Source organism: Budorcas taxicolor, chromosome X (genome assembly GCF_023091745.1).
Source record: "Budorcas taxicolor isolate Tak-1 chromosome X, Takin1.1, whole genome shotgun sequence".
NCBI classification, from domain to species: Eukaryota; Metazoa; Chordata; class Mammalia; order Artiodactyla; family Bovidae; genus Budorcas; species Budorcas taxicolor.
In genome coordinates, this window is record NC_068935.1 from 29302945 (window position 1) to 29446055 (window position 143111).

The 143111-nt window shown below is 48.2% G+C and overlaps 2 protein-coding genes and 1 long non-coding RNA gene across 4 annotated transcripts; 1 reads left to right on the forward strand and 2 right to left on the reverse strand.

The window, feature by feature from the left end:
• Positions 1-5438: 5438 nt before the first annotated feature.
• Positions 5439-64949, reverse strand: BCORL1 (BCL6 corepressor like 1). 2 transcript variants are annotated; one of them, XM_052663103.1, is made up of 15 exons: positions 64912-64949; positions 63547-63626; positions 45935-46064; positions 41088-41175; positions 37544-40819; positions 33623-33788; positions 32278-32358; positions 29807-30196; positions 25537-25760; positions 20868-21089; positions 18611-18777; positions 17718-17863; positions 10953-11030; positions 9800-9953; positions 5439-6483 (listed from the first exon to the last, which is right to left on the reverse strand). In XM_052663103.1, the coding sequence occupies exons 3-15, from the start codon at positions 46018-46020 to the stop codon at positions 6201-6203; spliced, it is 5361 nt and encodes a 1786-aa protein (XP_052519063.1). In that variant the 5' UTR covers positions 46021-46064; positions 63547-63626; positions 64912-64949; the 3' UTR covers positions 5439-6200. The 2 variants fall into 2 exon arrangements, with proteins under 2 accessions (XP_052519063.1, XP_052519064.1); XM_052663104.1 differs by lacking the exons at positions 63547-63626; positions 64912-64949 and adding an exon at positions 60249-60310.
• A 275-nt stretch (positions 64950-65224) lies between these two features.
• On the forward strand, positions 65225-70130 carry LOC128070567 (uncharacterized). The gene is made up of 3 exons (XR_008201617.1): positions 65225-65304; positions 66303-66416; positions 70051-70130. It is a non-coding gene; the product is annotated as an uncharacterized LOC128070567 (long non-coding RNA).
• Positions 70131-104593: 34463 nt separating this feature from the next.
• UTP14A (UTP14A small subunit processome component) lies at positions 104594-121415 on the reverse strand. The gene is made up of 15 exons (XM_052662937.1): positions 121348-121415; positions 120345-120423; positions 119446-119516; positions 118906-118970; positions 117070-117212; positions 116609-116764; positions 112109-112228; positions 111916-112010; positions 111181-111304; positions 111021-111098; positions 110187-110577; positions 107731-108128; positions 106818-107011; positions 106589-106688; positions 104594-105024 (listed from the first exon to the last, which is right to left on the reverse strand). Exons 1-15 carry the CDS (start codon positions 121371-121373, stop codon positions 104752-104754), a joined length of 2313 nt encoding a protein of 770 aa, XP_052518897.1. The 5' UTR covers positions 121374-121415; the 3' UTR covers positions 104594-104751.
• Positions 121416-143111: the final 21696 nt, after the last annotated feature.

Here is a 143111-nt window from a genome sequence, read left to right on the forward strand (position 1 = left end):
CCCCTGGCCTTAGCACCCAAGAGTTGTTACTACTTTGAACATCCCCTGCCTCTCAAGAAACTTCCCTGTCCAGTTTCTCTCCTACTCAAAGTGTTAAATTAGCTAAGCTGATAAACTAACCTGTGCTGATGTAGTTATGGGAGAGGGCTAGAGGAGAGCCTCAGGAGATAGGTTCATTTCAACCAGGGTCATGTAGCAACAGCACCCCTGCCTTTGCAATAGTTTGATGGAGTCAAGAGACTGGCTCCTTACCCCCAACAGCTGATGCATTACTCCCTCCTCTGAGCTCCCACAGCACTTTGTATATACCTCTTATTGTAGCACTTAGCACATGGTAGCGCCTTAGCTATGTGTTTATGTATGTTTCCCCTCCGATAGACTGTGAGCTCCTCAAGGACAGGGACTGTGTGTTAGTCACTGATGTATCCCCAGCGCCTAGCACAGTGCCTGGCACACAGTAGGTGCTCAATAAACATTTATTAAAAGAATGAATGAGTCCTGTTTCTAATCATGGAGATTTCAGTGCTATACTAAGGCAGGCCAGAGAGGCCAGGAAAGGACTCCCACACTCCGGGCCTACCACGGCTTTCGACCGCTCATAGAGCATGGCAAGCAGCAGCCTCCCTTGCCCGTGTCTGCGGCCACCCCAGGACAATAGGGTCCACGAGGAGCCCAGGGCTGCTTCCAGCAGTGCCTTGCTGTCACTAGGCGCCCGGGGTGACTCTGAACTCCTGCCCTTCGCTGCTGCCCCCTTCCTGGGACAGACTCATCGCTATTTCCTCATACCTGGGTGGAAATGTCAGGCCTGGTGGGAGGGACGGAACAAGAAGTGATCCTCACGATCGTCGTTCCCCTGACCCCATCATGTATTTTTAAAGAGGCGGTTGCCTCCGGCTCCAAAGCCGCTGGATCCGAGGTGAGTGAACTCATTCCCCCACCGCTCCCAGGCCAGGCAGGCCAACGCGGTCGCTCCTTGAGAGCCTCAGCTTCGGCACGCCAGGCGTGCGGCCGGCGTCCAGCAGGTGGCGCTATGGAGCCGGCGCAGGCGGGCGTGTGGCCCAGCGGAGCCCGGGGAGAGGCGGTCAGGGCGGGGCCTGCCGCTCCCGGCGGAGGCGGCCACAGCCGGCATCTTCCTGTCCCTCTGTCCTGACTCTGCGCCCCAAACTGTCCCTGGGCGGCTCTGGTTCCCAAGCAGGCCTTCCATTGCTCGGAAGCTTGGAACTTTACCCCCAGCGCCCGCCCCCTCCACTTTCCAGGGGGGATTTAACAGTCGAATAGCCTCTCCCCATTGGCCGGTCGCGCCCTGGCCCCGCCCCCGTCGCCCCCAACCCGTATCCTCCGGGACTAGCAGGTGAGCACGCGGCGGGCCTGGCCTCGGTTGCCGGCCTCCACTCTCTCGCGGGCGGCGGGAGTGAGCCCGAGCCGCAGCCGCCTGCCGCAGGGCTCCCGGCCTGGCCCACCTCCCACCGCAGACTGCCTTTAGCTACAGTTGCACGCAGCACCGCTTTCAACCTTGAAATTGGAGAGCAACTGAGGCGCCCGCGACAGCCTTCTGCCCGCGGAGGGCCCCAACCGCCCGCGGCGAGACCCCGAGCTACGGGGGTGCCGGCGCGCGGCCGAGGAGGCATCCGAGTCCGGTTGCCCAACGCTGCGGCTTTGCCAGTCCGCCTCGCCGGGGAAACCGGTGGTCTAGGGGAACACGTGGAGCCCGCCCCGCCCCGTGGCGGGGGTCCAGAAGGCCCGAGCACTTGGCGCCTCCCGCTGGCTGCTAAGCAGACTGCCCTTGGGGCGGACTCCATCCTCCCTAAACACACACACGCACTTATCTTAGCAGGGAACGTGAACGTGAAGTCGCTCAGTCGTGTCCGACTCTTTGTGACGCTATGGACTGTAGCCTACCAGGCTCCTCCGCCCATGGGGTTTTCCAGGCAAGAATACTGGAGTGGGTTGCCATTTCCTTCTCCAAATCTTACCGACCGAGGGATTGAACCCGGGTCTCCCGCATTGTAGGCAGACGCTTTACCGTCTGAGCCACCAGAGCAGGGATGGGACACAATAAAATGCCCAGCAGTCTTCCCCGTCGTGGGTTAAAGTATGCAAGGGGCAGGAGTTTGCCGCCCAATTCGCCGCCCTCCCCCAACCCAAATAGGGCTGCTGTGAAAACGGATCGTCCTTTCCCGGAGTATGGAGACTCCGAGAGCCTCCCTCTTAACCCAGCACCTCAAAGAGGAGCACTCTGGTAAGACCATCAACTGTAGGCTCGTGACCTTGGCAGTCGGAGGAACTAACTTCAGCTAAACAGCTATGGTTATTCAGTATGTTTTTCTTCCATTGGCGGTAAATTGGGCCCCATTTGGCAGATGGAATAATGAAGGCTCGAAATACTAGGTTCTCTCTCACCCGCTATCAGCCTAGGTGGGAAGTGGCAGGCTGGCTCTTTCCCTGAGACCCCACTGAAAAGGATTAGATCGCTTAATAAGAGGCGCTCGTCCTCTCCCCAGTCCAAACCAGGCAATGCACACTCGCCTCTTGCTTTATGGGATTCACAGCCCATTCCTCCATTTTTGGTCTTCCCACTCTGGCAGAAGAGCAGTGAGAGGGCTCCAGGAAAGGTGTGGAGAAGGGAGCCCAAAAGCAAGGAAATAAGAAACTGCTGTTTGGTGTGGCTTTCAACTCTCTTCCTTTCTCCAGATAAATAAAGGGGTGTGTGCATGCCCACACACTCAAATGGCCAGGGCTGTCCAGGAGTCGCAAAGGACCATCACCTATTCCTTTGCCCACTGCGTCCCCATCCTGGCCTAAATGGAAATCTTTATACCCCCTAAGGCTCTCCCTTCATCTTTTGTTCTGAATCAGGCAATCACCTTTTTTCCCTCCCTCTGCCTGTCCTACCTCCAACATATTTTACCAATGTATTAAAAGAAAAAGAAAAAACCTGTCACTCCCTGGCTTAGAGTTTCCCTGGTTCCCCATCACCTCAGGCAAGAGTCAAAGCCATACTCCTTGGCATGGCTGGCAGGGCTCCTCCACTCTCCTTCCCCACCTGTACCTTCCAGCTGCAGTGACACTGAAGTGGGTTGTAGCTTCCTGCACTTACTACCCTTCTTCTTTGTCTTCAAGCCTGTGCTTAGATGTCCCCTTAGTTCAAGGGTTCCTCCCTGCCACCCCAATTCCCATTTTCCTACTTGTCAACTAGGCATCACTTCCGACCACCCCTGTGCCCTTGCCCATCCAGCTGAGCTCCCAAAGCATCCTGGGCTTAGCTGGATCCTCACATTCACCACATGGCCTCAGGTGTTGTTGGGAAGCCTTGAGGCCTCAGGATCAGGAGGTGGGGAATGAAAGCCAATTGGGAGGATTAATGCTGCTCCTCCATCTAAGCAACTCAAGGGTCACTCCTGGGGCAGGATGGCTGGATTCCTGTTGGCCAGACAGACAGACCCCCTGGCTGGTATATGACACGGCTCTCCAGACACGGCAGCCACAGTGAGAGATCCCAAGAGCATAGCTTACAAGGACCTCATCCCAGACCTACAGACATCCCTTCCCTTCAAACAGTAACAGGCTCATTCTGGAGCCAGCAGTCACCATGTCACAATCATACTTTCTCCTGCTGGTTTTCAGAAGTGAGAAAAGTTGTGAAGTCTAGGATGGGCATCTTGCCTCCAAAGCAGGTGGGTCTTAGGAAAGCAGATCCATGGAAGGTCTGCACTATGTAGGGGGGCAGAGGGGACACCGGCAAGACAGTGAGGGCAGTGAGTGACAAGACCATGAAGTCTGCGGCTCACACAGGGCAGGAAGCAGTGCTGGCAGGCAGGTGATTTCCTTGAGTTAAAGAGGCTCATCCCTCACAGCCACCTCAGAGGGCCTCTCCCCCTGACCATACTCCTCTGGGGATCGAGGAATGTGTGCACACGTGCGGGGACATGCCCACGCAGCCTACCAAACGGGTGCAGGTACTCAGTTCTCCCCAGGATTTGTCCCTGCCTTTCCCTTTCTTTCCAGATCTTCCCAAAGTGACCCAAATCCTCACTGGTCACTCTACCTGTTCTCAATTGCTGTGCCGATAGGGACCCCAAACTGCAAAGCAGGGTGAGGGCTTTCCCCACTGACTTCATAGGGATACCCATCAGTTTTTAACTACAGAAAAGCCAATACGGGGAGCAGAGAAAAGAGACAGGAGACAGAAGCCCTGACACAGGTTTTTCAGTATGCAAGTGTTTTTGACTCCACAGCCAGTTGCTTAAATGAAACATAAAGGGCAGCCAAAATACACACCCAAATGCAAAAAAGTAAAGGCAAACATAAAATAAACCACACAATACCATGAACCCCAACAAAACCAGAAAATTAAACCCAAAAAACCCCTCAACTTTATATATATATATATATATATATATATATATATTTTTTTTTTTTTTTTAAAAAGGGAGAACAACTGTTCAAAACCAGCTGGGCAGTATGGTGGGGGTGGGCAGCAGTCCTACAGAAGGGGGCCTAGAACTTCCCCCTGGGAACAAAGAACAAACACAATACAAAGAAAATAACCAACAATCCTCCTGCGAGGCTCAGGAGTCTCCAGAGAACAGATTGTCCCATCCTCAAACTGGCTTTTTTTTTTTTTTTTTTTGCCTTTTTTTTGTCTTTTTTTTTTTTTTTCCATTTTCTTCTTCTGTTGTTGTTGTTTTAGCACCTGTACAATAAAACTGTACCATCTCCAACCAGAGCCGGCCGTAGGGAGGCCCTCCTGCTTTTGGATGGTACATACTCTCTACAAGGATTGTTCGGAAAAATAGCAATTGGTAGAAAAATAAGAACAAGAGTGGGAAAGACAATGCCACAGAGGGGGCTGGGGCAAGGAAGCAGCCCAAACCCCTCCTTCTCTCTCTCCACCGACAAACCCAGCGCTGAGAGGGAGACCTGGTAGGGCCGGGCCCGCAGCCCCCCATCCCCAAGCAGGAGTGGGGCCTGGCGGGAGACCAGTCTCCTGCCCTCACCTACAAAACAGCTGAGGCCTGGGTTCAACATCTGGCAGGAAATCCCAGAGCCCTCTGGGAATTCCAAAGGAGAATTGGGGTGGGGGGGCAGAGGGAGAAGGAGCTGAGGACAGAGGGAAGAGAAAGGGATGCTTCAAAGGCAAGGAGGAGAGATGGGGACAAGCGCAAGAGGGAGCTGAGAGGCTCAGTATCCAGGGAGGGCAAGGCCCGGGTGGGGTAGGGTGGCCAGGGGTGCAGGGGAAGAAACTGTGGAACAAACCTATATTGTGCACTCTGAGGGCAGTGAGGACGGTGAGGAGGAGGCGACCTTCAAGACCCATTCTCAACTCTCCATTAGAGTAACCTATTAATAACCCCTTACTCCCACAATCCTCCCCTCCCCCAGTAAACAAGCATCTCCAAACAGCAGGGCTGCTGCAAAGGGCAGGGGGGGTGAACGGGGGTCGGGGGGTGGGATTGGGGGGGGTGAGCACCAAAACCTCAGGATTCACCCCCAACCCCCCACACCTGGGCCAGCACCAACCACCTTCATTAGTTTTACAAGTCAATGGCCCCCACCCTTCCCTGCCTCCTCCCCAGTGGTGGAAAAAAACCTGGGAGTAACTTTTTCAGAGGGAGGAAACAGCTTCAGAGCTTGATCAAGAAAGACAAAGAAAGGAGGTGAAGAAAGTCCCTCAATACAACAAGTTGTCTCAAATCGTCACAGTGATACAGACTTATCAGAAACCAATGAAACAATACAAATTAAATACTAATAAAATAAATACTATGGAAGACAAAAGAACACAGGGGAACAGAGGGGGCGCTCAGAGATTTGGGCTTTTCTCATTTCTCTTCCGGACAGGCCGTGGCCACCCAGGGCCCTGGGTTTGGTCTTGGTCACACGCAAGGAGGCCAGTCCAAGGGACCCTGGCACCACCTCCCACCACCCCTGGGACCTCTTGTCCTCAGACGTGGAGTTCAACTTTCCACCCCCATCACCAACCACAACAACAATGACGATGACAGGGAGATGAGAACTAACTGTAACCAAAAAAAAAAAAAAATCCAGTCACTAATGCTGGCATCGATAAGGCGGCTTCTTGTTGGTCCGTATTATTGCCTCTTTCTGCAGTCTGGTGCTCGGTGGGGGAAAAACATGGGAGGTGGGGGAGGGGTGAACTTGGGAGGAGAAAGAAGAAAAGGGAGGGGCTATTTTCCGGGTCAACTGTTCCAAGGCTGGAACTCTACCTCGGACCCTAGGAGCCGAAGCAGCTCCACCTCGTACCGCACCAGCTCCACAGTCTCAGAGGAGCCCGGGGCAGAGGTGCCATCCATGCCTCCAGGCCTCTCGGCAGGGGTCAGCAGCTGACTGGAGGCCACTTGCCGGTAGAACTCAGCCTTGGGCAAGGTGGCGATTTCAAAGTGCGGGAACCGAGCCTGAAAGATCCTCGAGGAAAGCTTCAGCCTCTTCAGGACGTCGGTAAAGAGAAACCAGTTGCAGGGCCTGGAAAAGGCAAAAATGAGAGTTAAGGGAGGGGGCAGAAAGGACAGGGTGGGGGGCGGGCACTGGGCGCTGGCCTGGCTACCCCTCTGCTAAGCCCCTGACTGCTTGGGTGTCGCAGAGCTGACAATTTTCTCCTGTCCCCTATGCTGGCAGGCTTTTAGCTCAATGGCAAGCACTCAACCCGTGCCTGATCCCTTCCAAAAAATGGGGAGAGGGGGTAAGTGGGCCTTCCAGAACCATAAACCCTGAGCAGGCGCCCCAGCCCTCGCAGCCCAGGTGACCTGGGATTTACCCTCTGTGGGGACCAGTTCTGCCCCCCAGCAAGCCCTGCCAGCCTGTCTGCTTTCCCTTTTCTTGTCTCATCCCTGCTTCCCCTGCCTCCTTCTTCTCCAAGATCTTCCCCAGCAGAGGGGGAGCCGTGGAGAAAGGCCTAAACTGCGGGTAATCCAAAAGGCATTTCTCTTTGGCTCTGGAATGCATTAGACAAGTTTTTTCTCCAGCAGCAGCACCAACGTTTCTGCAGGGCTGCAGCTCACGTTACAGCTACAGCTAGTCTGACTTTGCTGAGCACACCCGACTGGGCGGCAGCCTGGGGACAGCTGGGAGGGGGGCTGCGAGGCCGCCCAGGGCCAAACGCTAGCTTTGACTAAACCAGGAAGAAATGCTGTGTCCCCATGTTAGTGGCCCCTGTTTCCAAGGCTGTCTTTCCTCGCCATCCGCCATTCCACTGTCCCACTTCCAGCCTTTGCCACTTTTAGCCTGGACTATATTGCATCAGCCTTCTAACTGGTTTCCCTCTGCCAAGAGTCACTCTTCCACACCCCCCCACCCACCCTCACTGGATCCTCAGTTACTCTTCGTTTTCTAAAAAGAAAATCAGACCTTTAAACTCGGTCACTAAACCACTTTTAACAGATCCCTAGTATCTCCAGCAAAAAAACTCTTCAAACTCTTTAGCATGATTATTATGCAAGACCTTCCAAACAAACCTCACTCAACCCCTTTGGCCTTATCTCCACCCAAGCTCTCTCTCTTACTCACACACAGACACACACACACAGGCTGTATACCCCCACCCCACCAAGTACAAGCCATTTAATGCAGGACTAGCCCTGTTTTCTGAACTTGAATGTCTCAGTGCCTTTGCTCATGCCATACCCTCCATCCTTGTCTCCTCAGCAGCCCAGTGCAGACACCCTGTCACCCGTGAAGCCTTTCTCTGATGGAACCGGTTACTTGTCCCATCTTCCACAGTCTCCTGGCACTTGGTTTGTACCCCTATTATAATCCGGTAACAGAGCCCATTTCAGAAAGAATATAAAAGAAATGCAAACTGTGGTTCTCTCTGTGGTCCAGGAAGGGGAATTTGGGGGTGGACTGGAACTTATATTTTTCCCTTGACACCTTTCTGAACTGTTGTATTATTAACAATAATAAATCTGCTTAGGAATGTGGTCTTTTATTAGAGTTCATGGTATGCTTGTCTGTGCCCTATACCAGACTGGAGAGTCTTTGAAGGCCAGAGCTATATTCCAGCACTCTGGGTTTGACCTGGTGCAACTGCTTAAGACATGATTCTGGATTGACTATTCTGTACACACCTAAAAATTATCCTCAGACCCACAGTCCTAATCTTAAAAGGCAGCATTTCTTCCAAATGACAGTGACCTCTATCATCTCACACAAGCAGGGAATGGGGTGTTCTGGGTTAAGAGAAAGGGGGTTCAGATGCCAGATCCTTGGACATCGCTTTCAAAGAATGGAGGAAAACCCCCTCAGAACACTGACAGTGGTGATCAGAATTCAGTTTTGCTTTGATGAGTCAGCAGGCACTTCTGAAGCCCACAGGGCCTCAGAGTCATCAGTATATAACACCCCCCGCTTTGAAGACCATTAATTCTTACACGGTGCCACATTTGTGTGGAAGGGCAGATTCAGAAGCAGTGCTCGAGAATGTAGCATCAAGAAAACCAGCTCTACTGGGACCAAGCTCTCAACCAAATACCCACCTGCCACCCAGTTTGCTTACTGACGCTCAGCCCCTGGTTGCCCCTGTTCTGTCTGCACCTAAAGCACACTACCCTGGTCCTTTTACTGCCTGCGGCCCAAGATCCTATTTCAGAGAAGGAGGTGCTGAATATGTTGGAGGAATTAATTAACTGTGCAATACTATATCCCAGAGGCCCAGCCCCGCCCTCAGGGATCAGCTTATGCCCAGAAGAATAAGGACCAAAAGCCCCTGAAACTTGAGCCCTACTAGTGTCATCATAGAGGCTATTTTTATTCTTATCAGGCCAGGGTGGAAGGGATGCAAAGAAACTGTGGTCTAGTGGTTAGAGTCACCAAGTGAGGGGCTCCCTCAAAGGGTTCCTATTTCATTGCCCACTGCCCCCCATTGTGTGCACTTCATGTGCTTTCACTTAAAAAAACACAGGGTCTGATATTTCAAAAATAGATATCAAAGAAAAAGCATACTTAAAAGTGTTTGCAAAGGTTTTGAAATATGTGAAGACACCAAGAAGAGGACACTTAATGATGGAAGCCAAGATCCCTGGAGGAGGGCATGGCAACCCACTCCAGTATTCTTGCCTGGAGAATTCCATGGACAGAGGAGCCTGGTGGGTTACAGTCCATAGGGTTCCATGGAGTCAGACACAACTGAAGCGACTTAGCACTAGCACATAAACAAAAGGACAGTGTATTCTGTATCCCCCTAACCAGCAGGCTGCTGAGCTTTCTTCTATCAAATAAAGGTGACACTGGGTCTACTCTAATGCTAAGTACCACATATATTCCAGTCTCTGAAAATGGGTGATCCTCATTATAATATGTGTGGTAATCTGAGAGGACAGCAGCAATGCCATCACCTCACCACCATTAAGGCAATGAGCAACCAGCCTGTGGATTAGTTAAGGACCCCAGTGGCCCCACAGCTATGGCAAGCATATGTCCTGGCTTTTCCAAGAATCTCAATTTCAAATATTCTGTCTGGCTGTCCCCAGAAACCACAAAAATGTTTCAGAGATTCTAATAGTTCACCAGCCCAAATATCTCCCAGATCATCTGTTATACCCAGAAACAGCACAAAAATTCTTCAGAGTGAATCTAGATTTTGGTTTTGGAAAACACACATAGTCAATGCACCTAGAGCTATTCTGAACATATCCAATCTGGGCTGGAGAGTCAGGCTGGACTGGTCATATTTTCTCCTTCCTGTGCTCTAGCATTTGTTCTCCAGGTCTCAGCTTCCTGCAGGAGAACTCCATCCTTCCCAGGATCCTAGCACTCGGTCCCCATAGACCACTCAAACACTTACCCGCGGGACACTGACACTTGGAGGTTGTAGCAAGGGAGAAGAGGCTTATCTGAGAGCTCAAACATAAAATTATCCTCTTCCACATCATCTCCTTCTTGATCAGAGCTCCCAGGAGGATTATGGAGGAGGTCACAGACAAACCCGTCTTTTTCCTCTGTAAAGACATCATATAGGGAATTAGTACTTAGCTACATGCATACCACAGAAAAGAAAAGCTCAACAAGATACAGATCCCTGGGTGGGGCCAAATGTCTCTGATCCTTGGGAGGGCATGTGAACGTTCTAGATCCGGGAGGTAGTGCTTAGTGGCCACAGATTCATTATACTCCTCCACTTTTCAACTGGGAAAAAAGCAAGGAGGTGTGAAGGATTTGCTGCCCAACTGCTGGAGACAGAAGCCTGAAGACACCATCAGCAGTCAGAGGCAAAGGAAAATACTTGCCCTTCAAACTGCAGCTTTGAAAGCTGCCCGCCTGCCTGCATGGGTCCTCAGAAACCCAGTGGCAGGGACTAGGCCTCTGACCTTTTCTAGCTGCACGTTCGGGTGTGCCCTGTTCTCCTGCTCCAGCTTCCCCCAAACTTAGGAGTGGGCACCTTCCTCAATCTGGGTGAGTGCTGGATGACAGCCACGGGGAAAGGCTCACTACTCTTTTGAAAGAGGAGGGCTCAGGCCAGAGCTAAGGACTCGGGAGCTGGCAGCTCTCTCAGAAACTCTGTGTGCATCCTGGGGAGAGGGTAGGGAGGGATGGTAGCTGCCAGATTGGGGGCTGGGTCCCTTTTGAGTGTGAGCAATACCAGAAGAGGCGACAGTGCACATGGGGGCTTCCAGCAGGGTTAGGACAAGCAACGGAGGAGAAAGGGAGCTTGGGAGAGAGAGAATTTACAAAGTACCCAGGGTGGGGAGTGGTAGAGGGCTAATGACAGATGGCTTTGTCCAAATCAATGGCATCTCTTGATTTTGGCCACCAAGTTCTGAGTCTGAGAGAAGCATGGGCTGGAGTTGGGGGTGAAAGGGTCTGGAAGCTACTAGCAGGTGAAGAAGGGCTACCTCCATTGGGTCACTCCTGTCTTTGAGAAGAATCAGTGATACCCAAAGCAGATCCCATACATCTGAGACATAGACCAGGGTGGGAAGCATCCACTTAAAGCTTACCCAACACAGAACTGCTGTAGAAGTCCCAGGAAACGCCAGGATCACCCTCTGCCCGGCCCTGGAGATCTGAGAGGTGATCTGATGAAAGAAGAAAGGGCAGTGAGAATAGGGGGTAGACTAAAAGAGGAATCTAGAAGCAAAGTATATTCATCTGGCATTAGGAGAATGGGCGATGGGAAGGAAGAACCACAAGAGGGCCAGGAGCGACCCCAGAGAGATCTGCTATCCATCAGAGGCTACAAACTAGTGCCAAGAGCCAAATCTAGTCCAGTGACCACCTGGGTTTTGGCCCAGTGTTTTAAACCTCCACAATTTAATTTAACTTCTAACATTTTAAAGTTGGGAGATTTCACTTAAAAATTCGGATTTCCAAGTTTCCTTGAAAAAAAATCAAGAGATCTGGCAACATTGTATCTACATTACTGCATGTCATCAGCGGGCTGGAGGGAGAGGGGACACGTGTGTTCTCCAGTTCAGCAGGCCCCACCCAGCCTGCCTGCTCTCTAACATGATCAGTCTGCAGGCATTTAGGCCTGGGACCCCTTCTTCAAATGATGTAGGGCATTACTCTGCAAGCAGAATCCTAGATCCATCCCAAGATTTAAGTCCCCTGCTGGTCACAATATTCATATATCCAATCGTGATCTTGCCAATTCAAAGGAAAATAAAGGAAGCATAATTCCTTCTGTCTTGTCCTTGAAAACATGGAATGGTGGGGGGGATGACCAAGTTTATCCTCATGAAAACCTATTGCTTCCACAGCAATACCCAAAAGAATTAACAACAGGTATTGAAACAAAAACTTGTACATGAATGTTCCAGAGCAGCTCTATTCACAATCTCCAAAAAGTGGAAACAACTCAAATGTCATTCAACTGATGAAGTGAAAAACAAAATGAAGATTAACACAATGGGACAGTAATCAGCCATTAGGAGAAATGAAGTACTGAGACATGTTACCTACAACATGGATGAAACTAGGAAACAAGGAGACTAAGGGGTTAGGACTTAGCGCTTTTTCTTTTTTGGGGGTTCGTGGCTTATAGGATCTTAGTTCCCCAATCAGGGATTGAACCCAGACCCTGGCCTAAGTTGGGTTAAGCTCCAAGTTCTAACCACTGGACTGCTGAATTCCCTCTCCCTAAAAAACCATTTCAAACAACCTTTTGCTTACACAATCTGAGAACTGACATGAGGCTACCTCTTAGCCTCCCTGTTTCCTAGCTAAGCATCTAGATGAATTGTTTCACCTCTTGGCTCCATGTGGACAAAAAGCAGGATTCCATGACAAATTCAACTGTATCATCTGTGGGCACATGGCCCAGTGGTTGCCAATGTGCCACGTAGTACAGTTGGCAAGTTGATTTAGCTGTGTATGGTTGCCACCTGCCCTCAAGTGACACCTGAGCAATAGGACAGGAGAGAGTCCAAAGGGCACAGGTTGGGTGAGGATGTCCCCTGAAAAGCAAAGCCCAGGAGGAAGTTGGTAGCTACTCTTAAAGGAGCAGAGCTAAGTCCCTGGATAGAAGGCACCACCACATTCCAGGATACCTTCCCTTTGGGTCACACATTCTATCAGCAAAAGTGCCCATCAGCTGTTGTGAGCTACTGAAAGAAGTTTGTTTTTTGGCAACCCCCTAGGAGATGAGGAGTTTCTTCTGAGAGGAAAAGACAGTCAGAGAGAAGCTTTCAAAGTAATCGCTGAGGAGCCAGAGTAGAAAATCTTTCAGCACATATATGAGATATTTTGAGTATTCCATGAAAAACTCTTGAGGTCCCAGATGCCAGCTTATCTCCTCTTCTGTACCCTGTGCCATTTGGGAGTTGGAAGTAATTTCTTCCAAAGGCATCTGTCAGGTAGGTGACTATATTTGGTGCCTCGCCCTGCACTAGGTGTCCTGGAGACAAAGAAATGAGATTGTAAGTTCCCCAAAGTCAGGGACTACGTCTGTCCTGCTCATCACTGTCTCCCCAGTTCCAAAGCGCAGGTGCCTGGCACAGTAAGAGCATAATAAACACCACGGGGGAAGTAAGAGCGGGGAGAAACTACTACAAGGCGAGACTAGAAAGTCAAGGGCTTGTTTAGCCTGTGTGCTGGCACATAAGCATTCAAGTGACTGCGGTCACCAGAGGACTCCAGCAGGGCAGCCCTCGCTCACCATACTCCCGGGGCTCCTCTCTCGGACCTGCCTTCGGAGGCCCCCAGAAACTCATCTAATTCTCCTCACATTTGCAGGTGAATGTGCCTTTTGAGATAGCCCGAAGTCAACTGGCACAGACAAAGATGCCAAAGTCAGAACTGGCCCACGAGTGGTGCACAAAAGGAGCCGTCGCAGTCTGCTTGACAGGGCAGCTTCGAGGCGTGTTTCCACATGTGTCTCCATGTACAGTCAGGATGAAGAGGGAGTCCTTTTCCTTGATTTTCCCTTGTCCTCCCTGTAACTTTGAGTTCTTTTCTCTTATCCTTGCCTTCAAACAGTACCCTCAGCCCAGCAATCCTGCTTCTAGGTATATACCCCAAATTGAAAACTTGTATTCAAACATTTATTCACGTGTGTTCACAGCAGCACTAGGCACAGTTGCCAAAAGGTGGACACAACCCAAATGTCCCTCAACTGATGAATGGATAAAAGAAAATGTGATCGATCCAGAGAGGGGATAGTATTCACCATTAAAAAGATGCCACTATGTGGACAGACCTTGAAAATATGATGCTACATGGAGAAAGTGAGCCTCAAAAGGCCTCATATTGTGTGATTCACTTTTATACGAAATGTGCAGAATGGGCAAATCCAAAGAGACAAAGTAGACATGTAGTTGCCAGGGGCTGGGGTTGGGGGTGGAAAACAACTGCTCAATGGGTATGGGGTTTCATTTGCTAACTGCTAAGTCACTTCAGTCGTGTCCGACTCTGTGCGACCCCATAGACGGCAGCCCACCAGGCTCCCCCTTCCCTGGGATTCTCCAGGCAAGAACACTGGAGTGGGCTGCCATTTCCTTCTCCAATGCATGAACGTGAAAAGTGAAAGGGAAGTCGCTCAGTCGTGTCCGACTCTTAGCAACCCCACGGGCTGCAGCCCACCAGGCTCCTCCGCCCATGGGATTTTCCAGGCAAGAGCACTGGAGTGGGGTGCCATCGCCTTCTCTGGGGGTTTCATTTCAGGGGGATGAAAATGTTTTGCAGCTAGATAGAGGTAGTAGTTGTCCAACATGGTGAACACACTAAATGCCACTGAACTGTTCACTTTTAAATGGTTAATTTTATCTTACATGAATTTTGCCTTGATTAAAAAATATTTTTAAGTATTCAATGTGAGTGGTGGCCCTGGCAATAGAAGTTTCTGTATTTCCTAGGGTCCCATTGTACCCCTGCCCATCTCCTACAACCAAGTCACCAGCTGAGGGACATGAAAGGGGAGAAAACAAAAAACAAACACTCATTGACAGGGGGTCATATGGCCAAGGTCTCTGGCAGGAAAAACAAAAACCTGTGATTCAGTGACCTCAAGTGGTAAACTACTAACCCTTTCATTGGTGGAAGGAAAAGCAGTCCTGAGAGTTCCTCCAATGCCCCAACCCAAACTGCAACAACTCCCCCCAGCTCCCACATTCTTTCCGACAGAGGATGAAAAACCAGTCTGTTTTCCCTTGGTTAGGCTGCATATTATTCTTTTCTTCAAAGGGTCAAAGGGAAATCAGTCACATGCCTGCCTGTAATCTGGCCCAAGAAGGAGCTCTTCCAAAGGCCTCTTGGAAGGTTTGGATGGCTTGGTTCTCCAAGGACAAGGATGAGAGACAAAGGGTTCACTGTCTGACCTCTAGTACCCAGAACTATACCTGAAACTTAACAGGTGCTCTATAGACACATGGGTGAATGAACACATGAAGAAGCTGCACTATACCCTTCAGGGTCTCAGGAGACATGGGCCTCATGCTAAGCAAAGGCAATGGAGGAATATCCACATTGTCAACCCACACGAATCACCAGCATCTTCTGCTTTACAAAAGAATTCACTACAGGATATCACTCCTCTGTGTATTTAAATGAGGATTTGATTCCTCGAGTTTTCCAGGAGAGGAGACTTGCACAAAACGAGGGATGCTCTACATGAGACACAACCCTGATGCTGGCACCATTTCTGCCCTTGACACCCTACAGGGATTCGCCTTCATCTGCTGCCCCGTGGGATCCCCACTAGGGGAGGAAGAAGACAATGAATCTGTGGGGAATCTGGTCAAGCAAATGCTTGGGGATGAACAGCAAAGAGCTTTTTAACTACCTCAGCCAGACAGGCAAGGTAAAAAGAAATCCAGAAGTCCACACTGGTGTGTTGAGGTGTATCGGTTGGGGAGGTAGGCCAGAGGAGGGAACCGCCTCCCCAACCTTCAACCTCATGGTGCTTCCAGCAGCCACTCTACCCAGTCATTTCCTGAGATTCGGGGCAGGGGAGAGGTAGGGAGCTGATATGAAACAAGAGAGACACTCCATTGGAGGAATTGAAAAAGCTCCTGGTGACGGTTACTCAACATTGTGAATGTAGGAAAAGCCACTGAATTGTTCACTTCAAAATGGTTCTGTTAGGTGAGTTTTCCTCAACCTTAAAAATCCTAAGTGTTAACCTCTTATCCCCTCACAACAGCCTTTTAGCTCAAGTCCCCCCTCCCGGAGCCTACTGACTGCTGCCAGTGCCTGCTTCCCTGGCTGCCAAGGTCCTAACCAGCTTGAGCACTTTCCCTAATGGCCAGTCAGAGCTCTGCCTTTAACTGGCACTCAGTATTTGCATGGAAAAGAGGTGGCCCAGTTTTAACACTCCTTTCAGCTCCTGGCCCCCATTATGAAGTTATAGCTCTATGCCCATAAAGTTGAGAAACAATGTCAAGAATTGAATGAAGGTGTTCAGCCTGGAGAGGCTAGGAAGTGCCAGAATTCAGGAAAGTCTTCTCTTGTGTCCACAGCACAGACTAGAACTCGAGTTAGTTTAAGGAGGCATCAAAGGCTTTCCAGTAGTTGGGATTAGCTAACAGACATGAGAAAAGAGAAAACTGTGTTTACTTCTCATTTTTTAACTACTTCAAATGGTTTCAACATTCAAACTCTTTGGGGATTTTGGAGAAGGAGTCCACGAAGAAAAGACTTTGTGACCACGGAGGTTAGAGACAGCCCTCAGGAGAGTGGTCTCCAGCCCAAAGAAGCCTCTGGATGAGACCTGCTGGTCAGAGGAGTGCTTCACGAGGCGCTTTTATCATGTTGAGATGCTCTGGGTGTTCCTGCGTGCCAGCTTTCCCTGGGAAGTGAGTGGAGTGCAGACAACACACGTTCGTGTGGAGGAGAGTGCAGAGCAGTGTGTGGGAAGAAGCCACAGAGGGTGGCCTGCTCCGAGCCGCACGCAGCCCAGTGATGGTCCAGCTAATCTGAACAAGAGTCCTCGCTAGCCCAGAGCAAATGCCTGAAGGAGTGTCCCACATGGCTCTGCCCTCACAGACAGGCCTGGGCCCCAGAGCCGGCGGAGGAAGGAGGCAGTCCTCCTGCCTCAGCCGGAGAGGCTGAGTCCGGCTGTGGGGCGGAAGCCTGGCTGTGGACTGGATGGGGGCAGCCAGGCAGAGGTCAGGGCCTCCCTCACAGCGTCCCATCACTCCCCTTCCTTCAATACCTAGAAGGCCCTTCCCACCTAGTCCTCCTTCCACGGGGACCTTCGGCTCAGGCTACTACTTTGTTTCCTCCTCCATCATCAGCTGCCTGGTTAACCTGTATTCCATAAACAAATGAGCTTCTGCTTGGGAGCCTAGGACTGTACCTGATGGTGGGGGGGCGGGGGGTGGGGTACGAACTGAGGCCACAGTCTTGGAGAGAGGAAACAGCCTTGGGCAAACCCTTGGTCCTGCCAGCTTCCAGCATAAGAGGGGCTCTATCATCAACATCGAAGCCTCTGAAGAGGATCAGTGACACAACCTCCAGCTGCTCCATCCACCCAACTGCACTTAGGCAGGCTGAAGAAGTCACTGCTGGAGCAACAGCCAAGCTGTAATATCACACAGGAGGTGGGGTTCCTTTATTCAGAGGTCAAGTCTGAGGAGATTTCCACTGAGCATGCCCAAGCCAGACTTCCCTCCTCCCACTGCCCAACTCCGTAGAGCTATCTGACTGCAGACAAACACCTGTCATCCACTGATGAGAAAACAAATGCAAGCTGGTTTGTGGTGCTTGCCATGGGCCTTAACACTGCTTTTCCAGAGGGGGCAAGTGAGGGAGGAAGAGCAAAGAGCAGGAGGGTGCACAGGGAACATCACAGTCACCACAGGTGTGAGGAGTAAGGCTTGTGCAGGGGTCCTAAGGGCTGAACTTTGATCACCAACAGAGATAAAGTGCAAGTGCAGAAACGAAAGCAAACTGTTAAGTGTCACCTCTTTGCAACTGGCAGACCATTCAAAGCACAAGTCCACACATTTTGCCCCAAACTCAAACTTCTAGTGGGGCCACTGTCCCACAGAGGGGCCTACCTCACACACGGAGCGGGAAAAGGGGTCCCCAAGGGCAACCAGGGCCCTGAAGAGGATGCATGCAATGACACTCACAGTATGGGGACAAGAGGAAGCTGCCTGCTGACTTTTCAAAGTTCATAGAGATTTCTGAGTTGCCAAAAAGGAACACGTGAGGAGAGCCGATGCCCCTTGTAGGAGATGCTTGAAATGAGTGAGATGAAGGGTATCTCGGGAACTCAGGGTCAGAGCCCCGGTAATGAGGTTTTGAGTCTGGGTCATACTCACCACTGAGAAAGCGCTTCATGGTGTCACTGCTGGCCAGCTTCATGGCTGTCTGTCCTGAGTAGGTAGCCAGCGTGGGGTCAGCCCCATAGGACAGCAAAAGCCAGATGGTCTCCAGGTTGTCATTGACCACTGCATCGTGAACTGGCCTGCAAGGTGACACAGGTGAGAGCAGCAGGGCCCAAGTGGGAACCGGGGTGTCTAGGCCTCAGGCCACCTTGGCAGGGAAAGCAAGTGAGAGGAGCCCAGTGTAACATGGGGAAGAGGGCAGGGAGCCACTGCTGGCCTGCACTGCCCTCCATATTTCCCTGCCTCTTTCTCCTCCCTCCCAGTTCTCTCTCTTACGTTCCCCAATGGCGCTCTGCTGGTTGTTCTGGAGCTCAGAGGAGAATAGGCCCCTAACTGAGGATAAACTTAGAGAAGATTCTGGGGGATATGACTGGAAAACCCAGATGACTGCCCCAGAGCTGCTCTGCACACCCAGCAGGTGGCCCAGCAGAGTCCACAGCCTCTGATCCAAGCACCCCACCACCACTTGGTATGCAGCTCAGGGGTCAGTTTCGCCCAGGAAGCAGGCCCTCGCATACAGCACAGGAGAATGGGTGCGGTTTCTTTAAGACATGGCAGGTGTCCCTTTTTTAAGTATATAGAGATCAACTCAAGAATCAAATCTGGGATGTTACCTCAAGATCAGCCTTCCGATTCCTAAAGCCTGAGATTCTGCCTGACGACAGTGCCAGGGATGATCCCCAGAGAACCCCAGCCTCCCATCAGTGGGCAACGTGGACTGGCCAACCAAGGACTCGTCCAGCCTGGCCTGAAGTGGGGTGGATTCTCTTGAGGGAGGGGCTGAGCAGGGGAGAGGGGTGGGGGAGATGGGAGGGCAGCCTTCTTGCCTGGTGCCATCCTGTGCGCTACAGTTCACATTGGCCCCGTGCTCCAGCAGGATGTTCAGGATGTCAGTCCAGCCCCGGGAGCAAGCCTCATGCAGGGCCGTGTAGCCTGCATTGTCGCGGTGATTCACATCTTCACTGTCTTTCTGGAGGCAGTAGAGGACAACGTCCTGTGGGGAGAGGGAGGGCGCCGTGAGAAAAGAGAGGCCGAACTCTTGCAGTCACCTGGGTTAGGTTTGAAGCTCTCCACGTGTCCGAAGAGTCTCAGAACATGCTCTTTAGTCCAGGGACTGATGGGCAGATCTCAGAATCTATTGTCAACTAAATCAGTCCTGAGGTGCCAGCTTTGGGCAGTGTCCTCAGCAGAACGGAGACATTTCTAATGGCTGACAACACTGATCAGGGTGTGGGCTGTGGGTGTAAGCCCCTCAGAGAGGCTCACCTGCCCACTCAGAGCTCACACCCTCAGGCTTCCATGGTCTGACTGCCCGTTCCCTCGTCCGGGGCTTTGTGAGACGGCCCCAGACCAGAGAAATGAGACTTGTGCTGGCAAACACTGCCTCTGGCAGTTATTTGAGAACAAGGAAGAAAGAACTGGTGTAAGTACCATCCCTGGATGTGTATCCCAGGGCAGTCAGTTCCAGCCCTCCCCTCAAATGAAGACTGTTCTGAGCATCATCCAGGGTGGTCAGTCATCCATAGTAATGATCAGTGTCCCTGGGCTGAGATGACAGGACGATAAGTGGGACTCCAGGCTGAGAAGCAGCCTAGCTAGCTGTGGTGGATAAGCTGAGGCAGAAGGGAGAGGCAGTCCCTCTTCTGAGGGAAAGAGGCTGACAGCAGCTACTAGCAGCCTCTCGTCAGCTCCTCCAGGCCCCGGTGAGATGGGACTCAGCCGTCCTGACTGACAGCTAGCACACTGGCTGGCTGGCTAGAGCCTGTGTGCCTGCGTGGGGGTGCTGACTTCTGGACACGGAACTTCACACTGTCTCTACCCAGGGGGTCACGAAGCCCCCACCCTTCCCACCACTGCAGATATCACCTCTTTGTCCTGGCTTCAGACGCCTCCTCCTTCCCTTCCTCCTGTCACAGGCTGTCCAACCTGCCCTTGCCCTGTCCTGATTGGTTCACCTATGGTCTCTTGCTACCTGCTTTGGCCCCAGGTAAAAGAAACTCACTTAAAGGGCAAGGGTTGGTCATCATTTTTTCTTTAGATCTCCCTTGGCAGCTATCCAGGCCCCCACACTAGGTGCTCAAGACAGATAGGTGGCTTGCCAGTGAGACAGTGTCAAGGTGGCTCTCTTATGCCAACCCACCTGGCTGGGAGTGCAGCTGTCTTTAAATGAGTCAGTTATGGGTACTGGAAGCCTTAAAAGAAAAGAAAAAAAAAAAAAAAGGAAGACCTACTCTATAGCCCAGCATTTCCACACTTCAGAGCAAATCCTGGGGAAATAACTGGTGTGGCTGGCAAAGGCACATGGTCAAGGAGCTCATATCCACAAAATACGCTCGTATCAATAAAAATGTCCAGCAATGTCATTGAATGAATCTGGCTTCTGCCCCTACCCTTTAGGAATCAGAAAGACGCTGGTGTGAATTCAGACTCACATATACATAGCGCTTGAGTGACTGTGGACACATCACTTAACATGGCTAACCCCTGATTTTCTCACCTGTAAAACAGGGTTAATCAAACCTACCTCCATAGGCTTACAGTGAAGATGAAAGGATATGAGGCAACGAGAGCTCTTAACATGACCAAAGAGGTGCTCAACAAACACCAGCTTCCTTTCCAGTCCATAGGGAAGCAGCATAAGGTGGGGGTGAGCGCAACTCTGCCCCTCCAATGTACTCGACCCCTCCACTACTGGAGGCCAAAAGGAGGGGAAGCTGGAGGGAGATATAAAGAGTGAGCGATGATCACCCCCATTCCTCTCTGAGTGGGGAGCCATGGCACAGGGAAATTCAAGATGACATAAAAACCCCCAAATCCCATCTCTGGCCTATGAAGGTATTAGATGATATTGTCTTACCATTTCAATGCTATTCATCCTCAGTTGACATCCAATCGGGTTTGCAAGCCCACACAGCACGTCATGATGAGGCAGCCCCATAGGCCATATACACAGTAGTAGGGGGCCATCCTACACTTACGCCCCAAACAAAGGCCTGGCCAGGCCACAGAAGAGCCAATGGGGAGAAGGTTATCCACAGATGCTGGGGCAACAATATCCTGTGGAAATGAGGGGGTGTTCCTTACCTTATACCCAAGGCGGGCCGCCCGCTGTAGGAGGGTCTCGCCAGCATTTTTGTTCACTATGAGACGACGAGCCTCTGGGGGAATCTGCCGGGCTGTGGGTGACTCGGAGGCCTCCTCTGGGCCAGCACTTCGGGACTTAGAGGGTGTGCATGGTTCTGTGGGCTTTGCTGGGGTGGGAGATTTGGGAGGGCGTGTCTTCTGCTGGCTCCAACGCCCTTTGCTCTGGAAAGCAGAGACACAGATCAGCACAACTCACCTCCACATTTCTACCCAGCGAGCAGATGCAGAATGGCTCAAGTCCTCAACCCCGAAAACCAAGCAACAATGAAGGGATTGCTCACAGAGCTCGAGGGGATATGCCAGCTTCTCTCACACACTCTGCATGCCTTCTTTACCTGCCTTGATCCCCATGTGTTGAAGTTTTTAACTAGTCACCTCGATAAATAAGCAGAAGCAAATTCTCGGGGTGAAGAGAGGTGGAGACAGCTCGCTGTGATGGAAGAGGCACAGCTGTGGAAGCCTTCACTCTGTTGCAAAAACCTTCCCCCAACATCCAACCCTCACCAGGCTTTCCCTACCTCCTAGCACACTGTCCCCCTGGATCACACTCGTGCCCACCTGGGCTGGTGGAAAGTGCTCAGGCTCTCGAATCGGACAGACCAGCTTTTGAATCCTGCCTCTGCCAGCTACTAGCTGCAAGACCTGGGGCAAGACCCAGCTTCTCAGAGCCTCACTTTCTCCCCAACAGGGTCTTTGAGATAATGAGCTAGAGCAGCACACAGTGGATGCTCACGAAACATTACAGTCCTTTCCTCATGAATGACCCGTGCTTGTCTCCTTTCTTCTCCCATTTTGAACTGGAATGTCCAGAACAGGTTCTCGTGTCTGGCACACCATGGTTTATTGAGTCCATAGGGGCAGGTTATTTGTCTCTTTCAGATGAGATGAAGGAACTTCAGACAGAGAGGAACTGTGTTTGAGGAGCTGTACTCAAGGATCCAGACCCAAGGTGCTTCATGTTCACCTGGACCTAAGTTTGATGATGAGATTCTAAACTTGGAGTTAATGCCATAAGTGGACAAGACTTTGGGGGAGCCATGGCAGAGGAAGGTGTGACTTGCACGTGGAAGAACATGAATCACCGGGGGGTCAGAGGACAAGAATGCGTCCGTCAGACTCTAAGATGACTGTGATGATCCCCACCTCCTGATATTCATGCTCTCGTGTAGTCCCTTCTGCACAGGAGAAGGCAGAGATGATGGTGTGTGACCTCTAAGGCCACAGCCTAAAAGATAATGTGGCTTCTGCTTTGCTCTCTTTTGAATCACTCATTCAGGAGGAAGCCAGCTGCCAGGTCATGAGGATAGTCAAGCATCCCTTAAGAGGCCCAAGGGACAAGCAAAGGAGGTCCCCCACCAACAGCAAGCCTCGACTTGCCAGCTATGTAAGGGAGCCACTCAAGAAGCTCCTCCAGCCCCAGTCGAGTCTTTGCATGAATGGAGCCCTGGCTGACACCATGACGGCAACCTCATGCATGGGAGACCCCAAGTCAGACACAGCAAAGCTGCTCCTGAATTCCTGACCCCAGAAACTATGAAATAATACATGCTTATTGTTGGGTTAAACTGCTAAATCTTAGGGTAGTTTGTTGTGCAGTGCAATAGATAACTAGGAGGGCTTCCCAGGTGGGTCACTGGTAAAGAACCTGCTTTCCAATGCACGAGACCCACGTTTGATCCCTGGGTCGGAAAGATCCCCTGGAGATCTCCCCTGGCTACCCACTCCAGTATTCTTGCCTGGAAAAATCCCATGTATAGAGGAGACTGGTGGGCTACAGTCCATAGGGTGGCAAAGAGTCGGACACGACTGAGCAACTGAGCACAACAGATAATGAATACATCCTACTTACCCAAATCCCCGAGAGCATCAGGGGCTCCCTTAAATCCTGTTGTCTACAACACTGTGGTCCCCATTGCCCTTTCTCTACACACCCAGAACACCTAGTCTGAATCACATAATCCAACGCCTTATGTCTGACTGTCAACTTCCTTCTGTTGTTTCATGGGCAAGTCTGGCCTCCCCTGCTACATTTTAAGCTCCCTGGGGTTAGGGTTCATATTGTCGTCATCTCTTTTGTTCCTTACAGCAATTAACTTGGGGTTGGGCATGTCACTGCAACAAACATTTGTTGACTTGATTCAAGCCAGCTATACATAGAGCCCTGGGCAGCCAAAAGAGTTGCCTAGAAAGACACGAAGCTGGGAAAGAAATGGCACCAGGGAAAAGACATTGACCCAGGGCATTTGTTTCCTCTGGTAAATTGCAAGAAAAGAGCTGCTCTCTATCCACATCCAAAAGGGCAGAGAGGTATACCAGCTAGCAGGAAGGCCCTGGCTATGAGGGTAGAATGTGGCTTTTTGCCAGGAGGACAGAGGTGTACAATGGCAATACTGGAGGATGCTGAGTAAAATGCCCAGGTTGTTGCTAAACCAAGTGAGGAGCCAAAGGGTGATTCCCGTCAAGGGGCCAGAGCTGGCAGAGAAAACGGAGGCTGCCAGAGAGAGGGAGGAGCAAGACCCCCCCTGCCCTGCCCCCCTGGCTTGGAGCCCCTGTGGGAAGAAGCCTTTGGCTGATGCGCCAGCTTCAGTGTTGCAGGCACGCCCCCGCCCTCCCCCTGGCTTGCTTCTCACTACAAAGCACTGTGCCATGGGGGCAATTGGAGCAGGTGGCGGTGACTGGGAAAGAAAGAAAGGCGGGAGGGAAAAAGGGAGGCCCTGGGAAGGCACAAAACCTCTCTGGGAGAACATTTCAGTGGACACACCGCCTGGCAGAACTACCAGACAGAAGCATCAGCATGTGCTGCTGTCAGGTGGCTCATCACCTTTGTGTGGGATGGAGTCATGTGAGTGGGAAAGAGCAGGGGATGAGGACGTCCACCTTCCACCAGAGCTGCTCCGGGTGGCAGCGTCTCCCTGCCCAGCCTCACCCTACCCCAGTGTCACCTGAATGCAGACAGAAGCCACCCATTCACTGGGTGGAGGCATATGGAAAGAGTAGGAGGTGGAGGTGCCCCAGGGGCAGCCAGGCCTGCCTCATGCCCCAGGTCTGTCACTCGGACCACTGAGTAACCTCAAGCAAGTCCCTGAACCTCCCCAAACCTTGGTTTCCTCACCATAAATTGAGGACAAGAGGGCCCACCTCTGACAGCTGCTGTGGGAACTGAGTGATCGTGTGAGCAGAGCACCTGGCCCAGAGCAGACGCCCCGATTCCTGCCTTGGCCCCTCCAGAGTCTCCAGGAGCCGGCCCTGCTACCTGGCCTTCCTGTGTCTCTGTCCCCTCATTCTTGCCTTGGTCTGAAGCTCAAGGGTTTACACCAGACTCAGAGACAGCACTTGACCATTATCAAAGCCTTTCACATCCATTGCCTCCTTTGTTCCCCTAAGCACCCTTGTGGGATGGAAAGGCCTGGAAGTATCATCTCCTTTTTTTTAAAGATGAAGAAATAGGCTTGAGCACTTTGTTTGCACTGAAATCAGATTCCAGAACAAGGATGGGGGACTTGAGCACTTGGGTCTCCTGCCTTTTGCCAGTGCCACTCATGGACCCTGCTCTGGAGCTAGAAAGAGCCATTAGAGTCACAACCACCTAAACCAGCCCAATACGACCTTTTGATTTTTGGTTGTCAAGACAAACACATATTACAGGCATACATTTGAACCTGCGCCTCGCATCTCTCAAACATCCTTGCACCTCCAGGATGAGGATCGTGTGATTTTCTTTTTTTTCAATTGTATGGTATGGAACTGAACACCAATGCCATGAACATGAGAACCCAAAGAGACATCAGTTTTAAACAGGGGTTCTAGTGCCCTTGCTTGGCTATGGATTGGTAGGCACTCATGAGAAGCACAGAAACTGAGGAGTGGGGTTGGGAAAGTACAGCATGACCAGTCCAAGTGGAATTCCTTCAGCCCCGCCCTCAGGCAACCTTTGTCTGGAAATCAACATCCTTGCTTCTACAAATTGTTTTCTACCTTGATTGACTCAGAAAACTTCCTGATTGGTTTCCAGTGAGTTAAGCCCAGACAAAAGCTTCTTGATTGGATGTTAACAAGCTATTCAGGCTAACATTCTGCCATATTCTCTAACTCTTCCCTAACTCTAAGGAGATCCAAGGATTGTTGAGGCAAATTCATCCTGGGCCAAACTCTACAGTTTGTAGATGCTTATTATTAGCTCTGACTTCAGTTCCATTCTTCAAATCTACAGCCCAACCCTTCTAGAATTAGTTTAAAACACTGTAATAAACATGAGTTAATTCAATCCCCCCATGCACTCACTCGGGCTTCCCTGGTGGCTCAGACATTAAAGGATCCGCCTGCAATGTGGGAGACCTGGGTTCAATCTCTGGGTCAGGAAGATCCTCTGGAGGAGGGCATGGCAACCCACTCCAGTATTCTTGTCTGGAGAATCCCATGGACAGAGGAGCCTGGTGGGCTACAGTCCATGGGGTCGCAAAGAGTTGGACATGACTAAGAGACTCACACTTTTACTTTTTCTGTTCCTGCACTTACTCACTCACTCAGAAGACTGTTCCTCAAGGAGCTTATGGGAAACATGCCACCCTAGCCCAGTCTCCAGCCCCAACTTCCCTGGCTGATAACATACCTTTGCATCTTCTGAGACCGTCACCATGTGCTTGGTCTTGCACTTTCGTTTTCCTGATGGCTTTTCTGAATTTTCAAGGCAGGCTGGCTCCTCAAGGTTATTTGGGAGGAAACCATTTGGTGAATCTGAGATCCCCTGGGCTTTGTTGGGCAAGAGAAGGTTCCTGTTCCGGAGGCGGTGCTCTGGGCTCTGGGAGGAAGTTTTCTGCTTACGGGCCTTTAAATCTGCAGGAAAGAATGGATGTCAGGGAAATGGCACACAGAAAAGCAACGCCTTCCTCTAAACTGAATCAGAGGACTTTGGGGATTAGAATCTCAGGACAAAGTTGTGTAACTATTCCCTACCAGTATCTCGTGCGGGGATGCCTATTCCACTAGATGCTTCTCGAACAGACACTGTGCTTCTACATCAATGTCCCTCCCCTCCAAGCAGAAGACAACTCCCAGCCTTGCTAGCAGGGGGCAGCCCATCTGGCTGTCCCAAAGATGAGGGTCTATTTAAAAGGAAATCAGAACTTTCCCAGCATTTCGCCCCTTTGTCTCTTTCTCCACCCCAATATGAAGCAAAGCTAGCAGCTCTCCTGAAGTGAAGCATGTAGTATACTAGGGGCGAGTAAATGGGAGAAGGCATCCCTCACAGCCTTAGCCCTACCCGCCTGTCTGCCCTGCTGGTCTCTCTCCAGGCACTCAAAGATCAAAGTGGCACAGAAACTCCCTGAAACCAGAAGCTGCCACTGGCCAACTTAACAGAGGGGCAGTCACAGACACCTGCTGCCCTTCATAGCTGGAAATCAAGTCACTGGGACACACTGAGCAACATCTCTAATTCTAGTCATAGCTCGCTGAACAGAGCACATTCCAATTTCCAAAAGGCCTGCTGGGAACTCCATTACCATGAGCTTCATCCAACAGGGTCAGTCCTAAGCCCCATGGGGTTGGGCGGGACAGATTGAGTTGATCCTTATCTCTTAACATGACTGTTACATGGCATGGCCACTAGCTGTGTGGTTGCTGAGGGCAGGTCATAATCTCCCGGAGCCTAGTTTCCACATCTGTAAAATGAGGAGGATAGAATCCACACCACCCTTTTATAAAGTGTAAGGCATCATTACTGTGTTATTTAACTGTAAGCTTTTAGGCAGGACCATGCCCATGTAGTCTTTATCTCCCTGCCAGGACTGGCCACCATGCCTAGTGAACAGTGAAAGATGACTATGTCTCTGAAGTAACTGCAGCCTCAGTTTCTCCAAGTTGTGAAATGAGGGGGTTGTACAAGATCCAAGAGTTCTCAACCCACCTCCCTTGACCTTGGCTTCTCTTACGTGTGACATTGCCAAGGGCAGATCTAGATGGAGGAGCCATCATCACAGCATGAGGAATTCTCCACAGGTTACACACAGCTCTCAAAAGGCCAGCTGTCACAGCCCCCCATTCTCCTAACTCTCCGAAGTCCACCAGTGGGTCCCCACCTCTGCCTAAGAACTGCTGTGCTGCTGTTTACAATAGCCAGGACATGGAAACAACCTAGATGTCCATCAGCAGATGAATGAATAAGAAAGCTGTGGTATATATACACAGTGAAATATTACTCAGCCATTAAAAAGAATGCATTTGAATCAGTTCTAATGAGGTGGATGAAACTGGAGCCTACTATACAGAGCGAAGTAAGTCAGAAAGAAAAATACCAATACAGTATATTAACCCATATATATGGAATTTAGAAAGATGGTAATGATGATCCTGTATACAAGACAGCAAAAGAGACACAGATGTAAAGAACAGACTTTTGGACTCTTTGAGAGAAGGCAAGGGTGGGATGATTTGAGAGAATAGCATTGAAACATGTATATTATCATATGTGAAATAGATCACCAGTCCAGGTTTGATGCATGAGACAGGGTGCTCAGGGCTGGTGCACTGAGATGACCCTGAGGGATGGGATGGGGAGGGAGGTGGGAGTGGGGTTCAGGATGGGGGACACATGTACACCCATGGCTGATTCATGACAATGTATGGCAAAACCCACTACAATATTGTAAAGTAATTACCCTCCAATGAAAATAAATTAAGAAAAAAGAACTGCTGTGCTGGATGGCTTCTAATGGCACTTCAAGCCAGCACATTATCAACCAGGCCTTTTAATGTAACCAGTTTGGGCTGAGGCAAAAGAGGAAGGAACAGAAGCAAGTCTTGTGAAGACCTCAGGAAACATGGGGAAGCCATATTACAGCATTCAATGCCGCAGGAAAAGCAGCAGCCCCTTCCCCATGTACTCAGGGCAGGGTAGGCTCTGGAGTTTATGTGACACTGGTGGAGCACCCTCATGGTAGCACCGAAGGGAACTGGGAGTGAAGGTAGCAGGTATGTGAGTGGTAATGGTTCTTCTTATCCCCTCTGCAAATCAAGGAGAGACCCAAGCCCAGGATGAAAAGAAAGATCATGAGGCTCACACGGGAGTTGTCTCGTCTAGTTTGGTCTCTGCCTGACTCTCTGATGTCAACCTGAAAGAGGGTAGTAATAGGAGGAATTGGAGCTTCTGGAGAAGAGAGATGTTTGCCAGGCAATTCCTTCAAGAAGAGTTAGCATCAGATCTGGAGAAGATCATAGGCCAAAGCCAACAGACTCAACTCAAAACCTGTAGACACACACACAGAGGGAGAATGATCTGGTTTCCAAACACTGGAGGTGACCCCACAACCAGCAGGATGCCTTGCCGAGTGGTGATCCCATGCTCCTGGAGGTAGTTATGTTGAAGCTGTCAAGAGTGCTGTGGTGATACAAAAGTAATGTGAAGTTGCTGAGTCATGTCCAACTCTTTGCGACCCCATGGATTGTAGCCTACCAGGCTTCTCTGTCCATGGGATTTTCCAGGCAAGAGTACTGGAGTAGGTTGCCATTTCCTTCTCCAGGGGACCTTCCCAACCGAGGGATCGAACCTGGGTCTCCCACATTGTAGGCAGATGCTTTTACCGTCTGAGCCCCAGGGAAGTGGTGATATAAAAGCTCCTCTTTATCCTAACACAAGTGGCTGAGGCCAACTGCTTGACAACTCACTCCTGACCTCTGACATCCTGGCTCTGGCAGAAAAATGGGAAAGTCATCCCCACTCTCACACGGATGACAAAAACTGGCTCAATTACTCTCTTAAGTGTGGGGATAGATATAATATACATCTCTACTTAAACAGGGCCAGAGATGAGGGTTAGCCTTCTTGGCATTATAGCAAACCCAGAATATACTACCTACGCCAACATGGTTGTTCAGTTTTCACTAATAATGAGATTGCAGATATTTACTAGCAGCTCAGGATGAATACATTATAGGAGACAATCAATTGTTGCTTCAAGGGCAGAGGTCAGAGAAAGAGAGTGAAAGACAGAAGTGTTTTAACTGAACCCAGAGATATGCTTTTTGCTCATCTAGAAATCCACTACAGGAATGGGCCTGAAGAGCACTTAACAGAACAAACTGGTATCAGCCTTGGTGACAGTCTGTGCCTCCGTGATTGCGTATCATAGCATCTGACGTGGCCAAAGAGAGCCTGGTGTTCTCCTTGGGCTCCCCACTTTTCCAGCTCAGGTCCAACAAAAATGAGGCCACCTTGGGTCATGTCAAAGCTTCACTCTGCCTCAATAACCTTTGTGGCTTTAATCAAGAAAGCCAAGTTGTGCCTGCCTCTATTTGAACTTCTTACATTGGGTTGAGGAAACCATTGTACTTCTTTTTAACTTTAGGGGCTGGAGGCATACCAGGAAAGGCAGCCAATGCCCTCTTTCTTCTCGAACTTAGGATTCTAGGAGAGAAAACCCAACCTCCCACGAGACCCGACTCCCTCAAGCCAACCAGAGAACTGCCTGGTAACTAAGGACATCACTGTGGCCGTGCCCACACGTTCAGATTTATATATATATATATATATATATATATATATATATACACACACACACACACACACACACACACACACACACACACACACACATAAAACTGGAGGGCTTGGGCATACATGTCCTCAGCTCATCTGCAGGTCAGTGGGAACTCATTCAATCTCAACCCCAAGCCAAGACCTTGGGACTGCAGTTGAGTGACTCCCTCTGGCAGCTGGGGATCATAGCACCAGGTTACTCTGGGTGCAGAGGCCTTTGGCAGGTGGAGAGAAGGCAGGGGTGGGAGTACCCATGATGCCTGAGGGTCCCCAGAAGCTGGAGTCACCGTGGCTTGGGGACGGGTGACAGCAGCTGCCTGGGGCAGCAGCCCCCAGCCAGCCTTACCTGCTCTCCCTTTCCGCCGCTGCTCTTCCTCCTGCTCCGTCAGGTACTCCCCAGTCTGGTATTTTCGGCTCTTCTGCCGTCTCCGTTTCTTCCTCTTCACCAGGCCCTCCTCCTCGTCTTCCTCCTCCTCCTCATTGGTGTCCCACATTTGCCGGGCAGCCTCTGTTCTCCAGGGCATCTCCCGGGCTCGCCATAGGTGCCTGCGGCCCTGGCTCAGCAGGGTCTTATCTTGGGCATGGTGGCTGCGATACTGGGTGTCCCGCTGGGTCTTTCTCACCTTTCGACGCTTGGCCGGGGTGGGAGTCACTTCCTCTTCCTCCTCTGTGGGGAAGACTTCCTGGCATCCCATGTCACTGTCTGCCATACCAGCAAAGGAGCTACAGATGCTTCCTGCGGGTGGGATGTACAGAGGACGGTCACGCATCCCTTCAAAGGACTAAGAGTATGGTGTCGAAGCAAGTGCCCTGGATCAGGAGCTAGCAGGTCTGGGTTCGAGTTCAGGCTCTGCCAGTTATTGGCTGTATGCTCTGGGAAAGTTCCTTCACTTCTGTCTCCTTGTCTATAAATTGAGAATACTGTTCTGAGCCTTACTGACTGACCTCACAGGACTGTTCTGAGGCTCAATTGAGATAATTCACTCCAAAGCGCTTTACACAGTCCAATAATTACACAACTGTTGAGTATCCAAACCACACACCCTTCCTCATCCGTGCTGCCCTGCCACTTTCATTCATTCCACAAACTCTTAGTGCTTACGAGGTGCCAAGAGTTGTGTGAGGGGCAGGAGAGGGCCACGGGGTTTAGTAGAGGGTAAGGGAGGGCAGACTGACATGGCACCCCACCCCGGCTCACTATGTGACCCCCAAACTTGCTGACAGATCCACCCTGCGCAAGTTGAGTTGTCTCCGAAGGCTCTCAGGAAAAGTGAAGCAAGGAGCCCCTTTCCTGTCACAGCCTGGCTTAGGCCCGCCCAAATGCTCCAGAGCCAGGCCCTCTTCCCTTACATTGACCCCACCTTCTATTGAGCGGCCACAAGTCTAGGGGTGGAGCTTTCTCCCCAGCTCAGCTCCACTCCCCACCCCGCTGCAGCTGCGCCTCACCGCTGGGCAGGCACTTCCTTTCCTCTCACCACCGCCCCAGGACGATGGGACCTTTCCTGCCCTCTTCTGCCACTGGCCAAGAGGCCATTTTCCTCCCCACTCCTACCCTCAACTCTGCTGACAACAAGCACAGTCCTAAGCTGGCCCAGCTCAGCGGTCCAGGAGATCTGACATCGTCCTTGGAAGTGGCTCTGAGACACCATCAGTTTTCTCTTAAGACCCAGCTATTAACTCGGCAATCCCCAAACCCAAGTGAGGTCAGCAGAAGAGAAATAGTTCGAAGGAATTCCCGGGTGGTCCAGTGGTTAGGATTCCAAGCTCTCACTGCTGAGGGCCTTGGTTCAACCCCTGCTTGGGGAACCACATGGAGCAGCCAAAAGAGAAGAAATGGTTCGAGGCAAACAGAGTGGCACTGGACCAAAGCTTCAAGTCCCTCAGTCAGACCACTTAAAGACAGCAAATGTCCAGCAAACTTTCCATTATACAGACCAGCCAGGGAACGCAGTGTTCTAGTCAATCTAATATTCTGGTTAATACGAATCACCATAGAGATCACCCAGGGATCACCAATTTCTAAAGAATCAAATACACTATGCTGTGTTTAACACTAAAATGGCAATGGCTGTAACGTAATGGCTCTTTGATGATTCAGAGGACACTTCAGGATTTGTCAAGGCCTCTAGGCTGTCATTACAAACCCCAATTACCACAGTGCTCTCCATGTGCTGAGGTGCTCGTTAACAGAATGTCAGATAACTGAGTTTACACTGTGCCCTGCTTCTCCATTCCATTCACTTTGCCTGGATATCTGGGTGAGCTGGGGCAACCATTTCTAGTGCTAAGTATCAACTTGGAGGCTAGCAGACAAGAAGAGTGCCTGGCAAGAGCCATCCTTTCTTAGACACTGGGGGTTGACTAGTACAAATTCAGGGGACCAAGTGTGATTCTGCTGGCCCTGATGACTCAATAACTGTTTCCGATTTTGATGATGCTTGTCAAATGGGGCAAGAGGAGAGAGGCCCAAAGATTAAAATGTCTGTGCCAGTAACTGGCCCCAATAATCAAGAGATGCCAAAGCCTGGAGTAGAACCAGTTTTCCTGAGTGGCACAGGCTTTTCCTCTTTCCACCACTGGCTGCCAATAAGAGGTGTCAAATCCCTGTTCTGAAAAGCTAAGCAAATCGTCCTAAAATCATGGGCAATGACCCAGCTCCTACCCTAGGCTCTCTTGTCTCTGCAGGGAGCTGGGCATCTTGGCACAATGAATGAAATTCCCACCTCTCCACTTAGGCCAATGGCAAAATGGCTCCACCAGATTTCTACCTCTCTGCGGAGAAGTACCAAGATGGGCCTCAGCCTCAGACTCACTCACCAGACTGACTGCGCGTCCGGGTGCTGAGGACCACAGGGATGAAGTCACGGAAACTGCTCTTTGCTTTCTTCTCTAAGGAACCTGGAGTGGTGTGCGGTTTCAGGGCAGAAGGCAGAAATATCACAATCAGAGGCTCAGCACAGGAAAGCCCCCCACCCTTGCCCTGAAAGGCTCAGATGGGAAACTCAAGGGAGGGTTTGTGTTTTGCCTGCATTACATTTATTAGCTCCCCTATGCTGCTATCAGGGCTTCCCTGGTGGCTCAGTGGTAAAGAATCCATCTGCCAATAGAGGAGATGTGGGTTCGATCCCTGGGTCGGGAAGATCCCCTGGAGAAGGACACGGCAACCCACTCAGTATTCTTGCCTGAAGAATCCCATGGACAGAGAAGCCTGGTGGGCTATAGTCCATGGGGTCGCAAAGAGTTGGACACAACTGAGCACACACACATGCTGCCACCATTTAAGTATCTCTTTTAGAAAAGAAGCTTTTCCTGGTGGTTTTTGAAAACTGAGGGTTGGGTCATTTTGGCTGACACCAAAAAAGGCAGTGTATGGCATCAATGGGCTGGCACACCACAGAGTGGAAGGCCTGGCTGCCTGGACAGCTGTGAGGCTGCTGCACCACCACGAAATTCTAACTGAGCTGGAATAGGTCACAGAGAACGGATCTTGGGGGACTGCACAAGGCAGGAAGATGGGAGCAGGACGCGGCGGATGGCAGAAAGCTGCTATATAAGAAGAGACTATAAAGGGGCAGGCCATCTCAGACAGGAAGGCTGTGAACACAGGCTACTATGGGCGGGACTACGTGGGTTTCTCTCTGCAGAGGGTGCCAAGGCACTATCACTGGCATAGCGCATGCATTATGTACACACCTCCCTGCCCCAAACATCCTGTATGTCCCTAAATAATAAGGGTTTAGGATTTCTCTAGCCATGCTATCTAGTTAATTTTTTAACCTTTATAATGGGAGTTTCCAAATATACCAAAGGTAGAGAAACAGTGTAAATAATCCCCCTTCGGCCTCAATCCTCATTAAAGCCATTTCTTCTCTGAGCCTAGACCCACCACAGGCTAATAGGCTGGCTACTCTGGGGTTGGACTGACTCTTGTGTGTCTGAAAAGCACCACTTCAGAGTGTGCCTTACTCCAGCAACCAGGGTGAGCAGCCCTGCTCCTGTCTCTCTTCTCCTTCCACTTTCAGAGGTGTTAATGATCTCTCTCTCCTCGAGTGAGCAAGCCCCACTTTCCTGGTCAGTGTCAGAGGCCCTCCTCCCCGCCCCAATCTGCCATAGGGATCACCCTGCAGCCCGGAGAGAGGGCCAGGACACGCGCAGGGCCTACCTTCCTCATGGCCGTCGGCTCGTTTTCCTGGAGACTGGGACTCCGGCTTTGTTGGCTTCCGGTGCTTGTGCTTTACCCTGACTCCATTGTGCTCTTTTCCTGAATCTGGAGCCCCCCTGGGGCTTTTCTTGGTGGGTTCCTGGGGGTCACTAGGTGGCTTCCGGCACTGCGGAGAGGTAGATAGTATCAGGTCCAAGGTCAGCTTCCCATCTTAAGAATGTTCTCTTAATGTTGAGCCCTGTGCCCTGATTCTGAAACATGGACATGAGCTGCCCAGGCATGGGCTGGGGGAAGGGGCAGTCCTCTGCCTTCCACAGTGGGCTACAGAGGCTTTTTGGACCCAATCCAGTGCCCTAGCTAATCCCCATAGACATCCGTATCCCACCATTTTAAACAGGTCCACAGAGTCCGCATTCACAAGCCAAATAAACACCCAAAGTTATTTGAAAAGGTGCAAAGTCAGGCCCCATACTCTATCTGAGCAGCAACAGAGAGACCGACAGAAAACAAAAATGCCTCTTCTGCAAGTTGGGTGACTACATTGTTCAAATAACTTCACTGTGAATAGTATCGACACCAACAACTGAAAATAATTCTCGCATGGGCCAATTCAAGAAAAATTACCTATTTTCATGTATAAATTAATACTAGAAAAAAGATTCCACTAAGGCAAGAAAAGTCTGCCACCGGAGCCATTCTAATCTCCCCGTACTTAGGAAAGACACTGAAAAGGCTCAGGCATTTTTAACAATGCCCCCTTACACTTTGTGGCCCTTTCACCTTTTCCAAACACTCTCTCTACCATTCGATCTGTTATTCTTAACAACCCTGCAAGGAAAAGCTAATAATCACCCTTAGTGAAGAGATGAGGAAACTGAGCCTCCAGGGTAAGAGGTTAAATCATTTGTCCAGGGCAACACAGCCCAAGGTGTCCACTTGCCTCAGGGGCCACCAGGAACCAGGCCAGCCTGCAAGTTAGCTGGTGTGTGCCTGTGGTGAGAAAATGGCCAAGCTGGGACCAAGACCCAGGGGTCCTAGCACCCAGGGCAGGTCTCTTCACCTCCATTCTCATTCCTCTCCTCTTCTTCCTTCTGTGCTTGTGTTTCCACTGACTATGCTTGGCTCCACTCATACCTACTGCCTGGTGCCTGGGACAGTCACAATGGTCGTGCTTATGCACTGTCAGGATACTCTGAGCCTAGCAGTCACATATTCTCACAAGCTCTGAGATCTCTCCACGCCATCCAGCAAGAAATAGGGCAAGAGAGGGACTTTCAGTATTGCAGTGTCCAGGGAGTATGGAATAAGCAAACCATTTTAACAATGATGCGAGGAAGAAAGGCAGAGTGGTTTTCCCCTTAAGCAGAACTGCACACCACCTTCTAGAAGGTTATCATGACCCAGCTCCAGCTAAGGGGATGGCAGATATCCTACTGATGGAGCATCTTCAAGCAGGGGTTGGCAGGGGGACTCCACAAAGTCACCAATCCCCGTCAAAGTCCAGGGAATCCTGCTATCCCATCAACTCCTCCTGCTTCTTACCCAGTGGAGGGCTGAGCTGGGAATTCAAGTTCAGTTTCTCCCTTCACTTGCTGCAAGTTCCTACAAACCAAAGTGCTAGGAGAAAGAAAGACATGGGGAGGAAAGAAGACGGGCACCAGCTGCTTCAAGTGTGCCCTTCAGGTATAGTCAGAAAACAACTCCTTCAGGTCATGGGGAATAAAGTTCAATGCACATCAATTTGAACATGTCCTATTTATTTCTGTATATCATTTTTAGCTGGCTCTTTCAAGTACAGATCATTAACCTTTACTTCCTAAGATAAGACAAAAACAAGCAGAACAGAACATCTAGACGGGATTCCTGTCTGCATGTTATGCAAGGGCACACTTCGACTTAGGCAAGAAGTTGGGATGGTGAGGAGACCATGTAAAATGAATGTTCTGGTCAACAGAGTGTTGAAGGGTTTTCTAAAGAACTTTCCAAATGATGAGGAGACCACCAGCACCAGACTGAAGGAGAATTTTCTGATGATTCAGAGGTCCTTCAGGAGTCTTAAGGCCTTGGGGTAGGTGGTGTAGGAAACAGGAGACTATGTTGTTTCTTTTTAAAAAATAACTTTCTTTTCTTTTAGGTCACATTGGTTTATAACCTTGTATAAGTTTCACACACTTAACATCATATTCCTACTTCCATATATACTCCAGAGACTATTCTGATTCTTGGCCATACCCTGAAAGGGGCTGTTTTGAACTGACCCCTGATTTTAGTTTTGCTAATCAATGGTTTCTTCCTCAGGAAGATGGAACGTAAGAAAAGAAAGAGCCAAGATATTTGCTTTCCAGACAAATGGACATTTACTAAATCATTACAGGCAGTTGCCAAGGGCTGCTTCGAGGCTCCTGACCCTGTAACTTTCTTCTCTGCTCTCTGCATCTGTCAGTGGGCCCTGTGAACTCTTCATTTTATATAGGAAGGGGCGGTGCCTGTCTGCCAGTGAGACATAAGCTCAGGAGGGCGGGGACCACATCTATCCTATTTGTAATACTAACAATATCAATAGCAGCCACCAACACTTCCTGAGCACTTAACTATCTGCCAGGCACTGTTCTAAACATCTACACATATCACTTCATTTAATAATTTTTTAACAACAGCTTTGTTGACATAATTTATTGAGATATATCATATATCTGTAATGTTTGTAATTCAACTGTTTTTAGTACAGTCACAAACATGTGTAAGGATCATCACTATCTAGTTCCAAAAGTTCTTTCCTCACCCCAAATGGAAACCCTGGACTCATTAAGCCATCTTCAGTTCCTCGTTCTCTCCAGCCTTAGGCAACCACTCATCTATGTCCTGTATCAATTTGCCCATTCTGGCCAGTATACATCACCATTGGGTGAGAAAAACCCACCCAAACTCTATCCCCAGGGTTCTCAACCTGGAGTCCATGGGTGGGCTTTGGGGCACGGGTTGGGTCTGTGAGCCCCTGGAAACTATCGGCAAAATTATGAGGTCATGTTTCTGAGGGCAGGGTCTGCAGCTCTCATTAGCTTCTCAAAGTGCTCTATGGTCCAACAACAACAAAAATACTAAGAACTTTGGCACAGACAAATTCATGGTGCTCTAGCTAGAAATCTATTCAACATCCAATTTGAAGACTTGTTGACATAACCTCAAATTGCTCCATATCTTGAATAAGCCCTATCCTCAACTGCTTCTAGAATCTCCTTGATCACTAGTGGCTTGCAGATACTTTTTGGAGGAACACTGGATTCAGGTCAAGTCCTCTTAGCCCCGCTTTCTGCCTAGAACCCTGCCATCCTCCTTAACCTATTAAGATCCAGATGCTTTGGACATCAAATCTCCAGTGGGCTGAAACCCAAAGCTGCCACCCCAAGCATTAGGGGGATAGGAAACTGGTGGATGAGCCCAGAAGCTGAATTGGCTCTGGCCCCACAAAACTCCAAGCTAATCCTAAGCAGGTTTACCCAGTGGTGCAGGGAGCAACCCTGTCAAGGGCCCCTTCCTTCCCTGGGTCCCAAATTCTCAAGGCTAACAGTTATCTTAGAAAAGGAAGAGGAAGAATGACTATGCAGCAAAGGGCCTGTTATTAATTTCCCTCCCTGTATCGTATCATACTCTTCTGCTTTTCATCCTCATCTGGGACAATGGCTTCCTCAGCTGCAAGGATCATTTCCCACAGCCTACAAAATGCAAACTCTGCCCCCACCACACTAAAACATTCTATATGGAGAATGTGCCTTGGTTAAGGGTCATGATTCACTTTGCACAAGCTTTGCAATCACTTTGCTTCACAGACCTACTCAAGAACACTGCATGAGGTTGATGTCTGCAGGACAAAGCAGACCACTGGTGTCTTGGCCCTGCCCTCAAACTCAGCCCAGCACTCACCTTGGGTCCATGGGAACTTCGGACCAGGACCTTGGCTTGTGGCTGCTGTTCCTCACCATCCTTCTCTTTGCCACATTTCATTTTCTTGGGTGGTGGAGATTCGGATGCACCATCGCTCACCACAGAGTCTGGTTGCCACTTGTTCTTACAAGCAAAGACACCTATACTCTCCTGTTTCACTCGAGCCTGCCCGGCCTTACTCCGCACTTCCGCTTGGCCCCTCGGGGTAGCTGCTGGGAGGCCATCGGTCCGGAAGCAGGTGGCTAAGTTGAAGACCACATCACCATCCACCTTCTCCATCTTCACCCGGCCCAGGTCCACCTGGCTTCCGAGCTGTGGAAGCTCTGTGCTAGAGGCCCTGGCACTGCTGGGAACCACGTCCAGGATGAGCTCCTTGGGGCGGCTGTCATGAGGTAGCAAAGGCAGCTCGGGCATCTTGTGCAGGTTCTGGGGGGTGGCCAGGACCAGCTCGTGGGACATGTAGGTGGCCAGCACTTGGTTCTTAGGCTTTGTCTCTCCGGCCAGCTTCAGGCCACAAGCCCCCTGGGGGCCTTCCAGCTTAGGAGTGCTGTCGGGGCAGAGGTGGCTCTCTGGTTCCCCAGGCCCCTGAGTCACTCGCAGGTCCCCACTACTAGGCTGCACAGACAGCGCCAGGGTCCCTGTCTGAGGGCTGAGAGTCAGGAGGACAGGGTTCACTTGTTCCTCGTAAGGCTTGGCAGCAATGCGGCAGGTTTTGTTCTTTGTGCCCGTATCCTGCTCGGGAGCAAAGGGGCCCCCGGGCCGTGGTGGCTGCCCCTCAGGAAGCCCATGCATGGCCTCACTGGGGCCGAGGGATGGCACACCAGAAAACTCAGAAACGACGCTGGTGGGCCTGATGGGCACCCCCTGGCTGGGGGTCAGCTGCCCAGCACTGGAGATGCCGATGGAAAGCAGAGACGCCTGGTGGTACGGTGACCAGCCGACAGGCAGGACCTGGGTGCTGGTGGGTTTCCCGTTGACTGAACACCGTGGGTAAATGTTTGCTGGCCCTGCGGGCTTCCAGAGTGAAAGCTCCTTGCTTTGGCACCCTGGCAGCCCAGGGGCGATGCGGGCAGGGGTGTAACGTTTGACTGTGCTTGGCGGTCCCTCAGTCCCAGCCTGGCTGCTCTTCTTGCCACAGGGGGCACCAGTGCTCTTGGGCTCGCCCTGATCAATGATGGAGATGGGTTCCTGCTTGGGGAGATGGCGGGGGTCTCGGGTGAGGCCCAGGTTGGGGTCTTTGTTCAGCAGGAGGGAGGCGGGCACCGGATTGGCCACGCCCACATAGGTGCCCGGAATGGTGCTGATGAGTGCAGTGGAGTTCTTCACCCAGGTACTCGGGTCCCCGTTCCTCACGATCTCAGGGAAGATGACAAAGGGTGAGGAAGTGGAGCCCAGGCATGAGGTGACACTGCTGCCAGCAGCTTGGGTCGTGCGCTGGGACCTAGACAGGACGGTGGAGAGCAGGGCCTTGCTGCTGGTGTGCACAGGGGTCAACACAGGCATGGGCGGCGTCTTGCGCTGGTTTGGCAATGGGAGCTTCTGTCGGTTGGACTTGGAGGAGAGGTCGAGGGGCATCTCGCTGCACTCAGGTGGAGAGGCCATCTCTCGCTCCAGCTGTGGAGGTGACTTGAGGGGAGAGAAGGTGACGGAAGTCCCTTCTGTTTGCTGCTCCACGCTGCCTGGCATCTTGGTGGGATGCGGTGGGGCTGAGCTCCCGCTGGGGGCTGGCAGCAGAGGCTGTGGCGGTGGAAGCACCTTGGCAGAAGCAGTAGACAGGGATGTGTCTGCCAAAGGCCCAGGGACCCCATCGGGCGCAGGCTGGGTGCTGGTGCTGCCTGATGGGGAGGTGCAGGGGAGCCTGTTCACCTCCAGAGACACCAGCTTGGACTCTGATGTTAGGGGTCGGGCCACAGAGAATGCATACGGGTAAGACCGCAGCTCTGGGGAGGCCAGCACCCCGGGAAGACACCTGTCCTGCAAGTAGGATGGCAGGACAGGGAGCGTAAGCGTGGAGGAGACTCCCAGGGTGGTTGGCAGTGTAGCCACGCTGAGTGGCTGCCCACAGCTTGGAGGCGGGATGTATACCAGCGGCTGGCTTGGGGTCAGCACTGTCCCCGGCTGAAAGGACAGGGGGACTTTTTGCATAGCTGGTGCCTGAGCTGCAGGGAAACACACTCGACTCAAACTGAAGGAGGCTGGGATGGGGGCCGAGGTGGGAATGGCAGCAGGTGTGGCAGGCGGCATGGGCGTGGGGGCTGGAGTGAAGATTGGGGCGGGGGTGGGTGCGGGCACTGGCGTGGGAGCAAAGGCAGGGATGAGGGTGGGGGTAGAAGGCGGGCCAGAGGACGGGGTCGGGGTGGGCATCGGCACCGCTGGAGGGGCAGGAGCTGCTGGAGGGGTGGATGCTGGCATGGGGGCCAGAACTGGAGTGGGGACAGGCGCAAGGACCAGGGTTGGAGCCGAAGGGGGCACAGGAGCTTGGATCAGAGCCAAGGGAGGAGCCGAAACTGGGACTGAGAGGGGGGTTGGGGCTGGAGCCGACATGGGGACGGGGCCCGATGGGGGGGCAGAAGCGGGCACAGGCACCAGGACTGAGGCTGAGACCGAAAGGGGGTTCGAGTCAGAAATAAGCGTGGGCACTGAGGGTGGTGCTGGGGCCAGAGCCGGGACTGGCGCTAAGGGAGGGGAAGGAGCTGGGACCGAAGCGGCAACCTGGACGGGAACAAGCCCGGAGTGGGGGACCGGGGCGGGGACCGAGAGGGGCACCTGGAATGGGTCTGGAACAGACGGGGGTACGGAGGCCGAGCTGGGCGCTGGCGGGCAGATGGGGGCTGGCAACGGACTGAAGTTAGTGGTCACCAGAGGCAGGGTGCCCTCCACAGGGACGCCAGTTCCCAGAGTTGCCAGAATGAAAGTATTCTTCTCCCCGACGCCATGCCTCGAGTCCAGAGCCTTGGCCCCAGCTGGCGAGCAGTCCACCTGTTTGCTCATTTGGCTGCTAAGGGGAGTCCAGGAGCAGTCAGCAGTGTCATTGCCAGCCTCGGGGCCGTCAGGAGCAGAAAGCTTGAGCCCGTCTCCTGGGCTGCTCAGGGACACCAAGGGGCCCCCTGCCTCAGCCACACTCCCAGTATAGTCCATCTGGGGCTGGGCGTCGTCAGGCCTATCTTCTGACTTGGGCCCAAGTTTTTCTGTTGCACTGCCATCTGGGTCTGCCCCCCGGGCATTACTGCCACTTCCAACTGTCGTGAGCTCCACCTGCAATGACAAAGTAGAAAGCCTGTCTTAACTACCTCTCTGTAGGTCGTGCAAGGCTCCTGAGGCCTGGAAGGGGCGACTGCTGGTCCTCTTTGCAACTTGGCAGAAGCAAAGCGCAGGGGGCTGATTTCTGTCTCACATGCAGCAACTCCTGGGAAGCACCCTGGTCCTGCCTGGCCCCCTTCGGGGAGGGCAGGCTGGCCACCATGCTTGGGCAGTTCAGCTCCACCCTTCAGCAGGTGGCATGTGGCTCCGCATGGCCCCTTACCTTGGAAAAACTGCTGACACAAAACTCCTGAGATCCAAAGCGCTGGCAGTCACCTGTCGTGGACTCCTCATCAGAAAGAGGTGCTCTTCTAGCATGGGAGACACAACCAGAAAAAGGACATGAGGCCAAGCCTTCAGGCCACCACCACCTGCCCCAGAACACCCCTTGCCTGCCTGGGTTCACAGAAATCCTTCTTGTCTCGCTTCCCTTGTTGGCTTGGGGGAGATCACGATAAACCTGGGGGGGGGGGGTGGTCCAGGCTGCAAACCAGAGCCTCCATGCCCAACTTTTCAAGTTCCTACAAAGGGAAAGTCCTGATCTGACCAGACTCCCCTCTCTGGGCTGTGTGTCCGGTTTTCCAGGGCTCTCACCAGCAGTGTGACCCCAGCACCTCCGCCTTGTTCCTAGAGCTTATCCATCAAGGTGACCGTGCAGAAAGTACTGGGCAGTGCCAAGAGGGGAGAGATGTAACTCACAGGAAATCTCAAAAGGCACGCAAAGCGCTTTTCTCATAAATGCAGTCTTATTTTAAGTCTGTAAGGAAAGCTGGCTGCAGGCATCATAAGGGTAACCCTTTCCTAAAACAGATAACCACCTGCATTGTGTTTCATGTTCTAAATCCAACTCTCACCTGTCCACCTGATAGGCTTGCCTACAGCAGATGCACGTTTATTAGCACACATAATGACACTGATTCGAGGCAGGTCACTGGCGTGTCAAGGGGCATCTCAAGGGCATGACTTCTTTCCCTCTAGGATACCGGTGAACTCAGGCCAGCACACTCCTTCCTACCTTTCTGCTCTTGCTTGCATCCCATTCCTCAACAGCTTCCCCCTCTCCCCTTGGCCTCCTAGCATCACTGCATTTTCTCTCATCCCAAAGGGAAGACAGCCTTCAAGACAACAGACCCCCAAATTCAAGCTGGTATACTGCAGAGGGAAATGCTCAAGGCCAGAGCACTGGTTCCCAAAGGAGGAAAACCCCACTGTACTCCCACCTTCTAAAAAGTCTTCTCTAAAATTTGGGTAAGAATCTTAGAAAATGGGCTTTGTTGTTGTTCGGTTGCTCAGACATGTCTGACTCTGCAAACCCATGGACTGCAGCATGCCAGGCTTCCCTGTCCTTCACCATCTCCTGGAGTTTGCTCAAACTCATGCCCATTGAGTGAGTGATGCCATCCAACCATTTCATAGAAAATGGTATATCCTGACCTCCTCCCTGAAAAAAGGTCAGCCCGGGAGGGTGACGTTGGAGAGAGGATAAAGCCCACGGGAAACTTGGTGTCTGAAGTACAGAATGTGCCTCTGTTGCCCCAGGGAAGACACTGGTGGGGCAGGGGTGGGTGGAGTGGGTGAGTGGAAGGCTGAGGTGCAACAACAGAGCTCTAGCACAAGGACTATGATACGGTTCCTAGGGTGCAAACACAGGAATGCTCTGTGCATCTCTGGGGAGCCAGACTGCCTTGGGGTTTGCCATCCTCCTATTTCAGAGCCTCTTCCTGAGCTCTGCCACAGCCAAGGAAGAAGCCAGCGCCTGCCTCACCAGCCACGCTAACCAAAGGGCAGTCAGGGTGTCCCCAACCCAAGCCCCACAAGAACTAACTCCTTCCCTTGTACTGGAACAGGGAACCACTGACACACCCCCAAACTGTACCTGGGGCAAGAGGAGCAAAAAAGGCAAGGGGGTCAACACAGGGTTCTCCCCATCTTTTCAGGGCTGCAGAAGGGACTAACTGAGGGGAAAGGCTTGTTCCCTTTAAAAGGCAGCTAGGCTGGCAGAAGTGGGAGGGTTTCACTGCTGGCAATGGACTGCTGGTGACAAATAGCAAGGATCAAAAGGAGAGACAGGGCTGGAGACACAGTCGGGGGTCTCGAGGAAGGCAAGGAAGGGGGAGCCTGAGGGAAAGGGAAAACATGCTTGGACATCAACCCCTGAGAGCCCAGAAAAGCAAACCCAATCCCCAGCTTCAGGCCAGGGGTGAAGCAGGGTTCCAGGGCTGGTTCTGCGGGGCCAATGGTGGTAAGGGAAAAGGAGCGGCAGGGACCCCCGCTTGGACAACCCCTCATAAGGTATCACAGAGAGGACACAAAATTTCCATATCCCCCCTGCTGATGATACAGAGGGGAGCTAAGCTGCATACTCAGTCCTGCTTGCTCAGCTTTCACCCTATATAAAGTCACCCTGAAAGTAGAAACCCTGTCTTCAAAGATAGCCACCAGAGAAGTGTGGAGCCACTGCCCCAGAGACTCTCAAGGTGGCCACAGCAACAGCGATCCTGGCTACTCCAGCCATACCTACACCTGAGCCGGCTGCCAAGGCTCTGGGAAAATGTCCTGCAGCCACGTTTCAAGCCTTCTGAGGAGAGGAGTGTGTAAAGCCAAGCAAATGTTAAACTGCTCCATTGACAGAAGAATGTGGGACGGGGGAGGGGGTGCAGGGGAAGAGTCAGGTCAACCGAGCAAGATTAGGAGGGTGCAGGTGGCCGGGAGAAGAGAACAGGAGTCAAAGCAGGCTTCAATCAGGACTGAAAACTGATCCCACCGTTTCTTCCCAACAGAGATGACCCTAGGCTGTTATGCTCAAGGCTTTGTTGAACTTAAACCAGAACCAGTCATAACCTTTTAGGGCTGTCTGCCAGATTATTAAGGGCTAGCACCAGTGTCAAACCAGACCTTTTTCAGTTCTTGTTGGGCCTTAACTACATGGTACATATCTCGCTCCTTGGATCCCAGCTCCTGCAGACTTTCCCTGACTCAAATCCCATCACACCCCAAGACTGCCTTTATTCCAGCCAAAGTTCCCCACAAACACGTGGTGTGACAAACACCAGCCTTCACCTGAAATTCCTACTCATCCCTCAAGCCTTGGCTCAAATGTCACTGCTTCTGGGAAGCCTTCCCTTCTTCCCCCAGGAAGCTTTAGATTCTTGCCTTTAGACTCCCACTATACACGCCACTCGACGGCACTTATCACCAATGTCCCATGACAAACGGTTTGCTCTGACTGAGTTTAACAAATGTTTGGTGAATGAAGTCATGAATGGGTACAAGAAAGGAAGCAAGCAAGAAACAGAGGGATTTAGCTGGAGGCTGGTCTAGAGTTAGTCACCTAAGGCCAGCAGAAAGGCCCTGTCCCCTGTTTCTACAGTCCCCAACTATATCTGATGGAGCTGGGTGGGCTTCTCAAACCTAACTTTAAGAATTAACCCCCAGATGCAGCTTTACATTCCAAATAGCTAAGTTCTACAGGTGGTAAAGGGCTGATGAGGAAGATGGTTTTAAATAAGGTGAGATCACCTTTTGGAAATTAGCTGTAGCATGGCCTAGGCTGGAGCAGGAAGGCAACAATAATGGGTAGACGAGGTCAAAAGTGACAACACTTAAAAGGTCATCTTAACCATGTGGCATATTTGGTAACTGAACATCCCAAGAAAGGTCCATAAGAAGTGAAAATCAAGTTTGGTTCCAACTCATGGTCCTTTTTCAGTGGGGATTTAGAATGGACAGTAAACCCAAGTAACTTGTCCATTGATTTTTTGAAGGCTCTAGTTGAGATCTCTACATCAAAGTCTCATCTGCTTATAACTAGTTGCCAATGAATACTCATACAAATCAATACCACCACTCTGCCTTCCCCACATCATCTCTTAATTATTATCTAAGGACACACCTCATATGCAAAGGAAAATATCTTTCTTGCACAGATCCTAGAAGAACTTTGTCTTATTTTCCTTGAACTTGACTTTTATATTCTAAAATTAAATTCCTTTTAAGTCCATCTCTAACTCATCCCTCTGTGTAGAGAGCATTAAACCATCAAACACTAATGGCTTCAAAAAAAATAAAAAGGTCTATTCTTCTAACCTGAACCTCAGACAAGTACACACTTCTCCAGTTAACAGCAGAAGGAAGATAGTTATCCCTTTTCCTTTCAAAATTACCCACACCCCCTCCATGCACACACCCATGCACACACCTCCAAGATTTCCCCAAGGAAATGCCAGATCTTGAATCCAATGAAAAGTTATATTGTTCTGTGTTCTAGGTGATTGATTTGACGTATTTGGATTTCAACAGTCAATATATTGAAACCAGCTAGCATGGGGGAGCCATACCTTCTCTAAAAATGGGAGAGGCATTGCAACCAACACACACAGCTCTTTGGCCAAGAGTTAGGAAAAGTCAAATGTAGAACCTGAAGGCCATTTTGAGTGCTCATCGTATGGGGCATGATCAGAAATGGCACAGCTTGGTCAACTCAGTATTTTGGTGAGCAGAAAACTGAAAATGCACACAGATCCAGCAGGCATCACCAACTTTCAGTTTCCTACGAAAACTACGTTAAGCAGTCTGATTGTCCTTTGATACTTTATAAGTATCTCACTGCAAATCATCACTAGCCTCATGAGGCCAGAACGTGCTGATCGCCAGAATACCCACTAACCATTCCCAGTATAAAGCTGAATGATAAAACCACCTTTCTTCCAGGCTTAGATCAAGGACCAAAAATATCTTACATGTATCCTTGAGCACAGAACATGGATGCAGCAAATAAAAACTGCAATTGCCTGAGCATCCCTGTATTCCACAATCTGACAGTTCTTAATGAGTAGACAAATACTAGTTGGCAAAAGGTCATCTGTTGGCTTCCTCACTTTCATCTGAACAGGGACGGCATGGCAGAGCAGGCCACTCTTGCCACCCAGCCCCAGCCCACCTCAGGAAAATCAGAAACAACCAGCAGTCTCCTTCCCAGGGTTCTTCCTCTGGCCCTCTCATAGCTACCCTGCCGGGGAGCAGGGACAACTCACTGGAAGCTGGCCACAGCCACCTTCCCAGCCTCCTCACCTCTCCTCGTTGATGCCACACATGCGAATCCGGTCAGAACTGGTCCAGTTGTGCACGCCGCTGTAGAGCGGTGCTGTAGAGATCATGACAGCCACTCACCACCAGCTAGGACCTGCTGTGGCCACTCCCCCTGGGGAAAAAGAACTCCCAAAAATCAAAACTTGTAACACAGACCGTGCTTTAACCACCTTTTACGCGGAAACACTGAAACAAATAAAGGTAATTAGAGTGCCAAAACATTAAAGCCATCTCTCTCACAAGCCTGACTGCTGTGGAAAATTAAGGTCCAAATGGGGACGAGGGAGCACCAGCTTTCCAGGAATCCATAGGTTTCAGGATGGAGATGAGGATGCTGTTAATCACCTAGAGTGATTTTTAAATTATCTGAAAGACAGATATGCATGAGTATTCGAGGAAATTCAATCTATTTCAGACAAGTGAGATGACAGTATATTTTTCTACACACATTTAGCCTAACCAACTACAATTAGAGGGTCATTCCCATATACGAACAGTGCATTGAAAGACTACTGGGGAATCTTTTTCTCGTCAACTCTCTAATCCATGAGTACTGAAGTATTTGAGTGACATTGCCAATTTAAGCTCTCCAGAGGAAGCACATGCTTGCTTTATAAGCCCTTCCAAACTATTCTAATTTCAAGTTAGGAGTCATATAGATATAATGCATATACCTAAGCTGGTTTAAAGCGCCCTTCAAATCAGATAACATACTCCTTGTGCTCTAACCACAAACAAGCAGACGGAAAACAATGCTCCATTAAGAACTGCACATGTCTGTCCTTGTCTCTCCTATCAGTCTGTCATCCCTATGACCTACCACCCCCCTTCCCCAGCCAGTGTTGGGCTCTCACTACTGACGACCAATGCAAAGCCAATTCACCTTGCAGAGAAATTGAGGCATCAAGAGAAAGATGTTTATCCAATGAGCTTGTCTTGAGACCCTCAAATTCGAGTTAACTTATTAGCTAAAAGCCTTATTCATCAAAGCTCAACTGAACAAAACCCTATGGTGATCAGAATTTTATGCTGTTCTCCACTGTTTAAAGAAGTAAATCATAGTAAAATACAGCTAACTCAGGGATTTGTTTCATTTATCCTTTATATGGGCTTCCCTAGTGGCTCAAATGGTAAAGAACCTGCCTGCAATGCAGGAGATCCAGGTTTGAACCCTGGGTCGGGAAGATAGTCCGGAGAAAGGAATGGCTATCCACTCCAGTATTCTTGCCTGGAGAATTCCATGGACAGAGGAGCCTGGTAGGCTACAGTCCATGGAATCGCAGAGTCAGACATGACTGAGCAACTAACACAGAAATAACACATCCTTTATACAACTTTTGGAGATTGTCCATATTCAACACAATATCATTTATTCAAAAAAATATTTTTCAAGCACCTACTATGTGCCACCACTGTCCAAGGTACCAAGGATTCAACAATTAACAAAAAAGACAAGAAATCCCCGTGTTCACGGAGTTTATATTCTAGTGGGATGAGATAGCCAATAAACATGTTAAATGACTATGTTACAGGATGTTAGAAGGTGATATAACAGGCTAAGGAGCAAGGCAATAGTGGGGGGGCAAGGAGCAGAATGGGCTACAATTTATAAGTGGGTGATCAGAGTAGGCCTTGCTGAGGAGACATTTAAACATCCTGAAGGAAGCAAAGATGCGAGCCATGTGAATATCTGGGGAAGTGCATTCCACAGAGGGAACCAGCTCGCACAGGTCCTTAAGGCAGGAGGTGCCTGCTAAGATCAGCAAAGAGCCCAGAGGCTGCAGGGCTGACGCAGAGGGAGTAGACAAGGGAAAGAGTCAGTGAGAGGAGAGCAGGGCCGCATCCTCTCCTTGGACTTCCCCCTCCTCCTGTGCCTGTCGCATAGGATAGCATAGGACACTGCTGCTTCGCCCCTTCCTTTATACTTGCCCCTTGCCTGGCTTTACAGACCCTGCACCTGTGGGCTTCTCTCCTGCCACCCCAGAAACCTGGCCCTCATCTTACTAAGTCTCTCCTCACCTCTGCCATGTTCTCCCATCCCTTCCCCTTCCCTCCCTCTCTGTTCCTACCGCCTCCTCTCTCCCTTCCCCCTCCTCTCAATCCCACTCTCTCATTTCTCTCTATTCCTCCTCATCATTCCCCTTCCCCCATTATTCTCCCGGCTGTCTCTCTCTCTTCCCCTCTCTTCTGCTTCTCCTCTTCTCTCTCCTTCAGTGCTCTCCCCTTCCCTCGCATCTCCTGCCCCAGTCCTTCCCCTCCTTTACTCACCTTCCTATTTCCCCTTTCCCCCTCCCCACTGCCTCTCCTCCCCTCTACTCTTAGTCCTCAGCCTCAGCCTTCAGTCTCCCTCTCTGTCCTCCTGTCTCCCCTGCCTCTCCAGCTGAAGTCTGCCTCTCACTGGCTCTCCCCAACCCCCCCTCGCCCTGTCTCCTTGTGTGTGTGTGTGCCCCATCCCTCCTTCTCTCTTAGCTCAAGACCTCCCAATTTCCACTCACCCCTTGGGCACTGATGACTCCCAAATCTGTATCTCTAGCCTGACCTCTCTCCTTAGACCCAGACCAGAATTTCCAGCTGCCAGCCACTTGCTGTTAATTAGATGTCCACCAAGCCCCTCAAACTCAGTGTGTCTCAAACCGGACTCATTATCTGTTACCAAGAACCTGCTCCCTACCCCCCATGCCCAGCATGTTTCCTATCTTAGTTAAGAGCACCACTATCCCCCAGCCTGGAAATCTCAGTGTTCAACTCCTCTCCCACACTACCCACATCCAATCAGGAGTCAAGCCTTAATAACAACATCTCTGTCCTCTCCTTCTAGCCCTCTCGCCCCTGGCCTGATGTGGTCCCTCATCATCCCTCACCCAGAATATTACAATAGCCTCTTAACTGGTCCCTCTGCCTCTAATCTCTTGATTCTACAATCAATTCATCTTCTAAAGCACCAGTTCGATCACATCGCCCCCTCTGTCTGCCAGAGCTTTCAACAGCTTTCCTCTGTCTTCAGAATCGAGCCTACATTTCTTAGCACAGCTTTCAGGGCTTTCCAGGACCTGGCCTTTAGCCTCCTGTCTGGCCACATCCTGCGCCCTCACCACTCGATTCCTGACCCTTCCCTGAACAGACCATCCAGTTCCAGGCAGGTTCCTCACCCTGAAATGGCCTCTCCTGTGTCCCCTCTTCCCCTCTGTCCCCCATCAAAGCCTAGCTTGAATGTCACCATGTCATCTCCCCAGCCCCCGTCCTTGGTCAGTTAACTACTCCCTGTCTGGTCCTCCCTAAACATTTCATTCCCATACCTACCACAGCACAGATTCTTGGTCCCTCTGCTGTGTGATTAATTGGGCATATGGCTCTGGTGTCCTTCCCCCACTCCCAGACAATCAGCTACTTAAGGTAAGAAATACCTTCTTTTCTGTCTCTGGTTCTTCTGCAATGTCTTATACATAGTAAGTACTTAGTAAATTTGTGTTATGTGGAAGTGAATCTTGGGTGAGAATTGAGGTGGTGACCCTGAGAAATTATAAAAGGCAAAAGAAACCCCCCAAAAAAGTACTCACCATGCTTACTATTTTTTAGAAACTGTACCTTAACAAAAAAACTCTGCCTTATCTACAGCACACCCTTCCAAGCTGCCTGATTCTAGCCTGGTTCATTGTCTCTGAGCTCTTTTGCACCTCTGTAAATTGCAGGTAACTGATGGATATGCAAACTCTGTCTTGTCCCCACGAAGTTTGGATCGACTTCCCTCCCCACTGTGGAAAAACCAGTTTTGCCTCCATCTGCAATTCAATTCCTTTACTCCATATAAATTTGTGCTTTTGGGACCTTTTTCTTTGAACCGACTATAAACATCTGTCTGGTTCCCTTGTTGATTAATGAGTAAAATAAAATCTTTAACATGTGCTCATTCTTAAATCTGTAAGAGACTCATGATTTTACCTTTCCATGAAAATTATCTTTAACATTTCTAAAACAGTTACATGGATTCACACATAACTTTAGAGAGATTTCAGCAAGGGGGTAAGACATCTCAGTTCACTAGGATCCCACTCCCTAAACATCCTGGTTAATCAAGTTTTGACTGTTTCTTAGAGTATCTTGGAATATCCTACTTTAAGGAATAACAGCTCAGTCTGTTGGCTGATCATCTTTTTTCATCTGTTCTCTCTGTGAGGCATTAGAAGACTCAGGCAATGGAACGGGCCATTCTTGTCATAGGACAAATTTTTAACACGAATTTTAACGCACGTTTTAGTGGCTACCTGAATTTTGTAGGCAGTGGATATGTCAGTCACCACGGCTTTTTCACCCTTAGGTTAATTTTTCTTCTGTTTAGAGGGGATTAGTAGTCTGTAGGACTTGGGACAGAAATCAAAGGAGAGAATCCTAGCATTTGGAAACAGAACAAGGTATAGAATATCATTACCTAGATACGGGAGTTTGTAGACAGCCCCAAGTTCCCAAATAACAATAAGAAAACAAGTAAAAACCAAAATAATGAGCATAAAATATATATTTTATGACTACTTAAGAGGGCAAACCTGATCCTAGAGACCTCTACTTGCACAAGATCCTGAAGATAGAGCATCAGCTTAAATCTCAGCCTCCCACTCCTCTATTATGATTTTGTCAGAGCAGCGCCCCTTCCTGTGTGAAGTCCTGTGCTGCTAATTAATAGTAGCCTTTGCAGGGGTGGGGAGGGAAGGGGAAGGGTGGAAAGCACAGTCAAAAGAGCATCAAGCTACATGGTCTACACAAGAAGGCAGGAGAGTAAGCAAAGGTAACTTCTAAAGAGGTACTGATGGTGTCAATGCCCACACAGGACAGGAAGAGTCAAGATGGACCACGCACACCAATATTTTTCACATCAGAATCACCAAGGTGCTGGTTCAAAAGACAGATTCATAGGTCCCAGCCCTCGAGATTCTGAACCAGGAGACTGAGGGTTCTGTTCTAAGTCCCATCAAGTTAATAACCACTCAACGGTACACACTTCTCAGGAGAGGTGAGCACAGAGGGAAAATCTTAGACATGTCACTCTTGGCAGGCTCCACTGGTGTACACACTTGGGGCCCAGCTTGCTTTCACTCATAGTGCCTGCACTCATGTGTGGTGTACAATTCTCCATCGGTCTCTCACTCCCTCTCTGATGGCAACCATCACATCAAAGGTGAAAGGCGAAGTTCCTGAAAGGAACTTGGAAGAAACCTGGTAATCTCAAGTGACCCAGGAAGCACAGGCACAAGGATACAAAATACCTCAAAGGATTTTCCCAGATGTCACAACCATGTAATTGTTAAGAAATGAACAGCTGCAGGGCCACAGAATCAAATGCAGCAGGACCACGGCAAGCCATCCCCACTTTGGGAGGGGGAGACTCAAAAGGCACATCCAACTTGTGGTGAGAACAAAGAACACATGCTCCACCAACCTGAAGTGCTAAGCAGTGCTGAAAAAATAAAGAAAACCGTCTAGATTTAGCAGGCACACGTACACATAAATAGAAGGACTGACCAAAATCCGAGGGACTGAATCCAACAAGCGGGCAGCAGAAAGCAGGTAGCCAGTCAGGATCACCACGCTATGAAACAGGGGAAATCAAAGAGAAAATGGATAATGGGAGAGCAATGGCCTTAACATGGTGAGAACAGCAGCTAAGCTTAGGGTGAGCAGGGAGTAGAAGAAAAACCGAAATGAGGTAGAACGCTTTCCCCAAAAAACTCCAAAAGCAAGAAAGAAAAACAAAACCCTCGAAGACAAGTGCAGGTATAAATGTCATAAAAGAGAAGCCCATGGCAAGTAACAACCAAAAAGGAAAAAATGAAATAGGGGAACCTGAAATATTTCACCATCGTGGGCCAAACTGAAACACTGTGGGGAAGCCCTGAAGACAGACATATCAGAAAAGTTTAGAGAGAATAGCTTCTCAAAAGGGGAAGAACATCAAATTGTAGCCCAAATTAGGGCTGGGGGAGTTGGCAATAGGGGACAGGCAGCGCTAAAATCTCCAAGATCCTATAGATTGGGTAGACTTTTTTGGTTCGGTTTTGAAAGGGAGATGCCAAAACAAGGAGATTTCACAACGACTACAAGCAAAAGCATGGTCACCCTGCATAGGAGGAAGAGGAGGACATGACAGGAGGTAACAGAGCATCTGTCTGACATTTTTAAAAACGAAGTAGACATTGTTAAAAACTTTTCATTTCCACCGTTGAAAATGACCAGACAGGTTGTTTGTGAGGCTAGTGGACAAGTTCCCCAGAATCATGTGGCTCCTTCTGTGGTCAAAGACCCCTTCCATGAAGAACAACTGCTGCTGGCAACGCATGTGACACAACCAGGGACCTTACACATAGCAGGAAACCTGCCCACTTACTCCTGCTTGGACTCTACCATCAAGACAGCAAATTAGAAACTCGAGATTAAGAGGGCCTCAGTTAAACGAAATCTGGTAGTACTCCCCCAGGACTCTTGGTTCACACTGCCTTGTGACCTGGAAGGAATTACAACCTTAAAAAAAATGAAAGAGCCGGAAAATATTCATCTTGAAGCCTGGCCCTGAATCTGTCCTCAAGAGGATAGGCGTGGCCAGTAGACAGTTAAAGAAGAAGGGTTGGGTCAGTGATGACTAATAAGTAAAGAAAACCAACTTTGGGACCTACTGCTCCAGTAGAAATTCAGAACTTTGGGGAAAGTTCCCGTAAGAGAGAGAGAGAGGTATTCACATTGTGATTTCACTGAAGCAAAGGCAAGGCCACCCCACTCTGCACTTTGGGAAAAGCGACATCTAAGATACCCGCCCCCTACCCCCACCCCAAGGAGACCCAAGAGCTCACTGGCATTGAGATCCCAGGGAACACAAAAAGGCCATGACTTCACCCAGTCACTGAAGTGCCTTTAGAGAGATGTCAAAATGTCTCAAAATCATTGTTTTCAATAGGAAAGTTTACACACATCCAACAAGGATAACTTCACCAGGCTTTAGATATGGAACCCCTACCATGGGTCTTACCCTCCTTGGCCCTCTGCCTTCTTTCATGTGTAGGACTAACATTCCTATTTCCCCCACTTAATATCTGAAACCTCAACCCCAATGAGGAAGTTCTTCCAACTTACATTCTTCTAATTTAATGATTCTCCATATAAGGATATTCTAATATTCTCCTCTAGCTTTTCCCTCAAAATCTATATCCCCTCATCTTTCCCTACCATTAACCAAATACCACTCCTTGGAACTCAAAGGGTCTGGTAAACATGCCCCAATCACTTTGCTTTCCTTCATGCAAAACAGGTTCCTCTACCACCATATACCACCACACACAAACATACACACAGATGAAATCAACTGAAAATAATCTGCTGGGCAATTGAAATGAGAAAGGGGTCCTTTCCCCTATTCATCCCCATCTTGTATTCTCGCATTTCCTAGTTACCCTGAGGTTTTTGTTTTTTTTCTATCCAAAAAGTTCCACCGATTCTACTCCAAGGCATCAGTCCTATAAGGGACATGGCATCCTGTTCTCAGATACATTCATTCCTGTGTTTACCGAGAAAGCTGAGGCATTGCCTGCAGACAGCTCTAGCAGAGACACCGTCATAGACTCCATACGTACCTCTATATTTGAAAACTTCACCTTATAAACATTTATGAGACTTGGATACAAAGGAATGTTAACTACTAAATGCATAAGAGCTTACTCACTCAAATGTCATTACTTCCAAAGTAGTCACCTTGGGAAGCTAGACATTGATCTCGAAGGATTGACCAGGGCTTGAGGTCTGGATCTTGATCTCCTTTGACATTCACAGCTGGTTGAATCCAGGGATGCGAAACTTGTGTGGCTGTGGAAATTTCTTTCTACTCTGCCATTTCGCATCAGCGACTTGAGAATTGCGGGATCTGATATCCATTTTGACATCCGAGGAGGTTCCTGGAACCACTCACCTACAGATACCAAGGGACGACATACTCTACTACCCAAAGCCTCAACTGTGGGGGAACAAGCTTGGAGGGCATTTTCAGCGCCTACTTCTCAATTATCTGAGACATCTTACTCTTGTCCAGTTACAATGTCATCTGCAAAAGTTGAGAATAACACAAAAGCACTTGAATGGACCAAAGGTAATCAATTCCAGCAGTGAAGTAGGCAAAAGTAAAATGTTTTAATCTCTCACATACATTTTCATACCACCAGATCATTTTAGTTTTCCACTCACTGCCAAGATATTTTTTTTTCCTGTTATTCAAATAGTACTCACTTTTATTTCCTACTGTAAGGACATTATTTTACTCCATTTAAAGAAAATTCCTCAACTCATCATAGCTTTAAACTGGACCTAGGCTCTAGGAACAAGATTTATACAACTTCTAGATGTCACAGATATCCAAAAAACCTAAATATCAGGAAATTAATCAATCCTTTTCCAAATGCAAACCACCTTAAAATGTCACCCTAAGTAACTAGGGTCATCCTTTGAGCACCTCTCGTTTCACTAGATCAAAAAAAAAAAAAAAATAAGAGCTGGTTTTCCTCAATTTGGTCTTCAGCAGGACCATGTGAATATTGCAGGTGTTTTTCACACTCCAAAGTTGAATCAATGTAACCTGAGACTTCAATCCCTTTTGTGATGCTTTTGGGTCCTCCCTGCAATAAACTGTGACAGTGGCTCTCAGGTTCTTCATTTCAGTATACAGCATTCAAGATATGGAATTTTTCACTTAAAGGTTTCCTCCTCACCAAGCTTTGGCCTTTCTTACAAAAAAAAAAAAAAGTCTCCTGGACCTCTTACACAAATATTTGGAGAGGCCATGTCAGCCTACTTTTTTTTCCCCTATTCTCTCACCCCAGACTATGGGCTTAACTCATTTTATAGACATTACTCATCCAAAAGTATACACATACATACACACATTTAGCTCACAGAATTTCAAACTCTCAATATTGGCTCAATCTGCTATCTATCTGTAGAGTTTTCAAGGCTAGGAAGATTTTCTACCTCTTTTAATAGCTCCTCCCAATAGTGCCTAGCACGATACAAGGCATGCAAAATGCACTTGATAATTAAATACTTGCTAAACTATGGGTAAAAATGGAAATCCCCACTACCCACTACCCCATACAGAAACCAAGAACAACCCCATGTAAAAAGCATTGGGCCTATGAATTCCTTTTACTTCCTGTGCTTCTCTCATAAACTTTCTCTTCTTTCTTCTCCTTACTTTCATGATAAAGAAATCACAGAAATAAAATAAAATTGGACTGGAGCAAAATAATAAAGTCAACTTCCAATCATCTGAGGGCGGCTTAGCCACAGCTAATTTTTAAACCCAGCCAACTTATGGACTGCCTTCTGCCACTTATAGTACATGTGTGCTCGGGGAACAACTCATTTTAATATTTGCCTAAGCAGAATATAAACAGGAAGGTAAATCTGCTGGGGAGGGGGACAGGCAGAGAACAATAATTCATTTCCAAAGTCAAACAGAAATCATTCATTTGTTCACTGATCTACTATTTTAAATTGTCCTGATATCACACTCTCCCTATATCGGCATAGTTGATTGTTGGCATCAAAGTCCACTTTGGCTGCAGAGAGGGACTATAGTTTATAGCCCATCATTTTCCCTGCCCAGAACTTTGGTTTGGGGATACCTGAGCTATTTGAGACGCTAATCTCTCCCATTCAATCGCTGATGAACATCCTTGTCATAGAGCCATCCCAGACCCAGGCTCTATCTATCAGCTCTTGTAGAAATTCCAGATGTCAGAGACAGCTGGAAAGCCCAACGAGTCATAATTAAACACGGCAGCCCTTTTCAGAAAGCAATGGATTTTTAAAATGTCATCCTGGTAAACTACTTTTGGGTCATTTTTAAACCATGGCCCAAAATGTGCCCTGAAGTTTCAACTGGATATACACCCTTCAGTTCCTGCCCTGAAACACTGAGCCATGTTACAGCACAGCTGTTAAAGAAGCTGCCACTTCCACCTCAAAGGTGGATGCAACAATGCAGTAATGAGCCAAGCTATTTCTTCCTACCACGTCGTAAATGCTAAATATGTCCTAATACAACAGGAATATGGAGAAAGAGCACAGAGCATCAAGATATAAGAGGAGCACTCAGGAGCTAATGACAGTTTTCTTTCTGCCACCACATTTACCATAGCATAATAAAAAAGGTAATGTTATAGGACACAATTGAATAAGAAAAACTAGTTACACTATAATATGAGATTATACTACTAGATTATACTGTAATACCAAATGCCATTATTGGGCACTTGCTATGGACCAGGCACTAGAGACACATCATCTTGTGTAATCCTCACAGCCCTGAGACTGGGATCATCATCTCCATTTTATAGATGAGAAAACTGAGGCTCAAGAAAGTTCCACACAACTAGGAAAGAGAAGAATGAGGACTCTAACGTAAGGCGGTATGTCTCCAAAGGCCTTCAGGTGAAGGCTAACGTCTGAGAACCACCGAACCACACTAACTGGTGTGTCGTGCCACCAAGCCCTGCTGAGTAAACCTCCGTCATGGTAAGATACCTAGTCACCTCTCAGGTCAGGTGTAGGGTGCGTCCACTCATGCTGGGTTCAGGGTCGTGCGTAGAACACTTCTCGAGAGAACTTGGAAAAATGAAAACCTGCTTGTTTTCCTTGTCCCTGGACACCAGCATTATAACAAAACTTAACTGTACCCTTAAATGGCACTAACACTAAGATTTCTAGGCATACGTTAGCAATGAGGTAACCAATTTTTGTTTCTTAGCAGACAGTCAAAGAAGCCTGAAACACAAAGCTTTGCCTGCCCCTCAGTACTCTCGATTTTTTACGGATACTTAGCCTAAAGTCTTCTTAAAATCCAAATGAAGATGTATCCTGACGCACACTCTTACGAATAAGCTGAAAATTATCCTATTTTACAAACAATAAACCATCTCTCTTCAAATTCATCACAATTCATTGACCAGGGAGAATATGACCTTGACACGCAGCCTGCAGCCACTTTTTAAACAATGATCCACTTTTTAAAGTTTTATGGGGAAAGGGTGGCTTCTGCTTTTTTTAAAAAAAAAAGAAAGAGGGAACCAGAACAGCATATTTGAATTATGGGGATAGAAACAAAGTTAAATTTTACTCTTGACCAGAATTCAACTTCAGTTCACCAAAGAAAGTTTTCATCATAAAAGAGTGCTTTTAAGTTATGAACAGTAGGAAAGCGTATGATTTAGAAAGAGAACAGGTTCTACGTTATTTTAAGGATGACCATTCAAAAACTGGCATTAATAAAGCCTAGTTTGTATGTGAGATTACATAAAATACTGTATAGCATCCTACTGCAATGGCGCCCCACTCCAGTACTCTTGCCTGGAAAATCCCATGGATGGAGGAGCCTGGTAGGCTGCAGTCCATGGGGTTGACAAGAGTCAGACACGACTGAGCGACTTCACTTTCATTTTCCCTTTCATGCATTGGAGAAGGAAATGGCAACCCACTCCAGTGTTCTTGCCTGGAGAATCCCAGGGACGGGGGAGCCTGGTGGGCTGCCATCTACGGGGTCGCACAGAGTCGGACATGACTGAAGCGACTTAGCAGCAGCAGCATCCTACTGGCCGAAAGGTAGATTACTTCTTATTACCTCCCTCTTTGGCCAGTCAGACGCTAAACCTTCTGGCAAGCAGAGACTCACATCCAACTAGAACATCAGCATTAAGAAATTTCCTCTCTTGGACTTCCCTGGTAGTCCAGTGGCTAAGACTCTGCCCTCCGAATGCAGGGGGGCCAGGTTCAATGCCTGGTAAGGTAACAAGATGCTGCAACTAAGAGTTCCTATTCTGCAACTAAAAATCCCACATGGCACAGTTAAAACCCCAGCTAAAATCTGGCACAGCCAAATAAACAAATATTTTAAAAAGAAATTTCTTTTCCTTTTGAAAACTCAAAGGTGTAGGGTCTTCCTTCTGCCCTTAATGTAGTCATCAGTGGCCTCTCCCTTTCACTGTCTATTTTACCCCGACAATTTCCACTTTCCTCAGCACTCTTTCCATTCCACTCTAGTGTTCACTTTCCCACCAAACTCAACCATGAACTTCTCTTCTCTCAATCCCGGAATGCTGGTTGATGTTGGAAAACAGCTCTCTACCATCTGAGGCCGTTCTAGCCCATCTCAAACTTAGCTCAGCCTAGAAGCAATGAACCACTCCAGCTGTCCAACCCCAAATTAACACCTCTTCTCCCTGCTCCCACCCCGCCCTCCCATTCTGGCCCAAGGCTCTCAGGCCACTGTGCTTCATCCTGTTTCATTCTGGAATTTCCATCATTCACCTCCCTATATCTAGGATTCCGCCCACTTGCAGACTGGAAAAACTGGTGTATTCCCTCTTTCTCCTTCTTTCAAGGCCATTCTACTAACAATGGTGAATTCCTACCCCCATTCTGTATACTTACCTTAGTTGAGATTTTATAATTAATGCCCAGACTTGTTAGCCCTGGATCCCAGCTAACCTCTGCTTCCTGGGCCCTCCCAGGGCAGCGGCCATCAAAGCAAGTTTTTATGTTCCTCACATCAACTCCAGACGATATCTGAATAAACACCTTCCTCCTCTGGCTCATTATCCCACCCTCTTTCTCTATTCTGCATTTTTCAGTCTGTATAGTATCTCTAAACTTCCTATTTCCTTATGTGTAAATATATTTCTGTTTCTTCCCATATATCAGTTTTTCTCCCTAGCCCTACTTTTACTCAAGATCATCCTTCTCTCATGGGGTCTCAAAGAGTCAGACATGACTTAGCAACTGAATGACAACAATATCCTTCTCTCTCGCCCAAATCTTACTTATTCTAGCATGAAAGTTAAGAGTCTTAAAGGGTCTTCAAACTTTACTTTGGAAACATTATCCTGGAGATTTTAAGGTTCCACTTTTTCCTAGTTGGCCCTAAAATGGGACCAGTGATAACCACATCTCTTCCCTCTTCACTGCCTATCCAACCCACTTCTGACTTCTCTTTTTGCCTTCCCTCTTTCTAATATTCAAATCCTTTCCTCCTATAATTCTGTTCCTCTAAAAGAATACGCTCTCTAAAACCCATAATCCAGATTCATCATGTTGAGAATCTTCCCCCCAACTCCCATGTAGTGAACTATAGCACGAATAAGGCAAAGAGATGTCTGGAGGAACCCCTTTTGCTTCCCAAGAAAGTTTACACTCCTGAGAAAGAAAGGCATCCTCCTTCCCTCCCTATCCTCTCCTGGTAAATCAATACAGCCAAATCTACAAGTGCCCTTGGTACAGCCACCATTTCCTGTGGAACTGCCTTCCACTCTGCCCAATCCAGATTCCAACTGCGGGGCTTGATAGGGACTCAGCTTTCCTCTGCCCTAGCCTGACAATCTGCCATCTCCTCCTTGTGACCTAAAGAATGAGCCCTCCTTAACCCAGACATCAGAGTCCACCCCACTTCCTCCATCAGCGACTTCTCAGGGCCAGAACATAAAAAAACCTACCTACCTTTGCTGCAAATCTAGCGATAGGGTCAGCCCTCTTATTAATGATGCCAATGTGAGTAAGGCTCTGTGCCCCATGGCCTGTGCCTCTTGTTCCTTACATCCACCCCCAGGGCAGCTGTCTCACTTGCCGTGTCAAAAGATGAGTCTGCCTAGCAATGTCCACACAGCTCAGTCAAGAGGGCCATGTCCCTCCTCAACTCCATCAGCCTTCAGATTCTCTTAACTTCCATAACCAAGCCTCCTGCTTCTCCTAGCTCCCCCAGTCTTTCCTACTAACTTTGCTGCTCCATCAATATTTAACAGGTTCCTCACTCTACATTTTGCTTCTATTTGGAGTCCCTGGATGATTTTTAGGATTAGGTTACCCCCATTTAATCCCCAATGGAATCCTCCAAATTTCTTTCCTACATAACTGTCCTCTTCAGTACTACATGGTGACATCACCATCCAATTTAAGTACCCCTAAACTCTGCTCCATTGTGCTGCCTACCGTGTCTCCCAAAATAAAGCTTCCCCTCTCCCAACATTCAAGGACAGGACAGGTAAACAGAAAATTAAGTGGCCTTTAAAGTCCCTTCCAATGCTGTAATTTTATCATCAACCTAATCCACTCCCAACCCCAAACGCATCCTGCATTCATTTCCCCTGAAATACGTTTCAGCGGAGTGACTGTGAGAAATAGCCTTCTAAGCTGAAAGACCCACGGGCTAACCAGGCTAGCACAAACCTACCAATGCACCCAAGAAGTGTCACCAAACATTTTTGCAATTGTACTCCACCTCTGTGCCCAACCGCCTGGAGAGAATTCATTCGGCTGTCGCAGAAGTTACCAGGCTCCCTTCCCACGCTAGCATAAAGAGCCCCTAAATTGGGTTAGACTCCTGGACTAGCCTCGTCCTCACCAAGATACACTTGTCCTTACTGTCTACTCCAGGAGACACCAAGAATGAGTAAGTATCACCGCATCAACAGCTTCATTCAGACAACGTCTAAAATTTTCAAAACAATAAAACAAAAACAGTGCTTCCACCGCGGGTGGGTGGGAGGGTGGTACAGAAGCCCCCACCCCCTACACCGGCCTCCGGGGTTTGCAGTCTGCTTGCCTCGTGCCTTTCCCTTGACCAAGTCTTTCCCTACAACGATCTCCCCCACCTCCATAACTCGAAATCCCCAGCTGAGGTGCGGCCGGCTCCTCCCAGCCTTGCCCCGGACGTCCCTCTGGCCCAGCCTTCCTCTCGGCGGGACCCCGGCGAGCAGGGCCCCCTCCATCGTCCAGTTCACCTCCCGGTCCCTTTCCGGGCCCCTGGGCACCCCCGCAGGGCTCTGTCCCGAAGCAGAACCTCGACGAGCCAAGCCCACGAGGCCCGTCGCGGGACCCACCCCCCGCTTCCTTCTCCCAGCACCTCGTCCTCCATGCACCCGGCCCCCGGGGCTCTCCGTCGTCTTCGTCCGGGCTCGTACCGCCCCCCGTCGGGGACTCCACCCCCCGCCTGCCCCCGCCCCCAGGCCGGCCCCCTCCCCACCGCGCGCCGCCGGCGCCCTCTGCCCCGGCACGGGACTCCCTTTGGCCTCCGTTCCCCGCCCAGAAGCGGTGGCGGCGGCGGCAACGGCGGCGGCGGCCCCAGCAGGAGCAGCAGCGGCGGCGGCAGCGGCGGCGGCGGCAGCAGCGCCGCCCCGGCCCCGCCCCGCCGCCCGCCGGAGCCCCACGCCCCGCCCGCCCGCCCCGCCGCGGGACTGCTCCCCCCGAAGCCCACCACTAAGCCCCCCCGCACTCCCCAGCCGCGATCCGTTCGAATCCAGCTCAGCCGGGCCTGCTGTCCGTTCCTCACGCCCCTCAGGACCCGGGGTGGGGGAGCCCTGGGGTTCGTGGCCATCCCTCTCCCTCCTTCCCCAAGGGCTGAGGGATTGCCCCTGATCCCGAAACCCGGCCCCGTAACCGGAGCCTCCCTCCTTGCAGCCCTCGGCTTTGCTCTCAGACCCCTCGCCTTCAGGCCTGGCGCGAAGCGGGTGGAGAGCTTGCACGCCGGGATCTCCCCCCTGGCTTGCCGGGGCTAGTATGAATTACCCCCATCTCATCCTCCTTCAATTTAAGCCCCCTCCCCGCCGCGCCTGGCCCGGCGGCCCCCGCCCCTAGAGCGAGGGCAGCGGAGCCAGGGCGCTCCGAAGTCATCCCCCGCCTTTTTTCCAGGGACTCAGATAATTGCCCCTGCCCCCATCACAGCACTCCCACTCCCGAACCCAGGCCCCGCCGCCACCTAGGGGTACCCCTTACCCTACGGTTTCTGCACCCCGACACCAGGGAGAAAGCAGCCCTTCAGAGCACCCGTCGCACCTCCCCTCTGAGGTTGGAGGGTATTTTCTCCTGGTCTCTTCAGGACTTCATCACGGACAGCCCCCCCCTCAAAAAAAAAAAAAAAAAAAAAGCCCTTTCTCGCCCTGCCCTGCTGGTCAGCCTCCCTTCGGATCGTCGGATCCTCGGAGCAGGGGGTTGGGGCCAGGTAGTTAACAAGACCGATGCCTCCACCTCCCTTTCAGAGGAGTGGGGTAATTCCAACGGTTTCCCCCCCAGGATCAACCCGACCCCCCGTTTCCATGGAGACCCCCGCCCAGCCGGGAAGAAGACTCTCGGATCGTGGCGAACAAGTCTCACCTGGCTAAGGGAAGAAGGGGTGAGGAGGGGGTAGGGTAGGGCACGGATGGGGTACGAAGGTGGGAAGTGGAGGGGAGCTGTCCCAAAGGGAGGGGCGAGGGTAGATTGAGCTCCAGGGAGCGCTACGTCCGGGGACACGAAGAGGACGGCGCCCCCGGGGGGCAAGTAGAGCGGCCGCGGGGCGAAGAAGGGACAGGGTTGGGGAAAAGCGTGAGGTAGAAAAGAGCGGGTGGGGGATATGAGAAAGCTGGGGAGTCAAAAGGGGTGGAAGGGTTGGGGGAGAGAAAAAAAAGACGCACCTGTTCCCGACTCGGCTCCGCGGGAAGGCTCAGGCCGCCACCCGGACTCCCTCTAACCCCTTCAGAGCCACCACCCGCCTAATACTGCCCCGATCTGATGCCCCCTCCGCCCCTTATTGCCACCGACCTCCTTCTCCTCTCTCTCGGCGGCGGCGGCGGCGGTCGGACTCTAGGAACTGAGAGGAAGAAGGGAGGGCTCAGCAAAGCGGAGGAGAGACAGAGCCACACACTGGCAGCAGCCGCGGCGAGCGAAAGAGTGAGGGGGAGAGCGGTGTGTGTGTGTGTCTGTGTGTGCGAGCGAAGCCTGGTGGAGTGGGTGCCGGTCGCAGGGCTCGACGGGAAGTGGAGTCCGGTCGGGTTCGCGGGTGGCGCCGGCCCTCACTCTGCGGGACTACAACTCCCAGAATGCCGCCAGCCCGGGGGGAGGAATAGGGAGGAGGAGGCGAAGGGAGGGAGCAAGCAAGAGAGGGAGGGACGAAAGCAGGGAGCAAGCGGCGGCGAAGGGGGCAGAGCCAAGCAGCCCCGGTGACACTGGGAGGGGAGGGGAGGAGGAGGGGATCGCTGCGAGGACCGAGCGGATTCAGGAGAGGGAGGCAGCGGTAGCTGCAGCAAGCCGGGCAAAAAGCTAGACTCCCAGGAGAGGCGAAGGTGCTTAATTCGAGGGGCTGCAGGAGCCCCACGCCCCCCCCACCGTACGCTCCACCAAGGGGGAGGTTGAGAAGGGAAAAGATCAGTGCACCACGGTCAGGGGTTTCTCTCTTTCTTCCAACGCTCTCCACCTTATGCCCCGACCTGACTTTCTCAGGCCACCGGTGCTGGATCCAATGTGCAAATCCGGAGACCCCCGATCTCCCCTGCCCAGCAGCACGGAGCAGACGCATTCAGTCCCCTTCTCCCAGGGGCCTGAGGGAGGCTCCCCTTGCTGGCAGGGCGTGACTCCCCCCTTCTTCCCGCCCCCCCTCGTCGCCACCCCTCATCTCCCTCCCCGGAACCCCTCCCTTGAAGCCGGGGCTCGCGTCTCCGTCCCCGCCAAGAAAGGGAGTCCCTCGGGGGCGACTACCCAGCCCCCTCCCTTATACTGGGCCCTTACCCATCAGTATCCCCTTCTTTAGCGTTGCCCCCCCTCACCTAAGTAATAGTGGGGGCGACCCGAGTTGGACTGGTGGCTACTTTTCCTCCGAGACCAGCCGTCCTTGGCCACGCCGACCCTGTGTAGAGACAGAGAAGCACATTAATACTGCCGTTCCTCCCCTCGAGTTCGGATGCCCATGGAAATGGCTCACAAGGAAAGAGGGATTGGTAGTGGAAGTGAGCTAGGGGTGAATCCCAATCCTCAAACCTCATCCCACGCGTGGAAATCCAGAGATTCGTCCTCTTCCTTAAAAGCCATCAAATCGCTTGGGGAGGGGGGCGTTAGTTGGGGTAAATTAGCTAAACCCCAATGTCCATGCGACTCGAAGTGACGCTACATGTAGGAATAAAGATAGGAACTAGGCTGCCGCCGCGAGAGGAAAAGTATACCCACCCCCCGCCGTCGTCCACCCCCAAACACACACCCCTAGAAGAGTCAGATGGCCGAGTAAGGCGGGGGAGGCGGTGGGAGTGCTGGAGAGTAAAAAGGTTGTGGCGGGGAGGGTCCGCGGCCCCCTGAGAGCAGAATCCAGATGCTAAAGAGGTTGGGGGGGGGTGCGGCATAATTGCAGACAGTGTCTCTCCGCGCTTTTCCCGGAATCGCCGCCGAACACCGTCTAACACTCGTAGTTGCTTACCAGTCAATCCCCTAGCCCCATTTGTGCGCGTGAGGCGGCCGGAGCCCGGGAAGCCCGGGCACAAACTCCGCGGAAGCTGGCCTTCGCCGCCGCCGCCGCGCTACCACGGGCCTCCCTCCCTTTGCTGGCGGCCCCGCCGATCTACCTTCGCCCCCGGCCGAGGCCAGACCCCGCTTCCAACTCCACGCCCCTACTCCACCCCCAGTCCCCCTCCCCTCGCCCTCTCCCTGCGAGTCGGGCCCAGCCCCTAGCACCGCCCCGCCCTACCGCTCGGTCCCGAGCCCAGCAAGTGCCCCGAACTCGCCCCCCGCCCCCACGCCCAGGCCAGTCCGGCCGGGCCTGGTTTCCCCCTCCCGCCGCGCCCCGCCCCCGAATCCACGTCCTACTTCGCCACCCAACTCGGCCCGGTCCGGGTTCGGCCCGCGCCCAGGCCACTGGAGTCCCCGGTTCGGTCCGGTGTACGGCCACCCACCCCGCCCTTGCCTGGGTGCCGGCCTGGCCCGCTGCCTGCGCCCGCCGAGCCGACTCGGGCGCGCGGTCCAGGTCCCGGTCCCGGTGCCGGCCTCGGTCCCGGCGGCGTTGCCGCGTCTCGCCACGAGGGCTGGGTCCACGCAAGATCCGAACCCGCGCGGGGTGGGGGCGGCGGAAAGCAAGTTTCTTTATCTCCCCTCCGCCCCCGCCGCAGGGCCGCGCCGTCCCCCCCCTCCCACGGCGCCCCCTTCACCTGGGTAGAGCCCCTCGCCGGCTGTCGCAACTTTGCTCTTCTCCACGCTGCCGGGGAAGCGGGCGAAGCGCGAGGAGGAGGGAGGTGGCGGGGGGTGCTGGGATCAGGCCGCTGGGCTCTGGGAGGACACGTGGGGGAGGAGGGGAAGGAGGAGGAGGAAGGGGGGGCGGGCCTGCAGTTCTCGGGGCTCCCCCTGCCAGCCCCGGGGAAGCCGGAACCTCGCCAGGCAGCCGCAGACCCCGCACTGGCCACGGGGGAAGAACGGAGCCACCTTCCCCGGCCAGCCCTTGGCTCCAGGAAGGAGGGGGGGGCGAGCAACGCCGCTCGGGGTCGGAGAGCAAGCGTTTTCGCTCGAGCTTTCTGTGTGACTCTCTCTCTCGGTTTAGCCTCTGTGTAAGCGGGTGGTGGTTAGGGTCTTGCGTGCGCGGGGTGGGGGGCGCCCCGGCCGGACGCCCCGCCCCTCCCCCGGTCCCCCACTTCCCTAACCCGGGCGACCTCGGTGCGTGGCTCCGACGCTTGGGCACCGAGGCCGCCCGCGGGTGCAGCCCCAGCCCCGGCGCCGAAGTGGGACAGGTGCTGGGGAAGGGAAAATGCCGGGGCTCGCTGCCTCGCTTCGCGTCTCCGGGGCGTCCCACCCTTCGTGGCAGCCGCCCCGGCTGCAAACCTCCCTAGGCAGACCTCAAAGGGCAGCCCCCGGCCTGGGCGTGGAGACATGTTGGGGGGGGGCGAGAGCGAGAGTGAGAGGCCCGAGGGAGGAAGGAGGAGGGGGCGAAAGGTCTGTAAAGGGGGAAGCCTGCACGACTCGGGCCAAAAACCTGGGTCGAAGAGGATTCAGCTTCTGCCCGCTTTCTCTGGGCTCCTCAGACACCAAACTGAACCCCTTGACCCTTACCCTTTACCCTAACGACTCCTTTCCTAGCTAAAGGAATAAATCCTCCTACGTGTTTACATCCCAGGCTATCCCTGGGACTGAAGGACTGAGAAGCCTGCGGTCCACACTGGAACTCTGATGACTTTACATTAACTCTGAGGAGAGCAGCTTGCGATGGATCTCAAGCTGCCGGCCTTCTTGCTTTCAGTCTTTGGGTGTTTCTTAGCAGTTCCAGCCCTGAGTCCCTGGTGGGGACTTCAAAGGCATGGCCTCAACCTAGAGGGTATTAGGGGAGGTGCCCAGCAGTTCCTGGAGGGTTCAGGGCATTATTGTCAACGGAATGTGAAATGAATAGCAGGAATTGGAAAAAAATCTTTATGTGCAGATATATTGATATTATTTATTATATATTTATCTATACTAAGGAAGCCAGAGGGTGATTTGGACTAAAAGGAAGCCCAGCAGGATTAATGTCTTCCTCCTCCTTCTCCCTGCCCCCCCACCCCTGCCTTTGTCCTAGGCCCAGAGGTTCCATCCCTAAGCTATGGGGTGTCTTCTCTCCTTTGGAAGGACTTTAGAGATGGCAGTTGTGACTTGCCTGGTATGTCTGCCTCACCTGGTTTGAAGGATGCGCGTGAGTACTATGGAGGAAGGCAAGCCATGAAGGCTGCAGTGGTTTTGCTTTTGAGGCCTGGCGTTCTGTGACCCCTCTTGCTTGTCCTCACCAACCTCAAAATCTATTGCCAGCAGTGAGGACAGACTGCTTGCCATTTTACTTTGCTTGGGGAGCCTCTTCACTAGCTGTTTTACTTGACCGCTCCCATCCTGCCATGCACCCCATGCACATACATTAAAAAGTGCTTGGCCTTAGTTGCACCAAGGGAAAGTGAAGATTTGGAAATGATTTGTTTAAGCTAATTAATATATGAACTCAGAATGCATTCTTAAAGGGGGGAAATTGCCTCTATCAGGCCTGATAGCGCAGACCCCACCAATTCTGCTTTGATTCACATTGGCCGTCTTCAGTGATTTTAATTAACCTGGTAATTACTGCATCTCCACGTCTCTTAAGGCCCGTAGGGCTACTTTGCTCCTTGGTTTGAGGCTGAGATGGATTTTGGACATCTCCATTCCTGCTCGTTTGTGTCTCACCATTTGGCTGCATCATTTATCTGGCGAAATGAAGGTTGGGGCAAGATGGTTATTTCCTGGCTGAAGCTCTAGCTTTTCTGAGCCCTTTCCTGTTGAGGGCCACACTTCCTGCCCTACAGGAGATGATGGGAAACCAAGGAGCAGGGTAGGGAGAGCTGTGGGAAACCTTGTAAAGAATGTAGATTTAAATGATTATTTTATTTGAGGCTAGAACCACAATATCATCATCATAATACCTTACCTTTGTACAACATCGGAGTGTTTACAAAGCCCTTTAAGTTGTGTTATTTCATTTGTTTCTCACTACAGCTCTTAATTTTGTAATTGAGGAAACTGAGGCCAGGAGCAGCTATGAATGGCTAGCTGAAGGTCACATGGCTAGTGAGTTCCCGAACCAGGATTCAACCTCAGTAATCCTGTTTCCACATATGGAGCTCCTTTTAATATGGTATGGGGCCTCCATTTCATGTAAAAAATATTCCCTTTCAGGCAGATTTGTTTTTCTAGTTGTTTCTCCCATCAATAACAGCTGGACTCAGAGAGGCAGCTTGTTGTAATGGAAAGAGGATTGTTTGGAGAGTTCTAAGAATCCCATCCCAGTTCTGTCTTGTTGATAGCTAGCAGTGGGACCTCAGGAAAGCCCTAGCATTTAAGCAGTCCCAGCCTTGTGCCAGGTAATGTGTTTTGGGTCTTCCCCATGCTCTAAAATATAGAAATCAATGCACCTGTCATACCTCCCTCACAGGGACACACCTGAGCATCAAATGAAATAATGGATGGGAAAGAATTTTGTACACTGTCAACTACTAGGCTCATACAAGAGTTATTATTATTATCGTTGGCACCACCAGCCCCCTTAGATGTGGCACAGAGATTTAGGGGTGACACTGGCCTGAGCCCTGTCTTCGTGAACTGACCAGACAAAACAAGGCATTGGGGGGTGGTGTCCCAGGGTAATTTAGGCCCCAAACCAAACCTCTGGCTAAATTCATAGGATAATTGCTTCAATTCTCTGCTTTGTTCTGCAATCACAGGCCTTGTCTCTCTGGTAAAACAGCCCAGTCCTCTGACAACAACAACAATAAAATCCCAGTGGTTTAGATCTTCAGAGTGTCAGAATGAAGCAGATTTGCAGCTTCTGGTCATCTCTTCAGTCCCTGCAGTTGAAGGTGAAGTCAGTTGAAGGTGAAGTCAGGTTTGGAATCCAGGGTCTCAAGCCTGTCACAGGACTTATGCTAAGTCACCCTACTTGAAGGTAGACCAGAGGAGATTAGGGTTCAGAAAGAGACTTGCAAATATGGGGAAAGAATGGGGCTGGTACTAGACTGACTGTGAGTTACACACACTATGTGCTCTCCAGTGTTTCACTTTATCTCCTAGGTAGGGCCACAGAGGGCAATTCATTGCCAGTATTCGTATAAATTTCAAATGCACCTTATTGCCGCAGGATGCTGCTGGAGATGCGTTCCAGCAGCTCACTGCAGCTGAGGAAGGCCTGGTCTCTGCCCTCTCAGAGCCCCGGGTCTAGATGGGGAGACAGTGTGTCTGGTTAAACTTAACTCTGTAAACAACTAACAACCTTTCTGGATTTTATAGCTGCAGGGGGGGAAATGAGGAAGGGGGCTAAAATCACCCCAGAGCCCTCTCCAGGTCAAGCCTCCTCCCTTCCTGAAGACTCCTAGGCACTTAACAAGGTTCTTAATCAAACAGACAGTGTTAGAGGTAGAAGGAACTCTAAGAAATCAACTGACCTCCTGAAAAACTGGCTGTGACTGCAGGCTGCCAACAAAATCAAGTCCATGGGTCTTCACCTAACTTTCAGGGCCCACCCCGATTTGATTCCAGCCTTCTTTCCTTCCGTGTCCCTCACAGGGCTTCTGTTCTCACCAAACTGGCCCTCTTGGCATTCCTTGGACAAGATGAGCGCTTCCTTGACTGTTCCCTCAGCTTTATCTATGCCCTTCTCAGCTTGTTGAAATGGCACTCAACCATTACTCAAGCTTGCTCTTTCCTGCCACCTCTTATCCCCCACTCCCTGACCCCACAGTACTGAATTGGTCCCTTTACTTAGCCTTCTATGCTCTGCCTATCTATCTTTCCAACCAGATTTTCCCTTCCTTGGATGAAGGAACCCAGTATTTCTCATTTGTGTATCACAGCCTCCGTCCTCCCTTACCAACGTTGTCCACCCTTGCATGGAGTTGGCCCTCAACAAGTGTTTGTTAAGTGAATGAATGAATGGATGATCTAATCCAACCTCTTGATTTTATAGTGGAGAAACTGAGGCCCAGAGTTAGTTTTCTTTCTAGCCAGTTATTAAAGACTCAGTTTTAGCAGAATTCTCTGGTGGTCCACTGGTAGAGTTACAAGCTTCCACTATGGGGGCATGGGTCCGATCCCTGGTCTAGGAACTAAGATCCTGCATGCCGTTCAGCCAAAGAAAGGAAAAAAAAAATTAAAGACTCAGTTTTAAATCTTGGTCCTTTTTAGTCTTTCTCTTCCCATCTAGTGGTTTCATACAGTCTCTGAAGTTAGACAGATGTGGTTTGAATCCTGGCTCTGCCACTTCCTAGTGATATTACTTTGGACACTCCACTTCTTTCTGAGCCTCAGTTTCCTCATGTATAAAATGGGACCTAATAAATATCTCCTGAAAATGTTCCGAGGGTCAAATGAGTTCTTGTATGTTAAGTACTTCGTAAAGTGCCTGACGTCCAGTAGACATCCCGTAATAGTTTTCTGGTTTTTGTGTTTAACGTGAGGAGTTTTGAAAGAGTTCAGAACTTGGGAGCACCTGCTGAATTCAAGCCTGGAAATAAAAGCCACAACCTGAACACAGAGAAAAAGAGAGGTGTATTTTTGAAGAGGAGAATGGAATACAATTTAGCTAGACTTTTCAGTCAGTCAAACTATTACCTCTTCCTCCAAAGAGGCGCAGGAAGAGTTCTCAGCCCAGTGGCCCACATTCGGTGGGAACTCCCGATTCCAGTTCCTGGAGCAGTGCATTCCTCTGGTTGTAGTGGCGATTCTCTGTTGGCTTGGGGATGCTGACCCAAGATTGATGTGCCCTACTGAAGCTACACATGCTATTCTCACCCCTGTCTGTGTGCCTCCAGGACACCCTTCACCTGGCCAAATCCTTCAAGCCCCGTTTCCATGAAGCTTTCTCTGAATGCTTTTGCCTTTGAACTCTTGACCCCATAGGTAAGCCCTGCTTTGCAGTTAGTTTTTTCCTGTGTTCTGTGCCTTAGTTCTACCTCTCCATCTGAGGGCAGGCACCTTGTCATAGGCATAGAAGGTGCATCCCTCACAATGCCCAGCAGCACTCAAGGAGGCAGCACTCCAGGAATACTTTGGGATTGTTTGACCGTAGGTGTTCAGTGGGGGCATGGGACCCTTCAAGTCTCACCCACACTCTATCATTTCCCACCCCCTCCAACCTACCCCCCAGAACACCACACTTCTCAAATCATCCACCCCCAGGATATCCCAACCTTTTCAGTAGCCATCTTCTCTCTTAGAATTTGCAAATATCTGGAGGGCAAGGGCCATGTGTTACTATGTCCTCTGCACAGCCCAGCATAGCACTTCCGACATTAACAAACTAGGGTAAGCACATGGTTTTGTTACTATAGATAACTTGGTAAAGATACCATGTTTATTTCGGGACTGTGTGTTTATATGTATTCTTGTGTGTCTGTTCTTGCTCATTAAACTTCAAGGGGCTCCAGAGGAAGAATTGTCCATTTTGGGAAGGCAGTCACAAGATAAAAAAGACAAGTTGAGACCTGGGATTTAGATTTTTTTTTTTTTTAAAGCTAGGAAGCCAGTGTTCTCTCTTCAGTACATACTCAGTTTAAATGCTCATACGGGGACTCCTCCGGTGGTCCTGGTGGTCCAGTGGCTAAGACTCCATGCTCCCAATGCAGCAGGCTTGGGTTCGATCTCTGGTCAGGGAACTAGATCCCATGTGCCACAACTATGATTTCACATGCTGCATCTAAAAGGCTGACATAAAGAACAGCCTTTTGGACACAGGACGAGAAGGAAAGGGTGGGATGATTTGAGAGAATAGCATTGAAACATGTACATAATACCATGTGTAAAATAAATAGCCAGTGGGAGTTTGCTGTATAACTAGAGGAACCCAAAGTGGGTGCTCCATGACAACCTAGAGTGGGGAGGGAGGTAGGAGGGGTTTCAGGAGGGAGGGGTCACATGTATGCCTATGGCCCATTCATGTTGATGTATGGCAGAAGCCATCACAATATTGTAATTATCCTCCAATTAAATAAATTTTAAAAAGAAATGCCAAATACAGTTCCTAAATATGTCTCTAAAAAATAAATAAATAAAAGATCACAGGTGCCACAACTAAAAAAAAAAAATCCCGCATTTCACAACTAAGACCCAGTGCCACCAAATAAATAAATATATATATTTAAAAATACCAACACCAAAATTTCTCAAATTTAATATACACAAGTCTTGTGGGCAGTGCTGTCAAAATTCAGATTCCAAGGCACCCACCCACCTGGGCTCTAATTGGATAGCTCTGAGGTGGAGCCTCATACTCTGAATTTCCAATAGTTGCTACCGGGAAGTTGGAACCAGAGGATTCCTAGATGACCCCTTGAAAGACATTGAGCACTCTTTCCATTTTCATTTTCACCCAGTCAGTCAGTTCAGTCAGTCAGTCCAGTTGCTCAGTCGTGTCCGACTCTTTGCGTTTTCACCCAGGGGCCCCCCAGATTTTCACTGCCAAAGGTTTTATGAATTTTCCCCTCACAGGCCCCGTTTTAAACACATGTAAATTAGTGTGTGCTATACATTGTTGCAAGGATTTTACAAATAGTAACTCAGTATAACTTATTTTTTTATTTTTTTAGTTTGCTTTTTAATTTTTTAATATAAATTTATTTAATTGGAGGCTAATTACTTTACAATATTGTATTGGTTTTGCCATACATCAACATGAATCCTCCACGGGTGTACACGTGTTCTCCTCAGTATAACTTCTTAAGGTAAATATTATCATTTTCTCCTTTTACAGATGAAAAAATTGAAGTGCATAAAGGCTCAGTGACTTGCTCAAAGTTGCCCAGTTAGTAACTTTCTTTTTGACCACCCCCCATGCCATGTGATACCTCAGTTCCTTGACCAGGGATCAAACCCATGACCTCTGCATTGGAAGGCAGAATCTTAACCACTGGACCACTGGTGAAGTCCTAGTAAGTTTTTTAAATGGAGGTCAAATTTACGTAACATAAACTAACAACTTTATTTTATTTTACTTTTTGGCCACACCGCATGGCATGCGGGATCTTAATTCCCCAAACCGGGATTGAACATACTCCCTCTGCAGTGGATGCCCAGAGTCTTAACCACTGGACCACCTGGGAAGTCCCTAAATTAACTAATGTGTGCAATGCAGTGCGGAGGGGGGAATAAATTAGTAATTAGGGATTAACATATACACACTACTATATGTAAAATAGGTAAACAGCAAGGACCTACTGTACAGCACAGGAAACTACTTAATATCTTGTAAAAATCGATAATGGAAAAGAATCTTTAAAAGAATATGTATATATGTGTGTGCATAACCAATATACTTGGTGTACACTTGAAACTATCAAAATACTGTAAATTACCTATACTTCAGTAAAAAAAAGAATAAATGAATGTTCTATAAAAACATTCCATATTAAAAAATTAAAAATCTAGAAAATATTTGTCAATGTTGGCATTAACAATAAATTCAACACTGAAAAATAATAAAGTATGCAATTGCCTGGCATTTAGTACAGTCACAGTATTGTGCAACTACCTCCTCTGCCTAGTTCCAAAACATTTTCATCACCCCAAAATGAAACTCCGTACCTGTTAAACAATTGCTCCTCTTTTGACCTGCCCCTAGACTCTGGCTACTTCCCATCTGCTTTCTGTTTCAACAGATTTCCCTATTCAGAATATTTCATTTAAGTGAAACCATGTAATATGTGGCTTTTTGTTTCTGTCTTCTTTCATTTCAGTATCATGTTATTGAGGTTCCTCTGCACTGAAACATGTATCCTCATTCCTTTTCATGACTGAATAATATTCCGTAGTATGGATGCACCACAATTTGTTTATCTACTCCCAGCTACTAAGTTTTGAAGTTGGGATCTGAATCCAGGCAGTCTGGTTTCAGAGTCTGTATTCTTAACCCTCTGTATTCAAAATATTTATCTCCTGGTGGTCCAGTGGCGAAGACTGCATGCTCCCAATGCAGGGAGCCTGAGTTTGAGTTCTGGTCAGGGAACTAGATCCTACATGCCACAACTAAGAGTCCTCATGCTGCAACTAAATATCCTGCATGCCGCAACTAAGACCCACCCAGCTCAGTCAAATAAATAAATAAAATAAAAAATATTATGAAATTACGGACTTAAATGGGATATATTTTAAGTAATAATTTTTCATTGAATAATCGATCAGATACATATAAAATTGGGCCAGAACTTCAGATCAGCCCAAGCTAGTCTCACCAAGGTCATTTAATTCTGGCCAAAGCCAAAAACACTCTCCTTTGTAGTTAACCTCTGCAACCACCTGCTGGTATGTTTCACTAGACCTTATGAAATACCAGCGTAATTCATTGATTCTCTCTCAGGCTCTTATGGGTTCAGGGACCCCAGTTTGGGATTCACTGATTGCAAATCCCTGTAAGACACCCAGTCAATGGAGAGATTCTACTGAGTTGCCTATTAAACTCTACTGACAATCTAGGAAGTGGGCTCATACATGTCAGAAAGGTTTTCCACACCAAGAAGCTAAATAAGAAAGGAGTTGAAAATTAACTTTTACTAAATTGGCAAATTCCGGGTTTCCCTAGTGGCTCAGTGGTAAAGAATTCACCTGCCAATGCCAGTGACATGGGTTCGATCCTGGTCTGGGAAGATCCCACATGCCATGGAGTAGCTAAGCCCGTGCACCGCAACTACTGAGCCTGTGCTCTAGTAGAGCCTGGGAGCCGCCACTACTGAGCCCACGTGCTGCAACTACTGAAGCCTAGAGCCTGTGCTCCACAGCAAGAGAAGCCACTGCAACGAGAAGCCCGCACACCACAGCTAGAGAGTGACCCCTGCTCGCCGCAACGAAAGAAACACCCTTGCAGCAATGAAGACCCAGCACAGCCAAAAATAAATAAATAAATAAAATGTTTAAATTGGCAAATTCCAAAATCCAGAAAATCATTCTGCTTCTATGTTCTAGTTAACTAACTAGAGTTTCCCCACCAAGGGTGCACATGGCTATGTACTGGGGACCAATAAGACAGCCCTTTAACTGCCCCCACCGAATGCAAACTAGTACAGCCACTATGGAGAACAGTGCGGAGTTTCCCTAAAAAACTGGAAATAGAACTGCCATATGACCCAGAAATCCCACTGCTGGGCATACACACAAAGAAACCAGAATTGAAAGAGACACATGTACCCCAGTGTTCATCACAGCACTGTTTACAATAGCCAGGACGTGGAAACAACCTAGATGTCCATCGGCAGATGAATGGATAAGAAAGCTGTGGTACATATACACAATGGAGTATTACTCAGCTATTAAAAAGAATGCATTTGAATCAGTTCTAATGAAGTGGATGAAACTGGAGCCTGTTATACAGAGCGAAGTAAGTCAGAAAGAAAAATACCAATACAGTATATTAACCCATATATATAGAATTTAGAAAGATGGTAATGATGACCCTATATGCGAGACAGCAAAAGAGACACAGATGTAAAGAACAAACTTTTGGGCTTTGTGGGAGAAGGCAAGGGTGGGTTGATTTGGGAGAATAGCATTGATACATGTATATTATCATATGTGAAACAGATCGCCAGTCCAGGTTTGATGCATGAGACAGGGTACTCAGGGCTGGTGCACTGGGATGACCCTGAGGGATGGGATGGGAAGGGAGGTGGGAGAGGGGTTCAGGATGGGGAACACATGTACACCCATGGCTGATTCATGACAATGTATGGCAAAACCACTACAATATTGTAAAGTAATTAGCCTCCAATTAAAATAAATTAATTTAAAAAAAACTGCCCCCACCAAAAGGTGACAGCCTAAGCTGGACTTCCCAGAGAGACCTTCCAGACCCAGAGTGTCTGCTCTGACAAAACCTGAGGTGATAATGCTGTTCCAACACAATGCTAATCGCATGATTTTTCTCCTGACTCTTCAAGGCTGTGGACAAAAAAAAAAAAAGAATCAGGCTTGCATCTCCTCTGGAGGTTTGTGATTCCTGGGCCACGTGTCTGAGAGCCCATTTGATGTTCTGAGCACTGCCCTCTCCAGAGGAGCCCCTTGTTGCCCAATCAGAGACCCAACAACCAGGGCTGGATTCAAAGCCATTAGCCCTGGCTTCTCTCTGCAGAATAAAATGAACAGCAAGGAGAGCCGGAAGGGGTAAAGATGCTACAAAACATGTTGCTTGCAAGGCAAGAGGTGAATGGTGAGCAATGAAGGCTTCTTCATTTTTGTTGCCCCAGGGTCTAGCAGAAGGCCTGGCACTGATGGGAAAGCACTCAAAAACTGTTTGTTGATTGAATGACTGACTGAAAGAGAGCCTTCTTCTTGGTCTGGAGGTCATTATGGAGGCATTGTAGAGCCGCTCTTTGGGGTCAGAGAATGGAGGGAAGTTGGCATGGGTCTCACACACCCTGCCAGGACGTACACAGACTGTTTTTCTCTGCCTGAAAATTTCTCCCAGGCAAAGTTCTCAGAGCCTGCAAGTCTCAAAAGTAGATTCCTTGGAGCTCACTGTGTGCTTTATTCTGCTGAACTCAAGTCGGAGGGATTTAACAGTGCCATAGTGTTATGCGGAGAATCTGATGAGAGCACCTATATAGAAGTATATTGAGAAAGACAGAAGGCCAGGGAATTCTTGTGAACTCACCAATATGGCTCTACACAGTCTAAATGACTCTTCGTATTACTTGGCCAAGTAGGTTTCTATCTGTGGGTCTTATCACTGAACATGCACTTGTGCAGACACCCCCTCTTCCAACACACACACACACATTTTATAATGTGGTAAACACCTGTTTGCCAAAATCCAAATAACTACAACCCTCGAAGTGTCAGAATGCTCTTTATGAGATGTAATGCAATAATCCCTTACATTTGTAGAGGGCTTCGCAGGTCACAAAGTGCTTCCCCATCCATGACCCCATTTGTTTTTTGATTGATGTTCAGAATGGTCCTGACGCTTTGCAAGAGCCTGGGAGAGGGTCTTGTGAAGCATCAAAGAGTGATGACCTGTAGTGCCAGTGGCCTTGGCTGGGTGCAGGGCCTCTGAAGACCACGCCCCTAGTTGAGGCAGCGACATCAGGGGTACAGTGACTGTCACAGACTTGCAGGAACATACCAGAGCTTGGGGGATGGGCTGGTGGACATGACGGCTAGAGCTGAAAGCTGAGACTCTTCTGCCCACAATCAGCACTAGGACACCAGAGGAGGCAGAAGGATGAGTGCACCCATCACTCTTTCCTTCCAGCAGCCTTTCCATCACTCAGAAGGAGTTTGTTCTGGGTGTTGAGAGTACAGAGATGAACAAGACTTGTCTCCTATGGCAGTTCCCTGGCTGTCCAGTGGCTATGACTCCCCACTCCCATTGCAGGGGGCCTGGGAACTAGATCCCACATGCCGAAACTAAGAGTTTGCAGGCTGCAACTAAAGATCCCACATGCCACAACTAAGACCTGCTGCAACCAAATAAACAAGTAAATAAAATATTGCTTTAAAAAAGTAGGTGCATTCATAACACAAAATAAGATGTGTCTCTTGGTTCTCCCTGGCCATGAGATTTGTGAGGTCTTCTCCCCTTCAAATTGCTCCTCATTCAGTAGAACCCTAGCTTTCTAAGAGAAAATGTTGAGGGATGAAGTTCCACCCAATCACTCCCTCCCATTTCCCTCCCTCTCTGTCTCTGAATCTCTTTCTCACTCACACACACACACACACACACACACACACACACACACACACACACACACACCTTCACTCAGGGCTACAAAAGCCTCAAGGCTAACCTGGCTGTGTCATGCTCCTCTATTAAGGAGAGAGCACTGAATAAATCAGATCCATGGGAGCAAAATGAAAATTCATAATGCATAGTAACAAAAATAGTAATCCCTCATATCTATATAGAACTTACTAGTTTACAAAACACCTCCATCTTTATTCCTTTATTTGATCCTGTGTCCAGTCATCATCTTTCATATTCACCTTCTGATTTTGATCTCCATCTACGATTGAAGCAAGACTAAGGCAGGGCTGAGTCCCTCTGCCCCTCACCTCCCTAGGTAATGAACCTGCCCCCCCCCCCCGGTTTGTCTTTTTGCACGCTTTTCATTTTCTCTTCCCCCTTTCTCTTGCTGTGTTGTCTGTAGAGCATGAAGTTGCCTATGACTCAGCTTCCCAGTCTCTTGGGAGCCTGGAACCCCATGGGAAAAGGCTGCTGATCAGTAGCCCCTCAAATTGGTCCACAAAGACTTTGGATCCTGCCAGGATGGGTGCGATGGGGAGGGGAGACCCTCTTCTTTGGGTAATTCCCGGATGAGCCCTAAACTACCTCAACGGACTGGGCAGCCTGGCCTGGGAGAGAAGGAGCAGTTTCCAAAGAACAAGGAAAGGAGGATGCTGTGAGGTTTTCAGTAGGATGTAAAGGGAGGCTCTGAAGCTGAGAAGGCAGCCACTGAGTGCCGACATACAGAAGGAACCTGCTTCGTGCAGGAGAAGATGCTAGTGAAGGGGGAAGAGGAGCCCCCATTGCATCCACTGGGTTTTTAGGCCTTTTCTTTTTTAACCCTAACTAGTTCACTCACCCTCGTTCCCTCCCATGCTGCCATACTCCCTTCATTTCTCCAGTCTCTTCACTGACCCGGTTCTCCCTCCATTCTTCTCAGGCAGCCCCAATTCGCTGAGCTAAAAATGCCCTCAGTGAAAGCCCACTCCAGGTTGTTCTGAAGCCGTCCCAGCCACACATTCTGGCACTCTCCCATCCCTCTCTCTACGTGGTACTTAGCACATGGCTCTGGCCACACCAGTCACACCCTCCACCTGGCCAAGAGCCAGCCCCCAATGGGAATGCCCGAGAAACTAGGGAGGAATAGGGGGCATAAAGCCACTATGCTCTGGTGATTTGCAGCAGTGGAGGATCAAAGCCTGTCCTCCCCTGATAGGAGGGGTCAGGGCCGTCAGTCCTGCCGGTTGCAAGCAGGGGGCCCAAACAGCAGGGGAAAGCTGCTTTTAGCAAGTGGCCAGGTTTAAAAGGGACGTTTGTGCCTAGTGGTTGCCATGCTGGGATGGATACAGAGACCCACGATCTCCTCCCTTCAACCCTGGATGTGACTAGGAGTCAGTTGAGGCTTCCAGCCTTGCCCAGCCTTGGAAACTCCCTTCCTTCAGGAAAGGAGATTCATTCCAGCCCAGGAGCCCCTGGCCGAGCCCTCTTCCAGCTCCTACCCTGACGTTTGGGGCCGGCCGAGTTAGCATTGTCGCTCGGCAGTGGCAGTCAGTGCGGGGCGGGAGTGTGTAATTGCAACCACTTCCTGCCCCAGCTTGCCCTAGGGCTGGCCCCGCCCCTGAGGACAGTCGGGGCGGGGCCCAGGTACAGTGAAGGAGTCCGATTGGTGGGGGGCTGGGGGGAGCTGCCGAGGGGGGCGGCCCTCAAGGGAAATCAGCTGAGACTCAGAAAGGCCCGAGGGGGGTGCGAGGGTGGGGGGACGCCCTCGGTTTGAGCCTGCCGCACGAAAAGGGCTGGGGCCTGGGGCATTCTATTGGCACAGTCCGTCCCTGCAGAGAAGAATCCAGACAACAGTCCCTCTTGAACTAGTATACGACTAGCTCCAATATTAGCTTTATTCATGAGCACTGCTCTCTCTGAGCAAGTTAGGAGTGAGAAGAGGCAAGGGATGGGGGCTGCTGAAAAGATTTGGGTGGTACACAACACCTTGGTCGGCAAGAGCCTCTCCCTTCTGGAGCCTCCAGGATTCTCTGGCTGCTGGCATCATCAGTCTGTCGTCTACGATGACACCCACTGTGTGCAAAGAACACCCATTGTGTGCAAACTCTGTGCTATATCGGGTACCCTAGAGGTCCAAAAGAAGCAGAAAGGCATCTCCTTCTCAGGGAGCTAGACATTAGGGTGGCAGAGTGGGCAAAACGTGCCTTTGATAGTCAAAGATGCGCCATCCTCATGTATTAGCTATGTGATCTTGGGCAGGTGCTTATCTTCTCTGAGCTTCAGTCTCCTGATGTGTCAGATGAAGCTAGGGGTGGTGGTAAAGGTCAAATAAAACACACTTTGAAAGCTCTAAAGCACCCTACAAAGGCAAGGAAGGGATGCTCACGTTAAGTGGGGTGGAAGTGGGAGAGATGACCCTGATGGGGGGAAATGAATGGGCACCAATGATGAGGGCACAAGCTATCCACCGGAATGTTAAAGGAGCTTGGTGCAAAGAGGCTAGCAGAGGCAGGCGAGGGTGCGGGGTGGGTTAAGTCCTACCCGGGTTCCACTTGGAGGTGGGTCTGAGAGGAGAGCCCCCTAAGAAAAGGTGGGCAGGCAAGGTGGAGAAAAAGCCAAAATTTCTCTCCTTTTGAAAAGGGCTTGCGATGGTCCTTGTTGCCTTAATCATGCCCATGTGAAGAGAGGCCAGCAGTGGGTGAGGAGTTTTGTCTGGGGGGAGGGGGTTGCCTGTCAGCCCTCGAAGGCAGCAGCTGGAAACGCGCCGCTTGCTCGCATACCACGCCTGCAGCGTGCACACGGCTCGCTGGAATGAGCCCGGAATGTCTCCTCTCCTCGCCCTCTGCAGACAGAGGAGAGCCGAGGGGAGCCAGGCACGCTAATGGCAGCTGCAGACCTGTAGGCTTTTCGGTCCCCTTGGAACTCTGGTGAGGGCTGCCTAGGCCCAGATGACCCCTGCCCTGCCTTTTTTGCTCAGCAGCCACTCAGAGGTGGGGTCATCCTTGTTTGCTAAGTGGGTGTTGGGGGGAGAGTGTACCCGGGTATAGCTAGTGATGGCACGTGTTTCAGGGATGCACCCATCCTGTGCATGTCGTGTCTGCATACAAACATGTGTCATACATGTGCACACTCCAAGTGGCATGAATGTGGGATTGCCATTTCTGCTCCTGTCTGACTTTGGACCTTCTCAGCTGTAAAATGAAGAGACTTGTAGCAGAGCCTCTCAGAGGGCCCTTTCAGCTCAAATGTTCACTGTTTCTGCATGTAGGGCTGTGGCTGCTTAAAAAGTCAGGAAGGGCAGTGAAAAAAAATTAGCCAAACCAGTTGTGATGTTGGTTGCTGACACTTCAGATGTTTAGGTTTGAAGATTCAACTTTCAAAAGGCTAGTTACTTGGCATCATGTAATGCCTATTCGCTTTCCAAGGAGTGGTCTTACACTCATACCCGGACTGTGGCATGATAGTGTTTGTCGATTTGGTCTGTGTTTACATGTATGTGAGTGTAACTATGGGTGCGGGTTTAAATTGCATCACAGAATATTAGATCCTGGAGGTCATCTAGTTGAATCTCTTCCATTTCTGGTTCATTTATTCAACAGCCTTTTTGAGCCAGGATCTGTGTGGGGAGCTGCAGAGATAAATAAGACATAGTTTCTGCCCTCCAGGAGCTCACAGTCTAGCAGGGGGGAGAAACATGTAAACAAATAGTTACAATACAATGTGATAATAGAGGTATAAATCCTACTCTATGGGAGCCCAGAGGAAAGACCAATTAATTCTGCCTGGAGGTGTCTGGGGCAGAAACTGCAGTGACAGTCTCACAATCATTCTACATCCAATGAGTTTTTACCTTCACTTCCAAAATATTCATCCTTGTTCTCCTAACCAGCCAGCTTTCTTCTCAGGAAATTTAGGAACTCCTAGTGAGCTGGGAGAGAGAAGTTCCCGGCTGGGAGCATAAGGCTATGAGAGGAGAAAGAGCACTGCGGGCCATTCTAATGGCCCATCTGCACAACCAGAAAAGGATTGGCCAAGTGGCATGCTAGGGTCAGTACTGCCCACTGGGAGCCACTGTGACACACCCCTCTCAGCTCTAGGCCAGGGAGAGGCTCAGGTGGGGATAGCTGAGTGAGGAGACGGGTCAAGGATGGGGACTGAGTGGGAGACCAAGGGCACTGAGACTCCAGCCTTTCTTGCCTGGCCAAAGCGGTATGTGGATGGAGAGCGCCTTCAACAGGGCGTGCCCTTCGCCTTTTCTGCCTGAGGAATGGGGCTGCGCTAGGCATCCTCTCCCTGGCCCCAGGCGGCCCTGATGAACGGCAGTGCACGTTACTGAGATGGTTGCTAAGGATAACGGGGCAGCCTTAGTCGGTGCGGAGGGCAGATTAGAGAGAAGCTAACTGGCGGAGGGGAGGGGAAGACCGTAACCCTGGTTCCAACCTCTGCCCTACCTGCCCAAGAGATAGCTGCGGGAGGCTAATCTCCAGCCCTCAACCTCCACCCCACCTAGCGTCCTTCTCCATCTCTGCGGGCAGAAGACAAACCACCCTCCGGGCCTACCACCACCCACCCACCCGCGGGGCGGGAGCACTCCCTCCCGCTCCCACCCTTGGATCCCTAAAGCCTGGATATGCTATGGCGAAGGAACCCTGGGAGTGCGCCTTGAATGACCCCCAAACACATCTGGATTTCTGGAGTTCAGGCCAGCCCCCGAAACGGACCCCAGGGAAGTCGGCCAGAGGGAGCGGGCGGGGTAAGGGAGCGGCAGAGCTGAGCAAAGGGCCTGGCGTTTAGGACTCCCGGCCCCACGACTAGGACCGTCCCAAACTTCCTGTTTCTTCCGGCCGCTCTGACCCCGGGGCTGCAGCTCCGAGATAGCTCGGGGCCTGGAAGTGCATGCTGGGTAAGCGCAGACGGACGGAGTAGGCGAGCTGCTCACTGTCGCTGTCGCTGTCGCCGCGGCGCAGGGCCGGTGTGGGCGCTCGCTCGCCTGCCTTCCCCGGCGGTCACGCTTTGCATGTGGGCTGGGCAGCGGGCAGGTGGCAGGGAGGCCCCCGCGCCCAGGGCTCTGGGAGGAGCCTGAGCCGGGGCGGGGGTGGAGGGGGAAGGGGAGGAGGCGGCCGGTGGGGCGGGGGTGTGGGCCGGGAGTTTCTGCATTTTAAAGGGAAGCCGAGTCGGCAGCTTCGGAGGCCGAAGTTCCAGCCGGCCTCGCCGCGCCGAGTACGCGGACTCCTGGAGGGGCCGCGTAACCGGCTCGGCCCCGGCCGGGCCCGAGGCTCTCGCTTCCCCTGAAGCCCTGGGGGGGGGGGGGGGGTCGCTTAGGACGAATAAAAGGAAGTCCTTTACTCTGCAAGAAGGAAATTTAACGGAACGGGTGACCACGCCCCCCCGCCCCCGCCCCCGCAAGATGAGCCAGATTTATGGACAAATACCTGACTTCAGAGAGAAACCTAGGCAATCCCAGTCATGGCAGGGTGACGGCAGGAAAGGACAAGATTTTCCTCAGTGCCTGCATCCTCAGGCTAGACGGCATGAAGTGGGGGGGAGGGGGCTGAAACAGACGACTGCTATCCTGAGGCGCCTTCTCCCCAGCAGCCCCACTCTCCTCCCCGATGCTGCTACCTAGCTCCCGCTTCGAGACGCCAGGGCAGAGGAGGCACCAGGGAAGGATCGTTAACTAGGTAAAGATGAGATTAACACCCCCCCGCACCTGAACCATCGTTTGTGGCCAGACCTTCTGGATGCCATCGCATCTCCCACTCCCGTCACCTCTCAATAGTCCCCACTCTCTGGATCCGCCACAGATCTGCGTGGCACGTCGATGAAACCGTTAGTTATGCTCTTGGTCTGGAGTCGAGGTTGGATATAGGACGGGTCAAGGTGGGAGGTAGACACACAGGGGCCCACTTCACAGATTATTGCTCCCATTATGAAGATAAAAAAACTGAGGCAGCCCAGAGAGCTTAGACCTTTGCTGAACTCACACAAGGAATTAGTAATAGAGGTTAAAACACACGTTGGAGATGGGGGGCAGGGGTGATGTTTAAGACTCAGATTAGGCAACCAACAAGTCTCTCCAGACTCCATGTCTCCCATAGCTGAGTGCTGCCTTAGCAATCCTCTCTTAGCCTCTCTGATGGCACAACGCACTTAGGGTTTTTTTGTTTTGTTTGTTTGTTTTAATCACGTTTCTGTCACCCATGCTATGCTGGACTATGAGTATCTCAGTGACAGGATCTTGATATGTATTATGTTATCTCAGTGCCTAATAAAGTGCCTGGCACATGGACATCATTCAATAAACGTTTCTTTCTTGAACAGTAGAAATCAGGAGTCCAGACTCCCAACTCTTTTCGAGTGAGAATGCTTTTTTTTTTAATTTTTATTTTTACTTTATTTTACTTTACAATACTGGAGAATGCTCTCTTATCTACCCATCTACCTACACACCTGGCTTAGAAGTACTCCTTAAGGGGTAAGATCTTTCTATTGTCACATACCCCTGATGCTGGAGTCTGCACTTAGAGGGGCTTTCAAAAGTAGACACAGAGGGTGGCTGGTTAGCTCACCTTGCCAGGGGCAGGCTCAAGCTGCCCAGTTACAAATCTGTTATGTATGTACTGTACTCCGGTGCCCTTCTCCCGAATCAAAATATACCAGGCAGTGCAAACATTTATGCAAATGAGCCAAGAGTCCTGCTGCTTTCAAAAATAAATGATGGAGCCCGTATCAGTAGTTGCAGTGTGTCTTGGCAGGGCTTGGAAGGGGCCCTGCCCGCCCCTCGCTAGTTCTCTCGGGAAGCCAGCACAGTGAGAAGCAGTGTCCCCTACCCCTGTAGTTTCCCCCTCCTTTCCAAAACTACAAACAGCCACAAACCACATGGCCCACAAGCAACAGAGATTTGTGGCCTTTGGAACCTCCCAGGGCAGGGGTCAGTCAGGAGGTCAAAGGGGGTGTAGGCATCACACAGTCCAGAGTCATTACTCTAATGCCCTCTGAGAGAGTTTCAAATCAATGGACCTATTTGTCCTCCCTCCAGGGAGGACTGGGGGTAGGGCAGTGGGGGTCCATTATCATGCCCACCCCCACCCCCATAACACTGCCTCCATGAAGCTCACTCCAGGCCTGGTATCCTGCAAATCTCCCCACTACCAGAAAAAGCAGAAACCGGAAGTGGGACAATTTCTGTGGGGATGGGCAGGCAGGATGCGTTCTTTGGATTCTAGGTTTAGGAATCTAGGAGTCTGGACTTTTATTTGGGAGTCTGTCGCATTTGAAATGGCAGTGCGGTGACCTATGGGCCACTGTTGACCTGCCACATTTTTGTAGCCAGCCAATTTCCAGCAAGATTGTGCCCTGGCCCATGATTATCCCTGTTCCTTCTGGGAGAGTTTTAGAATCACTCCCTGTGGGAAAGAGGTGAGATAGTACAGTGAATGGTTGAGGGCCTGAACTTGGGCGTTGGCCAGACCTGGATTCCAAACCCAGTGCTGCCACTAACCAGCTGTGTGGCCTCTTCAAGTTACCTTCTCTGAGCCATAGTTTCCTTATGTGTTAAACCAGGATAATAATAGTACCCACTATAGGAGACTGTTATTGGGTTAAATATGATATGTACTGGGCTTCCCCGGTAACTCAGAGGGTAAATAATCCACCTGTAGTGTGGGAGACCTGGGTTCAATCCCTGGGTTGGGAAGATCTCCTGGAGGAGGGCCTGGCAACCCCCTCCAGTATTCTTGCTTGGAGAATCCTATGGACAGAGGAGCCTGATGGGCTACAATCCATGGGGCCAAAATGAGTCGGACACAACTGAGCGACTAAACACAGCACAGCACATGATATGTACTATGCACTTGGCAATTTCTTTTTTTAAACAAAAGTTATTTATTTTACTTCTGGCTGTGCTGGGTCTTGGTTGCTGTGCAGGCTTTTCTCTAGTTGTGGCCCGTGGGCTCAGCAGTTATGGCTCCCAGGCTCTAGAGCACAGGCTCAGTAGTTGTGGCACACGTGCTTAGTTACTATTCAACATGGGATCTTTCCCAGACCAGGGATCGAACCCCTGTATCCTGCATTGGCACCGGGATTCTACCACTGAGCCACCAGGGGAGCCCTTGGCGCTTTCTTAAACGCTCAATAAGTTGTAGCTGTGGTGACCATTCTTATTTAGTGTTGTTTTAAGTAAGCAATGTTCTGCCTGTTACCTATCAGACCTAGGGCATTTCTCAAGTCACTCCCTAAGATCCTGGAGAGATGAAATTGCTCCAGGCACCCCTCCCTTTCCAGCATTTGCATAATCATTATCAGGATTGACTTGGGATGTACCTAAGATGCTGCCAGGATAGCATTGGCCGCAGGTAATATCCTCTGAGGGAATTTAGCTTTGTTGACTAAAATGGTTTTAAGTGGTCAGCTGGGGGCTCAGGGGAACTCTCCCTCCCTGGGCTCTAAAATACAGACCCGTGGTATCTAGGGCCAGGCTAGTACCTCGGCTCTAGGCACCAGCTAAGTGTGTATTTACAATGAGGCAGCTTTGAAAATGTTTTGCCTGATTTACTTGATAACTTCGATCTTTAAATGGTCTTTGTTTAAAAATTTACCCTGGTGTGGAGTGAGAGAGAGAGAGAGAGAGTTCACTTTTAATTTCAAATTTTGGAGGCGGGCACTAGTAGGCCGGGGAGCAGCGGCTCCCTCCGTGCTGGCCAAGATGGGCAGGGACACACAATCTGGTTCTGCCAGAAGTTCAGGAATATGTAGCTCCAGCACTGCTTTTGCAGGGCACTTTCATGACACTTTTGGATTCATCCTTTTTTTTTTTTTTTTTTTTTTTTGGTGAGTTTGTACTGCAAAGGGGAGGGAGACTGAGTCCCACCAGCCTCTAGCTCCCTGAGGTTGGAGACCTTGTCATCACCCCCCATAGGACCAGGAGCCTTCCGACGGCGGGGTCCTAGTCTCCCCAGTTAGGCTGGCGGTTCCCCAGAGTGGGAACCGAGAGCGCAGGCTCGGTCCTCGGAGCATCTTCCCCTACCGGCGTCCGGTGCCCTTGTTGGTATTCGAGGCGCCCCGAGGCTCAGCACCCGCGGCAGAGCAATTGGCGCGAACGAAGCCCGGAAAGGATGATGCCTCGGGGGCCCTAACTCCCCAGACCTCTGCTGGGGAGGGGAGAGGGGAGCTGCACGCCGCCCGCGGAGGGAGGGGCCACGTGGTGGGAAGCTGCAGAGGGGGCGCCCCCGGAGTCCGTCCAAGACCTTTTGTCTGTCCCCCGCGCAGAAGCCCCCTCCCCAAAGAGGGATGGCATCGGGGAAAAAGGGAGGCAAGGCGGCGGCGGGGTGAGGGGGAGGCGGGGGCGAGAGGGGAGGGGAGAGGAGCGGGAGGGAGCACCATGGGGGCTGGGAGAGGCTGGAGGGGTGGAGGGCCGGAGGCCGAGCCGAGAGGAGCGGCCGGAGCTGCCCCAGAAGGCAAGGAGGAAAAAGCGGAGGAAGGAAACCCATCCTGCCCCCAACCCCCGAGTGTCTCCTGTTACCAACCGAAAGGTGCTGCCTCAGGAAGAGGTGATCGGAGCCGTTGAGAGCAGTCGGTCACGTGAACCGAGCCGAGAGAGAGCGAGAGGGCCGGAGAGCCAGTGCGAGAGCGAGCCGACAGACAGACCGACCGACAGACAAAGAGCCCGAGAGAGAGGCCGGCGGGGACCGCGAGAGGAGGAGGAGCCGGAGGAAGGGCAGCGCGGCCCCGGGCCTCCCCCTCCCCTTCTCTCTTCCTCCGCAGCCTCAACTCTCCGGTCTCCCCCTTGGGGAGCCCAGCGAGGGAGGGAGGCAGCCCTTATTCCCCTCGCTGTCTCACTCTGCCCGTGCAGCTGGGCTTGACGCTTCCCATTCCCGGAGCGACAAAATCAGCTGTAACTGGGCCTGGTAAATACTCCTTTCTAGATTGCAAAACAAGGGCAACTCCCTGTTATCCGTAGGGGGGCTTCCCAGGGGATCTGGGAATCCGGAATCTGCTTCCCTGCTCCCGGGAAAGTCCGTTGGGACCCCGCGGGGTGGGCACTGTTGTCCATCGGCAACGAGAAAGGAGGCTTGGGTGAGGAATCCACTGCGCCGGGCATTGTGCTGGGTCCAGGGGGCCGCTGAGATGGAGAAGGCTGTGCCCTCCCTTCTGGGGAGTGCCTCCACTCTAGAAGGAGAGGGGCTCACAGTGGGACAGTCAGAGCTGACCCTGAAAGGGGCTTTACTAAGCGCTAGCAAAGAGCTAGAGGGAGTATGGAGGAAGAAGTGACCGAGGAACTGCAAAGCTTCTTGGAGGAAGGATTTGAACATGGCCTTGAAGGCCAAGGAGGGGTTTGGGGGATGTAGGTACAGGTGGAGGAATTATTCTGAACAGAAGGGCTGGAGCCAGGCTGGGTCCTTCTAGCAGGAACATGCACTGGTTCATAATTATAAAGGTAAATCTGCTGTTTTAAAACAAATTGGATTGTAAACATTGCTATTTTTTTTTATCTAATTGCAGGCCCTACTGCTGGCCCCTTGTTCATGCTGATTACGGGGAATTGGCTGTAATTTTACAAAGTGCTACCAGTTCAATGAAAACTTTCCTTAGCCCGCTTTTTCCATTGGGGAAGCACGGGATAGGAGGAAATGAAGTCAGTATCCTGTTCCCTGTCCCCCTGCCCCACAGGGCTCCTAGGTGGCCACCCACTGACAAGTCTGGACCAAGGGCACAAAGAGATTTGCCTTGGCCTGCCCTCACCTCTCACTGCCCACTGGGCCTCACCACTGGGCTCACTGGGCAGGGATTCCAGGTCCTCTGAGCAGCTCTGGTGTTCTTGGCTATCCTGGGCCTTTCTTATTGGTATATTAATCATGTAAATTCCTTTATCTTTTTTTTTAGCTAGCAAAATGCAGTCAACTCCCTGTTATTCTCAGGGTCTTCCAGGATGCTCTGAGATTCCAGTATCTCCCTGACCTTAGACCCCCTCCCAGGTCCAGCCTGCTAGGAGCTGGGGCCTGAAAAATACAGGGGTGTTTTAGTGGAAGGAAAGACGTAGTATCTACAAGCCTTGGGTGGCAGGCCCTGTACATGAAGTTCTCAGGATTAAGTATATCACTTGAGATATGGCTGACTGGGTTGCTCAAGGCAAGGGGACCCAAGTCTCATAGGAAGGCTATGGTCCTAATGGCATCCTCAACATTCCGGTGAAAAGGCTGTCCCTTCCCCAAGCGCTTTGCAGACACAGGGCATTTACATCATCAGCATGATGAACTTTTTCATGACTGTTACTCATTTGTTCCTTCATTCAGTCCTTTATTCCACAAACATCTCTTCAGCATCTGTGTGCTCCTCTGTGTTCTGGGCTGGGGACCGAGTCCCTCCCCAATGGGAATTTCTGCTCTACTGACAGAGAGATCACAAATTCTGAGAACAGGAGAGAATGTGTCCCTTTGTCCCTGATCTAAGAAGGATTAATTAGTCGAAGAAAAGGACAGTTGGGGAAAGGTAGAAAGCACATGTTCTTTGTAAAAAAAAAAAATTGGAAAATAGAGAAAAGAAACATAACTTTTATTTTTAAAATACATTTATTATTTATTTATTTTTGCCTGTGCTAGGTCTTCCTTGCTACACGGGCTTTTCTGTGATTGCAACGAACGGGCCTACTCTCTGTGGTGTGAGCCTCTCATCGTGGTGGCTTCTCTTGCTACAGAGCACAGGCTCTAGGGCACGTGGGCTTCAGCAAGCTGCAGCACGTGGGCTCAGTAGTTATGGCTCCTGGGCTCTGGAGTGCAGTAGTTGTGGCACACAGGCTTAGTTGCTCTGTGGCATGTGGGCTTTTCCCCGACCAGGGATCCAACTGGTGTCTCCTGCATTGGCAGGCAGATTCTTTACCACTGAGCCACCAGGGAAGCCCAGAAACATAATTCTTGGCCAGTAACTTTATTATACTACTTCTGAGCTGTATGGCATTGAGTCTCTGGGAGACTAAGTTTTCTCATCTGTAAAGTAGGAGTAAATGCCTCACAGGGTTGTTGTGTAAAGACATGTGATAATTTATCTAAGTAGAATGCCAAGCCCAGGCCTGATATTTAATAGGTCCTTGATAGTTTGCCTGTACCTAGTATTGTTTTTTAATATTCATTTTAATTTATGTATTTATTTGGCTGTGCTGGGTCTTAGTTGCGGCGTGTGGGATCTAATTTCCTGTGTGCTCATGCTAAGTTGCTTCTGTTGTGTCTAACTCATTGCACCCCTATGAACTGTAGCCTGCCAGGGTCCTCGGTCCATGGGATTCTCCAGGCAAGAGTACTGGAGTGGGTTGCATTTCCTTCTCCAGGGGATCTTCCCAACCCAGGGATGGAACCTGGGTCTCCTGCACTGCAAGCGGATTCTTTACCACTGAGTCACCAGGGAAGTCCCATTGTTAAGTAACTACCATGCGAAGACAGTTAACTGTGGTTAACATTTTGGTGCATTTTCTTCTAGTCTTTTTAAAAATTCATAGTTTTCCCACACAGTGATTCAACTCAATATACCATTTTATAGCTGGCCTATTTTTAATTTTACTTAAAATTATAATAATTTCCTCATGTTATTAGAAAGCTCCTTGTAAACATCATTTTAGTGGCCATGTAATAGCCCATTGTGTCGAGTCCTGTTGCTTTTTAAAAGCTATCAGGTTATGTGTCAATTATTTTCAATAAAGCTGAGAAAGAGAAAATAAAGAAAATAAATGAAAGCTCCCAGGCCTACTGACTCCTTTATCCTTTACCCATGACCAGCCCAGCAACGCTGTATCTTTGCTGAAGACAATTAGGAACCACCTGTTTCCCACCCCTCACATTCAGATCTAGTTACTTCCTATGACATGTATTGGTCCTTCCACAAGTGTCTGTCCTTCCATTCACTCATTGGCAACCAGACATTCTCAGGCCTTGTGGTACCATGTTGTCAGTCAGCATAGTCTCTACCTCAGAGGACCCTATCTTCTTTCCCCTCACCACCTTTGCCTCCCCACTTGCGATTCTCTGGATGTCAGTTCCATTTTCACCCTTCCAGCCAAAGATGACACCTTCACTGCATTACAACCTCAGTTTCAGGTTTTTTTTTTTTAAATTTTATTTATTTATTTATTTTTTGTGGCCACATGTCGCAGCTTGCAGGATCTCAGTTTCCTGACCAGGGATTGAAACCCAGTCACAGAAAGCCCAGAATCCTAACCACTGTGATACCAGGGAACTCCCTACAACCTCAGTGTTGATGTCACCAAGAAAGTAGGCCAGGAGGCAAGCACTGTAGCCACTGGTCCCCTTCTCTCCTGGGCTGTGCTGGAATACAATTATACAGAATAAGGAGCCAGTGGTTGGAGGGGAGTGTGGAATGGGGAGTTGGTGCTTTTTTGGGGCCATTTATTTTTTCATTAGGTAAGGCCCTCTAACCCCTCTGAGTTTCTCCAAATTGGAGCTGGAGTCATCAAATTGATGGCTTGCTGTGGGGAGACCTAAAGTCAGCAGATGTGTTTCTTAATGCAGTCCTCCAGCTTAAAAACATGGACATTCTTAGATATCCAGAGTATTTAGTATAAAGCAGGCAGTCTGGGGTTCTAAAACAGGAGACTTCCCCTGGGGAGAAGAGAATGAAAAACTCTCTAGGGTTCTAGGAGAGACAAGGAGTTGTAGCCAATGAGAGAGTTTCAAGGGCAAGGGCTCACTCAGTGAAAAATCTCAGGCATTTCAAGTTGGTGGGCAGAGAATGGATTATTTAACAAATGATTTGTGGATATCTGATTATTTGGAGGGGGAAGTTACCACCTCATGCCATCTACCAATGTAAATTTAATAGTTAAATTGTAGTAGCCTGCTGAGTCAGGTTCTTAGTTGCAAACCACATAATCTGATTCAGGAAAGGGGTTTGTTGGAAGGCTGTTGGGAATCTCACTGTGACTATGTTAAAGAACCAGCCTCAGGAAAAGGGTAGGAAGCAGGTGAGGCAGGCTCGATCGGGATCATGCCACAGGACAGGCTTGCTCAGGATGCTGTGACTGCATGGTCACAGGCTTGCTGCTCTTCTGGATGTCTGGGTGCTGAGACCTCCAGGAATAATTGCTGTTCTCCCCTGCAGTGCTGTATGCTCAAGTTCCAAAGTCCAGGGGGAGAGAAGGCATCTGACTGGCAGATCCTGGGCTGCATCCCTGCTACCTAGCTGCCGGTGGGTAGAGAGATGGAATATCTCCCTTCATGTGTCTTAGAATTTGCTTCAAACCATCAATGCTTGTATACTGAGCAACTAAAAAAAATGTCCAAATACAGTTGCTGATGTTGCTTGAGCGTTATCAATTTGCTATACATATTCCCCTCACCATCTTTGCCTCTCCCCACTCCCTAACCCGCCCTCTAAGCCTGGGATGGGGTTCTTTAAGGACTGTTTGGATGCCAATCTCATTTCCATTCTTCCAGCCAGAGATGGCACTCTCGTTGCTCTACGAATTCTTTACATATACTTTTTCATTTAATCCTGAAAACCACCCTGTAAGTTGAAAACTATTATTATCCTCATTTTATAGTGGAGGAAGCTGAATATGTCCTTGGTCACAGGGCTAGTAAGTTGATTTTGGTTCCAGCTCCATCTGAGTTCTGAGTCAATGCTTGCACTACCCAGTCTGCTCCAGAGTGGAAACGAATGGCAAACAATAAGACCATAAGAAATCTAGAAGGAAATAGGGGAATATTCTTCTGGTCTTGAGAATAAGGAAAGTCTTTCTAGGCATAAAGGTAAACGAAGATACAACAAAGATGTGAAAATATAGATTTTGTTATATGTGAGATGTATGTAAAAATGTAAAGCTTCTGTATTAAAAAACTAATAACACCACAAGGGCTTCCCTCATAGCTCAGTCAGTAAAGAATCTGCCTGCAATGCAGGAGACCTGGGTTCGATTCCTGGGTCGGGAAGATCCCCTGGATAAGGAAATGGCAACCTACTCAAGTATTCTTGCCTGGAGAATACCATGGACCGAGGAGCCTGGCAGGCTATAGTCCATGGGGTCACAAGAGTCGGATACATCTTACCAACACCACAAGCAAAATTAGAAGGCAAAGAATATTTACAATATATGACAAAGTTTAAGAATCTTTGGTGGAGAAGGAAATGGCAACCCACTCCAGTGTTTTTGCCTGGGAAATCCCACGGACAGAGGAGCCTGGCAGGCTACAGTCCATGAGGTCACAAGAGTCAGACTCGACTGAGCAATGAGCACAAGAATCTTTGGTGTATAAAGAATTCTTACAAATCCACATGAAAAACACAAATACTTAGTTAGAAAACCAGGCAAAGGACATGAAGTGGCAATTTGCAAAACAAGAAATACCAATGGCCTATAAACTAGGAACAATATTTAATATTGCTGAAGAAATGCAAATTCAAATTCAAATCCTGGTATATCAACACAATATTTTACCCATATAAATGTTTACATTTTATTTTAATAATATTTATTTCAATAATACACTGCTGGTAAGAGTTAAGGGAAGCATGTTTTAAAAATCTGCCTGATTGAAGGATAATTAGCTACAATTAATGTCCATTTAAATTGTGTAATTTATTGAGTTTCAGTATGTGTCCTGACCCTGAAAGTGGCTCAGTCATGTCTGACTCTTTGCAACCCCATGGACTGTACAGTCTGTGGAATTCTCTAGGCCAAAATCCTGGAGTGGGTAGCTCTTCTCTTCTCCAGGGGATCTTTCCAACCCAGGGATCAAATCCAGGTCTCCCGCATTGCAGGTGGTCTCTTTGCCAGCTGAGCCACTAGGGAATCCCAAGAATACTGGAGTGGGTAGCCTATTTCTTCTCCAGCGAATCTTCCTGACTCAGGAATTGAACTGGACTCTCCTGCATTGCAGGTGGATTCTTTACCAAATGAGCTATCAGGGAAGCCCTATCAGTATATATACCTACCCATAACACCAGTGCCACAATCAAGATACAAAACATATCCATTGCCCCCCAAATTTTTCTTTTTATAGTCCATCTCTTCCCATACCTCTCTCCCCTGTGTTATGTCACTATAGTTTTGTTTGTATTTTCTGGAATTTCATATAATTATACAGTATATAGTATTTTAGTCTGATTTCTCTCAGTCAGAATAAATGTTTTTGAAGTTCATCAACATTGTTACCTGTATTGGAATTTATTCCTTTGCATTGCTGAGTGGTATTCCATTGTAATAAATATACCATTAAAAAATTATTCACCTGGTGATAGTTATTTGGGTTGTTTCCAGTTTGCAGTTGACTGTGTTATTGTGAATAAAGCTTATCTGAACATTCTGGTGGGAGCCTAAACTAGTAAAATCTTTTAATAGGTCAATATTGTTCTGTATGTCAAAATATTAAAAATATACCTACCAAAATTACATGATGTACAAGATTTGCTTCTAAATAATCTCCATTGGCAGGAAGAAATAAGTGAGGGTGTAGGTGAAAAAATATTAGTCATCACTTGATAATTATTGAAAAGGAGAGATGGGTACATGGGGTTTGTTAAACTATTTAACTTTTACACATGTCCCAGTCATAGAATTTTAACATGCATACCTCTTGTCATAAAGTCACATATGCACAAAGAATGTTCATAAGAGATTATATTTATTTAATTGAAAAAGCTGAACAATCTATACACCTAACAAAAGAGTGGGTAAATAAATTATGGCACATTCACTGAACAGAATACTATGAAGTCTTTAAAAATCATGTTTTAAAAAATATTTAATGACATTGAAAAATATAATATACATTTTATATAAAAATATAGGTTACAGACCAATTGTATATAGCATGATTCCATTTTGTTTAAAATAAAATATATTGTAAAATACAAAGGCTGAAATGTTAGCAGTGGTAGGCTATGTGGTAGGATTATGAATTTTTTTATGATCTTTACAGTTTCCTGTATTTAAAAAATTTCTACAATGAGATGTGATACTTTCATAAAGTTTTTAATGGAAGAAAAATAGTATTTCATTTTTCTCTGGTATTTTGCATTCCTTCCAGTTCTTTCTCCCTTCATTGTCTTATTTTTAACCCTACAAGATCAATGGTGGTGGTTTAGTTGCTAAGTTGTGTCCGACTCTTGCAATCCCATGGACTGTATCCTGCCAGGCTCCTCTGTCCATGGGATTCTCCAGGCAAGAATACTGGAGTGGGTTGCTATTTCCTTCTCCAGGGGATCTTCCCAACCCAGGAATCGAACCTGGGGCTCCTGCATTGCAGGTGGATTCTTTACCCACTGAGCTATGAGGGAAGCCCAGAAGATTGATAGAACAGCTTTTTTTAATACTCCCACAGGCTTGAAGTAGTACATTCTCAGAACTAGATGGAACCTTAGAGACTAAGACTGATCCCGTTTTTTTTTAATGAAGAAACTGAAGGTTAAAGAAGGGAAGTGGCTTGTTTAAGGCCAGCCATACAGAAAGTGGGTATCAGAACCAGGACTAGAAATCAAGCCTCCTGAGGCCAACTCTAGGGACTTTTCTCTGCCTCCTCGAGGAAAGGATCCCAGTTAAACCCAGCTGCTGGCAGAGAAGGACTAGGCATTCTTTAACAGGAGGCTCTAAACAGGAGACACCTGCTCTGACTTCTAACCCTGGCCCTAATGCTGGCCGCAGACTGAACCCTCCCCCATTATTCCAGGCCTCAATGGACCTCCCAACTCCACACACTGACCAATCCCCATAGCCCTTGCCAGAGGCTAAATTAGGATCTGTTCTGCACGTGGAGACTTCTGTCCACTCCCACTTCCCAGTATACAGATCCGTCTGATGGAAAGGTGGACAGGGGCAGAATAGGGGTGAATCCATAGAACATCCTCCCTTCAAGGGTCAAGGGCAGCACTTTCCAAACAGGCAGTCAGGCAGGCACCTTTTCACAAGAAAGACAAGGGCAAGTCCAGGTCTCCAACGGAGGATACTCAGAGCCAGCGTTCTAACTGGGGGCAAGTCTGGCTTCTCTTGAGACATCTCTCCTATCAGCCCGCGTGGTTCTTTGGGGTCCTCAGCCTGCTGGATCAGTAGGGCCAGGCCCGGAGGCCCTCCTGGGGTCCCCGAGTTAGCTGAGGGAAGGGAATGGCCTAGTGTAGGGTGGTTCTTGAAAGGCCTTTGCGAAACAGGGGCGGGGCGCCAGGCGCGGGGAGTGTTGAGAGCCGCTGGAGGAGAGCCAGAAAAGATCGAGGGAAAAGATGCCACCCGTGACGCCCAGTTAAAGGAATTGGAGCGACAGGAAGGAATGGACCATCCTCTCTTCACCTTCATTCCCGGAAGCTCTGTCAGAACTCCATGCTGGGAACCCCAGCAGAGAGGACGGGGACTCCCTCAGGATTAAGGGGGTCCCCAAAGCTGAAAAGGAATTTCTCTTCCTGTGAGATAATTGGACTTGTCCTGTCTCCCTCGGCGCCTCAGTTCCCCCTTTCTGTAAGATGGAGCAGCAATAGCCTTCCTGGCCGCATCTCCTTGGGGAGAGAAGTGAGAATGCATGAGAATCAGGTACAACATTGTTGAAACATCTCTGGTTTCAGGCTCAGCACGGAGGGAGAGAGGCGTCACACTAAGAGAGTTACAGCCCACTTTGGTGCTTTTACTGACAGGTACTGCAAGGCTGGGCATTTAGCTCTGGCCTTTTCCAAGACTAGGACATTCCTCACCACCTTCACTCTTAAATTTCCAGGGTTGTTTTGGGAGAAAAGGAGGGGCTCAAAACTTGCCTCTCCACCCTCCCTTGCCCAGTAAGGGGAACTTGCTCAAAGATGAAAGTGATCCCTCAGTGCTCAGCATCTTTCCAAGTGGAAAGAATTCCTTTGGTGGCATGAGGTGACCCTGTCTCTAAGTCTGTGGAACATTGTCCCAACCTTCCTTGCTTGGAGTTCCTGAGATCTGGAAAATGAGCTGTCTCTTTCTAGCTGTAATATTGTGTGTGTGTTGGGACAGTTTGGGGGGAGGAGGGGGAGAGGGGCAGGCGAAGTAGATAAAGGGGAGGGAAATGGGAAGTGATGTTGCAGGTATTAACCTGCCCAATAGATTTTGTTTCCCCTCCCACAAATGTTTAGGGAAAAAAAGACCCTCAAAGCCAGAGAGTAGCTTCAGGGTGAATTTTCTGTGTTTAAGGCTTTTCAGACCCAGGTAGCCCTCTGCCCACCTGAGCAAATGAAAGATAAGAGTGAAAAAATAAAAAGAGGTCAAGGTAAACATGTGACTCTCCTTTTCACCTCATGATCTTTGTAGAAAGGATGCCAGTGGCAACAAAGCTAGAAGCCTAAATGACAACGTGGAGGAAGCAAGGACCAAGGAAGAAAAAGGAAGCTGACCACGTGTCTTTCTTGAAAGACTTTCCTTTATTTCTCTGTAGCCAAAACTGTGAGCTCAAGGGACTTACAGTGTGGGCAAGGAAAGAGATGATAAGAAACAACTAGAGAACTAGGCATGAGAGCAGAGCATCAAGATTTAGAAAAAGTTAAAAAAAAAAAAACAAATCAGACTGGATGAAAAAGCTGAAAGATGGTCAGAATCAGGGGAGACTTCTGGGAAGAAGTGAATCTTGAACCTTGACTTGGAGAATTCAGGTATGGAAAGAGGTGGAGAGTGTATCTCTGACTACAGGAACAGGAGGAATCTGAATCCGTGTATAGTGGGAGATTGAGGAAAGAAAGTATTTCCCTTTTGAGAACACCGAAGCTCCAGGAGATGGTGGGGGAGGCTCTCCCAATTTCCTCAATACCTGGAACACAAACACTGATTAGGCTTCTGCCCCCTCTTCCTTCCATGCTTGCAGGGCTAAGGGGTAATTCATAAGGTAAGGATATTGATCCCATAGACAAAAATCAGTGCAATTATTTTACAATCCTACTGTGAACGTGCAGGTCACTGTGTGGGTGTGCATGCTTGTGTGCATACATGCACATGTGTGTGTGCTACTCTACGAGGACACACACATGTCTTGTATTCTGTAAAGCTGAAGCAGAGCAGGTGGCAGTCTGTATGGCACTCTGAGGCAGGCTGCACAGCATAGCGAGCAGGGCACAGAACTTGGATTAGAATCTCAGCTCTGCCGTTGTTCATCTGGGGGAACTGGTTAAGTCTCTTCACCTCTCTGAGTCTCATGGCCTCACCTGTAAAATCAGGATAACAGTACCTGCCCCATAACGGGAGGGTGAAATGAGATCAACCATAAAGCATATGGCTCATGTGCAAGTTGCTCAGTTGTGTCCGACTCTTTGCCACCCCATAGACTATACAATCCATGGAATTCTCCAGGCCAGAATACTGGAGTGGGTAGCCTTTCCCTTCTCCCGGGGATCTTCCCGACCCAGGGATCAAACCCAGATCTCCCTCATTGCCGGCGGATTCTTTACCACCTGAGCTATAAGGGAAGCCCGATTCATAACCTGGCTCATAACAGGTGCTCAAGCATGGACAACTTTCTATATTAGTTACCTGCTCCCCCAGCCTGCATCACCCCCGGGAACCTGCTCTGCAAGCCTAAATCCCCACTACTTCCCACCCACCAAGCCCCAGCTCCTTTGTTGAAAGAGCTGTTCAAGGCAGTGCTAGGCACTATTTGAGTGGTATGGGGGATACAAACATGAAGCAGGCAAAATCTTGATAGCTGTGGAAACTAGGTGATGGGGGTTCACTGTACAGTTCAGTCCTTTGAAACCCAAACAAAGTATAAAATGAAGCAGAAGCAGTCCTTGTCCACATGAAGGTTACATCCATCCCATATTTACAGCAAGCCAGCAACTCACTTGTACACCTGCCCGGCAGAATGTGCAAGGAGGCCCTCGAAGAGAGACTGAGTGCTGGGCTTCACCTGAGACACCTTTCAGAGGTGAGCAGCTTTCTGGAGCTGGGGTGTGGGGGGATGGGGGTTGGAGGGACAGTTGGGCTCATCCTTGGAACAAGAAAATTTGATTTGCAGAGAACAGGGTGGAAGGGTGGCACTGGTTACAGGGGTCCAGAGTCAGAGAACAGTTGCCAACAGTATGGACTCTGGCACAGATCTGACTAGTGTGCTCTGAGAACTGCAGTCCGGTTGGGTGTGGCTAGAGGGACAACACATTAACCCCTTAGCGCTCAATAAACAGTTGTGGAGAAGGCTTAATTGATCAGGTTAATCTGCTTTTGGCTAGTGAAGTGCCCAGCCTGGAGGGGGCCTATTTCAGGGCTTCGGCTGGGAGGTGTGGATGAAGGAGCATGGAGCTTGAGGAATAATGTGGTTGCTTGGGTGTGGGAGGTACTCCAGGTGTAGAACTGGAGAGGATAGGGCCTGTTGGAGTTGGGTGGGTCTGCTCGAGGCCCAGAGTTCAAGGTAGAATTTACAAGAAGGCTAAACAGAACATCATGGACAATGAAGGGTAAGATATGTCTCCTGCCCAGGCCCCCTCAGCCTGTTGCAGGCCCAGAAATCCCCTGTGCCATCTGTCTGCATTCTTTTCTAGGCACCTTGAGGCTTTGTTTTCCAAATTAAAGAGGTTCCTACAGAAACTCCAAGACCTGGGGAGGGAGTGGCATGTTAAACCACTACTAGCGTAACTCCTTACCTGTGCAGAGAGAGAGCATGTTCTAAAGCAGTACTTTCCAACCTTTCAAATTGAGAGCAAGACTCTCCTGGAACAGGAAGGGACAAAGGGAGATGGGGTATCAGTGGAGCTGGCAGGTGAAGAGGGAGACTATTTGGCTGAGGATAGACTTCCTTGGCAGGTGACAGGGAAGACAGCAGGCTTCAAAAGGAGCGGCTGGGGCAAGAAGCAAAGGCCACCAACTTTGACTGGGTCACAGTTATTTCTCCTAAAGATCTTGTGGTCCCCCTCCACCCCTTTTCTCCTCACCCTGGCCCCTGTCAGTACTGTGGTCCCCACCTGTCTTGACACACAACAGGAAGAAGGCAACCAAGAACAGCCTAGAATACTCTCTACAGGATGGGTCTGGTTGGCTGGGGAAGGATGCCCAGGACACTACGAGGCTGGTCTCCACCTGGAAAGGTCAGCATAAATCAAGTCTCTTAGTCAGGTGCCAGGACAGAAGGCCCTAGAATCCAGCAACCATGGAACAGGGCAGTGATCATTAAGGAGTGACGCTAATCCCAAGTTAAAGAGATGGCCTTAAGAAGTTATAATTAATTAACCAACAGCATGCCTTTGCCAGCTGTATCTGGGAGGTTCTGGGGACACCAGGGGTCCAAGCTCACCTTTCATGGCTATTATCTAGCAACCATAAGTCATTTCTTTTTCATCTTCACTGCTACCACTTTTAGAGTGTATACCATGTGCTAGGTACTTTATTGTTAACGGTAATAGCTAACAGGCATTGAGCACTTCATGGTATGGCAGGCTCAGAACTTGTATTATCTCAGTTCATCCCCACAACAGTCCTGTGATACAGATACTGTACTGGTCCCCATTTTACAGAATGGAACACGGAAGTTCAGAGAGGTTTAGCAACTTGACTCATTGAAGGCCACACGGTTAACAACTGGGAGAGGCAGGATTCAAACTCAGGTCTCATGGGCTCCAAAACCACATAGTGTGTGCTTTAGCAGCTCGCTCCACAGTCCCCAGCATGCTTTGCTTCTGACTGGTGATGCCTTCTCCCAATTAGTAGATTAGTCATGTGTTGACACTTGTAGTCTCGGTCTAATGGTTTGTTTATTTAACTGATGGATGCTGCTCCCCATTTGAGGCCATTAGCATTTAAACAAAACAAAACTCTTGAGCCTGGCAAAGTGACACTGTGTTTACTGTTTTTCTCCCAGTGTTAATTGTGGGTATTTTCCAAATATGTATTTTGGTGTGCTAACGGTCCCTAAAGAGAACTTTGGAACAGTGTAGTAATCTCCTCATGTATAGCTCCAGCCCCACTTTCCTTAATCTCCTTGGTGAGGGGGACAAATGGTCCAGGGGGCCAGTCTTGACTAGGATAGGGAAGAGAGATGGTGACTGTTCCATTATCAAGAGTTAGGGGGCAGAGAGACTGGGTTGGGCTAGCAACTCTGTCCTTGGGGGCTAAGCCTTGGAGCAGCCCCCCTCCACAGCTGGGTAGGGAATTTCGTATTTCTTTCCAGGACAATAAGAACATTTGTGCCAAGGCAGAGGAGGAGGCCGGGCGCTCCGAGGCATCTCTGTCCGACTCTCTTGACACTGTCCAATTGTTACTGTTTGAGTTTCTGCTTGGATCCCTGACCATGTCCATTTAGAGCGGGCTGGCTTGGGTAAAGACAGTGTAGGGCTGAGGAAGGACAGAGAGGACCTGTTGGACTGTGGGCGGGGGTGTGAGGTGGGCAGGGAACTGGACTAACTCTAAAGTGACCACATTACAAATAAGCTACGGCCAAGTACAGGGTGAATCTTGCATCCTTAAATGAGAGGAAGGAGCACTTCCACTGTCCCTCCTCCCCTGGGGTTGACTGCTGTTGATTGGGTCCGGTTTGTTTGTAGCTTCCTTCCTCTGACACAGTGGGGTTCTGTTTGACCTTGGGGTAACTGGATGAAGAGCTATAGGTTTGATCCTTATATGGGACAGTTAGCTTCACACTGAGAAAAAAAAAAAAACTGGCTACCTCCCTCCTCCCAACTCCATCTGCAAACAGATGGGAGTTAAACTGGGAATTTTATGGTTCTCTGCAAACCCATTCTCAGTCTTGGAAAGGCGCATCACCCAATGTGTTCTGATAACAAGTGTAGTGGTGTCTGGTCCTAGGAAGTCAGCCTGGGACTGGGAATGAACTAAGGCCGCTCCTTATTTTCTTCCTTACTTAGGCATCCAGCGCTGGAACTGGGAGTTCTCAGGACTAGGAGGAGGTAGGCATCTGCCTCCTGCATAATTAACTACACCAGTCTCAAAAAACGTTGATGGCCCATCTCTCTGGGCATCATGCTGTGCCTGGCACGAGCTAGTAATCCGGACCCGGTCCTGTCCCTCCCGAGTTTACAACCTTAAGTCACCCGATAATGACAGATCCCAAATGCGGGCAGTTAACAAATACATCCACTTGTCTGTTGATCACAAGAGATCCATTGAGGGAGCCACAGAGATAAACAGGGCCCCCTTCAAAGAGCTTTCAGTCTAGTGGGTAAATAGGTAAGACTGAGTGGGGAGTGGGGTGGGGGGAGAGGTTCAGGCGAGGAAACGCCTTCAACGTGGGCATCGCAGGATAGAATTTTTTTTTTTTAAGTGCCCATTGGCCTGTGGTTGGGTTTTCTCTTGAGCCGCGTCTCCCGTCCCGACTGACGTTTAATTCCAGTGCTCCAGCGAGTGGGGTGGATACAAAAGGCTAGAGGCAACATCGCTCTACGCTGCGAGGTGGGCAGCCCGGGACTGGGAGGCGGGGGCCGAGGCGATCGTCGTGGGCTCGCCCTTTCTCCTTGGGTGGCCGGGGTGTGTCACTGGCCCTTGCCTCTCTGAGCCTCACGGTCCCCTGCTAAGGTCCCTCAGCGTATTTTCGGGACAGTTCCCCTCCACTTCATCCCGCTCGCCGCCGAGTGCCCGCTGTGCGCGTTGAAGGGACAGGTTTGAGGCGGGAGCCGGGAGGAAGCTCTGGGTAAAACCATCCCGGTCGGTCAGGTCGCAGCGTGTCCCTGCGGCGCACTGGCCAGGCCCCGGTTGCGGGAGACACCGCGGCCCACCGGGTCCTTCAAACACTTCCGACGGGCGCCTGCGTCCCGGGCGGCGGCCGGGGTCCGGGCTGGGTGGGTGGGGGAGCGACCTGGCCTGGGTTCGCGCTCCCGAGAGGTGTGCCCGCCCGCGAGGTGCCCGTGGCCGCGGGGCGCCGAGGCTCCCCCGAGGGCAGGCTGCGCGCCTCTCGGGTCTGGCCACCGCAGGGCCGCCCGGGCGAAGTGGGGCCGAGGGAGTGCGTGTGTGTGCGGGGGGGAACTGCGCTGGAGCGCAAGCCTCCGGGCCGGGAAGGGTGGGTCAGGGAGCCGCGGCGGCGGCGGCGGCGGGAGGAGCGAGCCGGGAACCCGGGAGGTCGGCCGGGCTGGCGGGCCCGGAGCCGCGGGGGGGAGGGCGGAGCGCCGAGGGCCGAGATGGGGCCGTGGGAGGGAGGGGGCCGGCGGGGCGCGGCCAGGGGGCGGGACGCCGGGACCCGGGGAAGATAAGAGCGTGCTCGCGGGGAGCGAGGGCGGGAGTGAGGGAGGGGCGGGGGACTTAGAGACCAAAGAGGAGACAAAAGGACGGGGTGGGTGGGAGGGGCGTGGACAAGCGGGGATAGGGGAGGGGCGCCGGGGGACGCCTCGGAGGGAGGGGTATGTGTGTACGGGTGCGGGGGGGGGGCTGGGGAGGGAGGGACTTAGCGAGGGACGTGAAGGGACAACATAAGAAGGGAGCGCGGGGTACGGAGAAAGGCGGGGTGGGCCCGGAGTGCTCCACCACGCTGGCCACGAAGGGGAGGGGAAGCCGCGAAGGGGAGGCCGCTGGGAGGAAGGGCCACACACAGGGAGGGGGATCCTGAGGAAGGACAGTCCGCGAGGAAGGCGGGCCGGGGCTTCGGCGGGCTTGGGAGGGGAAGGGTGAGCAGACGCGGGGAGAGAGTGCTGCAAGAACCCGAGGGTGGAGGCGGATGGGCGTGTGTGGAGCGCTGAGGGCAGCGATTTAACGCTGCCGATCGGGATGACCTAAAGACCACGGTGGGGGCCGCACAGACGGGACGGGACTACTGAGGCTGGACGAAAACTGCCCAGGGGAAAGTGGGACCTACGAGGGCTGCAGAAGGGTGGCGGAGGCGGTCTCGGGCTCGGCAGGAAGGCGCCACCACCGCCCTCTGCCCGTCCCCAGCGTGCCCCGCCCCGTCCGGGGGCCCTAAGGGCAGGGGCCTGGGCCGTGGGGGAGCCGAGCCAGGGCGGTACCATTCGGAACAGAGAGGGGGGCTGGGAGGGAAGGGAGGAGCCAGGGGTCAGAACCCTGTTGGGGGCGGGGGGGCCACACCCTGGGAAAAAGGCTTGGGCACATCCAGAATGGACCAATCAGCGAGCAAGGCCAGGGTGGCGTCAAGGGGCAGCTCTGGCCAATGGGAAGGGAGAACACTTCGGAGGTTCGGAGGAAGAAAAGAAAAAAAAAGCCCCACGGAACAACAATCGAATCCGTTTGGGGGCTTGGAAGGCAGGGAGTGGGAGTCGTTTATAGCACGTTCCAGCGCCTGCCCTCCCCTTGGAAGGATAGGGTCGTTTGCATCACTCGTGGGCCGCGGGGAACACACGGCGCTGAGGAGGGTCCCGAGAAAGTAGAAAGGGATTGGCCGTTTACTGGGGGCACTTGATTGGGTGCTTCGATTTTGGGGGGGTGGGTGGGACAGAAGTGGGAGCTTTGTGCTCAAAAGAGTGCAAGAGAAGCTTAAGGTCTCTTAAAGAGAGGCAGGAATTGGCAGGGGTCCCCCATTCCTCCATACGGGCAGTGTCAGCCAGCAAGTGGATCGCAGATAATTTCAAACCAGTGGATAATTTAAAAATACCCCTTGAGCTCTGAACACGATCAACATACTCAGTTCCCTTCCTAGCACCGGGCAGGTTCTTGAGAGGATGAGCAGTGTTAGCCCGGGTCCACAGCTGCCACTGGGAATTTGAGACATGTGTGGCGTGGCTTTTGGCTTCAGAGTTAAGTCTAGGGTCCCAGTGCTTACTCGGTCACTAACTGAAATCTTAAACCTATAAAATAAAGGCATTGTGACTAGTTACCACTGAGGTAGAAACTGATTTGGGGAGTGATGGGCTCAGAAAAAAAGAGCCATACTGGTGGGGAGAATTGCAAAAGGAAATTCGTGGAGGGGCAGAACTTTTACCCCAGGATTTCAAATGTCTGCAAAGCTCCTGAAGCTGTATGTAAAATCGTGTAGGTGTTTGTTTTTCTGGTGAGGGTTCATAATTTAAGATTCTCATAAGGTTGTGACATAAAAATTGAAAAGGTCTAAAAAGGCTGTGGGGACCTATCTCCAAGACAGTAGGTGAAGTGCGCTAGTGGCTATGTCCTTTCCGTATCAGAGGGGGTTTCTCCAATTTCTTGTTAGGAATCTCTGGCTGCAGGGGCCCTTTTGATACATATGGTCATCCAGAGAAAGGCAGGTTCCTCAGAGCTGAGAAGCTGACCACTAACTGCCATATAGCAAAGTAACACCTGAATAAATCATAAACAATGGTGAGGAGTTGGCCCTTCATTAGGAAGTAAAGTGAATAGAGCTTTATGTCTGAAAGCTCATATACCTCATCTATAAAGTAAGACTAAAAGTGCTAACTACTCTAGACTGCAACCTGTGAGCTGGGAGGCTCACACATAAATTCTCCATACTGGAGTGGTTGCGGTGCCTTCCTCCAGGGAATCTTCCCAACCCAGGGATCGAACCTGTGTCTCTTACATCTCTTGCATTGGCAGGCAGGTTCTTTACCACTAGCGCCACATGGGAAGCCCAGGACTAGCCCTGAGCAGAATCCAATTGCCTGATTTGTGCATACTGCTGCTAGGCCCAGAGGTTGAGAATATACAATATTTAGTTACTATTTCTGACTTATTAAACTGATTATTTATGGTTATATCTGACATGGACTTAAGGTCATAGGCTAGGGTAACTTCCCTCCAGTCCAATTTAGGACAACTTCGTCCTTGGTAAGAAAATAACAACATAGTAAACATTCCAGTTAGATAAAAATGCCTTTATTTCTAAAATGTGGCTTAACTACACCCATGGTGTGCTAAGCTTGTTTTGGAATCATCTTGCAGCTCCAACTAAAACCAGGCCAGTGGAGGAACAGTCAGGGCTATTGGTTCCCGGCACCATGGTGTCACTACTTCAGCAATTCAATCCACACAGTTATTCTCCAGATGTTTTTTGTGACGTATGGAGAGTCGTTTTGGATTCCTCTGTACGACAGAGAGGTCCGACCTTGAGGAAGATCGGTAGCCCACATCCTCTGCTTTGATAGGCTTAATGATATGGCCTGGCTTGGTGACAACCTTGGGCATGGTCAGCTTTTGGAAGGCCCTCTGGGTGTTCCATGTAGATCCTACCGGGGTCTGGATGGTCCTTTCAAATTGTCGATGGTGTGTGAATGGATGCGGAAGCACCTGCACCTGGAAAGGAAGGCAGAGTGACTTGGCCTGAGCCAAGGCTGTAAACTCTAATGGCAGCTGGCCAGGGAGTTTTAGCACATAAGCCTCAGTCCTACACAATGGCTGTAGCTACCGAGTGGCCAAGGTATGGCCGCGCACCCATCCAACCTTAGGAGTGCCAAGCTGCTTGATGACACTTGGGAGGGAACTAATTGGGATCAGAAACTCCCTTTCCCCAGGCTTGCCCAACCATGGAGGGATGAAAAACCATCCCAACAAGGCCCCTGTGGCAAGAGGAATACTAACTAGCTGCAGGGTTGCTGGCCCCTAATGGGTCTTCCTATATAGCATTGTGACTACCAGACATCTGAGTACTGGTTTATCTGTGCCTCTCCTGCCTCTTTGTCCCCTTCCTTTTCCTTCCCTTGATTCATAGCATTGATGTTTTAAGGAACCCAAAGATTTACTCCCAAATCCTGAACTCCACCAGGCTACTACACTCAGCTTCATGCTCTTCCCAAGTCTCATTTCTTTGCCCAGGACTCTTTTGCATTCCACCACAGTGCTGGTTTCAGACTTAAATAATCTTTAAATGCTTCCCCAAAGGCCAAAGAGGAGCAAAAAGACATAAGCAAGAAAAATGGGGAAGTTACAATCAGTAGTCTCTGGAGATACTCAATGGAACACTCAAAGAGAAGCTTGAGTACTGCCAGGCAGTCCTGGTGGTGGTGAAGGACACAGATTCTTTAGGTTAAGGGAGGGTCTTAGTGGGGTTGACAGAGTATTATTGAAATCATATTTTTCTCCTCTCTTCTGTACCTATTAAATAGCTCCCCCCTCTTTAGAATGAAAAATACAACTCATTTCAATATTAAACTGACTAGGGTAGATCTCGGGGTCATAGATTTTCAGAACTGAAGGGAACGTAAAGGTCACTGAGTCCCATCTCATTCCCAAGTCCCCTCTATGCATGCTCACACCCCCAGAGCAACCCCTTCTCTCTTTGGACCAGCAGAAAGTTTTTCCTTGAATGGGAATCCTGCCTTTCCTCTAACTTCTATGTTCTGTGGCTGCACTCCACACAAAAGCCTTCAATAAAGTTGAAAGCCATGATTGTGCTCAAGTTTGCTCTTCTCTTGGGTAAACATCCCTAGCTTATTATCATATGATACAGTTTTACATCCTTTCACTGTCCTGAACAAGTTCGTCATTTTTCTTAGGACGTAGGTTAAACCTATAGCCTCCAAACATTACCTGGACTATAAGCACAAGCCTGAAGCATAGCAACTCTGAGTTTTGTCAGACCCATTTGCATCAGCATTTTCTGGGGTACTGGCTGAAAATGCAAATTTGGGGGCCTCACCAATGCTACAAAGATTCAGTTTTAACCTACCCACCCAGTAATTAAAACAGCAGAGTCAATCTGGGGAATTATTCATCTCAGAGCCAGTGAAAACAAGAATAGATCTGATCTGTGGTCAAGATCACACCCCGCTCTTGACCACAGAGCCCTAGAACGCTCCTCCCGAGGAGGAGAGCCAGGCAGCAGAAGGAGGAGGCTGCTAAATTGCTCTCTATCCCTCACCTGATGAGCTGCTGCATGGGGGTTCCGCTTCTCATTGATAATCACGTTTGGCAAATTCTTGTCTTTCCTTGGAGGACCCTCAGGGGCTTTAATGAGAAACCTGGAAAGCAGAACAGCAGGGTGTCTGACTAAGAGCATTAAGGACTTAGTCAAAAGGGCAGAGAGGACACGTGAGGGTGAAGTGGGAGAACCTGGTGCCCTTTGAACGGGCTTTCTTTCCTGTACTTACCTGCGTCTCTTCTTGGCACTGGGCTTCAGGCCCATACCACCCCACTCGCCCCAGCCAGGCAGAGTCAGGTCCAGGTCCTTTGGCTTACTCGCCTCCATAGCTTCCCTCTTCTCTTTCAAGAAGTCTCTGATGACATCATCCCCAGCAAAAGCTTCCTTTATTATCTGCCTTTGATCTCTCTCTTCTTCATCTTCCTAGGAAGAAACAAGAATAGTTACGGCTTGCCTCCTGAGCCGAGGTTTGTGGCAAGATGGTTGGGTTGTGACATTCTAGCGCCCTCTAGGGGGAAGTGCGGAACAATGATGGTCTTGCACTACAAACCAACCGGCAGCCAACCAAGCTCTGATCTTCTCTCTAGGGTAAATATTCCTAGCTTGTTATCAGAGGACATGATTTAAAACTTTCAAGAAGGAAACTGTAGGGTGGAGGAAGGAACCACTCAGTGTCAGGAGGGGGAGCTCCAAGTGGGCCTGGCCAGAATGTGGGAGTCCTTCAGTTTATATCCCTGAAAAGACAGGTGCCGGGGCTCCTCACTTGAGCAGTTTCAATGACTTAATCAGGGAGCCCCAGACCATTTGAGATCCCACTGAGTAGAGCAAAACTCACTCACCTTTGAGTTGTCCTGCCTGGCATCTGGCCAGATCTTTGAATGAGTCCCTCTGTCCTGTGAGGGCTTTAGAGTCACAGGACAGGGAGGATGTGGTGGCTCAGAATTTAAGATGAGGGAGTCTCAGCGGCACTCACATAATTGCATCTATTAAGCTGTCACTGGGACCAGCCTGGGCAATACTATTCCGGACCTCTCAACTACTGCCATGTGCCCCCAGCACAAAACTTTCGATTCTATTGCTCGTGCAGGAAGGACACTTTCCACGCCAGCTCTGATTCCCCCCGCGACCCTGGCTCTGCTCACCAACTCCTGTACAGTCGTAGGAACTGCCAAGGACTTCACGGAAGGCGATTTTGTGGTTAGGAGGTTCTGGAGATCAATCATTTGCTCCTTCCTCTTCTTCTCCTTGGGGGCGCCAATATGATTACTTAGATTCTTCTCCAACTGCAGCCCTTCCACTGCAGTTCTGGGAAGCTCCTTGTTTTCAACACACTCTTCTCTGCCCAGCTCCTCCAGCTCGTCCAGAGTCCGAGCTCTCTTTGGCCTCTGCAGCAACATGGGCTCCTCTTCCTCCCTGGCAGGTTCCTCTCTCTGAGCTGTCCTCGCTGAACTCAGTTCTTGCTTCCCTGACTGATGGTTCTCCGTGGTGAGTTTCTGACACAGTGCCCTCAATTCGGACAGCACCTCCTGGCTGCTAGGATCTGGGGGAAGCAATGAAAGGTGTCAGAAAAGTAGGGTGGGTGGTGTCTCACAAGCATTTACTGACCTCTTGCTGGGCATGGGGCACCAGGGGAGACAGGCTAATGACGACAAATGGGTAAGAGAATATGCCATTCATTAGATCTCCTGGTGAGTTCACTACCTGTCAAGTCACAGGCAATGGAGTTTAGGATTTAAAAGCAGCACGTTAGGAAGTGGATGTTCTGGGTCCTGTTCCCAGCTTTGCCAGTGACTCTGTATAAATAAGAGCCGTGGCTTAATTTGCCCAGAGAGTAGGCTCTACTTGGGAGGATCGCTCCAAATTCCACATTTTTATTAAAAAAGCTGTTTTAGCAACTGGCTTCTAAAAGCAACTTTGTTGTCATTTATTGAGTTGGCCAAAACACTCAGATTTTTCTGTTGCACCTTACGGGAAAAACCCCAAGGAACTATTTGGCCAACACAATATTATTTGTAATTTCTAAAAACTGTGACGTCCTATTTGTAATTTACACTGTAATTTTCTACTTGTAAAAACTGTATCCAGCATTGTTTTACCTTAAAGCAGCATCTCACAACCTGCTGTGGCAGTCAAGTAGCTCGCACTTGCCAGGCACCAGGGCCATCTGAGCAGAGCAAACACCACTAGTCTCTGAAAGCCCCGAGGGAGACATGGCTGTGACATGCTTCAAGACTGTACCCTGCGTTCACTCAAGTTGCTCCTGTTCCCAAGTTCATCCTTTTCTCTAGCTCTGGCTTGAAGTCAATGGCACAAGCTACTTAGATCTGGCCTGAGGATATGTGTGTTTATTGTCAAGGATCAACTTTCCTTGCTCATTTTGTTTGGGGTCCATGCTTTCCCACTATTTTAGGATACTATTTCCCCAAAGGTTTGAGATCTTTCATATTTATCATCTGTATATGCTAAGTTGCTTCAGTCATATCAGACTCTTTGCAACCCCATGGACTGTAGCCCGCCAGGCTCCTCTGTCCGTGGGATCCTCTAGGCAAGAATACTGGAGTGGGTTGCCATGTTCTCCTCCAGATCTCCCTGACCCAGGGGTCGAACCCACGTCTCTTATCTACCTTTCATTCCACAACCAACTGTTTGATATATTTCACTAGATAGGCAATTTTTGAGGGGTCTGGGAGGAACCATCCTGGCCTGTGGCTAGTGCTTTCTACAATCCTCTCGGAAGTGACTACTTATAATTACTAACCCTGGAACTCTTAAGCTGAAAACCCCAAAGGTCCCCCAATACATTCTAAACGACAGCTCTAAAAAAATTTTTTTTTAACCATGGAAAAACAGAATCTTGTTGTCATGTAAATGCATTCATTATTCTTATAGGAAATATAATTGGACCCGGGAATCTGACCAGACCAGGTGGTTTCTGAGTGCAGTTAGTTTCCTGAGCAGGCTTTATAACACCCTGCTCTGTCCCCAGAACACGAGCTCCAACCTGCCTCAAGGGTGCCAAGATTGCTAATATATATAATATGCAAATCGAGTCTGAGCATGGGCTAACAATTCTAATTTACCCCGTACCTGTAGTCAGTCATTCATTCCTATCAAAAAAGTCACACCCCCATCAACATATCAACCAACATTAACAGAGTGCTAAAAATGCTACTCCTCCTCCCCCAAAAAGCAGACAACTGCAGCGATGATCTGAAGACATTTCATAATATCTCCAAATATACCTTTGCATCTATGGGTGTGAACAATTTTCAGATTTACCAGCCCACTACACTGATCTCTGGCTTGCAGGTCCCAGTGATGTTTACTCCCGCCCCTCCTTCAAGGATGGTGTACTTCTGTCTTTCTGAAGACTGAATACATACTCTAGAGCCATGGGGATGCCTGCTTATGAAATGCCTTTGAAGAAAAACAGTCATTACGAATGTATTTTCTCTTCAGGGACCCATGGCACTCTCTTGAAAGGCCCTAGAGCCTAATCTCTGCAGCGCGGGTGGGCGGGCACAGTTTTCCTCTCAGTTGGCCAAGAGCACCAGCACCAGCACCAGGCAGCACCCCCCTGTGGTGTACCACTGCTCACCCTTTGTTACACGGCTGTGCACTGGCTCCGCCATGTGGTTGAGCTCAGACTTCTGTCTAAGTGATCGCCTTTCCTCAAATTCTTTCAAGAGAGTTTCTTCCTCCACCACTGCTCTTTCTTCCTCACTTTCAGAAGTCTCCTGGGCTTCAGGCTCAGCAGGATCTTCCAGGTCTTTCTGGATCTCAGCCTCTTTGGCATCAGTGAAGCGATTCTGGACCATCCAGGGGTTCAGTCCATTTGCCTTTATCTGCACCCCATTCACCATGTCAGGGACAAGAGGTTCTTCCTCTTCCTCCTGGCCTTCCTCCTCTTCCTCACTCTCAGAGGCCGCCCGGACCTTCTGTGTCAGCTCTTTGTTCCTGGCCAGCTGTTCCTGCATAGCCTGGCGAGCCTGGGGGAAAGTCATAGCACGAGCGCCTATCATTAGTGACCGCAGTCACACCTCTCCCAGTCCACTCCTCAGAGCTGCCTCCTCTCAAGCTTCCTGGTACCTACCATTTAAACTGCGTATACACCATTGTGTTAACAGGTATGGAACAAAATGGAAGACAAATTCTTTGTCCTCAAGGAATCGACATGTGAAACAATTTTTTTTTTTTTTTAACATACAACTCCTCTCTTCTTGCCTTTGGTGCTGTTTCCCTTTTAATCTCTCCTTTTCCACATAATTTTCCTCTCTGCCTTAGAAATTTTCTGATGCCTTTTTAGATTCCTGGTTTTCCATTCATCCACATGGCTTTTTTTCCCAACTCTGCTTCTGCTAGCATCATTATGGACTGCTTTGCCTTTCTTTCCTCCAATTCCATATCTCCTTTCACCCTGATGGTGTCTTACCTCCATGTCATATTTGGCCATAATTGCCTTTGATTTTGCCCATTTCCCACTGTTCTGGTGCTTAAGGCTCATTCGCTCCTGGAAAGAAAGGGCACAGTGAGCTCCTTATTGCTTTCTAGGGAAAGCAGGTTCAAGGGTTGGGGGCCAGAGGCAGCCTCACCATCATTCTGGCCTTATCGAGTTTTTCTAGTTCTTCTAGTGCTGCAGCAGGATTGACCTTCTGCAGCTTCTCAAAATCTTTTAAGGCTTGCTTGGCCTTTCCTTTCTTCAGAATTCTGTGATACCTATAGGGTGAGAGAGGTATGAGGGAAGAGATATAGCTGAACCACTGGTGCCACACACGTAAGTGCCCTCACCACACGAGGGGTCTCCTAATGCCAGGGATGGACTGGATGTCACAGAGCTAGCTGACTGCAGGGAGCCGGCTGGAGACCTGCGAGGCTTGGTGGGACCCTCAGTCCCTGCAGCCCCCAAGGGCAGACCTCCACAAATGAGTTCCCTCCGCTTCTAGAGCACAAGCACAAGGGAAGAGCAGAACATGATCCCAAAAGGCAAAAAAGGCAGGAAGGAAGCCCTATTGGCTTCATAGCTGTTGAAGTCAGAGCTCATTTAGCAGAACCACTCTGTGATGCCCTGGAAGGGAGTGAAAGTAACTGAACAGTCCTCTTTTTTAGCAAATCCAAGATGGAAAGCCAAAGCCAGAGGAGCAGGCACCACTTAAGCAGGCAAAACTCTCTGAGGTTGGTGTGAGGAAAAAAGAGGCCAGTCACTCCTCTTTGGGACTTTTCCTACAGGACCCCACAGCTGCCATGGGAAAGGTTCTCTCCTAAGGACTTGAGATTAGCCATGCCGCTTTCCCATGGAACCCAAGGCTGGTTCACAGGGGCTTCCTTACTTTTTGCTTTTGATTCTCTTCTCTCTTCGAGCCCTGGCCTCATAGTAGGATTGCAGGGCCCGGGCCCTTTGAAGCTCTGCTCGGCGCATCTTTACCTATAATGAATGACATTTACAGTGACCCCTAGGATTGATGGTAAATGCTGGGAGAAACAGAGCATGTCTGGGTGGATCAAAGGGCTTATCACACTTACCTCTTCCAGGCTCATAGCTTTGAGAGAGGCCTTTTCCATGGGAGTCAGTAAAGGGTCTGTCACAGGCTGCTTGTTCTTATGGAGAAGATTAAAAATCTCCTGCTCCAGGGGAGTTCTTGCCTTAAGGAGGTAACAGAACACTCTAAGTCTTAAGTCATGCTCCTAGAGTCTCCCTCTTTACAATCCTTTGGCCATCTACACAGTGACTGGAATCACAAACTGGACAGGATGGGCTGTTACAGCAAAAGAAGGGGGTTCTAGGCTTGCTGTTCAAGGGTGCAGATCAAGCCTTACATTTTATTCTGATTTAAGGTAACTTCAGCAAGGGGCCTCTGAGGTTACTCTCTAATATTACCAAGGGAATCACTCTGTGTTCAGATGACCAATATATATAAAACAATACCATTCTCTTAAGAATCAAAGCAGGATGCTCTTAAGGTAAATGCCTGCAGGACAGAGGAACAGCAGTACCAAATTGTCAGTCTAGAGAGATGCAAAACAAAATGGTCCCTGAATTCTTACGTATATTTGAAGCAGATTACTTTTAACACAAAGTTAGGGACCTCAGATCTGTATCAGCCTGCCTTTAAGAATATTTCTAGAGGAAAGGGGAGGTTAGGTCTTAAGATGAACACAAAAAGACACCGCCTTTAACAAAATGACCTCCAGGTAATTAGCCCGCTTCCTGACAGTTCAAATTTAACTCTAGTCAATTTTTAACTTGGCTCTGATGCTTCACTTTCCAGATAACTTTGCATGCTAGGTGGTGTCTATGCTAATGAAACGAAATGCACTGAACCAGTGACTTCACATGTCAACAAAAGACCCCATTTGCTGCTTGACTGATATTGTAAGGATGGCTAAAATAATCAGGCTGATCATGTCATGGTCCACTTTGGCAAGGCATAAAGATAGCCCTGGGCAAGAGCCAGTTTCAAACCTCATGCACATATTTTATGTGGTTTTCTTGAAAAGCCATATATATCACAGTCAGTGTTAAACTTACAAATATCTGGACAAATGCATAAACACACATCATCCCATGTTACACTACCCTACTGATCGAACCATAAACCTATTCTACTGAACAGTAAAGGTGCATGTTCTTCCACTTTTAGTATCTGCAGTAGTGACCAATCACAGGCTATAAAATGATTTATATTACAATGTTGTAATCTCCCTCTGACTCAATTCAATTTACAAACACTTATTGATTGTAGCTACATTCCAGGCACTTGTGTGGGGTGCTAGGAATACACAATTAATTAAGATAGTTCCTGTCCTCATAGAGCTCATAGCCTTTCAGAGGAAAGACACTGCACCATCACCAACATGATGGGTTAAAAGTCCATAGGAGTAATCACAGAGGAAGGAACAATTCCGATTAGGAGATGGGGTAGGCTTGGGGAAGGAAGAGACTTTTTGAATTAGGCTTTGAGGCATCAGCAGAATTCTACAAGGAGGGGAAAAAAAAAAAAAACCTAAAGGGAGAGACGTGTATAAGCAAAACACAGATCTAGGGAAGGGAAAAATATGTTAGGGAACAATGCATTGTCCGGTGTAGCTAAGATGCCAGGTACTTCTGTCTTATTCTGTAAGTGGAGAGCCTTTTGAAGGATTTTAAGCAGAAAAGTGACAACTGGTGCTGTGTTTTGGAGAGAAAAGCCTGGTGACTGTGTAAGGGGTTCTATGGAAAGTGTCAAATGAAAATAACACAAGGAACCAGGGCTGTGAGACAGAATTATAGGACTCACCCCCTGCATGGGCTGGCAGTTGCGGGGAGGAGTTATGTCACTGACTGAGGTACAGCATGAAGGTCATAGTACAGCTTAAGTGTCTGGGGAAGGAAAATACTAGGCGTACTTTGTCGTGTGTCAAGTTGAGGCCTGTGAGTCATGTGCAACACGGGTCCAGAAATCAGGAGTTGACAGTGATCTGTACCATGTTTACAGCCCAAGAATAAAAAAGGACTAAGAAAGTCAGATAAAAACCAAAACTGACACGAAAACAACAGCAAGCCTATGTTCCAAGGCAGCAGTTTTAATCACGATATGTTAATGGTGTCAAATAGGCTGAAGACACAGACCTGGGATGTGGCCATTGGGAGGCCCCTCACTAATGCATTTTGAAAGAAGTTTCAGGAAGGTAGTAGGGAAGAGGGTGACAGAACAGGGACCAGCTCTTTCCAAAGCATGTTCCTCATCAACTGACAAGCTTTACTTCATTTTTGTAAAGTTTAAAATTCAGTGGGTTTGATTAATAACATCACTTTGTCCTCTAAGTCAAAGGGGTTTCTTTACCATCTTTTCATACCATTTAAAAGGGTGTCTGGCATACACCGTGGTCTGCCCAACTCTCAAGAGTGGCATGTGCTATTTTCTAGCAACCAGACTCTGCCAATACCCCCTAGCCCACCCCCAGGCACACTGAGAAAGGAAGGTTTTGAGGAGCACACTTCTGGAAATGGTGGTGCCAGCTGCTAGGGGAGGGAAGAAGGGAGTGGGTGGTAAGTTACCTTACCCCATTTCTAGCACTTTGCCGTTTACAAATGCTTTCTCACGCATTATCCCCTTTAATGCTTCTCAGCTAGAGTCAAATGGAATTTTAGGTAGCTGGACCAAAACTGTAAGTGCTGACTTTTTAGATTCTTTATTTCCAGGAACACTAGTATACTGCTAGCCTCTGGGCTCTGCCTTCTAAGGTGCTACTAGTCACCAAGGACCCCCTGACTTCTCTGTGCCATGTTGGTATAATTTCGCAAAAATGAACCTCAGACTGGCTGCACCATTCTCAGTGCAACCCCTCCCCCACTCTCATCTTTACTGACCAATTTGGCATTTGCCTGCCACCTCCAAGATCACACCAGCATTTGGAAAAAGCAAGGTGCAGAACAGTGTGGAGTAGATTACTACTACTTTTTTGATTTTAAAAAATGAGATAAACATAAATATATCCATAAAACTTTTAATTTAATAACAAATAACTTGTAGGAGTAGTGACCTCTGGGTGAGAGTATGGGGGTAAAAATGAGCAGATGGGGGACAGGGGTGGGGTCAAATGCTACATTTCTTCTATACTTATTTTCAAATCCTGCAAATTGTATTACCTCTTAAATTTTTTTTCCTAAAGTCTCCCTTCCATCCTGCAGCCACACTTTAAACCTGATCTCATTTTCATGTGGAAAAGGAAGCATCCTAGAAAGAGAATGGTGGTGACTTTCAATAACAACATCAGAAACAGAGTTTATCCCCATAACAAGCAACACCTTGCTCAATGTCTAGCTATGGCGGCAAGCCATGTTTACTTTGATGAGCTTTAATTATCTCAACTTCCTGACACATACGACACCATTTTGGGATTTACAGAAAGCAGAGAAACCATCTCTCCAGGGTTTGGGCGCTGCTATTTTGGACTATCTTTCTGCTGAAGACAGAACACCCCCGTATAGACTCCATAACCAATGGTGTATTGGAAAAGAAAGGCTAGCTGTTCTGAAGTTGTTCAGACTAAACACTGACACTTCAGGTACAACATGGGATTACTAACTTTTTAACTTTGCCATTGGCATAACTACTGTTCCACCTCTGGCCCCATCATTTACCACCACCACCATTTCATAACAGATAAGCTATTTCAACACCATTAAAGTGGAAAGAATAACTTCATAATAAAAAATAGCTGACAACCCCACACCACCATATTCACAATTATCCTTACAGTTCAGATGATTGAAAAATTTGCTTCAGATTAGTGTTTGGGAAACCCAGCTCTAAAATATAATTTTTATTTTCTGCAGCTCAGTCATAATGAGTTACTTGCTAAGATTCTAGTCATTATCACCAATCTGCTATATTTTAATGTGGTGTTCCTTTTCAAGTAAACTTCGGTCCTGCTGCTCATATATCCCGCCTAAGGCATCATTAATGCTGCCAGGTTCCTGACTCTCCCCAGATCAGAATGCTGGCTGTAAAAGCTTTTAAAAAACCAGGGTGTGAAAAAGAAAACATCATGATGTTCCTTCTCTATTGGCAAATCAGACGTCGTCACACAAAAACATGGAGATAATCATGTGTATGTGGGGGAGGAGGGCTCCCCGGTGGCTCAGAATACCTCCCTGGTGGTAAAGAATCTGCCTGCTACTGCAGGAGACGTGGGTTCGATCCCTGGGTTGGGAAGATCCCCTGGAGAAGGAAATGGCAACCTGCTCCAGTATTCTTGTTTGGGAAACCCCATGGACAGAGGAGCCTGGCAGGCTACAGTCCAAGGGGCAGCAGGGTCGGACACAAGTCAGGGACTAAACAACAACAACCATGTAGGGGACACTCCAAGCTGAGGAAGGGTGAGCTACCGCCTATGAATCTTGCTTTCCCACCCCCTCCCTTTCTAATCACTCAACTAAAATGACCACAGCTGCCATTTCCGCTTAACACGTCTAATGAGACCAACTGCAGGCTCTGCAATGTCCATGCTGTGTGACCTCACCTTTCAAGGGGCACTAACCTTCCAGCCATTGACCACATGTTCGATGGGAGCAAAGGCTGATTGGGGCTTGCTCAGGGGAAAAACCAGCTGCTCTGCTTGCCGGTTCTTCAGAACGACAGGATCCCATTTGGAGAGGATTTGGGAGCTTTTATTGAATGCCACTTCTCTGTGGATCTGAAACAGGCAAAAGCACACAGAAAGAAAGAGCCACGAAATGAAGCATTAAACTCAAAAGAACCAGCAGGAAATTAGGAGGCCACGTTACTCAGTCCAAGAAAGAATCAGGATGCTAGAGATTAGCTCTTGCTTACTTACTTCTCAGGATTGTACTTGCCCTGAGATTAGTTTTAATCTTTTCCAAGGTGAGGCAACCACAACTTGCCCCCCTCCCACTTCTCAGGACTTCCCCGCTTCTCATCTTGCCCTTTTTTTCTTGGTCAGTTTCTTGCCCTTAGTGGACCACATTTTCTTTGACTTACCCGCTCAATCTCTTCTCTGTGAAGTGGTAACTCCACAGTCTTCTTCGATTTCACTCGATTCAGCTGCTTTTTCACAGCAGCCAATGAAGATGAAGTTTTAACAGGCTCAAGCAGATCTGAAAGGACTAGCTTTTCTCCTGATCCTGTAGAAAGGCCAAACTTTCTGGTCAGACTGAGAAGTGAGGCAAAACCTCAGCATCACCTCAGCAGAAAGTGCTGGTAGCCAGGCAGGTGTGCGGGGAAGCAGGAATAGCCCTCTTACTTCCATCACTAGCCAGAGTGATGGCACTGCTTTCCTACATCCCCAAACGTGTTGACGTGTAGAAGAGAGAAAACTATTTAAAACAGTCATTTGCTTTTCTCCTGGTCTTTCTGGTTCCACGCTTGCCCACTGCAATTCAGTCTTCACACAGCAACCAGTGTTTTGAAATTGTAAATCACAGGATGTCATGATCCTGCAGAAAGTCCTCCAATGACTCCCCATTATCCTCGCAGCTCAGTGGGTCAAGAATCTGCCTGCAATGCAGGGGACCCAGGTTTGATTCCTGGGTTGGGAAGATCCCCTGGAGAAGGAAATGGCAAACCACTCCAGTATTCTTGCCTGGAGAATCCCATGGACAGAGGAGCCTGGCAGGCTACAATCCATGGGATCACAGGAGCTGGACACGATTCTTAGTGACTAAACCACCACCCTGTCTGCCTCTTCAATCTCAAGTTATCCGTAAGTGGAGGATGGTCCAGCCACACTGACTTTGCTCCTCTTCTTCAAACATGCTGACCATATTATCTCCTTCAGTGCCTTTGCACCAGCTGCTCCCTCACCTGGAACACTACTCCCTGTCTCTGCATGCTTGACTTTTCTTGTTATTCAGATCTCAGTGTAAGTTTTGCCTCTTCAGAGGCATTTCATTCATGCCTACCCACTCCAGCACTCTTGCTTGGAAAATCCCATGGACGGAGGAGCCTGGTAGGCTGCAGTTCATGTGATCGCGAAGTCAAACACGACTGAGCAACTTCACTTTCACTCTCATGCATTGGAGAAGGAAATGGCAACCCACTCCAGTGTTCCTGCCTGGAGAATCCCAGGGACAGAAGAGCCTGGTAGGCTGCCATCTCTGGGGTCGCACAGAGTCAGACACGACTGAAGCGACTTAGCAGCAGCAGCAGCCAAAGGAAAGTAGCTGCTTAGTCTCCTGACTGTATCATTTTGTTATAATTCACTTACTGTTTCACTGCCTTAGAATGTAAGCCCCAGGAGGTCCATCACTTATTCTTTACTCTGTATCTAAACCAATCCTGAAACTCATACATAGTAGAGGTATAGTATTTGCTGAATGGGTAAGCTTGGGAGAATACATTATTACCAGTGCTGAAAGGTTACATTAAAGATCACTAAAAGTGCCTAACTCATTCACTCTACCTAAGTTGTGAATACAGTGGGAAAGATTTGGCACCTAGACTCAGTGTCAAGTGAAAATCTCAACTCTGCTATTTACTAGATCATATATTCTCAAATGGGGCGATACCATTTCCCCACCTAGGGGTAAAAATTGCTTCTTGGGTGAGCACACGTAAGGAAAAAAAATAACCTTAGATACAGTTAGCTCATTAAGCTCTATGGCAGATCTTGACTGTGGCCTTTTCATTTTCTTTTAGAAATGGAAGAAATTCAAGAGCACCCTATTACCCTTCTTCATTCACTCATGGGTAAGTATGTATGGTATGATTCACTAACCACATCAAAAATAGCTGGAAAGAGGGCACCATGGGGAAGTAGACCATTATGCTTTTGGAATTCCACAAGGTCCATGCAGACAGTTTCCTTTGTTAACTTACCTTCAGAACTTACACTGAACTCTGACACCTTCAGACTAGCCTCAGACCTATCAGCCAATTTCTGCCTGAAATTAAGCAAAACAGAATACATAGAGAATGGATACAGTCTGCTGGGGAACAAACACCTCTCTTCAAACAATGCTTTCATTTCATGTTTATTCTAGAATTAGGTTTTGTCACAAAATAACCAGGAAATCTGTTCCTAAGCTGGACACAGTAGTTTAACCATCTCTTAATGAAAACAGCCTCTCAAAAACACAAGGCAGTGCAAGGTAGGCATAGTGAAAAAGGTATTGGACTTGGATTCAAACATGTCTGGATCTGAATACCCGATCTGCCACTTATTCGAGTGACTTTGGGACATGTCAATCTTATTTTCTATTTGAAGAAGCTGATGTGCAGAGGATTTACCTACAGTCTCCAAAGTACATGCTCTTAAGAATGATGCTGAAAAATGTTGTCTTCGGCACTGAATGTTAGCTGCAGATAAGTCCCATGGAATCAGCTAGTTAGAAATGTCCATATTGAAGGGAATGTTACCTATCCTTTCCATTAAGTGAACTGATTGATTCCAGAAGCTTCTGATGCTTTCTTTCTCCATCATTGTCCCCCTGGAAACAGAAAAAGGAAGAACCATCAGAATGATGAGGGGAAGGAAAAGACAGTATGGAAACTGAGGCACATGTAAAATCTCCCATTCTTTTGGTCAGTGGAGAAGTGGGAAATCAGATGAGGTCTGGCATGCAGGCATTCCAGCTCAAACCGGAAGAACTGCTTCAAAAACCGAAATTTCCTCACTGTAAGGAATATAGAGCCTTAGTAACCAGGAGCTAATGCCATGCTTCTGTCTTAATTGGTTTTAAGAAAAGTGCCATGAGAATAATATTTCTGTATAGAATATATAGTGTGATCTGACATGGGAACCTTGACATAAAAAAGCCAATCTAAGTAGTTTTCTCAGGAGAATAAAGAGCTGGAATTCCTATAGCAGCTGCCCAGCTTAATTATGTATGTGTATATTTCAGTCAGAAAATCAAGTAACTCTCTATGGAAATTAAAACTTGGAAATAGGGAAATCATATGGCACACACACTCCAAGTGGCACCACTGAGCCCCCTCCCCAGAAACTACACTTAGCATCTCAGCATCAAGCTGCCATAGCTTTAACTGTCTGTGAGCATCTATGCTTTATCTTGATTTATTTTGTGTTTCTATTAGCAGGGTATGTCCTAAGGTAATCACTTCTTTGCTTTATGCCATTTTGGCTTAGGTTTAGTAGGAATGCTCTAATTTGGAAAATTGTGACTGTAATTTATTTGTGAGACCTGAACAAGTATAAACAATGTTGCCACCCCTTTTCCTTCCATGAAGTGTGTCCTCTACCCTAATTTTGAAACAGAAGGGAAATTGGAGAAGGCAGTTTAGCAGGTGTCACTCACTTCATCTTCACTGGCGCTCAAGGGGTAGTCTTTTGGCAAATCCTCTAGTTCTTTCTGTTGGTTCGAAGCCAGGAGGTTGCTAAAGGAGATAAAAGAGAAATACTATCACTTGAAGGAATTTTTCTTATATTGAAATGATCTCTAAAACATAACTTCAGTTCTCAGTACAGAATAGTCTTATCCCCTGGAAGAGGTGCAAACCAAGTAGTACTGAGCATCTTTGGACATTTTCCAAGACATACAATCTGGACTGCAGAAGGCAGGCATCACCCGTTAAAAGTTGAGCAGTGTTTGTAGTATCCATACAGAACTGCATGAAAATGGAAAGATCTAACACTCTTCAGTGATTGATTAGCACTGCATTTTCCACGGACCTCTGGGAGGCTATAAAAATGTCAGACCCTAGGTAAGGTGGCAGAAGATGCTGTTGCCGGCCCTAGAGGCAAAGCAACTTCACCATTAATATTTCTAAGCATCCGCCACATGGAAGACACCTGTATAGGTGCTGCTTACTCAAAAGTGACATCTTGATCACTTGTTCTCAGAAATCGAGAAACAGGGAATTGGAAGAAAGCAGCTGAAGCTTGTTCAGCAAAGCAGGTACTTAATTAAAATGTCGTGGATGACACCAATTAACAAAGGTTTCCAAGATAAGGCGAGTTTATAACAAAGTCACTGCCTGCGCAGTAGGCGGAAACGCTCCGCACCAGCGGCATCAAAAGGAGTCACGTGATGAGGAAAGTGCTACATATTAACTTCTCTGGAGCGGGAGAAACAGCAACAGGACCAACAGGGATGAGACTAAGAAGATGGAGAGCGGAGGGGGCGAATTAAATCAATAGGGCTTTAAAGGATGGATCATGGAAACAGTAACGAATGGTGAGATCCCGGGAAGGGAACAACTGTCGCCAGCTAAAAGATAGCCTCTGTTTCTCAAAAGCCGGGAAAACCGACCCCCAGCGAGGCTCAGACCCTCCCCCTCCCCCGGACCGCTACCCCTCACCTCTCCGCAGCCTGGTTCGCGTTCATCTCAGCAGCCTGTCTCACATGGACCAGGAGCGGAAGTCGAAAGGAAAGAGATTTCCGTACCGGCCGCAAAGCAATTTAGGCTTCCGCCAATCACGCGCGACTAGCGGCGTCACTTCCGGCCCGCCCCGAGGTGTGCAAGGAACTAAGCAGTTTGGGAGGCGCCAGCGGGGAATCAGGAGTCTGGAGGAAGAAGCCTGTCAGCGGGTGGAGCTCTGCTCTCCCCACCCACCTCTCAGCTCTTCGGCGCGTCCGCGTCTGTCTTCCCGGGCCCGGGTTTCCAGGAGGCCCGGGCGGGTGAGGTTAGCATGAGGGTGCCGCGCTGTCGGGGACCGGGCTGAGCCTTCGTGGCCCTGCCTGATCCAAAAGGAGAGGCTCCAGCGTCTGTCGGTGATCGACAGCGTCCTGCGAGCCTGCCGCCAGCCAGCTCGAGGCGTTATTGACCGCCGGGGAAGTGGCCAGCATTGTGCTAAGGCCCTGGGGATCCGCCGGTGAACAACAAAGCAAGTTGCCTGCCCTCTTAAGGAAAAAATCCCTTGTCACCCCGCGTCCCCTTGTAATTGCAGCTCTGGGTTCCTACTTCCTACATAACAAAGTTTCATTCAAGAATGGGCTGCGTCTGTGGCTGCAACTTCCTCCTCTCCCATCAACCTTTAAGAATTTTTCTTTAATTAAAAATAGAAAAGTAATACACGGAAAAATACACTTATTTTTCGAAGTCACTCCCGTTTTGTTTTCACCCCACCATTCCGGTGAAACTATTCTGGACAAGATCATCTTGTTACTAGATAAAAGGGACACTTCTCGGTGTTTGTCTTCCCAGAAGTCTGTGGTATTAGATGCTGTTGGTTTGTGTTCTTAGGTATATTCAGAGAATGTTTTTGAGTAACTACTGTATGCCAGGCCCCTTGGCACTGGCGATACACTGGTGAATAAAACAAACATGTTCCATGGCCTTATACAACCTACTTTCTACTGGGGTTAAAGACGATTTTGTCATGGTTGCAACTCCATCCTGGGCTCCCATGACTCCACTCTCCTGGTATCTTAGCTTTATGACCATTTCCCAACGTCTTCTCTGCTAGATACCTTTCATGTACGAACTCCCTAAATGATGATGTTCCTTAGGTTCTGTACTCAGTGCTCTTTGTTTATACCATGTGCTCTTCTTAAGCCTTTAACGCTTGTATCAGTTCAGTCCCTCTGTCATGTCTGACTCTTTGTGACCCCATGGACTGCAGCAGGACAGGCTTCCTTGTCCATCACCAACTCCCAGAGCTTGCTCAAAGCCATGTCCATCAGGTCGGTGATGCCATCCAACCATCTCATCCTCTCTTGTCCCCTTCTCTTCCTGCCTTCAGTCTTTCCCAGCATCAGGGTCTTTTCCGGTGAGTTCCTTCTTTACATCAGGTAGTCGAAGTATTGGAGTTTCAGCTTCAGCATCAGTGCTTCAGTGAATGTTCAGGACTGATTTCCTTCAGGATTGACTGGTTTGATCTCCTTGCTGTCCAAGGGACTCTCAAGAGTCTTCTCCAACACCACAATGCAAAAGCATCAATTCTTTGGCACGCAGCTTTCTTTGTGGTCCAACTCTCACATCCATACATGACTACTGGGAAAAACAATAGCTTTGACTAGACAGACCTTTGTCAGTAAAGTAATGTTTCTGCTTTTTAATATGCTGTCTAGGTTTGTCATAGCATTTTCTTCCATGGACCTGGAAAAGGGAAAGAGTACCTACTCCAGTATTCTGGCCTGGAGAATTCCATGGACTACAGTCCATGGGGTCTCAGAGATGGACACAACTGTGACTTTCACTTCTTCCAAGGAGCAAGCATCTTTTAATTTTATGGCTGTAGTCACCGTCTGTGGTGATTTTGGAGCCCAAGAAAATAAAGTCTGTCACTGTTTCCATTGTTTCCTATCTATTTGCCATGAAGTGATGGGACCAGATGCCATGATCTTAATTTTTTGAATGTTGAGTTTTAAACTGGCTATTTCACTCTCCTCTTTCACTTTCGTCAAGAGGCTCTTTAGTTCCTCTTTGTTTTCTGCCATAATGGTAGTTATCATGTACATGTATGAGGTTATTGATATTTCTCCCTGCAATCTTGATTCCAGCTTATGCTTCATCCAGTCTGGCATTTCACATGATGTACTCTGCATTTAGGTTAAATAAGCAAGATGACAATATACAGCCTTGACGTACTCCTTTCCCAATTTGGAACTAGCCCATTGTTCCATGTCCAGTTCTAACTGTTGCTTCTTGATCTCCTGCATCTCAGGAGGCAAGTAAGGTGGTCTGGTATTCCCATCTCTAAGTATTTTCCACAGTTTGTTGTGATCCACACAAAGGCTTTAGTGTAGTCAATGAAGCAGAAGATGTTTTTCTGGAATTCTCTTGCTTTTTCCTATGATCCAGCAGATGTTGACAATTTGATCTCTGATTCCTCTGCCTTTTCTAAATCCAGCTTGAACATCTGTAAGTTCTCAGTTCGCATATTGTTGAAGCCTAGCTTGGAGAATTTTGAGCATTACTTTGCTAGTGTGTGAGATGAGTGCAATTGTGTTGTGTAGTAGTTTGAACTTTCTTTGGCATTGTTTTTCTTTTGGATTGGCAGTCCTGTGGCCACTGCTGAGTTTTCCAAATTTGCTGGCATATTGAGTATAGCACTTTCACAACATCATCTTTTAGAATTTGAAATAGCTCAACTGGAATTCCATCACCTCCACTAGCTTTGTTTGTAGTGATGTTTCATATCAGGACTTGTATCAGCACTTGTATCAGGACTCCAAAAATCTACATTTCTAGCCCAGATGTCTTTTTTGAACTCCAGACTAGTATCTTAGATTGCAATCTGGCAATTATTTTTGTTCCTCAGGCACATCAACTGTGAAGTATTTGGTGATTTCTCTCTTTTCTATCAGAATTTTGTATTTCCCATCTCTATGACTGGCACCATCAACTATCCAGTTAGGCAAGTCAGAAATATGAGTCACCTTACACTCCTCTCTCCCTGATGATTTACAGTGATTCCCTCACATTGCCAGTTCTACCTCCTAAATCTCTCTCATGCAGCTTACCACCTTTCTGCCATTGGAAATCTAGACATTGCCATTGTGTCAGACCCTTGCAATTTCAAGCCTGTGATATTGCTGTAATCTATTGTAGAAAAGGGGAGCTTAAATCATGCTGATGAAGAGCGTGGGTTTTGAACTAGATTCTGTGTTTGAATCTTGTCTCTGCTGCTTGCTAGTTTTGTAATTCTTGAGTAAGTCGTCTCTCTAAGCCTTTGTTTCCTCATCTTTAAAGTGAGAATTCTAATAATTGGATAGTTGTGAGGACTAAGTGAATTAATATACATAAAGCACTGGAATAAATGGGAAGCCCTTAGAATAGTACCTGTCACATTAAAATGCTTGATAAATATTAACTCTAATAATTATTCTTTTTGGTGGCTCAGATGGTAATGAAACCTCCTGCAATGCCAGAGACCTGGGTTCAATCCCTGGGTTGGGAAGATGCCCTGGAGGAGGGCATGGCAACCCACTCCAGTATTCTTGCCTGGAGAATCTCCATGGACAGAGGAGCCTGGCGGGCTACAGTCCATGGGGTCACAAAGAGCTGGACACGACTGAGTGACTAAGCACAGCACAGCACAATTATGTTTTACTGGCTTTTCAGTTGTTAGTCTCTCCTCATCTAGTCACATAAGTTGGATCATGTCATGCCCCTACTTAAACAATGCAAACAGACCCTCATCCCTTTCAAGATAAAATGAAAAAACTCTTTAGTCCTGTCTACTTCTTCAACTAGTTGGAACTGCTTGGTCATTCCCCCAAAGCAATTCAAATTATATTTTTATGGGCAGATGATGCTCTCTTAATCTTACATAAAGTATGAATAAAAGCATTTTAAGAAAACATTGACATTTTTTATTGATTTATACTTAATCTAAGTAAAGACAGTGTGTTTGCTATGCAAATGCAGCCTTGAGACAAGTCCCCTAGGTACTCCTCTTTCATAGCTCTAACCAGATTGCTGCCCCATTTCCCGTTTATGTGAAATTATGGCACAGCTGAGACCTAAAGGAGGAGAGGGGGCCAGCCCTGGGGGAACCTGAGGATGAGTGTTTGGGCAAAGGAAACAGTGTATACCCAGCACCTCTGGATTGGGGAGAGCTTGTTATATGTTCTAGCAACTGAAAGGCCAGGGTGTGACTGAATGATGGTGAAAAAAAAGGGAAATGTGACAGCAGATGGCGAGGCAGGCAGGGTCTCCAGGTACTGTAGGCTATGGTGCAATTTGGATGTTACTCTACATAAAAGGGGTCACAAATAGATGGGTTATGTAGGAGAGTGACATAATTTAAATATTGATAACATCACTTTAGCTGGGGTGTGGAGAATGGATGAGTGGGGCACCAGTAGAAGCAGAGAGACCTGCCAGGAAGCTGTGGTGTAGTATAGGGAGAGAGGATAATGGCTTGGAATATCATGGTAACTGTGGAGATGGAGTCATTGGTGGGTTCACCAGAGACCTGTGGGAGGTGAAGGTAAGAGGAAGATTATGCCTACCTTACTGGATTGAGCAAGCACAGTAGATTATTAAGATGCAGAAGACTAGTGATGGAGAGACAGATTTGGCGAGTGCGACCAAAAGTTCAGTTTAGTACTTTTGAGGTTTGGGAGCAAGATATATAAGTGGAGAAATCAAGTGTGTAGTTAGGTAGAAGAGTTGTGAAAGATAATAAGTCAAGAACTCTTGATCTTTTTTTGGGGGTGGTGGGCTGCACCACACGGCTCACAGCATAGGATCTCAGTTCCCTGAACAGAGATTGAATCCAGGCCACAGCAGTGAAAGTGCCGAATTCCAACCTCTAGACCGCCAGAGAACTCTCAAGAACACTTTGTCTTGATTAGAGCTATTAGTGATTATCAGTAAAATAAAAGTATACCACCCCCACACACAAGTATGTTTATATTTCAACTGGTTGACATTTCATAAAAAAAGACCCAGGCTCACTCAAAATTTGCAACATGGTAACAGTTGTGATTTTACCATAAATTCATGGTGGTGTGCATCCTACAGCATCTAACCTATTCCTTGAATGTAGTGGGCTCAATAAGTGTTTTTGAATTAGTGAATGAAAAAAGTCATGCTAGTCCATGTTATTCATTCTTGTAAAAGAGGTATAATAATAATGATAATATTTTTTTAACTTTAGAATTTACAGAGTGCTTGCTATGGTCTGAATGCTTGTGTCCCCTCAAATTCATATGTTGAAATCCTAATCCCCAATATGATGGTATTTGGAGGTGGGGCTTTTGGGAGGTGATTAGGTCATGAGGGTGGAGCCCTTATGAATGGGATTAGTACCCTTATAAAAGACACCCCAGGGAGCTCCCTTGCCCTACTCCACAATGTGAGGACATAGTGATAAGGTGCTGACCCTGAACCAGGAAGAGGGCTCTCACCTAACCGTGAGGGCACCTTGATCTTGGACTACCAGCTTCCAGCATGGCCAGAAATAGGTTTCAGTTCTTAATAAGCCACCTTGTCTGTGATCTTTTGTTTTGCAGGCTGAATGAACTAAGACAGTGCTTTTATATCCCTTATGCCATTTTACATTTTTTGTATTAAACTTTGAATTTTAAGATAACTATAAATTCACATACAGTTGCAAGAAGTAATACAAAGATTCAGTGTATCCTTTACCCAGTTTACCCTAATGGTTATATCTTGCAAAACTCTAATACAGTGTTACAACCAGGATAATGATATTGATATAGTCAAGGTACTGAAAACTTCCATCACCACAAGTATCAGTTATGTTGCTTTTTTACAGTATACCGGCTTTCCTCCCACCCCTGACTCCTCCTTAACTCCTATCAATCACTAGTCTGCTCCCCATTGCTATAATTTTGTCATTTCAAGGATGTTCAGTTCAGTTCAGTTCAGTCACTCAGTCGTGTCCGACTCTTTGCGACCCCATGTTATATAAATAGAATTATATAGGATGCAACTTCTTGGATTTATATTCTTTCACTGGAGATTTATTCAGATTATTCTGTATATCAGTAATTCATTTCTTTTTGTTGTTTTTTAAATGTATAATTCAATGATTTTTAGTATAATTACACAGCTGTGCAGTCACCATCACAATACATTTTAGAACATTTTCATCACCTCCCAAAACAGACCTTGTACCCTTTAGCCATCATCCCCTTGTATAATCGGAAATATATTTGATCTTTGTCCCTGGATCCTGGCACAAAGCTCCCAACCTCCTTGGAATTTTCTGAGCAATAGGAATGCCTTTTGCCATTCATAAGGAGCCCCTTTCAACCATACCTGAGTTTATGTTAGTGAGGTGACTTTTGGAAGCGTGTTAGTTGCTTAGTCGTGTCCAATGCTTTTGCAACCCCTTGGACTGTAGCCTGCCAGGCTCCTCTGTCCATGGAATTCTCCAGAGAAGAATACTGGAGTGGGTAGCAATTCCCTTCTCCAGGTGATTGTCCTCACCCAGGAATCAAACCCAGGTCTCTTGTGTTGCAGGCAGATTCTTTACCATCTGAGCCACCACTTTTGGAAAACCCCTAAGTAACCTAAAGGTGGGGGCTGGTTGCCAAGAAACCAACCATGGTTAAGGAGTTGGAACTTTCAGCCCCACTCCCTGACCTCTGGGGAAGGGATGGGAGCTGGAAGATGGAGTTCAATCACTAAGAATCAATGATTTAATCAGTTATATCTATGTAATGAAGTCTCCATAAGACCCTGAAAGGTCAGGTTTTAGAGAACTTCTGGGTTGATGTGGGGAGATGGGTGTGTCTGAGAGCATGGAAGCTCCATGCATCTTTCCACATACCTGGCACTTAGCATCTCTTCCAATCTGTCCATTCCAGAGTTACATCCTTTTTACAATAACTCAGTAATCTAGTAAGTAAACTGATTTTCTTAGTTCTGTGAGTCCCTCAAGCAAATGAATTGAACCTGAGGAGGGGGTTGTGGGAACCTTCAACTTATAGTCAGTGGTTAGAAGCACAAGTAGCAATCTGGATTTGTGATGGGTATCTGAAGTGGGGTGGGAACAGTCTTGTGGGACTGAGCCCTTAACCTGTGGGATCTGACACCCTCTCAAGGTAGATAGTGTCAGAATTGAGTTAAATTTGTAGGACACCCTGTCAGTATCCAGATCTTCCCTGTACCTCAAATGGTAAAGAATCTGCTTGCAACGCAGAAGACCCAGGTTCAATTGCAGGGTCGGGAAGATCCTCTGGAGAAGAGAATGGGAACCCACTCCAGTATTCTTGCCTGGAGGATCCCATGGACAGAGGAGCCTGGTGGGCTACAGTCCATGGGGTCACAAAGGGTTGGACACAACTGAGCTACTAACACTACTACTACTGTCAGTATCTACTGAAAATTGAAAATTGCGTGATGGTGTGGGAAAAAACACACATTCTGGACTCCTGCCCCAGACCCTCCCAGCTGTAGGCATTCATTTAACCTATTTTTTGTCTCTATAGATTTATCTATTTGACATTTCATATGAATGGAGCCATACTAAATGTGGTATTTTTGTGACTGGGTTCTTTCACTTAGAATAATTTTCAGGGCTCATCCATGTTACAGCATGTCTCAGTACCTCATTCCTTTTTACTTTCAGAATAATGTTCCATTGTATAGATGTACCTATGCTGTTTTACTTATCTAGTATTCATAAGTTGATGGATACTTAGATTACTTCCACTTTTGACTATTATGATGTATCAAGATGGTATTATTTTTTACATTATGTACATGGTGTACATTTGTGTACAGGTTCTTGTGTAGACTTCTATTTTCACTTCTCTTGGGTATAGACGTAGGAATGAATAAGATTCCTAGGTCATACAGTAATAAACCGCTAACCAGTTTTAAAATGTGACTGCACAATTCTACAATGTATGAGGCTTCCAGATTTCCCACAACCTTGTCAAAACTTTCTTGTTTGTTTTTTGATTATAGTTGTTCTGGCAAGTGTGAAGTAGCAGTAGCAGTATCTCAGTGTAGTTTTGATTTGCATTTCCCTAATGACTAATGATTGGAGAAGGCAATGGCATTCCACTCCAGTACTCTTGCCTGGAAAATCCCATGGATGGAGGAGCCTGGTGGGCTGCCGTCCATGGGGTCATGAAGAGTTGGACATGACTGAGCAACTTCACTTTCACTCTTCACTTTCATGCATTGGAGAAGGAAATGGCAACCCACTCTAGTGTTCTTGCCTGGAGAATCCCAGGGACAGGGGAGCCTGGTAGGCTGCCGTCTATGTGGTCGCACAGAGTTGGACACGACTGAAGTGACTTAGCAATGGCTAATGATGGCTATCCCTGTGGCTCAGTCAGTAAAGAATCTGCTTGGTCCCAAATATGGTATATATTGGTAGGTGTTTAATGTGCATTTGAAATATATATGTATTCTGCTATGTTGGTTGGAATGATAAACATCAGTTTGGTTAAATAGGTCAATAGGTCAAATTGATATGACTCTCAGTCATACAGCCACAGGAAATAAATCCCAGGGTCACAAAGAGTTTTTCCTATGTTTATTTCTAAAAGTTTTATAGTTTTACAGCTCATACAACTCAACAGCAAAAACCCAGAAATCAAGAAAGAAATAAAAATATGCATAGAAACTAGTGAAAATGAAAACAACCCAAAACCTGTGGGACACTGTAAAAGCAGTACTAAGGGAAAGGTTCATAGCAATACGGGCTTACCTCAAGAAACAAGAAAAAAGTCAACTAAATAACCTAACTCCACACTTAAAGCAACTAGAAAAGGAAGAAATGAAGAACCCCAGGGCTAGTAGAAGGAAAGAAATCTTAAAAATTAGGGCAGAAATAAATGCAAAAGAAACAAAAGAGACCATAGCAAAAATCAACAAAGCCAAAAGCTGGTTCCTTGAGAAGATAAATAAAATCGACAAACCATTATCCAGACTTATCAAGAAACAAAGGGAGAAGAATCAAATCAACAAAATTAGAAATGAAAATGGAGAAATCACAACAATAATGAAGGAAACTATAAGCAAGGTGAAAAGACAGCCTTCAGAATGGGAGAAAATAATAGCAAACAAAGCAACTGACAAAGAATTAATCTCAAAATATACAAGCAACTCCTGCAGCTCAATTCCCGGAAAATAAAAGACCCAATCAAAAAATGGGCCAAAGAACTAAACAGATATTTCTCCAAAGAAGACATACAGATGGCTAACAAACACGTGAAAAAATGCTCAATATCACTCATTATCAGAGAAATGCAAATCAAAACCACAATGAGGTACCATCTCATGCCGGTCAGAATGGCTGTTATCCAAAAGTCTACAAACAATAAATGCTGGAGAGGGTGTGGAGAAAAGGGAACCCTCTTACACTGTTGGTGGGAATGCAAGCTAGTACAGCCACTATGGAGAACAGTGTGGAGATTCCTTAAAAAACTGGAAATAGAACTACCGTATGACCCAGCAATCCCACTGCTGGGGATACACACCGAGGAAAGCAGAATTGAAAGAGACACGTGTACCTCAATGTTCATCGCAGCACTGTTTATAATAGCCAGGACATGGAAGCAACCTAGATGTCCATCAGCAGACAAATGGATAAGAAAGCTGTGGTACATATACACAATGGAGTATTACTCAGCCATTAAAAAGAATACATTTGAATCAGTTCTAATGAGGTGAATGAAACTGGAGCCTGTTATACAGAGTGAAGTAAGTCAGAGAAACACCAATACAGTATACTAACGCATATATATGGAATTTAGAAAGATGGTAACGATGACCCTATATGTGAGACAACAAAAGAGACACAGATGTATAGAACAGACTTTTGGACTCTGTGGGAGAAGGTGAGGGTGGAATAATTTGAGAGAATATCATTGAAACATGTATAATATCATATGTGAAACAGATCGCCAGTCCAGGTTCGACGCATGAGACAAGGTGCTCAGGGCTGGTGCACTGGGATGACCCTGAGGGATGGGATGGGGAGGGAGATGTGAGCGGGGTTCAGAATGGGGAACATGTGTATACCCATGGCAGATTCATGTCAATGTATGGCAAAACCACTACAATATTGTAAAGTAATTAGCCTCCAATTAAATAAATTTTAAAAAAGAAAAAATCCAGACAACCTGATTTAAAAATAGGGAAAAGAACTGAATAGGCATTTTTCCAAAGAAGACATATAGATGGCCAACAGGCACATGAAAAGATATTGAATATCACTAATCATCAGAGAAATGCAAATCAGAACCACAAAGAGATACCACCTCACATCTGTCAGAATGGTGATCATCAAAAAGACCACAAGTAACAAATGTTGGCGAGGATGTAGAGAAAAAGGAACCCTCATATACTGTTGGTATGAATGTAAATTGGTGCACCAACTGTGGAAAGCAGTATGAAGATTTCTCAAAAAACTAAAAATAGAACTGCCATGTGATCCAGCAATTCCACTCCTGGGTATATATCTGAAAAAACCAAAAACACTAATTCGAAATGATACATGAACCCCAATATTCACAGCAGCATTATTTACAATTGCCAAATATGGAAGCAACCTCAGTGTCCATCAAAACACAAATAGATAAAGAAGATGTGATACACACACACACACGCACGTGCATGCACACACACACTGGAATACTACTCAGCCATAAAAAAGAATGAAATTCTACTATATGCAACAACATGAATGGATTTGGAAGGTATTATGCTAAATGAAATAAATCAGAGAAAGACAGATACTCAATAACATTACTTATATGTGAAATCTAAAAATATATAAAACAAACTAGTGAATATAACAAAAAAGAAACAGACGCATAGATACAGAAATCAAACTAATGGTTACCAGTGGAGGAGGAAGTGGGGGGCAAGATAGGGGTAGGGGATTAAGAGGTAGAAGCTACCATATATAAAATAAATAAGCTACAAGAATATATTGTACAACATAAATAATATAGTCAATATTTCATAACTATAAATGGAATATAACCTTTAAAATTATAAATCAGTGTGTTGTACACCTGAAACATGTATTATTTATCAACTATACCTCAATAAAAAATAAAAGTTTTATGACTATAGCTTTTATTTTAGCTCACCCATTTTGACTTCATTTTTTAAATGTATGGTGTAGATAAGGGCCTAAAATTATCTTCTTGCTTGTGAATCTCTAATTGTCCTAGCACTATTTGTTGAAAAAACTGTCATTTCCACATTGAATTGCTTTGACACCTTGGTCAGAAATATATTGGCCATTATATAAGGGTTCATTTATGGACTCTTCATTCTGTTCCATTGATCTATATTTCTATCTTTATGATATTATCATACTGTCAGTAACTGTGACTTTATAGTAAGTTTTGAAATATGGAAATGAAAAATTCTCCCATTGACTCTTTTTCACAATTGTTTTGGCTATACTGGATCCTTTACATTTTCATATACATTTTAGGGTAAGCTTATTAATTTCCAAAAAAATAAAAAAGCCTGGTGGACTTTTTTAGGGGTTTTGTTTCGGCCACACCTAGCGGACATGACTGAAGTGACTTAGCAGCAGCAGCAGCAGCAGTGGCATAGAGGATCTTAGTTCCCCAACCAGGGATTGAACCCACTGCCACACCCCCTGCAGTAGAAGCATTGAGTCTTAACCACTGGACCACAGGAGAAGTCCTGGGCTTTTTATAGGGATTTCATTTTATTGATTTCAATTTATAGATCAATTTGGTAAGAATTACCATCTTTCATGACATGGAATGTCTCTTAATTTATGTAGATCTTCAACTTCTCTCAACAATATTTTTTATAGTTTTTTGTGTAAATTTCTTTGTAAATATTTTATTCTTTTTGATGCTTTTGTGAATAGAATTATCTTTCTTTTTTATTTTCACATTTTCATTGCTTGTGTATAGAATTGCAATTCTTTTTTTTTTTAGTTTTTATCTCAATCCTTACTGAACTCATTAGTCTCATAGGTTTTTTCTTTCATTCAACTTTTTATACTAATGATTGTTATCTGCCAAAAAAGCCACTTTTACTTCTTCCTTTCCAATCTGGATACTTTTTATTTCTTTTTCCTTGATTGATTACCCTGGCTTAGAATCTCCAATACAGTATTTAATGTAAGTGACAGGAGTGGGCGTCCTCGACTTGTTTCTAATCTTAGAGAGCATTCGCTCTTTCATTGTTGATGCTAAGATGATGTTATGATGTGAGCTATAGACTTTTCTCATCTCCTTTATCAGTTTGACAAATTTACTTCCTACTCTTTGTCGATTTTTTAAAAGAATTGTGGTAAACTATACGTAAGATAGAATTTACCATTTTAGCCATTTTTAAGTGCATGTATGGATGTGAGAGTAAAGAAAGCTGAGCACTGAAGAATTGATGCTTTTGAACTGTGGTGTTGGAGAAGATTCTTGATAGTCCCTTGGACTGCAAGGAGATCAAACCAGTCTATCCTAAAGGAAATCAGTCCTGAATATTCATTGGAAGGACTGATGCTGAAGCTGAAACTTCAATACTTTGGCCACCTGATAAGAAGAACTGACTCACTGGAAAAACCCTTATGCTGGGAAAGATTGAAGGCAGGTGGAGAAGGGGACGATAGAGGATGAGATGGTTGGATGGCATCACTGACTCGGTGGACATGAGTTTGAGCCAACTCTGGGAGATGGTGAAGGAAAGGGAAGCCTGGCGTGCTGCAGTCCATGGGGTCATAAAGAGTTGGACATGACTGACTGACTGAACTGAACTGAGAGTGTATACTTCACTGGCATTAAGTACATTCACACTGTCATACAGTCATCATCACCATCTGTCTCCAGAACTTTTTCCTCTTCCCAAACTGAAACTCTGTAACTCCCCACTTCCTCCCCGAGCCCCTGACAACCACTATTCTATTGATAGTTTCTGTCTCTGGACTTTGGTTACTCTAGGTCCCTCATATAAGTGGAATAATTTGTGTGTCCTTTTGTGACTGGCTATTTCACTTAGCATAGTATCTTCAAAATTAATTCATATTGTAGCATGTGTCAGGATTTCCTTCCTTTATAAGACCGAATCATATTCCATTGTGTGTATACAGCACGTTTTATTTATCCATTCATCTGTTGATGTATACTTGGTTTGCTTGCATCTGTTGATGTATACTTGGTTTGCTTGCCCCCCTGTCAGTCCATTCAGGATGCTGTAACAAAGTACCACAGACTAGGTAGCTTATAAACAACAGACATTTCTTTCTCACGTTTCTGGAGGCTAGAGGTCCAACATCAAGGTGCCAGTATGTCCAGGTGAAGGCCCTCTTCCTGGTGATAACTGGCACCTTTTCTCTGGGTCCTCATATGGTGGAAGGAACTAAGGATCACTGTGGCATCTCTTTTATAAAAGCACTGATATCACTCATGAGGGCTCCACCTTTATGAACTAATCATCTCCCAAAGATTCATCTACTAATAAATTAATATGACTGGGGGAGGCGATGGACACAGCCATTTAGACCACAGCACCACCTTTTGGCTATTGTGAATAATGCTTGAATATGGGTGTACAAATATCTATTGGAGTCCTTGCTTTCAATTCTTCTGGATATATACACAGAGGTGGAATTGCTGGATTGTATGGGAAACCTACGTTTTTTTGAGGAACTGCCATATCATTTTTTTTGAGGAACTGCCATATCATTTTTTTTAGGAACTGCCATATCATTTTTCATAGCAGCTGCACCAGTTTACATTCCCACCAGCAATGACATAGGTTCTAATTTCTCTAAATCCTTGCCAACACTCTATTTTCTTTTCCTTCCTTCCCTCCTCTTCCTCCTTCCCTCCCTCCCTCTCTTCTTTTCTTCTTCTCCTGCTTCCTCTGACCTTCTTATTCTTCTCTCTCTTTCTTTCCCCTTTTCTTTTTCTCCTAAGTGCCATCCCAGTCAGTATCACATTGTTCTGTGTGTGGGTCTTCATTTATAAAGGTGACTGAATGGTGGCACGGAGAGAACAATGCCATTGAAGGAAAAGTTTGATATTACTCACAGTTCCCCTAGAAACAAGAAACAATAGTCCTCTGCCTTAATCATCCAAGGGCTGGATACTAAGCAACTAGAAATCACCCCTATAGTTTAGGACCCGCCAAAATTATTCATACTAGCCAATCGGAAACTGTTTTCCCTGTTTGCCCTGTCTTGCCTTTCCCTCAGAAATCGCAATAAAGGCTGTGACCGAAGTCTATCCCTCCCTCAACACTCAGTCACCTTTATAAATTAAGACTTGGGCAGAGAACCATTGGTGCAGTGTGCAAAATGACTCAGCGTTCATTGGAGGGGGATTGCCTCTAGACTGCTCTTGGTTTACTAAGTGGATTTACCAAACAAAGAGTACTTCCCAGATGGCGCTAGTGGTAAAGAATCTGCCTGCAGTGCAGGAGATGCAAGAGACAAGGGTTTGATCCCTGGGTCGGGAAGATCCCCTGGCGCAGGGAATGGCAACTCACCCTGGTATTCTTGACTGGAGAACCCCATGGACAGAGGAGCCTGGCAGGCTGCCATCCATGGGGTCACAAAGAGTCAGACACGGCTGAGCATACACACACTGAGTACTGCCTGGGAAGGCATGGCTGACTGTTGGCACACTGGCACTCTGGCTGCCACTGCTTCATGCCATATGGGCTGTATGCTGCCATGACCCACCAACTAAATCTAAGAGGACCTCAAAGGCCTCTACGGTACTCCTTACTTAGTTTCAGGTGCTGAAGTTTCCACTGGTTGTTGGAAAAATTCCATATTTGTCATCTCACCTTGGACAGCTGGGTCCACTGAGTCAAACCTGGTTTCCCTGGTTTGACATACCTAAGTCCTGGGCAGTGACATTGGGGGTGATTAGGATCACTGGCTAATTTAGAAGATCCAGCTCCCTGCCCAAGGGAGTGAAGAAAGGCTTCCTCTGATGAGACCATGTTGGGTGTCACTCTGATCCATTGACCCAACAGGGCTGAAGTCAGCAGTGGGCTGAAGTCTTCCCTCCCAATAAGTGAGTATACACTAGGCGTTGGTCCCTGGTACACTTTACAGATGTACTGGCAGTACAGCTCAGGGTTCCTTTTCACAGCAAACCATGGTTTATGTGTATAGTCGCTTCAGTTGTGTCCGACTCTTTGCAACCCTAGGGACCCTAGCCCACCAATCTCCTCTGTCCATGGTGATTCTCCAGGTAAGAGTACTGCAGTTGGTTGCCATGCCCTCCTCTAGAGGATCTTCCCAACCCAGGGATTGAACCCGCGTCTCTTACGTCTCCTGCACTGGCCGGCAGGTTCTTTACCACTAGCATACCTGGGAAGCCCCAAACCTTAAAGTTCATTTCAAAGGCAAATCCTTTTGTTATTATTTGCTTTGCTGCTGTCATATTTGTTCTTCAACTAAGAGGGATGTAAGAAATCCATCCTTGGAGACCAGTAGCTCAATGTTTGATTTAAAAAAGGGGATATGAAGGAAAAGGGGCACTTTAATTCCACTCCCTATAAAACACGTGAGGAGATGGTAAATGTCCAGGTCCATGTGCTTGGGCTGCTTATGAATATGCTGAATCTCCTCTTTAAAACAAAACCACCACAAAACAAAACACTGAAAAGATAAAGCTGAGGTCACCATTGCTGTCCTAGATGTCACCCCTTTGAGGTGGGGTAGCCTAGAAAGAGAGGCCACTACTCACAGCAGAGGCTACTGGGGATCACCAAGAGCTTATCAGGTAAATGTCCAGAAGAGAAAAAAGAAGGGGAAAAGTTTAGCTGCCTATAAATTCTACAGACCATTCTAAAAAAAAAAAAAGTCCAGTGGGGATAGGGGTGGTCCCAGGGAGTGGTTGCTTAAATACAAGGGGTCCCCTTTTTCTCCCCTCTTTCTTTCTTCTCAGTTGGAAACAAAAACTAGACTGTAGCTTTGTTTGGGTGGCAACAAGCCTAAAACAGAAGAGAGAAAAAAGATAAAGATAAAAGACTGCTGATTTAGGTGGCTACAATCCTGAGGGAAAATAAAGGGGAACTTTAAACCTTCTGTACTGAGCAAATACCAGTTCTAACAAGCATAATGTTAGTCCTAGATTACTTATTGATTTTGAAACAAATCCCTAGCTAGACACAGGAGGAGAAAATAGAAGGTAATTAAATTAGGTAAACATAATATTTTAATATCAATATATAATATATGAATTGTAGATATATAAAATATATAGCTAAATTAAAACCAAATCCCACAATTTGATCCAATTGGAAATTTGAAATTTATATATTAAAGAATTTATGTAGCAAAATGATAGAAACAGTGCTGATCGGCTTTTGTGCCTCTATAGCCTTGGTTCTAAATTAAGTTTAACATTTGCTAAAATACATCAACCGACAAGAACTTTTATGAACTTAATTCAGATGGGGCTTAAATTACAGTTGTGCCTGGGGATTCCAGTAAATTTACATATTGTGTCCCCTAAAAATCTAAAGAAGGTAACTAAATATAAAATGAAGAAAAAATGGGTATACCTCACTCTAATTGTAGCCTTGGCTAAATTTCCAGTCACATACCTATTGCCCTAAAATATTCTATATTGGGCAGAGATGCTCGATGCAACATAATAAATCTAAGCTTAAGTTGTCTTTGTGAACTTACAATTTGGCTTAATAAAATGGGACCCATGGACCCCCAGATAAAATAACTTGGTTCAATATAAGTTAAAACAAGGAACTCAAAGATTAAAACTTATAATTTAAACTTATTAATGAGAAAAGCTAATTAATAAAGGAGTGGTTATCCCCATTTCTTCTCCCTTTGATAGCCCAATTTTGCCCATTCTTAAATCTAAAAAAAAAACCAAGAGGGGATGTATCTCAAGGTGGATTATCACTACCTTTATGCTGTGGGCCCCTCCACCAAGGACCCCATACAAGTTATCCAATATTATCAAAATCACTGATTCTATTCATTTGACAACTGGGAAATACTTTTAAAAAATATTTGCTTTAGCTCTGGCTACCATTTTCTGTCCAGTGCCCATTCAACAGCCTCTGAGTGGTCATTTGCCTTTACCCTAAAGGGACATTATACATCTTCTCCAGCCTACCCATGGGGCACCTCAGAAGCTTTGCCATGACACGCAGTCTTTACAGACAAGATCTTAACTACATCCACCTTTCTCCAGGAGCACAGGTATGGCATCCCATTGATAACATGCTCCCCCAGAGTAATTCGGGCTTCCCTGGTGGCTCAGAGGTTAAAGCGTCTGCCTTCAATGTGGGAGACCTGGGTTCGATCCCTGGGTCGGAAAGATCCCCTGGAGAAGGAAATGGCAACCCACTCCAGTATTCTTGCCTGGAGAATCCCATGGACAGAGGAGCCTGATAGGCTACAGTCCACGGGGTCGCAAAGAGTCAGACACGACTGAGCGACTTCACCTTCACCTTCCAGGGTAATTCATTAGACACACTCATTAAGGACATACAAATCCAAATATAAATTTAGCCCTTCTTGGGTTCTAATGACAACATATATCTCATTTACAAATTTTACTCCCAAATGAAAATCAACAGATACTCCTGTTAATGCCCCCCTGCAAGTGCCTTCACTAAAGGGACTTTGGCAACCTCTTCTAATACCTCCCATCATCTCTGCACAACTTGTTTTTTGAGGCGATATGATGTCTTAGTTCCCTTACCACGGATGGAACCCAAGCCCCCCTGCAGTGGAAGTGCAGAGTCTTAACCACTGGACCACCAAGGAAGTCCTGTCTGTACCATTTCTGATGGTCATAGGTGGCCCAAGGGTTTCTGGTGCAATATATGTGTGTGAAACTTTCAGTTGTGTCCGACTCTTTCCAACCCTATGGATGGCAGCATGCCAGCCTCTTCTGGCCATGGGATTCTCCAGGCAAGAATACTGGAGTGGGTTGCCATGCCCGCCTCCAGGGGATCTTCCCAACCCAGGGATTGGACTCACATCTCATGTCTCCTACATTGGCAGGCATTACCACTAGCGCCACCTGGGAAGCCCTCTACTGCAATATACTGCCCCTGAAAAAAAGTGCCTGGCTGCTGCTGCTAAGTCACTTCAGTCGTGTCCGACTCTGTGCGACCCCATAGACAGCAGCCCACCAGGCTCCCCTGTCCCTGGGATTTTCCAGGCAAGAACACTGGAGTGGGTTGCCATTTCCTTCTCCAATGCATGAAAGTGAAAAGTGAAAGTGAAGTCACTCTGTGTCCAACTCTTAGCGACTCCATGGACTGCAGCCCACCAGGCTCCTCCACCTAGGATTTTCCAGGCAAGAGTACTGCCCCTGAAAAAGAGTGCCTGGCTACCTACTGGGATTTTCTAAAAACAGGTTCTCACAGATCTGGAGCCTGTGACCCTCCATACTCAGTAGCTCATTATGCTTTGAGTCATGGAAACAGCACCCCACCAACTCAGCACAGCTACGGGGGCCTTCTTAATCAAGACGCCACCGGACCTGGGCCCTGTGACATGTTCTACTTGCAGGAGGGGATGGCTTCTTCTTGCTTAGTCCCTTGCCAGATTCCACGGTGCTAGAGGAAGTCACCCCTCCCCCAGGCCCTTGGCTACCTGGGAAACCCCTTGGGATTAACTGTATAAGCAACAATAGACTATGAAAATAGCCTTGCTAACCATCCTACAAGATGGAGCTCAATGGAATGTTGCTGTTTTCCATCCGTTAACCAGGATGGCCCTAAAATAGGACAGGACTCCCCAAACCACACACTTGGCCAAACTTCAGGCAGCCATTTTAGCACTGGATGCCCTGGCTAGCAAATAGTTTCATCTTTAAATTTAGTATAAACTGGTGGGCATTGTCTAAAGATCATCTCTGTCAGGTTAAAGAACTCTGGAAAATCTTGCCTCACAGATACCCCAAATATAAAATCACATGTTTCTCTATATATTCAGTTCAATTCAGTCCAATTGCTCAGTCATGTCTGACTCTTTGTGACCCCATGGAGAAGGCAATGTCAACCCACTCCAGTACTCTTGCCTGGAAATCCCATGGATGGAGGAGCCTTGTAGGCTGCCATCTATGGGGTCACAAAGAGTCGGATACGACTGAGCGACTTCACTTTCACTTTTCACCTTCATGTACTGGAGAAGGATATGGCAACCCACTCCAGTGTTCTTGCCTGGAGAATCCTAGGGATGGGGGAGCCTGGTGGGCTGCCGTCTATGGGGTCGCACAGAGTCGGACACGACTGAAGCGACTTAGCAGCAGCAGCAGCAGGACTGCAGCACACCAGGCCTCCCTGTCCATCACCAGCTCCCGGAGTTTATTCAAACTCATGTCCATTGAGTCTGTGATGCCATCTAACCATCTCATCCTCTGTTGTTCCCTTCTCCTCCTGCCTTCAATCTTTCCCAGCATCAGGGTCTTTTCAAATGAGTCAGCTTTTCTCATCAGGTGGCCAAAGTATTGGAGTTTCAGCTTCAGCATCAGTCTTTCCAATGAACACTCAGGACTGATCTCATTTAGGATAGGCTGGTTGGATCTCCTTGCAGTCCAAGGGACTCTCAAGAATCTTCTCTAACACCACAGTTCAAAAGCATCAATTCTTCAGTGCTCAGCCTTCTTTATAGTCCAACTCTCACATCCATACATGACTACTGGAAAAACCACAGCTTTGACTAGATGGACCTTTGTTGACAAAGTAATGTTTCTGCTTTTTAATATGCTGTGTAGGTTGGTCATAACTTTCCTTCCAAGGTCACAATATAAGGCTTTGCCAAGAGCTCAGTACTCATTATCAACACTGTTAATAGTAACTAAGGCACACATTTCACTACTCAAAATGCACAATGCTGGGCTCTTGGAAAAAACAATAGAAATTTCACATCCCTCCTGCAAAGAGTCGGACATGACTGAGTGACTAAGCACACACACACATATATATCATGTACCCTATTTAAATTACACTGTTCACTCTTCTCTAAATATGATATACATTTCCATTCTTCTGTGTTATTGATTATGTCTCACAAATATGTAAAAATATCAAATATGCACAGCTTTCTTAAGTGAAAGTATTAGTTGCTCATGCATGTCCAACTCTTTGTGACCCCATGGACTGCACCCTGCCAGGCTCCTCTGTCCATGGGATTCTCCAGGCAAGAATACTGGAGTGGGTTGCCATGCCCTTCTCTAGGGAATCTTCCCAATCTAGGGATTGAACCCAGGTCTTCTGCATCTTCCTGCATTGGCAGGAGGATTCTTTACTACTGCACCGCCTGGGAAGCCCACCCTTTAAGATATTTGAATGTTAAACCAACTGGACATTCCTGGGATAAAAATCTCATTTAGTCACGATGTAAAATACTCCTGATATACTGCTGTGCTTAGTTGATCAGTCATGTCCAACTCTTTGTGACCCCATGTACTGTAGCCTGCCAGGCTCCTCTGCCCATGGAATTCTCCAGGCAAGAAAATTGTAGTGGGTTGGCGTGCCCTCCTCCAGGGGAATCTTCCCAACCCAGGGATCGAACCCAGGTCTCCCATATCACAGGTGGATTCTTTACCCTGAGCCACCAGGGAATTTGGTTTAATTTTCAAAGGCATTTTCGTATCTATTCATGAGGGATATTGATATATAGTTTTCCTTTCTTATGCTATCTTTGTCTGACTTTAGTGTGACTTAATATTGGGCTTGTAGAGGGAGTTGGGAAGTGTTCTTTCCTTTTATACTTTCTAGAATATGGTTATTATTTATCCTTTAAATGTTTGATAGAATTCACTAGTGGACTCATCTGGCTCTTGGGTTTTTCGTGTGGAAAGAATTTAAATTACAAATTTAATTCCTTTACTTATTACAATCTTTCAGATTTTCTATTTTTTCTTGAGTCAGTTTTGGTAGATTAGGTCTTTCCAGGAATTTGTCCATTTCATCTAAGGTATCTAATTCGCCAGTATAAAGTAGTTAAATAATATTCTCTTATAAACTTAAAAAATTTTATTTACTTATTTATCTATTTTTGGTTGCACTGGGTCTTTGTTGCTGCGTGTGAGCTTTCTTTAATGGTGGTGAGTAGGAGGCTACTCTTCATTGAGGGGCACGAGCTTCAGCACTTACAGCATGTGAACTCAATAGTTGTAGTGCAGAGGCCCAGATGCTCTGCGGCATGTGGAATTTTCCTAGACCAGGGATCGAACCTGTGTCCCCTGCATTGGCAGGCAGACGCCTATCCACTGTACCACCAGGAATGTCCATCTTATAAACTGTTTATTGCTGTAGAGTCAGTTGTGATGTCTGCTTCTTCCTTCTTGATTTTAGGAAGTTAAGTCTTTTTGTCATTGTTGTCTATCTAGCTAAATGTGTATCAACTCTGTTGGTCTCAAAGAACTAACTTTTGTTTTCATTAATTTCTCTCTGTTTTTCCAATTTCTATTTTATTGATTTCTGCTGGATTTTTATTATTCCTATCTTTTAAGAAGCATATTCATATATTCTTATTATTTTTTGGCTGTGCTGGGTCTTTGTTACGGTGTGCGAATCCTCTCCAGTTGCAGTGCATGGGCTTCTCACTGCAGTGGTCTCTCTTGCTGTGGAGCACAGGCTCCAGGGTGCCTGACGTCAGTTCTTGCCACACATGAGCTCAGCAGTTGCAGTCTGTGGACTCTAGAGCATGGGCTCAGCCCCATTGCCCTGTGGCATGTGGGATC

What these genes read in the sequence shown, in the direction of transcription:
- BCORL1 (XM_052663103.1), bottom strand. Translation starts at nt 46,020, where the DNA reads ATGATCTCTACAGCACCGCTCTACAGCGGCGTGCACAACTGGACCAGT. An exon ending in CGGCCCGCCTTGGGTATAAG is followed by an intron (nt 18,778 to 20,867) that starts GTAAGGAACACC and finishes CTCTCCCCACAG; the next exon opens with GACGTTGTCCTCTACTGCCT. An exon ending in CATGAAGCGCTTTCTCAGTG is followed by an intron (nt 11,031 to 17,717) that starts GTGAGTATGACC and finishes TTCTTTCATCAG; the next exon opens with ATCACCTCTCAGATCTCCAG.
- UTP14A (XM_052662937.1), bottom strand. Translation starts at nt 121,373, where the DNA reads ATGAACGCGAACCAGGCTGCGGAGAG. An exon ending in TCGATAAGGCCAGAATGATG is followed by an intron (nt 111,099 to 111,180) that starts GTGAGGCTGCCT and finishes CTTTCTTTCCAG; the next exon opens with GAGCGAATGAGCCTTAAGCA. An exon ending in CTACGACTGTACAGGAGTTG is followed by an intron (nt 107,012 to 107,730) that starts GTGAGCAGAGCC and finishes GTTTCTTCCTAG; the next exon opens with GAAGATGAAGAAGAGAGAGA.